The 144,179-nt window shown below is 48.0% G+C and overlaps 1 protein-coding gene and 1 pseudogene across 1 annotated transcript; one reads left to right on the forward strand and one right to left on the reverse strand.

The window, feature by feature from the left end:
* The first annotated feature begins 45,173 nt into the window (after positions 1-45,173).
* On the forward strand, positions 45,174-52,428 carry LOC123184311 (uncharacterized). Its single transcript, XM_044596458.1, has 2 exons — positions 45,174-45,828; positions 51,257-52,428. Exons 1-2 carry the CDS (start codon positions 45,422-45,424, stop codon positions 52,089-52,091), a joined length of 1,242 nt encoding a protein of 413 aa, XP_044452393.1. The 5' UTR covers positions 45,174-45,421; the 3' UTR covers positions 52,092-52,428.
* Positions 52,429-57,737: 5,309 nt separating this feature from the next.
* On the reverse strand, positions 57,738-101,857 carry LOC123191345 (uncharacterized; annotated as a pseudogene).
* Positions 101,858-144,179: the final 42,322 nt, after the last annotated feature.

Raw genomic sequence — 144,179 nt, forward strand, 5'->3', positions numbered from 1 at the left:
GTATGGTGGACTCATATGGCATAACTGGTTTAAAGGAATTTGATGCACAAGTAGTCAGTCCGCTTAGTACAGGCGAAGGCTAGCAAAAGACTGGGGGCGACCAACTTAGAGAGCAATGACGGCCATAATCATGCAGAGCGACAAAGCAACATTGAATCAGGCATGGAAGTTATATCGCTACTCAGAAATAAAAGATCATCAAGGCTTGACAGACTTTCATTACAGTCTTGAATATGCCACATCATATTCAAACAAATCATGTTGGTACTCCAATATCACATTGGAAACCCTCCAGCTATTTGAAACTAACCATAAGCAACCTGAATTACCAAGCAACATCATGCACGTAGCATCTTTATCATAGACATATCAATCATTGCAATAGAAGCAAACTCTCTTAATAAGGTAAACATGACAATAGAGAGATTTCAAGCAACCAACTAAACAAAAAGCTCTTTGAAAAGATAAGCATGAAAACTAAGAGCTGAGCAAGGTAGTAGCTATTGAAAGACAAAGAACACACACAACAAAGATAGACATGAAAACTCCATGTTATGTTCTAAGTAGAAGTGGAGCGTGTTTCTCTCCCACATAAAAAGAAAGCTGAGTTCCAACTCGTTATTAAAAGCTAAAGAAAACTAAAATGAAAACTAAAAGCAAGACGCTCCAAGCATAGCACATAACACATGAAGTGATAAAAATATAGTGGAACGAGAGACGAACTGATAATGTTGATGGAGAAGGGGATGCACGGGGGGCATCCCCAAGCTTAGACGCTTGAGTCTTCTTGAATATTTCTTGGGGGTGCACGGGGGCATCCCCAAGCTTGAGCGCTTGACACTCCTGAATCTTTTCATCATCTCCCCTCGCACACTTGAAAACTCCCTTCATACAAAACTCATCATAATCTGATTAGCGAGGTTAGTACCCACAATATTATAATTGTTCCTTGCTGGAAATAAATATAAACTTGAAAGTATACTGTTTCTCTGGATTTCCATAAAGTTTTTGCAAAAAATAAACAAGCTTAAGGCTCGCAAAACGAAGGAAAGGCAAAACAGTACAGAATCTGTGAAAAACAGACCAGCAGGCAGTAAATGATTTTTTCGGGGCACTTCTGCAACTCCAATCAAAAAACTCAGAACAGATGCCTGAAAGACAATTATATAGATCACGCTGTGGAAAAAATTCAGACCAAAAATATGATCCGGTGATTTTATGCGAATTTTTCTGTACGAGGACAGAATCTGTTTCCTGGACAGCACGTCACAACTCTTGATCTTTCCTGCAATCAGAGGCTATACTTGGCACAAAGCTGAAAAGTAAAGATACAATGATGATGCTACTGTAGTAACAACATCAAGACACTAAAAACTGAAAGAACAAACTGAAAGCAAAGATAACAAGGGTTGTTGTTGGGGAACGTAGTAATTTCAAAAAATTTCCTACGCGCACGCAAGATCATGGTGATGCATAGCAACGAGGGGGAGAGTGTTGTCTACATACCCTTGTAGACTTGAAGCGGAAGCGATCACAACGTAGAGGAAGTAGTCGTACGTTCTCCTCGCGATCCGACCGATCCCGGCGCCGTTACTCCGGCGCCCCCGAGTTCTTGGCACACGTACAGCTCGATGACGCTCCTCGGGCTCCGATCCAGCAAAGCTCCGGAGAGAGAGTTCCGTCAGCACGACGGCGTGGTGACGATCTTGATGTTCTACCGACGCAGGGCTTCGCCTAAGCACTGCAACGATATATTCGAGGTGTAATATGGTGGAGGGGGGCACCGCACACGGCTAAGGAATGATCACGAAGATCAACTTATGTGTCTATGGGGTGCCCCCTGCCCCCGTATATAAAGGAGCAAGGGAGGGAGGAGGCCGGCCATAGGTTTGGCGCGCCAAGTGTGGAGTCCTACTAGGACTCCAAGTCCTAGTAGGAGTCCACCAAGAGGGGAGGAAGGGAGAAGGAAGTGGAGGAGTAGGAAAGGTGGCCGGCCCCCTTTTCCCTAGTCCAATTCGGACTAGAGGGAAGGGGGGGCGCAGCAGCCTTTTCTACTTCCCACTAAAGCCCATCAAGGCCCAATACTCTTCCCCGTATTCCCGTAACTCCCCGGTACCTCCGAAAATACCCGAATCACTCGGAACCTTTCCGATGTCCGAATATAGTCGTCCAATATATCGATCTTTACGTCTCGACCATTTCGAGACTCCTCGTCATGTCCCCGATCTCATCCGGGACTCCGAACTCCTTCGGTACATCAAAACTCATAAACTCATAATATAACTGTCATCGAAACCTTAAGCGTGCGGACCCTACGGTTCGAGAACAATGTAGACATGACCGAGACACGTCTCCAGTCAATAACCAATAGCGGGACCTGGATGCCCATATTGGCTCCTACATATTCTACGAAGATCTTTATCGGTCAGACCGCATAACAACATACGTTGTTCCCTTTGTCATCGGTATGTTACTTACCCGAGATTCGATCGTCGGTATCCAATACCTAGTTCAATCTCGTTACCGGCAAGTCTCTTTACTCGTTCCGTAATACATCATCTCACAACTAACACATTAGTTGCAATGCTTGCAAGGCTTATGTGATGTGCATTACCGAGAGGGCCCAGAGATACCTCTCCGACAATCGGAGTGACAAATCCTAATCTCGAAATACGCCAACCCAACATCTACCTTTGGAGACACCTGTAGTACTCCTTTATAATCACCCAGTTACGTTGTGACGTTTGGTAGTACCCAAAGTGTTCCTCCGGTAAACGGGAGTTGCATAATCTCATAGTCATAGGAACATGTATAAGTCATGGATGAAAGCAATAGCAACACACTAAACGATCAGGTGCTAAGCTAATGGAAATGGGTCATGTCAATCAGATCATTCAACCAATGATGTGACCTCGTTAATCAAATAACAACTCTTTGTCCATGGTTAGGAAACATAACCATCTTTGATTAACGAGCTAGTCAAGTAGAGGCATACTAGTGACACTCTGTTTGTCTATGTATTCACACATGTATTATGTTTCCGGTTAATACAATTCTAGCATGAATAATAAACATTTATCATGAAATAAGGAAATAAATAATAACTTTATTATTGCCTCTAGGGCATATTTCCTTCAGTCTCCCACTTGCACTAGAGTCAATAATCTAGATCACATCACCATGTGATTAACATCGATAGTTCACATCATCATGTGATTAACACCCATAGTTCACATCGACATGTGACCAACACCCAAAGGGTTAACTAGATTCAGTAATCTAGTTCACATCGCTATGTGATTAACACCCAAAGAGTACTAAGGTGTGATCATGTTTTGCTTCTGAGAGAATCTTAGTCAACGGGTCTGTCACATACAGATCCGTAAGTATTTTGCGAATTCTATGTCTACAATGCTCCGCACAGAGCTACTCTAGCTAATTGCTCCCACTTTCAATATGTATCTAGATCGAGACTTAGAGTCATCCAGATCAGTGTCAAAACTTGCATCGACGTAACCCTTTACGGCGAACCTTTCTGTCACGTCCATAATCGAGAAACATATCCTTATTCCACTAAGGATAATTTTTGACCGCTGTCCAGTGATCTACTCCTAGATCACCATTGTACTCCCTTGCTTAACTCAGTGTAGGGTATACAATAGATCTGGTACACAGCATGGCATACTTTATAGAACCTATGGCCAAGGCATAGGGAATGACTTTCATTCTCTTTCTATCTTATGTCGTGGTCGGGTTTTGAGTCTTACTCAACTTCACACCTTGTAACACAGGCAAGAACTCTTTCTTTGACTGTTCCATTTTGAACTACTTCAAAATCTTGTCAAGGTATGTACTCATTGAAAAAACTTATCAAGCGTCTTGATCTATCTCTATAGATCTTGATGCTCAATTTGTAAGCAGCTTCACCGAGGTCTTCCTTTGAAAAACTCCTTTCAAACACTCCTTTATGCTTTGCAGAATAATTCTACATTATTTCCGATCAACAATATGTCATTCACATATACTTATCAGAAATGTTGTAGTGCTCCCACTCACTTTCTTGTAAATACAGGCTTCACCGCAAGTCTGTATAAAACTATATGCTTTGATCAACTTATCAAAGCGTGTATTCCAACTCCGAGATGCTTGCACCAGTCCATAGATGGATCGCTGGAGCTTGCATATTTTGTTAGCACCTTTAGGATTGACAAAACTTTCTGGTTGCATCATATACAACTCTTCTTTAAAAAATCCATTAAGGAATGCAGTTTTGTTATCCATTTGCCAGATTTCATAAAATGCGGCAATTGCTAACATGATTCGGACAGACTTAAGCATAGATACGAGTGAGAAACTCTCATCGTAGTCAACACTTTGAACTTGTCGAAAACCTTTTGCGACAATTCCAGCTTTGTAGATAGTAACACTACTATCAGCGTCCGTCTTCCTCTTGAAGATCCATTTAATCTCAATGGCTTGCCGATCATCGGGCAAGTCAATCAAAGTCCACACTTTGTTCTCATACATGGATCCCATCTCAGATTTCATGGCTTCCAAGCCATTTTGCGGAATCTGGGCTCACCATCGCTTCCTCATAGTTCGCAAGTTCGTCATGGTCTAGTAACATGACTTCCAGAACAGGATTACCGTACCACTCTGGTGCGGATCTTACTCTGGTTTACCTACGAGATTCAGTAGTAACTTGATCTGAAGTTACATGATCATCATCATTAGCTTCCTCACTAATTGGTGTAGTAGTCACAAGAACAGATTTCTGTGATGAACTACTTTCCAATAAGGGAGATGGTACAATTACCTTATCAAGTTTTCTACTTTCCTCCCACTCACTTCTTTCGAGAGAAACTCCTTCTCTAGAAAGGATCCATCTTTAGCAACGATTTTGCCTTCGGATCTGTGATAGAAGGTGTACCCAACAATCTCCTTTGGGTGTCCTATGAAGACGCATTTCTCCGATTTGGTTCGAGCTTATCATGATGAAACCTTTTCACATAAGCATCGCAACTCCAAATTTTAAGAAACGACAACTTTGGTTTCTTGCCAAACCATAGTTCATATTGTGTCGTCTCAACGGACTTAGATGGTGCCCCTTTTAACGTGAATGCAGTTGTCTCTAATACATGATCCCAAAACGATTGTAATCGGTAAGAAACATCATAGATTGTACTATATCCAATAAAGTACGGTTATGACGTTCGGACACACCATTATGCTGTGGTGTTCCAGGTGGCATGAGTTTGTGAAACTATTCCACATTGTTTTAATTGAAGACCAAACTCGTAACTCAAATATTTGTCTCCGCGATCAGATCGTAGAAACCTTATCTTCTTGTCACGATGATTTTCCACTTCACTCTGAAATTCTTTGAACTTTTCAAATGTTTCAGACTTATGTTTCATCAAGCAGATATACCCATATCTGCTCAAATCATCTGTGAAGGTCAGAAAATAATGATACTTGTCGCGAGCCTTAATATTCATCGGACCACATACATCAGTATGTATGATTTCCACAAATCTGTTGCTCGCTCCATTGTTCCGGAGAACGACGTTTTAGTCATCTTGCCCATGAGGCATGGTTCGCAAGCATCAAGTGATTCATAATCAAGTGATTCCAAAATTCCATCTGCATGGAGTTTCTTCATGCGCTTTACACCAATATGACTTAAACAGTAGTGCCACAAACAAGTTGCACTATCATTATTAACTTTGCATCCTTTTGGCTTCAATATTATGAATATGTGTATCACTACGATCGAGATTCAACGAACCATTTCGTTGGTGTGTATAACCATAGAAGGTTTTATTCATGTAAACAGAACAACAATTGTTCTCTAACTTAAATGAATAACTGTATTGCAATAAACATGATCAAATCATATTCATGCTCAACGCAAACACCAAATAACACTTATTTAGTTTTAACACTAATCCCGAAAGTATAGGGAGAGTGTGATGATGATCATATCAATCTTGGAACCACTTCCAACACACATCGTCACTTCACCCTTAACTAGTCTCTGTTTATTCTGCAACTCCCGTTTCGAGTTACTACTCTTAGCAACTGAACCAGTATCAAATACTGAGGGGTTGCTATAAACACTAGTAAAGTACACATCAATAATCATGTATATCAAATATACTTATGTTCACTTTGCCATCCTTCTTATCCGCCAATCACTTGGGGTAGTTCCGCTTCCAGTGACCAGTCCCTTTGCAGTAGAAGCACTTAGTCTCAGGCTTAGGACCAGACTTGAGCTTCTTCACTTGAGCAGCAACTCGCTTGCCGTTCTTCTTGAAGTTCCTCTTCTTCCCTTTGCCCTTTTCTTGAAACTAGTGGTCTCGTTAACCATCAACACTTGATGTTTTTCTTGATTTCTACCTTCGTCGATTTCAGCATCACGAAGTGCTTGGGAATTGTTTTCGTCATCCCTTGCATACTATAGTTCATCACGAAGTTCTACTAACTTGGTGATGGTGACTAGAGAATTCTGTCAATCACTATCTTATCTGGAAGATTAACTCCCACTTGATTCAAGCGATTGTAGTACCCAGACAATCTGAGCACATGCTCACTAGTTGAGCGATTCTCCTCCATCTTTTAGCTATAGAACTTGTTGGAGACTTCATATCTCTCAACTCGGGTATTTGCTTGAAATATTAACTTCAACTCCTGGAACATCTCATATGGTCCATGACGTTCAAAACGTCTTTGAAGTCCCGATTCTAAGCCGTTAAGCATGGTGCACTAAACTATCAAGTAGTCATCATATTGAGCTAGCCAAACGTTCATAACGTCTGCATCTGCTCCTGCAATAGGTCTTTCACCTAGCGGTGCATCAAGGACATAATTATTCTGTGCAGCAATGAGGATAAACCTCAGATCACGGATCCAATCCGCATCATTGCTACTAACATCTTTCAACACAATTTTCTCTAGGAACATATCAAAATAAACAGGGAGCAACAACGCGAGCTATTGATCTACAACATAGATATGCTAATACTACCAGGACTAAGTTCATGATAAATTAAAGTTCAATTAATCATATTACTTAAGAACTCCCACTTAGATAGACATCCCTCTAATCTTCTAAGTGATCACGTGATCCAAATCAAACTAAACCATAACCGATCATCACGTGAAATGGATTAGTTCTCAATGGTGAACATCATCATGTTGATCATATCTACTATATGATTCACGCTCGACCTTTCGGTCTCCGTGTTCCGAGGCCATATCTGCATATGCTAGGCTCGTCAAGTATAACCCGAGTATTCTGCGTGTGCAAAACTGGCTTGCACCCGTTGTAGATGGACGTAGAGCTTATCACACCCGATCATCACGTGGTGTCTGGGCACGACGAACTTTGGCAACGGTGCATACTCGGGGAGAACACTTCTTGATAATTTAGTGAGAGATCATCTTATAATGCTACCGTCAATCAAAGCAAGATAAGATGCATAAAAGATAAACATCACATGCAAATCAATATAAGTGATATGATATGGTCATCATCATCTTGTGCTTCATGATCTCCATCTCTGCAGCACCATCATGATCACCATCGTCACCGGCGCGACACCTTGATCTCCATCGTAGCATCGTTGTCGTCTCGCCAATCTTATGCTTCTACGACTATCGCTACCGCTTAGTGATAAAGTAAAGCATTACAGGGCGATTGCATTGCATACAATAAAGCGACAACCATATGGCTCCTGCCAGTTGCCGATAACTCGGTTACAAAACATGATCATCTCATACAATAAAATTTAGCATCATGTCTTGACCATATCACATCACAACATGCCCTGCAAAAACAAGTTAGACGTCCTCTACTTTGTTTGTTGCAAGTTTTACGTGGCTGCTACGGGCTTAAGCAAGAACTCATCTTACCTACGCATCAAAACCACAACGATAGTTCGTCAAATAGACTCCGTTTTAACCTTCTCAAGGACCGGGCGTAGCCACACTTGGTTCAACTAAAGTTGGTGAGATGTCTCCCGCAAGCCATCTGTGTGCAAAGCACGTCGAGGGAACCGGTCTCGCGTAAGCGTACGCGTAAGGTTGGTCCGGGTGATCTCATCCAACAATACCGCTGAACCAAAGTATGACATGCTGGTAGGCAGTATGACTTGTATCGTCCACAACTCACTTGTGTTCTACTCGTGCATATATAACATCAAACCATAAAAACCTAGGCTCGGATGCCACTGTTGGGGAACGTAGTAATTTCAAAAAATTTCCTACGCGCACGCAAGATCATGGTGATGCATAGCAACGAGGGGGAGAGTGTTGTCTACATACCCTTGTAGACTTGAAGCGGAAGCGATCACAACGTAGAGGAAGTAGTCGTACGTTCTCCTCGCGATCCGACCGATCCCGGCGCCGTTACTCCGGCGCCCCCGAGTTGTTGGCACACGTACAGCTCGATGACGCTCCTCGGGCTCCGATCCAGCAAAGCTCCGGAGAGAGAGTTCCGTCAGCACGACGGCGTGGTGACGATCTTGATGTTCTACCGACGCAGGGCTTCGCCTAAGCACTGCAACGATATATTCGAGGTGTAATATGGTGGAGGGGGGCACCGCACACGGCTAAGGAACGATCACGAAGATCAACTTGTGTGTCTATGGGGTGCCCCCTGCACCCGTATATAAAGGAGCAAGGGAGGGAGGAGGCCGGCCATAGGTTTGGCGCGCCAAGTGTGGAGTCCTACTAGGACTCCAAGTCCTAGTAGGAGTCCACCAAGAGGGGAGGAAGGGAGAAGGAAGTGGAGGAGTAGGAAAGGTGGCCGGCCCCCTTTTCCCTAGTCCAATTCGGACTAGAGGGAAGGGGGGGCGCAGCAGCCTTTTCTACTTCCCACTAAAGCCCATCAAGGCCCAATACTCTTCCACGTATTCCCGTAACTCCCCGGTACCTCCGAAAATACCCGAATCACTCGGAACCTTTCCGATGTCCGAATATAGTCGTCCAATATATCGATCTTTACGTCTCGACCATTTCGAGACTCCTCGTCATGTCCCCGATCTCATCCGGGACTCCGAACTCCTTCGGTACATCAAAACTCATAAACTCATAATATAACTGTCATCGAAACCTTAAGCGTGCGGACCCTACGGTTCGAGAACAATGTAGACATGACCGAGACACGTCTCCAGTCAATAACCAATAGCGGGACCTGGATGCCCATATTGGCTCCTACATATTCTACGAAGATCTTTATCGGTCAGACCGCATAACAACATACGTTGTTCCCTTTGTCATCGGTATGTTACTTACCCGAGATTCGATCGTCGGTATCCAATACCTAGTTCAATCTCGTTACCGGCAAGTCTCTTTACTCGTTCCGTAATACATCATCTCACAACTAACACATTAGTTGCAATGCTTGCAAGGCTTATGTGATGTGCATTACCGAGAGGGCCCAGAGATACCTCTCCGACAATCGGAGTGACAAATCCTAATCTTGAAATACGCCAACCCAACATCTACCTTTGGAGACACCTGTAGTACTCCTTTATAATCACCCAGTTACGTTGTGACGTTTGGTAGTACCCAAAGTGTTCCTCCGGTAAACGGGAGTTGCATAATCTCATAGTCATAGGAACATGTATAAGTCATGGATGAAAGCAATAGCAACACACTAAACGATCAGGTGCTAAGCTAATGGAAATGGGTCATGTCAATCAGATCATTCAACCAATGATGTGACCTCGTTAATCAAATAACAACTCTTTGTCCATGGTTAGGAAACGTAACCATCTTTGATTAACGAGCTAGTCAAGTAGAGGCATACTAGTGACACTCTGTTTGTCTATGTATTCACACATGTATTATGTTTCCGGTTAATACAATTCTAGCATGAATAATAAACATTTATCATGAAATAAGGAAATAAATAATAACTTTATTATTGCCTCTAGGGCATATTTCCTTCAGTTGTCTCCCTAGAGCTCTTTCTTTATAGCCATAAAGATAGGCTTAAGACTTTAATGATGCTCTCGTAGGAATAAGAGTTGAAGAACAATAGAGAGCATCAAGAAGCATATATAAAACATATTTAAGTCTAACATACTTCCTATGCATGGAAGTCTCGTAAGAAAATAAATTATTAAAGCATAAAGCAACTAGCATAGTAAGGCAGAACAAGCATAACTTCAAAATATTCACCATAAAGAGAGGGAACTTGATATTATTGAAATATCTATAAGCATATGTTCCCTTCTCATAATAATTTTCAGTGGGATCACGAATAAACTCAACAATATAAGCATCACATAAAGCATTGATACCATGATCCACATGCAAAAAGGTACTCTTACTCTCCACATGAAGAGGATGAAACTTAGTATAAAAGAGAGAGATAAGCTCTTGCCAATCAAGCAAGTGCGAGTTATCGAGAAGCTTATACCAATCTGAAGCTTTGTCTATAAGTGATACGGCAAACAATTTCCTCATGACAAATTCCCTCGATACACCTGCAAGCTTAAATAATGAACATAGTTGTGACAGATATAGCAAGTGTTCACCGGGATGTCTGTCTCCTGCATAGCGATTTGTCAGAACATAATCGATAATACTAGCTGGTATTTTATAAAGCACAATTTTAGTAGGGGGAGGAGCAACCACCACAGGTGTGGGGCGTCTCCCCGCAAGCAACGATCCAATAGCACGGTTTTCCATAAGCTTAACTAGTGAAGTCACACAACTTGGTGTTCTCGGTGGAACCCATAGCAGCAGGCAAGCAAGACACTATTTTTGTGATTTTCGGTAAAGCACACTAAAGCAAAAACTGAAAAGTAAACTAACAAGACTAAAAAAACAAAGGTAAAAGAAAGCGTGCAACTCCCCTATCTCGAAGAGCGGAGTCCCCGGCAACGGCGCCAGAAAACACCCTTGATGGCTTCTCGCCCCTCGTTGGTTACCCCAAGTGTAAGGTTTGAGATGCAGTGTAGCGGTAGTTTTCCCTTGGCAAAGATACCAAGGACCGAATCCCCAGAGACTCCAAGTTTCAACGAGAAGGTGTCAATCGCTAACGGCACCGTGTATTAGCAATCAACGTGGACCTGCACACAAATACAAATAACTTTGTCCCCAACGAGTACAGAGAGGTTGTCAATCCTTCGGCCTTGTAGTTTACAAAGGGTCAAAACGCAAGTGGTAATAGTGATGGATATTGCTGCGGAAAGTGAAAGCGGAAAGTAAATAGCGATGTGATCAATGATAGGAATATGGACCGGGGCGCCATGACGTTCACTAGTGATGTCTCTCCCAAAAGACGATAAAACAGCTATGCGAGGTAAACAAATTACAGCTGGGCAATTGACAGGATTATGTGCGCAAACCAATGCTAACTATATTGCAAGATAGGTTGAGGTTCGAAGCATGGGCAGTACGCCAAGGTAAGTAGACCGAAATCCATCTGCATCTACTACTAATCATCCACCTTGAGATATCTATCCAGAACATCTCGCTGGTATTAAGTTGCGAGCCCCACCCAAAGTGTAAACTCAAAGCAACAGACAACTGCATTAAAATACTTTGCGTAAAGTAAACAGACCTTGCACCCGCGGGCACAAGCACCATTGTTTTCCCCCTTGTGGCAACAGCACATCCCCTAGACTCATGCTTCTGTCACTCAAGCTAGTCATCGAGGGGCGTGAACCCACAATCGAGCATAACGTTCCCTCTTGGAGTTACTATCTACTACTCGGCCAAAGCAATAAACAGCAACGGAGAACATGCAAGAATTACTTACGAACATAAATATAAAAGAGGTAAATCAAATATATTACTCAAACACAATCTGAACATAATCTCAGAATCCATCGGATCCCAGCAAACTCATCATAGTAACAGCATAAGAATTACATATGTGCCTCGATCATGTAGGACAGCTCACGAGGTCTAATTAGTGAAGCACAAGAACGGGAGGAGAACATCACATAGCTACTGGTCATGGACCCATGGTCCAAGGGAGACTACTCACGCATCGTCCGGGAGGCGTCCATGGTGGTGGAGAAGGTCCCGGTGGTGATCCTCCCCTCCGGCAGGGTGCCAGGAAGAGTTCTCCTGGCGCTCCCGATCTTGGAAGCGCGACGGCGACGGAACAGAGATGAGATCGCGAAAAAGGGTTCCCGTCCCGAGGGTTTCGAGACGTGCTTTAAATATATGCCAAAGGGTGACGTCAGAGGGCTCCTGGGGGGCCCAGGCGCCCCCCCGGCGCGTCCAGGGGGGGCCGCGCCACCAGGGCGCCTCGGGCCCTGGTGGCCCCCCTCCGGCTCTCCTTTGGGGTCCTGGAAGGTTCCGGAACGCTGATATTTTATATATTTTTTCCGGAATTTTTCTGGCAGTTTTCGTAATGGAAAAACCTGAAATACAAAAACAGCAGAAAACAGAAACTGGCACTGGGGTGCACTGAGTTAATAGGTCAGTCCAAATATGATCAAAATTGTATGGAAGTGTATAAATATCATAACAATATCACCCAAAAGAGGCATGGAGCAAGCAGAAATTATAGATACGTTTTGGACGTATCAGACGTCACCTCGGGGGCTGCGATCTTGAAGGCGATCGAGCCGAACGCCAGCCCCGTACTCCGCACGACCCATGACTCCAAGGAGCGGGATTCTTCTCCGAACTCCGGGCCTCCCGTGCCCCTGCCGATCGAATCCGATTGGGCGCCTATAATCGAGTTCATCACCGCGGACATATTTCAGCACTCACCTTTCGGTGATATGCTGAATTCTCTCAAGTCTCTCTCTCTCAGGAGAGCCCAGGCCGGACTATGGCCCGCGAGGTTGTGATTCGGACGACGAAGAAATTCAAAGCCCACCCACCACCCACTTAATAGCCACTGTCGATGATTTAACCGACATACTTGACTTCGGCTCCGAAGACTTCGACGGTATGGACGACAAAGGAGGAGACGAACAAGAAGCAGCACCTGTAGGGCGCTAGACCGCCACCTCGTCATACGACATATATATGGTGGACGCTCCAAAGGATGGAGATGGCGATGGAACAGCGGAGGGCAACAACTCAAAAAAACCGCCAAAACGCCGGCGTCAACGGCGCCGCTCTAAATCCCGCCACAGCAGAAACAGTGATTCCGGCACGGGAGATAATACTACCCCGGACAGCGCCGAAGAACACCAAAACCAGCAAGATTCGGCGCAGGAAGATGGAAAAGCCAGCCCTCACGAGAGAGCGGCAGAGCAAGAGGTTGAGGATGATAACTACATGCCTCCCTCCGAAGACGAGGCAAGCCTCGGCGACGATGAATTCGTCGTACCATCAGACCCCGCCAAATAAGAGCGCTTTCAACGCAGGCTTCTAGCCACGGCGAACAGCCTAAAGAAAAAGCAGCAACAACTTAGAGCTGACCAAGATTTGCTAGCTGACAGATGGACTGAAGTCCTTGCGGCCGAAGAGTATGAACTCGGGCGCCCCTCCAAAAAATATCCTAAGCGCAGGCCGCTACCCCAATCAGAGGAGGAAGCACATGACATGGCAGACCGGCCACCTCGCGACCGCGACAGAGAGGCCTGTCGAACCTTTAAACAAACCATGCCCCAGGGCCACTCAACTAAGGCACGGGAAAACGAGCCAGACCTGCAAGACGTCCTGGAGGATAAAGCAAGGCAAACAAGATCGATCTATGGATCGCGCGGACGCCCGACGACACGTGATGATTTTCACTCCGGACACAATAAATCCGGCTGGGCCGAACACAACAGGCACAGCTCTTCCGAACTGCGTCGTGACATAGCCCAGTACAGGGGCGCTGCACACCCACTATGATTCACACACGAAGTAATGGATCATAAAATCCCAGAAGGTTTCAAACCCGTCAATATCGAGTCATACGATGGTACGACAGATCCGGCAGTACGGATTGAGGATTATCTCCTTCACATCCACATGGCACGTGGCGATGATCTACACACCATCAAATACCTCCCGCTCAAACTCAAAGGACCGGCCCAGCACTGGCTTAACAGCCTGCCAGCGGACTTAATCGGTTCTTGGGAGGACCTGGAAGCCGCATTCCTCGACAACTTCTAGGGCACATACGTGCGGCCACCGGACGCCGACGACCTAAGCCACATAATTCAGCAGCCAGAAGAATCGACCAGGCAATTCTAGACACGGTTCCTAACAAAGAAAAATCAGATAGTCGATTGTCCGGACGCAGAGGCCCTAGCAGCCTTCAAACATAACATCCGCGACGAGTGGCTTGCCCGGCACCTGGAACAGGAAAAGCCGAAATCAGTGGCAGCCCTCACGACGCTCATGACCCGCTTTTGCGCGGGCGAAGACAGCTGGCTAGCTCGCAGCAACAACTTATCGAAGAACCCTGGTAATTCGTATACCGAGGACAAAAATGGCAGGACACGTCGAAATAAGCAAAAGCGCTGCGTTAGCAGCGACAGCAATGAGGATACGGCAGTAAATGTCGGATTCAGAGGCTATAAATCCGGTCAGCGGAAAAAGCCATTTAAAAAGAATACCCAGGGCCCGTCCAATTTGGACCGGATACTCGACCGCTCGTGCCAGATTCATGGCACCCCCGAAAGGCCAGCCAATCACACCAACAGGGATTGTTGGGTGTTCAAGCAGGCAGGCAAGTTAAGAGCCGAACACAAAGACAAGGGGCTGCATAGCGACGAGGAGGAGGAGCCCAGGCCGCCGAACAACAATGGACAAAAGGGGTTTCCCCCACAAGTGCGGATGGTGAACATGATATACGCGACCCACATTCCCAAGAGGGAGCGGAAGCGTGCGCTACGGGACGTATATGCGATGGAGCCAGTCGCCCCAAAGTTCAACCCATGGTCCTCCTGCCCGATCACTTTTGATCGAAGGGACCACCCCACTAGCATCCGTCACGGCGGTTTTGCCGCATTGGTTCTTGACCCAATCATTGACGGATTTCATCTCACAAGAGTCCTCATGGACGGCGGCAGTAGCCTGAACCTGCTTTATCAGGATACAGTGCGGAAAATGGGCATAGATCCATCAAGGATCAAGCCCACAAGGACGACCTTTAAAGGCGTCATACCAGGTGTAGAGGCCAGTTGCACAGGCTCGGTAACACTTGATGTGGTCTTCGGATCTACGGATAACTTCCGAAGCAAAGAGTTAATCTTCGATATAGTCCCGTTCCGCTGTGGCTATCACGCCCTGCTCGGACGAACCGCATTCGCTAAATTCAATGCGGTGCCGCACTACGCATATCTCAAGCTCAAGATGCTAGGCCCTCGAGGCGTAATCATGGTTAACGGAAACACAGAACACTCCATCCGTACGGAGGAGCACACGGCGGCCCTCGCAGCGGAAGTACAAAGCAGCCTTTCAAGGCAACTCTCCGGTCCAGCCGTTAAAAAGCCGGACAATGCAAAGCGCGCCCGGATTAACCTACAACAAGACCGCCTGGCATGTTCGGAGCAAGCGTAGCAATACGGCCCCAACCCCAGCCATCGCAACATAGCGGAGCTAGTACCTCGAGTACACAATTACGCCCTCAAAATTCCATGGGCACAGGGCGAGGGGCACATTAACGGCATGCTTACAATACGGCGTCAAACGTACTAGGGGCTGCCGGATTCTTTTTTTACTTTCAGGACTCCACACTCTGGATAACCTGTTCGGCTTTGCTGCCACACAGACGATACAAGACCCAGGAAAGCAGACAAAGCTACGCCGCATTACGGTCTCAGGTGGTCTCTATTTCGACCGATATATCTGTTTCTAAATTTCGCGGCCTCCGCCTGGTCAGGACATGTTAAATAGTCTAATATCCTTTTTGCTTATCGCACTACTTGTATCGTTTGGCTTTGATAAATAGCCTCTCTATAAACAGTGCATAGCTTTTTGTCTATTTTTTGCATTACCTTCTTTTAATATATATGTTTATTAAATAACATGATTGCAACCGTACACCATGGTACGGCAAAACACGCCAGGGGCTTCCTTACCCTTCTATCTGGTGTGAGAAATCCGTACACTTTCACAAGTGCGGCACCCCGAACTTATAGCACTATATGCATCGGCTCCGAGTCATGATTTTGGTCACATGTTGGGTTTGCCCGGCTCCTATGTTTTGGTGCCTTACGTTCCGCTATATCGGCTAAGGTAGCACTAGGAGAACCACTGCGATTGTGCCCCAATTCAGGTGGGTTAAGCACCTTAGTGGAGAAAGCTAAAACAGACTGTCATGATAAGGCGTGAGACCGGTCGCTGTTCGAGAGGTTTTTTGAGTCCTTAAAGACTTATGCCGCTTCGAGTGAGGAGCTGGCTATGCCCGGCCAAAGGCGTGTATAGCGCCCTGAATTCGGCCTTCCGAACTAGGGGCTTCGCCGAAATTTAAAATTATAACGTTCTATGGCTAAGTGAGAGTGTTCAAGCATTATAGTCCGATTGTCTGGTTCGTTGTGCTGGGCGCCTCCCTCGAAGGACCCAACTATGGGAAAAAGAGCCCTCAGGTTTATCACAAACACCCCAGCACTAGTGGCATGGGGGCAGAAGCCGACGACTGGCCATCTCTCAATTTTTGATAAACGACCGCACAGAAAATAATATTTTAAATTCAATAAGCATTGCTTAGCGCATATGAACAAGTTTTCAGCGCACAGGATACAAATGAGCGAGTTCATTCAAATACAACATCTTTAGTACATTCATCCGCGACAAGGCGGGCTCCGGCAAGAACTTCCTTGTAGTAGTTCTCGGGCTTGCGATGCTCCTTCCCCTGCGGCGGCCCATCCTTCACCAGCTTCTCTCCGTCCAGCTTACCCCAGTATACCCTTACACGGGCAAGGGTCCTCCGGGCACCTTCAATGCAGACGGAGCTTGATGACCTCAAGCCGTGGACAGGTCTCCACCAGCCGCCGCACTAGCCCGAAATAGCTCCCAGGCAGGGCCTCTCCAGGCCACAGCCGAACTAGTAAGCCCTTCATGGCCTGTTCGGCCGCCTTGTGGAGCTCGACCAGCTGTTTCAGCTGATCGCTCAAAGGCACAGGGTGTCCGGCCTCAGATTACCGAGACCAGAACACACTCTCCGTCGAGCTGCCCTCTTCAGCTCGGTAGAACGCGGCGCCGTCGGACACGCTGTGGGGAAGATCGGCGAACGCCCCTGGAGAACTCCGGATTCGGGTAAGTAACAGGTAGTTTACTTTTATATTTCTACTTTGCATTGAGAAGGCCTTACCCGCTGCTATCTTTTTCACCTACTCCAACTCTTGGAGGGCCTTTTGGGCTTCGGCCTTGGCACTCTTGGCGGTCTCAAGGGCCGACGCGAGCTCGGATGCTTGCGCTCTTGACTCAAGATCCAAACTCTCATGTTTTTTCACGAGAGCTTGCAGCTCTTGCTGCACCTCGCCGACCTGAACCCCAAGCCTTTCTCGCTCGGCGCGCTCCTCAGCCGTTTTCTTTTCGGCCTCAGCCAACGCCTGCTTCAGGGTTGCCACCTCGGTTGTGGCCCCTACAATAAGCAGTACAATCCTGTTATTTCGTTCTGCAATCAAGCCTCTCTATAGGCACCTTTTTTTCTTTTTTTTAGGGTATTTCTTACCTTCTTTCTCCTCGAGCTGCCATTTGGCAAGACCGAGCTCTTACTCGGCCCGCCCGAGGTCCTTTTTAAGGACATCCACCTGCGCAGTCAGTGCGGCAGTGGACAGCAGCGAAGCCTGCATACGCATATTTGACTTTTTGTTGTTAGACTCCTGCGAAAATTAATAGATCCTCTAGTCGGCTTTTCTTTCCGAACACTGAACAGAGCATCAGGGGCTACTGTCTATGCGGTAATATTTTGATATATTTTTACTTACCTCGAAGCCTGTTAGAAGGCTAGCGCAAGCTTCAGTCAGTTCGCTCTTGGCGGCCTGAACCCTTTGGATCACCGTACTCATCACAGTACGGTGCTCCTCGTCGATGGAGGCGCCCTTAAGAACCTCCAGCAGATTGTCCGGCGCCTCTGGTTGGATAGAGGCCGCCGGCTCAGACGGTTTACTCCTCTGGGAAGGAGTTTGCCCACGGCGGACCAGGACTATCGAGTCCGGCGCGGTGTCCGGCGCAAAGCCGGACTTGGAGCCCTGGGGGGTTTCATCCCCTTTACTCCTGGGGTCCGGAGGATTGCCTTGCGGCTCCTCCAGGACTATCTCCTCCTGCCCTGCTTGGCGGGACGCCACTTCAGCGTCGTCCGCCCTGCGGGGGGAGACAGCAGGCGGAACAGAGTTCACGTCCGACGAATCCAGGGAGCCGCTCGACGAATCGTCGAGTTCGGCCCGGGGCGGGCTGCATAAATTACGAGCGATATTAGGGAAAGCCGCGCATTAAAGGAACATCATGAGTTACTCTGATATCTGAACTTATGATTTCGCCGGACGCTTGGTTCTGTCCAGCCACTCCTCTCCGCCCTCTTCGGCGTCGTGGGAGTAGTCCGGCGGAGGGGTCTTCCTTTTCCTCGACCCCTCGGCCTCCCCCGTTGGGGTGGCCTTCTTCTCCTTTTCTCCCCTCACTGGGGGGGAGAGCTTCCTTGTTCCTCCTCCTCGTTTTCACGAGAGGAGAGCGTCGCGGACTCGTCAGTTGACGAGTCCGACACTACCATGTTGCGGGAACTTTTTCGAGTCCCGGTGGTTTTCTTCTTCTTGGCCTTCTTCTCCGGCACCACATAAGGTGCCGGGGCCATCAGCTTCACCAAGAGAGCTGGGGCCGGGTCTTCGGGCAAGGGAGCTGGACAGTTAATTGGTCCGGATATCTTCTGCCAAGCCTGTCAAAGGCAAAGGGAGTTTAGATCCCGCATAGAGTTAATCTATGAATAAGAGCTTAACAAACCTGTCGAAGGTATAGATAGCTCACCTCGCGGGCATGACGCTGCGAGCTGTATCCGCGATCCTCGGAAGTGGATGCGGGGGACTCGGTGCCTTTGGTCAGCACCTTCCAGACGTCTTCATACGTCGTGTCGAAGAGCCTCCTAAGGGTTCGGTGCCGCGCGGGTCGAATTCCCACAAAGTAAAATCCCGTTGTTGGCAAGGGAGGATCCAGCGAACGAGCATGACCTGGATCACGTTGATCAGCCGGATTGGCTTGTTCACCAGGGACTGGATGCACGTTTGCAACCCAGTCACTTCTTCCTCGTTGCCCCACGACAGGCCTGTCTCTTTCCAGGACATGAGCCACGTGGGGGGTCCGGATCTGAACTCGGGGGCTGCGACCCATTCTGGATCGCGTGGCTCGGTGATGTAAAACCACCCGGCCTGCCACCCCTTTAGGGACTCCACGCAGGAGCCATTGAACCAGAGGACGTTGGCCATCTTGCCGACCATAGCGCCTCCGCATTCCGCCTGGGTGCCGGACACCACCTTGGGCTTGACGTTGAAGGTCTGGAGCCAGAGGCCTAAGTGGGGGCGGATGCGGAGAAAGGCCTCACACACGACGATAAACACCGAGATATTGAGGACGAAGTTCGGGGCCAGATCGTGGAAGTCCAGGCCGTAGTAGAACATGAGCCCCCGGACAAAAGGGTGAAGTGGAAAGCCCAGTCCGCGGAGGAAGTGGGGAAGAAAAACTACCCTCTCATGGGGCCTTGGGTTAGGAAGAAGCTGCCCTCCTCAGGAAGCCGATGCGGAATGTCCTTGGACAAGTATCCAGCTTTCCGTAACTTTTTTACTTGAGCCTCCATGACGGAGGAGACCATCCACTTGCCTCCCGCTCCGGACATTGCTGGAGAAGGTTGAGGAAGGAAGAGCGGACTTGGGCGCTGGAGCTTGAGTGCGCGAGAGATGGATTGGCAAAGGAGGAAGAAGGTGTAGGTTAAAAAGGTGAATCCTTATCCCTTTATATAAGCGGGTGCGGTTATGCGTCCCCACCTACCTAATAAAACTCACTTGCCTCCCAAGCGCCGTGGTAAATGGCGCGGTTGGGTTACCCACGTCTGTATTGATGAGAATCCCGTTAAAGGGGGCACACCATCTCTGCTTTGACAAGACGTGCCAAGGAAACAGCCTTGCTAAACACGCTGAGGTGGAACAATGAAAACAATTTATATAAAGAGCTTGGCCGCAGTGTTATGACGCACTGCAGAATACGTCAGCAGATTTGATTTGTGTTAATATTATTCTCTATATGGCAATATGTGGAAACTTATTTTGCAGAGCCGGACACTATTTTTGGTGTTTGTAATGTTCTTGAAGAACTTGGAGGAGGAACCCGCCTTGCAATGCCGAAGACAATTTGCGCGCCGGACTCGTCGTCATTGAAGCCTGGTTCAGGGGCTACTGAGGGAGTCCTGGATTAGGGGGTGTTCGGATAGCCGGACTATACCTTCAGCCGGACTCCAGGACTATGAAGATACAAGATTGAAGACTTCGTCCCGTGTCCGGAAGGATCTTTTCTTAGCGTGGAAGGCAAGCTAGGCGTGCGGATATTCAAGATCTCCTACCAATGTAACCGACTCTATGTAACCCTAACCCTATCCGGTGTCTATATAAACCGGAGGGTTGTAGTCCGTAGGACAAATCATCATCATACACAATCATACCATAGGCTAGCTTCTAGGGCTTAGCCTCCTTGATCTCGTGGTAGATCTACTCTTGTACTACCCATATCATCAATATTAATCTAGCAAGAGTAGGGTTTTACCTCCATCGAGAGGGCCCAAACCTGGGTAAAATAAAGTGTCCCTTGTCTCCTGTTACCATCCGACCTTGACGCACAGTTCGGACCCCCTACCCGAGATCCGCCGGTTTTGACACCGACAATCTTCGTAGAATATGTAGGAGCCAATATGAGCATCCAGGCTCCGCTATTGGTTATTGACCAGAGACGTGTCTCGGTCATGTCTACATTGTTCTCGAACCCGTAGGGTCTGCACGCTTAACGTTACGATGATAGTTTCATTATGAGTTTATATATTTTGATGTACTGAAGTTTGCTCGGAGTCCCGGATGTGATCACGGACATGACGAGGAGTCTCGAAATGGTCGAGACATAAAGATCGATATATTGGACGGCTATATTCGGACATCGCAAGTGTTTCGGGTGATTTCGGAGAAAACAAGAGTGCGGGAGGGTTATCGGAACCAACCCGGGAGAAGTAATGGGCCTTATGGGCCCTAGTGAAGAGAGAGAGGGGCGGCCAGGGTGGGCCGTGCGCCCGCTCCCCCTCTGGTCCGAAACGAACTAGGAGAGGGGGGGCGGCGCCCCCCTTTCCTTCTCCCTCTCCCCCTTCCTTTCCCCCTCCTAGTAGGAGTAGGAAAGAGGGGAGTCCTACTCCTACTAGGAGGAGGACTCCTCCTCCTTGGCGCTGAAGGAAATATGCCCTAGAGGCAATAATAAAGTTATTATTTATTTCCTTATATCATGACAAATGTTTATTATTCATGCTAGAATTGTATTAACCGGAAACATAATACTTGTGTGAATACATAGACAAACTAAACGTCACTAGTATGCCTCTACTTGATTAACTCGTTAATCGAAGATGGTTATGTTTCCTAACCATATACATGTGTTGTCATTTGATTAACGGGGTCACTTCATTAGGAGAATGATGTGATTGACATGACCCATTTCATTAGCTTAGCACCCGATCGTTTAGTATGTTGCTATTGGTTTCTTCATGACTTATACATGTTCCTATGACTATGAGATTATGCAACTCCCGTTTACGGGAGGAACACTTTGTGTGCTACCAAACATCACAACGTAACTTGGTGGTTATAAAGGAGCTCTACAGGTGTCTCCGAAGGTACATGTTGGGTTGGCGTATGATGGCTTCTCGCCCCTCATTGGTTACCCCAAGTGTAAGGTTTGAGATGCAGCGTAGCAGTAGTTTTCCCTTGGCAAAGATACCAAGGATCGAATCCCTAGAGACTCCAAGTTTCAACGAGAAGGTGTCAATCGCTAACGACACCGTGGATTAGCTATCAACTTGGACCTGCACACAAAACAAATAACTTTGTCCCCAACGAGTACAGAGAGGTTGTCAATCCCTCCGGCCTTGTAGTTTACAAAGGGTTAAAACGCAAGTGGTAATGGTGATGGATAGTGCTGCGGAAAGTAAAAGCGGAAAGTAAAAGCAACGGAAAGTAAATAGCAAAGTGACCAATGATGTGAACATGGACCGGGGCGCCATGACGTTCACTAGTGATGTCTCTCCCAAAAGACGATAAAACAGCTATGCGAGGTAAACAAATTACAGCTGGGCAATTGACAGGATTATGGCAACCTGCTAACCATATTGCAAGATTGGTTGAGGTTCAGAGCATGGGCAGTACGCCAAGGTAAGTAGACCGAAATCCATCTGCATCTACTACTAATCATCCACCTTGAGATATCTATCCAGAACATCTCGCTGGTATTAAGTTGCGAGCCCCACCCAAAGTGTAAACTCAAAGCAACAGACAACTGCATTAAAATAACTTTGCGTAAAGTAAACAATCCTTGCGCCCGCGGGCACAAGCACCGTTGTTTTCCCCCTTGTGGCAACAGCACATCCCCTAGACTCATGTTTCTGTCACTCAAGCTAGTCATCGAGGGGCATGAACCCACAATCGAGCATAACGTTCCCTCTTGGAGTTACAATCTACTACTCGGCCAAAGCAATAAACGGTAACGGAGAACATGCAAGAATTACTCACGAACTAAAATATAAAAGGGATTAATCAAATATATTACTCAAACACAATCTGAACATAATCTCACAATCCATCGGATCCCAGCAAACTCATCATAGCAACAGCATAAGGATTACATATGTGCCTCGATCATGTAGGGCAGCTCACGAGGACTAATTAGTGAAGCACAAGAACGGGAGGAGAACATCACATAGCTACTGGTCATGGACCCATGGTCCAAGGGAGACTACTCACGCATCATCCGGGAGGCGTCCATGGTGGTGGAGAAGGTCCCGGTGGTGATCCTCCCCTCCGGCAGGGTGCCGGGAAGAGTTCTCCTGGCGCTCCCGATCTTGGAAGCGCGGCGGCGGCGAAACAGAGATGCGATCGTGGAAAAGGGCTCCCGTCCCGAGGGTTTCGAGACGTGCTTTAAATATACGCCAAAGGGTGGCGTCGGAAGGCCTCAGGGGGCCCAGGCGCCCCCCCGGCGCGGCCTAGGGGGGGGCGCGCCACCAGGGCGCCTCGGCCCCTGGTGGCCCCCCTCCGGCTGAGCTTCGGGGTTCCGGAAGGTTCCGGAACGCTGATTTTTTATATATTTTTTCCGGAATTTTTCTGACAGTTTTCGTAATGGAAAAACCTGAAATACAAAAACAGCAGAAAACAGAAACTGGCACTGGGGTGCACTGAGTTAATAGGTTAGTCCAAATATGATCAAAATTGTATGGAAGTGTATAAATAACATAGCAATATCACCCAAAAGGGGCATGGAGCAAGCAGAAATTATGGATACGTTTTGGACGTATCAACATCCCCAAGCTTAACGCCTGCTCGTCCTCGAGTAGGTAAGTGACAACAAGAATAATTTCTGTGGTGACATGCTATCAACCATATAGGACTTTCATAGTCACATGATAAAAGCTTTCACAGACAATGCTTCTATAGTAACTTAGTTGCCTCAAGAAAATCTCAAAGAACTAAAAGTTTTTCAACATGAAACTGAAGCATCAAACAGATTTGCAATGAACATGGTAAGTAAATATGACAAGTGATATCTCGCTTGCCCCCTTTAGTGAAGCAAAACATAAATGCAGGGGCACCTCCAAGGTTTATAGTGACGACTAGATACAATCACTTCAGAATAAACGATATCACAACCATGCAAAAGACAATGCTACTTTGGGACAATGCACATTACACTCAGAATGACAACCATGCTCTCAGTAGTTGGTGCTTTTAGAAGAAGGTGGAGACTCTCGAACCGTGGCTTTTGTTGGCAAGTTGAAAATCCGTAGTCGGAAACAAAGACAAAGCATGTACCAGAGCTCTTGGTTTTAAAAACAGGGATAATAATTTTTTTGGTGTGCATGTTTCGTCAATGAATGCTAGCAGCTAACCCAATTACTTCTTGAACTGGACAAGTTCGAGGAATGGCTCCCGAGTGAGGATCATAACACCCTCTTAATCTCCTTGGTTTATCACTGCCAAAGTTTTCTGATTTCTCATGAACAAAGCGTGAAGGAAGATTCGTTGGTTATATTAATTTTTAGTGAGCCGGGCGCACTCAATGCCAATTCCTTCTCATATTATAGGTTGCACATTATACATGCAATCCCAGGGGTGAAGCTTGTCCAACTCAAAAAGATCATGAATCAACCACTACTTCCTCATGAACTTACAACAGAGGCACAAAATAGGAACTTTATTTGAATATTTCGAGATGGTACACGAAAGTCTTTGTTAGGAATGGCGGGTAAATACCATGTATAGGAAGGTATGGTGGACTCATATGGCAAAACTGGTTTAAAGGATTTGGATGCACAAGCAGTCAGTCCGCTTAGTACAGGCGAAGGCTAGCAAAAGACTGGGAGCGACCAACTTAGAGAGCAATGACGGCCATAATCATGCAGAGCGACAAAGCAACATTGAATCAGGCATGGTAGTTCTATCGCTACTCAGAAATAAAAGATCATCAAGGCTTGACAGACTTTCTTTACAGTCTTGAATATGCGTGAGCATACGCCAAGTCAATCAAAATAAATTCTCAGAGGAAGATATCACTAACCATACCACATCATACTCAAAACAAATCACGTTGGTACTCCAATATCACATTGGAAACCTTCCAGCTATTTGCAACTAACCATAAGCAACCAGAATTACCAAGCAACATCATGCATGTAGCATCTTCATCATAGACATATCAATCAATCCAACAGAAGCAAACTCTCCTAAAAGATAATCACGACAATATAGAGAGTTCAAGCAACCAACTAAGCAAAAGCTCTTTAAAAAGATAAGCATGGCAACTAAGAGCTGAGCAAGGTAGTAGCTATTGAAAGACAAAGAACACACACGGCAAAGATAGACATGAAAACTCCATGTTATGTTCTAAGTAGAAGTGGAGCGTGTTTCTCTCCCACATAAAGCTAGCTGAGTTCCGACTCGTTATTAAAGCTAAAGAAAACTAAAAAGGAAAACTAAAAGCAAGACGCTCCAAGCATAGCACATAGCACATGAAGTGATAAAAATATAGTGGAACGGGAGACGAACTGATAATGTCGATGGAGAAGGGGATGCACGGGGGGCATCCCCAAGCTTAGACGCTTGAGTCTTCTTGAATATTTCTTGGGGGTGCACGGGGGCATCCCCAAGCTTGAGCGCTTGACACTCCTGAATCTTTTCATCATCTTCCCTCGCACACTTGAAAACTCCCTTCATACAAACTCATCATAATCTGATTAGCGAGGTTAGTACCCACAATATTATAATTGTTCCTTGCTGGAAATAAAGATATTCTTGCAAGCATACTGTTTCTCTGGACTCCCATAAAGTTTTTGCAAGAAAACAGCAAGCTAAAGGCTCGCAAAACGAAGAAAAGGCAAAACAGTACAGAATCTGTGAAAAACAGACCAGTAGGCAGTAAATGATTTTTTCGGGGCACTTCTGCAACTCCAATCAAAAAACCCAGAACAGACGCCTGAAAGACAATTATATAGAGCACGCTGTGGAAAAAATTCAGACCAAAAAGATTATCTGGTGATTTTATGCGAATTTTTCTGTACGAGGACAGAATCTGTTTCCTGGACAGCACATCACAACTCTTCATCTTTCCTGCAATCAGAGGCTATACTTGGCACAAAACTGAAAAGAAAAGATACAATGATGATGCTACTGTAGTAACAACATCAAGACACAACAAAAACAGAAGAAAAATAAAATTTTATTCATTTGGGTTGCCTCCCAAAAGCGCTTTCTTTTATGCCTTTAAGCTAGGCATAATGCAAAGAGGAATCAATAGTCATCATAATGATCGGAGTTATAAATTGCTTCAAATGGTTCCTCAACAAGTTCACTTTTGTTCTTTCTAGGAAAGGGGTACACACCTTTTGCCTTCCCGCGTAAGCGGATTTGTCCCTTACCTATATCGATGAAGCCTTTAACTGCTCGGAGGAAGTCCCTTCCAAGCACTATATTTCCTTGGTTTGGCTCCATGATGAAGAAATCAATCATTGCAATCCCTTTAAGGAATTTAACTAGCACGTCCTTGATTCTTCCTTGAATTTCAGAAATATCTCCATTAGTGTGTTCATGATAAGACGATAATCTATCCATATTAAACTTTAAAGAATCATGAACAATTCTCGGCATAGTAGAAACCATAGACCCAATATCACAATAAGCAAGGAAGTCTTGATTAGCAATGCTAATCCTAGCAAAAGGCTCCCAATCATTGTCTGTTTCCAAAATATCTCTCCTACTTGGTTTGGGTTTCTCTGCCTTCATTAGGTCTAAAGCATCCATTCTCTTCTCAATAGTAGCAAGTCTATCTATGACAGTATCAAAACTATGATCATAAACAAAGTAACTAGATAGACCATGTATAATTTCAAGAGCTCTAGCTTCATCACACTCTAGGAAATCTCCCTCAGCTATAATGTCAAGAGAGTGCTTGCACCATTTAAAAAGACCATGGTAAAAATTTCTAAGCACAATTTTTATAGGTATCCAAGGCATAATTCTTCTATGTGCATCAGAAATTCTATCCCATGCCTTCTTCATATTTTCTCCATCCCTTTGATGGAAATCGAGAACTTCCGATTCCCTCAAAGCACCAAATCCTAACATACTTGGCTAAGCAGAAAGGACTACTAAAGCAAAAACTGAAAAGTAAACTAACAAGACTAAAAAACAAAGGTAAAAGAAAGCGTGCAACTCCCCTATCTCGAAGAGCGGAGTCCCCGGCAACGGCGCCAGAAAACACCCTTGATGGCTTCTCGCCCCTCGTTGGTTACCCCAAGTGTAAGGTTTGAGATGCAGCGTAGCAGTAGTTTTCCCTTGGCAAAGATACCAAGGATCGAATCCCCAGAGACTCCAAGTTTCAACGAGAAGGTGTCAATCGCTAACGGCACCGTGGATTAGCAATCGACGTGGACCTGCACACAAAACAAATACCTTTGTCCCCAACGAGTACAGAGAGGTTGTCAATCCCTCCGGCCTTGTAGTTTACAAAGGGTTAAAACGCAAGTGGTAATGGTGATGGATAGTGCTGCGGAAAGTAAAAGCGGAAAGTAAAAGCAACGGAAAGTAAATAGCAAAGTGACCAATGATGTGAACATGGACCGGGGCGCCATGACGTTCACTAGTGATGTCTCTCCCAAAAGACGATAAAACAGCTATGCGAGGTAAACAAATTACAGCTGGGCAATTGACAGGATTATGTGCGCAAACCACTGCTAACTATATCGCAAGATTGGTTGAGGTTCAGAGCATGGGCAGTACGCCAAGGTAAGTAGACCGAAATCCATCTGCATCTACTACTAATCATCCACCTTGAGATATCTATCCAGAACATCTCGCTGGTATTAAGTTGCGAGCCCCACCCAAAGTGTAAACTCAAAGCAACAGACAACTGCATTAAAATAACTTTGCGTAAAGTAAACAATCCTTGCGCCCGCGGGCACAAGCACCGTTGTTTTCCCCCTTGTGGCAACAGCACATCCCCTAGACTCATGTTTCTGTCACTCAAGCTAGTCATCGAGGGGCATGAACCCACAATCGAGCATGACGTTCCCTCTTGGAGTTACAATCTACTACTCGGCCAAAGCAATAAACGGTAACGGAGAACATGCAAGAATTACTCACGAACTAAAATATAAAAGGGATTAATCAAATATATTACTCAAACACAATCTGAACATAATCTCACAATCCATCGGATCCCAGCAAACTCATCATAGCAACAGCATAAGAATTACATATGTGCCTCGATCATGTAGGGCAGCTCACGAGGACTAATTAGTGAAGCACAAGAACGGGAGGAGAACATCACATAGCTACTGGTCATGGACCCATGGTCCAAGGGAGACTACTCACGCATCATCCGGGAGGCGTCCATGGTGGTGGAGAAGGTCTCGGTGGTGATCCTCCCCTCCGGCAGGGTGTCGGGAAGAGTTCTCCTGGCGCTCCCGATCTTGGAAGCGCGGCGGCGGCGAACAGAGATGCGATCGTGGAAAAGGGCTCTCGTCCCAAGGGTTTCGAGACGTGCTTTAAATATACGCCAAAGGGTGGCGTCGGAAGGACCTCAGGGGGGCCCAGGCGCCCCCCCCCCCGGCGCGGCCTAGGGGGGGGCCGCGCCACCAGGGCGCCTCGGCCCCTGGTGGCCCCCCTCCGGCTGAGCTTCGGGGTTCCGGAAGGTTCCGGAACGCTGATTTTTTATATATTTTTTCCGGAATTTTTCTGACAGTTTTTGTAATGGAAAAACCTGAAATACAAAAACAGCAGAAAACAGAAACTGGCACTGGGGTGCACTGAGTTAATAGGTTAGTCCAAATATGATCAAAATTGAATGGAAGTGTATAAATATCATAGCAATATCACCCAAAAGAGGCATGGAGCAAGCAGAAATTATAGATACGTTCTGGACGTATCAGCGTATTTCGAGATTAGGATTTGTCACTCCGATTGTCGGAGAGGCCGTATCTCTGGGCCCTCTCGGTAATGCACATCACATAAGCCTTGCAAGCATTGCAACTAATGAGTTTGTTGCGAGATGATGTATTACGAAACGAGTAAAGAGACTTGCCGGTAACGAGATTGAACTAGGTATTAAGATACTGACGATCGAATCTCGGGCAAGTAACATACCGATGACAAAGGGAACAACATATGTTGTTATGCGGTCTGACCGATAAAGATCTTCGTAGAATATGTAGGAGCCAATATGAGCATCCAGGTTCCGCTGTTGGTTATTGACCGGAGACGTGTCTCGGTCATGTCTATATTGTTCTCGAACCTGTAGGGTCCGCACGCTTAACGTTACGATCACTGTTTCATTATGAGTTTATATATTTTGATGTACCGAAGGTTGTTCGGAGTCCCAAATGTGATCACGGACATGACGAGGAGTCTCGAAATGGTCGAGACATAAAGATTGATATATTGGAAGCCTATGTTTGGACATCAGAAGTGTTCAGGGTGAAATCGGCATTTTACCAAAGTACCGAGAGGTTATCGGAACCCCCCGCTAACCTATGGGCCTTAATGGGCCTAGTGGAGGGAGAGGAGAGGAGGCCTAGGGGCTGCCGTGCGCCCCTCCCCCCAAGTCCGAATTGGACAAGGAGGGGGTGCGGCGCCCCCCCCCCCTTTCCTTTCCCCCCTCTCTTCCTTCCCCCCCAAGTTCTAATCCAACTAGGGAAAGGGGGGGAATCCTACTCCCGGTAGGAGTAGGACTCCTCCGGCGCGCCTCCTCCTAGGGCCGGCCGCACCCCCCCTTGCTCCTTTATATACGGGGGCAGGGGGGAATCTCTAGACACACAAGTTGACCTTCATGATCGTTCTCTTAGCCGTGTGCGGTGCCCCCCTCCACCATAATCCTCGATAATATTGTAGCGGTGCTTAGTTAAATCCCTGCTACGGTAGAACATCAAGATCGTCACCACGCCGTCGTGCTAACGGAACTCATCCCCGACACTTTGCTGGATCGGAGTCCGGGGATCGTCATCGAGCTGAACGTGTGCTAGAACTCGGAGGTGCCGTAGTTTCGGTGCTTGATCGGTCGGGCCGTGAAGACGTACGACTACATCAACCGTGTTGTCATAACACTTCCGCTTTCAGTCCACGAGGGTACGTGGACAACACTCTCCCCTCTCGTTGCTATGCATCACCATGATCTTGTGTGTGCGTAGGATTTTTTTTGAAATTACTACGTTCCCCAACAGTGGCATCAGAGCCTAGGTTTTATGTGTTGATGTTATATGCACGAGTAGAACACAAGTGAGTTGTGGGCGATATAAGTCATACTGCTTACCAGCATGTCATACTTTGGTTCGGCGGTATTGTTGGATGAAGCGGCCCGGACCGACATTACGCGTACGCTTACACGAGACTGGTTCTACCGACGTGCTTTGCACATAGGTGGCTGGCGGGTGTCAGTTTCTCCAACTTTAGTTGAACCGAGTGTGGCTACGCCCGGTCCTTGCGAAGGTTAAAACAGCACCAACTTGACAAACTATCGTTGTGGTTTTGATGCGTAGGTAAGATGGTTCTTGCTAAGCCCGTAGCAGCCACGTAAAACTTGCAACAACAAAGTAGAGGACGTCTAACTTGTTTTTGCAGGGCATGTTGTGATGTGATATGGTCAAGACATGATGCTATATTTTATTGTATGAGATGATCATGTTTTGTAACCGAGTTATCAGCAACTGGCAGGAGCCATATGGTTGTCGCTTTATTGTATGCAATGCAATCGCCCTGTAATGCTTTACTTTATCACTAAGCGGTAGCGATAGTCGTAGAAGCATAAGATTGGCGAGACGACAACGATGCTACGACGGAGATCAAGGTGTCGCGCCGGTGACGATGGTGATCATGACGGTGCTTCGGAGATGGAGATCACAAGCACAAGATGATGATGGCCATATCATATCACTTATATTGATTGCATGTGATGTTTATCTTTTATGCATCTTATCTTGCTTTGATTGACGGTAGCATTATAAGATGATCCCTCACTAAATTATCATAGTAAAAGTGTTCTCCCTGAGTATGCACCGTTGCGAAAGTTCTTCGTGCTGAGACACCATGTGATGATCGGGTGTGATAGGCTCTACGTTCAAATACAACGGGTGCAAAACAGTTGCACACGCGGAATACTCAGGTTAAACTTGACGAGCCTAGCATATAACAGATATGGCCTCGGAACACGGAGACCGAAAGGTCGAGCGTGAATCATATAGTAGATATGATCAACATATGATGTTCACCATTGAAACTACTCCATCTCACGTGATGATCGGACATGGTTTAGTTGATTTGGATCACGTGATCACTTAGAGGATTAGAGGGATGTCTATCTAAGTGGGAGTTCTTTAGTAATATGATTAATTGAACTTAAATTTATCATGAACTTAGTACCTGATAGTATCTTGCTTGTTTATGTTTGATTGTAGATAGATGGCCCGTGTTGTTGTTCCGTTGAATTTTAATGCGTTCCTTGAGAAAGCAAAGTTGAAAGATGATGGTAGCAATTACACGGACTGGGTCCGTAACTTGAGGATTATCCTCATTGCTGCACAGAAAAGTTACGTCCTGGAAGCACCGCTGGGTGCCAGGCCTGCTGCTGATGCAACTGACGATGTTAAGAACGTCTGGCAGAGCAAAGCTAATGACTACTCGATAGTTCAGTGTGCCATGCTTTACGGCTTAGAATCGGTCTTCAACGACGTTTTGAACGTCATGGAGCATATGAGATGTTCCAGGAGTTGAAGTTAATATTTCAAGCAAATGCCCAGATTGAGAGATATGAAGTCTCCAATAAGTTCTATAGCTGCAAGATGGAGGAGAACAGTTCTGTCAGTGAGCATATACTCAAAATGTCTGGGTATAATAATCACTTGATTCAACTGGGAGTTAATCTTCCGGATGATTGCGTCATTGACAGAATTCTCCAATCACTGCCACCAAGCTACAAGAGCTTCGTGATGAACTATAATATGCAAGGGATGGATAAGACAATTCCCGAGCTCTTCGCAATGCTAAAAGCTGCGGAGGTAGAAATCAAGAAGGAGCATCAAGTGTTGATGGTCAACAAGACCACTAGTTTCAAGAAAAAGGGCAAAGGGAAGAAGAAGGGGAACTTCAAGAAGAACAGCAAGCAAGTTGCTGCTCAGGAGAAGAAACCCAAGTCTGGACCTAAGCCTGAAACTGAGTGCTTCTACTGCAAGCAGACTGGTCACTGGAAGCGGAACTGCCCCAAGTATTTGGCGGATAAGAAGGATGGCAAGGTGAACAAAGGTATATGTGATATACATGTTATTGATGTGTACCTTACTAATGCTCGCAGTAGCACCTGGGTATTTGATACTGGTTCTGTTGCTAATATTTGCAACTCGAAACAGGGACTACGGATTAAGCGAAGATTGGCTAAGGACGAGGTGACGATGCGCGTGGGAAATGGTTCCAAAGTCGATGTGATCGCGGTCGGCACGCTACCTCTACATCTACCTTCGGGATTAGTTTTAGACCTAAATAATTGTTATTTGGTGCCAGCGTTGAGCATGAACATTATATCTGGATCTTGTTTGATGCGAGACGGTTATTCATTTAAATCAGAGAATAATGGTTGTTCTATTTATATGGGTAATATCTTTTATGGTCATGCACCCTTGAAGAGTGGTGTATTCTTATTGAATCTCGATAGTAGTGACACACATATTCATAATGTTGAAGCCAAAAGATGCAGAGTTGATAATGATAGTGCAACTTATTTGTGGCACTGCCGTTTAGGTCATATCGGTGTAAAATGCATGAAGAAACTCCATACTGATGGACTTTTGGAACCACTTGATTATGAATCACTTGGTACTTGCGAACCGTGCCTTATGGGCAAGATGACCAAAACACCGTTCTCCGGTACTATGGAGAGAGCAACAGATTTGTTGGAAATCATACATACAGATGTATGTGGTCCGATGAATGTTGAGGCTCGTGGCGGATATCGTTATTTTCTCACCTTCACAGATGACTTAAGCAGATATGGGTATATCTACTTAATGAAACATAAGTCTGAAACATTGGAAAAGTTCAAAGAATTTTAGAGTGAAGTTGAAAATCATCGTAACAAGAAAATAAAGTTTCTACGATCTGATCGTGGAGGAGAATATTTGAGTTACGAGTTTGGTGTACATTTGAAACAATGCGGAATAGTTTCGCAACTCACGCCACCCGGAACACCACAGCGTAATGGTGTGTCCGAACGTCGTAATCGTACTTTACTAGATATGGTGCGATCTATGATGTCTCTTACTGATTTACCACAATCGTTTTGGGGTTATGCTTTAGAGACGGCCGCATTCACGTTAAATAGGGCACCATCAAAATCCGTTTTGAGGACGCCATATGAACTATGGTTTGGCAAGAAACCAAAGTTATCGTTGGGGCTGCGATGCTTATGTGAAAAAGCTTCAACCTGATAAGCTCGAACCCAAATCGGAGAAATGTGTCTTCATAGGATATCCAAAGGAAACTATTGGATACACCTTCTATCACAGATCCGAAGGCAAGACTTTTGTTGCTAAATTCGAAACTTTCTAGAGGAGTTTCTCTCGAAAGAAGTGAGTGGGAGGAAAGTAGAACTTGATGAGGTAACTGTACCTGCTCCCTTATTGGAAAGTAGTACATCACAGAAACCGGTTTCTGTGACACCTACACCAATTAGTGAGGAGGCTAATGACGATGATCATGAAACTTCAGAACAAGTTACAACTGAACCTCGTAGATCAACCAGAGTAAGATCCACACCAGAGTGGTACGGTAATCCTGTTCTAGAAGTCATGCTACTAGATCATGATGAACCTACGAACTATGAAGAAGCGATGGTGAGCCCAGATTCCGCAAAATGGCTTGAAGCCATGAAATCTGAGATGGGATCCATGTATGAGAACAAAGTGTGGACTTTGGTTGACTTGCCCGATGATCGGCAAGCAATTGAGAATAAATGGATCTTCAAGAAGAAGACTGACGCTGACGGTAATGTTACTGTCTACAAAGCTCGACTTGTCGCAAAAGGTTTTCGACAAGTTCAAGGGATTGACTACGATGAGACCTTCTCACCGTAGCGATGCTTAAGTCTGTCCGAATCATGTTAGCAATTGCCGCATTTTATGATTATGAAATTTGGCAGATGGATGTCAAAACTGCATTCCTGAATGGATTTCTGGAAGAAGAGTTGTATATGATGCAACCGGAAGGTTTTGTCGATCCAAAGGAGCTAACAAAGTGTGCAAGCTCCAGCGATCCATTTATGGACTGGTGCAAGCCTCTCGGAGTTGGAATAAACGCTTTGATAGTGTGATCAAAGCATTTGGTTTTGTACAGACTTTTGGAGAAGCCTGTATTTACAAGAAAGTGAGTGGGAGCTCTGTAGCATTTCTGATATTATATGTGGATGACATATTACTGATCGGAAATGATATAGAATTTCTGGATAGCATAAAGGGATACTTGAATAAGAGTTTTTCAATGAAAGACCTCGGTGAAGCTGCTTACATATTGGGCATTAAGATCTATAGAGATAGATCAAGACGCTTAATTGGACTTTCACAAAGCACATACCTTGACAAAGTTTTGAAGAAGTTCAAAATGGATCAGGCAAAGAAAGGGTTCTTGCCTGTGTTACAAGGTGTGAAGTTGAGTAAGACTCAATGCCCGACCACTCCAGAAGATAGAGAGAAAATGAAAGATGTTCCCTATGCTTCAGCCATAGGCTCTATCATGTATGCAATGCTGTGTACCAGACCTGATGTGTGCCTTGCTATAAGTCTAGCAGGGAGGTACCAAAGTAATCCAGGAGTGGATCACTGGACAGCGGTCAAGAACATCCTGAAGTACCTGAAAAGGACTAAGGATATGTTTCTCGTATATGGAGGTGACAAAGAGCTCATCGTAAATGGTTACGTTGATGCAAGCTTTGACACTGATCCGGACGATTCTAAATCGCAAACCGGATACGTGTTTACATTAAACGGTGGAGCTGTCAGTTGGTGCAGTTCTAAACAAAGCGTCGTGGCGGGATCTACGTGTGAAGCGGAGTACATAGCTGCTTCGGAAGCAGCAAATGAAGGAGTCTGGATGAAGGAGTTCATATCCGATCTAGGTGTCATACCTAGTGCATCGGGTCCAATGAAAATCTTTTGTGACAATACTGGTGCAATTGCCTTGGCAAAGGAATCCACATTTCACAAGAGAACCAAGCACATCAAGAGACGCTTCAATTCCATCCGGGATCTAGTCCAGGTGGGAGACATAGAGATTTGCAAGATACATATGGATCTGAATGTAGCAGACCCGTTGACTAAGCCTCTTCCACGAGCAAAACATGATCAGCACCAAAGCTCCATGGGTGTTAGAATCATTACTGTGTAATCTAGATTATTGACTCTAGTGCAAGTGGGAGACTGAAGGAAATATGCCCTAGAGGCAATAATAAAGTTATTATTTATTTCCTTATATCATGATAAATGTTTATTATTCATGCTAGAATTGTATTAACCGGAAACATAATACTTGTGTGAATACATAGACAAACAGAGTGTCACTAGTATGCCTCTACTTGACTAGCTCGTTAATCAAAGATGGTTATGTTTCCTAACCATAGACATGAGTTGTCATTTGATTAACGGGATCACATCATTAGGAGAATGATGTGATTGACATGACCCATTCCATTAGCTTAGCACCTGATCGTTTAGTATGTTGCTATTGCTTTCTTCATGACTTATACATGTTCCTATGACTATGAGATTATGCAACTCCCGTTTACCGGAGGAACACTTTGTGTGCTACCAAACGTCACAACGTAACTGGGTGATTATAAAGGAGCTCTACAGGTGTCTCCGAAGGTACATGTTGGGTTGGCGTATTTCGAGATTAGGATTTGTCACTCCGATTGTCGGAGAGGTATCTCTGGGCCCTCTCGGTAATGCACATCACATAAGCCTTGCAAGCATTGCAACTAATGAGTTAGTTGCGAGATGATGTATTACGGAACGAGTAAAGAGACTTGCCGGTAACGAGATTGAACTAGGTATTAAGATACTGACGATCGAATCTCGGGCAAGTAACATACTGATGACAAAGGGAACAACGTATGTTGTTATGCGGTCTGACCGATAAAGATCTTCGTAGAATATGTAGGAGCAAATATGAGCATCCAGGTTCCGCTATTGGTTATTGACCGGAGACGGTGTCTCGGTCATGTCTACATTGTACTCGAACCCGTAGGGTCCGCACGCTTAACGTTACGATAAAAGTTTCATTATGAGTTTATATATTTTGATGTACCGAAGGTTGTTCAGATTCCCAGATGTGATCACAGACATGAAGAGGAGTCTCGAAATGGCCGAGACATAAAGATTGATATATTGGAAGCCTATGTTTGGACATCGGAAGTGTTCCGGGTGAAATCGGCATTTTACCGAAGTACCGAGAGGTTATCGGAACCCCCCGGTAACCTAATGGGCCTTAATGGGCCTAGTGGAAGAACAGGAGAGGAGGCCTAGGGGCTGCCGTGCGCCCCTCCCCCCCCCCCAAGTCTGAATTGGACAAGGAGGGGGGGCGGCGCCCCCCCCCCCTCTCTTCCTTCCCCCTCAAGTCCTAGTCCAACTAGGGAATGCGGGGGAGTCCTACTCCCGGTAGGAGTAGGACTCCTCCGGCGCACCTCCTCCTAGGGTCGGCCGCACCCCCCTTGCTCCTTTTTATACGGGGGCAGGGGGCACCTCTAGACACACAAGTTGATCTTCGTGATCGTTCTCTTAGCCGTGTGCGGTGCCCCCCTCCACCATAATCCTCGATAATATTGTAACGGTGCTTAGGCGAAGCCCTGCGACGGTAGAACATCAAGATCGTCACCACGCCGTCGTGCTGACAGAACTCATCCCCGACACTTTGCTGGATCGGACTCCGGGGATCGTCATCGAGCTGAACGTGTGCTAGAACTCGGAGGTGCCGTAGTTTCGGTGCTTGATCGGTCGGGCCGTGAAGACGTACGACTACATCAACCGTGTTGTCATAACGCTTCCGCTTTCAGTCTACGAGGGTACGTGGACAACACTCTCCCCTCTCGTTGCTATGCATCACCATGATCTTGCGTGTGCGTAGGATTGTTTTTGAAATTACTACGTTCCCCAACAGGCGCGCCCACAAGGGCCGGCTGGCCTCCCCCCTTGCTCCTTTATATACGGGGGCAGGGGGCACCTCTAGACACACAAGTTGATCTTCGTGATCGTTCTCTTAGCCGTGTGCGGTGCCCCCCTCCACCATAATCCTCGATAATATTGTAGCGGTGCTTAGGCGAAGCCCTGCGACGGTAGAACATCAAGATCGTCACCACGCCGTCGTGCTAACGGAACTCTTCCCCGACACTTTGCTGGATCGGAGTCCGGGGATCGTCATCGAGCAGAACGTGTGGTAGAACTCGGAGGTGCCATAGTTTCGGTGCTTGATCGGTCGGGCCGTGAAGACGTACGACTACATCAACCGTGTTGTCATAACGCTTCTGCTATCGGTCTACGAGGGTACGTAGACAACAGTCTCCTCTCTCGTTGCTATGCATCACCATGATCTTCCGTGTGCGTAGGAAAATTTTGAAATTACTACGTTCCCTAACACTATACTCTGTACACAGGTACACATGTCCGCTGCTGAATCACTAGGTTCTCATCAACTTAACTCATTTGCAGCGTTCCTCGAAGAAAAGTTGCATACTTCTTCAGAGAATTCGATTGTTCAAATTCCTCAACTGAAGAAAATGGCTGACGGTAAAAGGCCACAGAAAGGAGGAAAGAAGCCTGAAGTCATGACTGCTTTTGAAATCCCTGAGGACATTTACAAAGATTACCGCACACCTGATGAGGCCAAGTTTGGCAAAGAAGATAAAAATCTGCGCAAGGTGCGCATAAAGAGGATTGAAAGGAGATGGGCACGAGAATGGAGGGAGTACATGTATGTAACTCCAAAGTATGTGAAGAAACTCGTGCTTAATTCTCCATGCCCAAGAGCCCCATTGGCACCTGGCCAAGTGGCAGATCCCACTAGCATCAAGCGTGGTGAGGACTTTCCTGAAGAATGGGCCAAGCGCCAAGCCAAGTTGGCCAAGCAAGCAAAAGACGCAGTGAGGAAATTCAACGAAGACTCTGCTGCTGCTGCTTCCACTGAGGCCTCTGTCAAGCCAAAGAGATCTATGGCAAAGAAGTCTGCGTGCAAGCCAAGTGCTTCACCAACAGTGCCCTCACGGCCGAGTTCCTCAGTTGTGCCCTCACGGCCAGAATCTTCGAAGTCCTCAAGACCAATTCCTCATGCTGCTGCTGCTCCTCCTATGTCCTCAGCTCCTCCAAAGTCCTCAGCTATTCCGACAAAGTCCTCAGCACCTGCGCATCTGGCCTCGTGCAAAGGACTACAGGCATCTCCATTGCCTCTGGTGTCTCTGCAAGTTCCTCAGCTGCACCAAGTTCCTCAGCTGGACCCTCTCTGCTGAAGAAAAAGGCTACTGCTGGAGGAGGTCCTCGCCCTAGTCCGAAGAAAAAGCAGGTGGCTTTCCAAGTGCCCTCTGACGATGATGAGGCTGATGAAGAAGAACTTGCCGAAATCATCAGAGATAGGCAAGCTAAGGCCGCTAGTGCCAAAGGAAGCAATGTGCAAATGCTTTTTGATCCAAGGCTGATCCTGGATTCATTGATCTATGGCACAAAGATCCAAATACGCCTGTGCCGGAGATGAACCTCACTCCTGGTCAAAGTCACGTCTTGACTGCTTTCATTCAAGAAGAAAAATGGAAGTATGATAGGGCCAGACAGATCAAGAAATCGCAGTACAGAAAAGAGAAACTGCTGAAGAAAAATGTTGTCAAGATGACACCTGAAGAACTCGTCAAGATGCAGGCTGACATCAAAACCCTCGGCGATGAATTTGATGCTTACTATGCTGATTGGAAAGGATCCAAAGTCAGGTTTGTGAAACTGACTGAGAAGTTCACCAAGGTTGCAGCTCCATCGCAACCAGAAGTTCCTCAAGCTGAAGCTTCTGCTCAGCCCACTGAAGAACATGCCAGCACCGCTGATGACTTTCAGGCTGCTGAAGAAAATGCTAGTTCCAGGGCTGATGACTCCATTCCAGCCGCTGAAGAAATTGCCAGGGCATCCACTAGTGGTGCACCTGAAGAAACTAAAGAAGTCAGGGCAACTGCATCAGTTGCGCCTGAAGAAACTCAAACAAATTCCTCAGCTCCTCCCGTGCCTACACCAACTCCTATCCTTCCATCTGCATCAGATGTGAAGAAGACCAAGGCTGCAGAGTGAGCTGCAGTGAAGAAACGGAAAGCATCAGGTGCTTCAAATTCTTCAGCTCCAAAGAAGATGAAGCCTATGACTAGCTTGTTTGACAATCTGATTGATGATGTTCCAATTACTACCATGCCATCAAAGGACCTTGTTCCTTTTGGTGAAGACTATGAGATCCCTAGTGGATCTGATAAAGAAACTCAATCTGCTGCTTCGTTAGAGCAGGTTGATGAAGAAACTGAAGTGGATGCGATCCCTTCAACACCTGTTGTATCCTCACCAATGCTTCAGCTCACTGCTGAAGAGGCTGGTGTTGAAGAATTAGAAGATGAAGACATGGATATTGGAAGTACAACGCCAGTAATGAATGATGACTTTTGGGAAAGTCGGCACCCCAATTCTCCTCTCTTCACCCCGCTACAACAAATTCCTCAGTCCCCTGCACCAACAGTTCAAATGGGCTCTGAAGAAACTCATCCAACTGCATCTGTGCATGAAGATATTCCAGCCACTAGTGCTGAAGAAACTGCTGCTGCTGATCATAAGACTGCAACTGAAGAGGAACCAGAAATTCCTCAGCCTGAAGAACCTGAGATTGCGATTCCTGAGGTCGTGATGCAACTCACTGACACTCCTCTGCCCAAACCAAAGGATCCCTTCTCACGCAAGCAAAAGTTCAAGGCTGAAGACTTCTTTGGCGAGCATGTATTCTTCACTGACTACAACCCTTATGACTCTGCTCGCATAAGGAAGACGCGTTTCTGGACTGCTAGTCAAGCCAACTTCTATTCCTCAGTGCTGTTCAACAAAGACAAAGTCTTCGATCATGCACATATTCCTCACGTGGATATGGAGTCACTGTCGTGCTTCGAGCCAGTCCTCAGTGTTCTTCACGACGTTGGGCTGCTCAACTTCTGTACTGACATCTGCGATTGGAATGAAGAACTCATTCTTCAGTTTTATGCAACGCTGCACATCACAGGAGATTCTAAAGATGTGAACTCTTGGGTGTTGGACTGGATGACGGAAAATACTCACTACAAGGCACCGGCAACTGAATTGCTTCGTGCCCTACCACTCAGTCCTCCCCTTGAAGGTGCACGTTGTGTCTACAGTGACCCTGAGCTTACTGATCACTACATGCAAGTGTTGATGAAGCCTTTGAAGCCGGGACAGGCCCCTCAAACAAAATTCCTCGTCAAGGAATTACTGTATGTGCCTCGGACTGTCTATTGCATTCTGTTGAAGACAATGAGTCCTATCAAAGGCCACGACTCAAATGATGAAGAAGTCGTTGGCATCATGAAGAATCTTCTTTTCAACATCATTCATTGCGTTCCCGTCAACTTTCATGATTTCTTCATGAGAACTCTGGCAAACATTGCCGTGTCACCATTTGAGCTGAAGCCTTATGCACCGTGGATTATGAGATTCATCAGGACAAGGTCTTCACTCAACTACAAAGCTGACACTCTGAACCACTGCAGCTACTTGCCTCCAATTGAAGTCCTCAAACGGACATTTTTCTCAGCTGATGACAAAGGCAAGGCAGCTGCTGTGATAGATGAAGGCATTCGTCCATTGGATGGTCAATTTTGCAAGGCTGCGTCCTATTCCACCAATGATGACTCTGCCACACATGACTCTGCCGCCCACAACTCTGCCAAGCAAAATCCTCAAGCCACAGCACCCAGGGTGATGACTGATCGTGAGTTACTCCTCAGTCTTCATCAGAAGGTTGATCGCAATCATAAATGGGTCAAGCGTCAGGTTGGTTCAATTCTTCACAACATGACCTCAACACACAATGCAGTGAAGAAAAAGCAATACTACCTCCATGAAACCTTCAACCGTACCTGGGCTGTTCTGTCTCATGTCTACAACGCTGAAGATCTGAAGAAAATGGGTCTCAAGGAAGAATTTGACTGGTCTGCACCTCCTTCAAAGAAATACAAGAAGGTCAAGGTTCCTTCCTTGGTGGCCAGCTCCTATTCTTCATCGCGTGACACTGATGAACATGAAGACTTGGACGACACAGCGGCCGGCCCTACTACAACAACCGACCCCGACAACGCTGGCGCTCCTTCATCAACTTGATTATCTTCAGGGGCGTTAGTCCTTAGTTTCGATCCTTTTGGTCATTCGATGACAAAGGGGGAGAAATTTGAGTTAGTCTTCAAGCGGGTCTATTATATGGGCGTTTTTTGCTAAGTTACAACTCTCGTTCTTCTGAAACTTTTATTGGATCGATTTGTAAACTTAAACCCGATGGTGGTCCGATACTTCTGCTACGTTATTCTGCATGCTTATACCTCTTTAATGTTATTGCACGCATGTTGAATTACACCGGTCACCATATTTCATCATGCATTTCAAATTCTTCATATTATATGTCAAATGCGTGTATGAATTACAAGATATAGGGGGAGATCTCCATGATTCTACTCTTCAAGTGTACATTGCTTCAAAAGCAAATTCCTCACTATGCACATCTTCAGGGGGAGTTCTTCTATATCTTGCAATCAAATTCCTCAATATCAGTATTTACACTTCATATGTTTATCCCCGTTGAAAACTTAACCTATATTGTCATCAATCACCAAAAAGGGGGAGATTGTAAGTGCATCTAGTGCCCCTTAGTGATTTTGGTGTATTGAAGACTTATAGGTCAAGGATCTAATGTGTTTATGAGTGTACACAGGTATATAAGTCTATGAGGAGTTTGATATTTACAGAGAAAGTCGACCCCTAAAAATGAAGTTCTTCGACTGAAGACTTTGACATTCTGAAGACTTCCTGAAGACTTTGAAAGTGAAGAAATTGGTGTGACCTTGAAGACTTGGTATTCATTCGAGGAACATGAAGCTTGAAGACTTTTGTTTTCGTAGTTTCATTTTCTCTTTCTTGAGTCATAGGAAACACCGTACTGTTAAAGGGGGTCGAGGAAATACTAAGGAAAATTTTCCATGTGATGCTCAACTCAAATTCTACACCTACCAATCCCTTCGAGTGAAGCCATTGGAAATCTCATACAGTTCAGTCAATTCCTTCAGTGACAGAGACGAAGTTCTTCTGGTCTTTAAGAAATTTGTTCTGACCGAGGAGCTAGGAATTCGCCAGTGCGGATTGCCTACATAGTGAGGAACATGATAGCCCTGAGGAATTTGTACCTCAAATTTCCGACCGTTGCTGTGCTGCACGCCAGCTGTCCCAAAATATCTTATCCACCTAACGGTCATATCATTGAAGGGCATTTATGTCTTATCATGTCGGGCTGCTCCCTAGGCTATAAATAGCCCCCCCTACAACCACTAGTTGGTTGGCTGTTCCGCGAGAAACTGACACTTGTCATTTGAGAGCATCCCATCCTTCGAGGACTTTGAGCGAATATCAGCAAGTGAGGAAAATCCAAAACCCAAACCCAAACACCTACAAACCCAAAGTGATTGAGCATCACTGAAGAGATTGATCCTGCGTGGATCCGACGCTTGTTACCTTTGAAGACTGTGCTTCTTCCAGACGGTTAGGTGTCACTGAAGAGGAATTGTGGATCGCTGAGTGACCGAGTTTGTCAAGGTTCGGAAGTCACCTGAAGACTTACCACGAGTGATTGAACGAGGTCTGTGTGACCTTAGTTTAAGGAGAATATAGTGAGGACTTGGTGTCCCGAGCTGCGTGCTCAGGACTGGGTGCTCGGGACTGTGTGTCCTCGAGTTTAAATACTCAGCCGCTCCAACCAGATGTACAACTGAGACAGCAGTTGGAACTGGTCTACCAAATCATTGTCTTCACCAAGCCAACTGGTTCCATTTCCTCAACTCTTTCATTTCCTCAGTATTGTGTTGTGTGCTTGTCATATCTGTGTTTGAAGACTTTGACTGAAGACTTTCTCAATTTCCTCAGTTCAATTTCTTCAGTCTGTTTGTCTTCATCTTGTGTTATCCTGTGACTACGCTTTCTGTACTCTGTGCTTGTTTTCATTCCATCATGATGACTATGCTTGTCTTCTGTTATGTTTACTTCTGAGTACTTATTCCGCTGCAAGTAGTTCTTCGCTAAGAAATTTCCTCACTAGCAAATTCCTCAGTGAAGAATTAATAAAAATCTCCTATTCACCCCCCCCCCCCGCCGCTAGTCGATATAACGCACTTTCAAAAACTCGTAATCTTAAATTAGAAAAAAATGAACACCTCCCTTCCCAAACGCGTCCAAAGAACTGATAAATGTATTTTTTCTTTGTGAAAAATGACAGCTAATGATTGGTGAACAATATATATACAAAAACAAAAGGATGATCCGACTGAAATCCAAAGATATCCAAATTGGTCTTGTTCGAATGTTTTCGTCGCCCCAAACACGAGATTCAAACGGATCACCATTCCAGAATTTGGTTCAGAAGATACATCTCACTCTCAATTCAGGTTTGACTGCTTTAAAAATTGCCAGTACGTAACTGCAAAAGACCATGGGGGTAGAACGTGAAGATATGTGTGCCCTTTCAGACTTGAGCGTCTCTTTTTTTAAAAGCCCTTCCCATATATTAATTAATTAATTAATTAAAAAGCATTCATTACAACATTTTCCACGCAGGACGAAACACTATTACACAAAACACCAACCGACCTATTATCAAACCTAAACTTAGCAATTTCGTGTACCATCACATTGGCCTACCAATTGATCTTAACCGTCTTGATCAACAAGAGGGGGCATGTCAAGGGTTTCGTTTGTAAGGAAAGACGCCACAAGAGAACATTGTGGCACATTTGAGAATTGTCTAATGAAGTACCCGGTTGTGGAAGCAAACATTTAAGGGGTGATTGGTCAATGTCTGCTGACACGTCCACGGATGTTTAGGGGACCAGATTAATTAGGTCTGGGTGTAGATGCTCTTAATGATTGGATCCTGTAGAAAGGGAAGTTTTGGCACGAATCATGTCAGTAAAATTTGCGCACCGGACCGGGAGGATTTCCAACAATTTTCCTCGCACCCCTAAAAGTGGCCGTTGGGTTTACATCTGCAGGTGGGCTGTTCCCCTACCGGGTCAGATTCCGATGATGTGGGCAACAATTATGATGAATATATTAGCACATTTTGATTAATTAATTCAGATGAAAGTATAGAGACTGCGTCAATTGATTCAGTTCGGAGCGAGTACATCAAGAACGAAACACACAGTTAAAAGTGTGAGACTAAAACAAGTAGCCAGCCCCAAGATAATAACAGATCGGCAAAGACAAACCACTGCAAGACAAAAAAAAAACCGAATGAGCATAGGGTAAGAGAGTCAAGTCGCCGGATATAGTAGACCTTAAACCCCTAACACTTAGCCCAAATGTTTGATGTAAATACATAAATCAGAAAAGGAGAAGGAAAGAAAAAAGACCAAAGAATTGGTGAAAGCTGAACTAGTGTGCAGCAATTGCCCAGACGGCAATGACCGTTGATGAACAGTAGAAGTAAAACCCAAAATCAAAACACACCCGATATTGGTCTCGTTTGAAAGGTATCGTCGTCGTCGCGCTGATAAGTGGCGGCATCGCGATTCCGTCATGTGTTTCAGAAGGTACATTACGCTTTTAGCTCCGGGTTTGGCTGTTTTACAAACTGGTACCAAGTCATGGGTTCAGAGGTGCATCCTAGTACATGTCAATTCCTTCTCTCTACATCCTGCCAAAAATGAAATTCCTTCTACCTACGTGGCCCTTTTCAGGTATCGTCACGGCCAAGGGGTCCACACGGCCCGAAACCCCTCTCGAAAAAGGAGCCCGTAAAGCCGCTCAAACTCTCGAGCCACTGACTCCTGGGCCCCAGGCGTGTCCTACTTGTCTTCCTGTGTCGTCCCTCCCTCCCTCCCTGTGCGCTCACACGCCTCGCTCCGTTCTCGCCGAGGGTGCTCCACCTCTCTCTCGGGGCGCCGTCGCGAGCGATTCCGTCCTGGAGGCGCAGCGCCGCAAATACGCGGGCCGGGAGGACCGATTTGGAGGTACCGATTCCCCCCTCACTCCCCGCTTCCCCCTTTTGTCGCTCCCATTTTGTGGGGATCTTTCCGTTTCGTTATGGGCTAGCTTTGGGGGTTCCAAGCTTGAAGCTCTCGCCCTCTCGGTCAGATCTTCCGTTCCTCGGCTAGTCGTTGTTGCTGGCTCAGTTGACCCATCTCGTCTTTTTAAGGAAGATTTTCTCTGAATTTTCTATCTCAGCGCTCGCTCGGCTGCGGGGAGGATCTATCGCTGGGGCGCATGTACGGCCGGCCGGCTGCCCATCGGCGACGGCGGAGCAGCATCCTGACACCCGCGCGTCGATTGCCCCTGCTGGCCACTAGCCCTTGTATTTGTATGGCCCTTCTTGCTGCTGCCCTGTCACCACGCTTCAAAGATTACAGTCTGCACCCGCTTCCTTCTCTTGCGGTGCTTGGTTATCGGGAAGCTCAGTGAACCAGGCTGGCTGTTGCAATGCAACGTCTTGCAGAGGAAATTTGCAGACTCAACCTATGGGACAAGGGTCAGGTGTTTGCTGCCACCGAAAACCTCCAAAGTTCCATCGAGCAGCCCCCCTACTCGATCCAGGCAGACACAGTCTGCTGTTACTCCCTCAGCAGGTGCCAGTCCGGAAGCAGCAGCCACGACGGCTATGCATCTTCTAGTGACGGCGGCGGCACTCCTACTCCAACCAGCAGCAACGGCCGGCAGCTTCACTATCCGTCACATGCCCACATGGACCCTGGCCGTGCCCGACTCATCTTGCCGGGCTCTTTGGACCAGCTAGAGGGCATCATCCGCAATTGTCAAGTGGCTTTTGGATCTGGTTACAAACAAGTGCTACTCCAAGCATTCTCGGCCAACTCACATGCATTGAGCAGGTAAATCCACAATTTTGTTTTATTACTTGGGTTAAAGATGATACTGGCAGCATGTATTCCGTTTTTCTTCCCCCAGGCCCTGCAAAAACACATATTCCTTTTTCTTCTTCTTCTTCTTCTTCTTCTTCTTCTTCTTCTTCTTCTTCTTACTGTTATGACATTGTGATGGAATAACATGGCGTTTTTTCATTATTTGTTTGCACATGACAACTAGTAAAAAGCTCAAGGAAGTTTGAGTACACACATATAATAGACTGGGATCGCATTCCGCATTGCATTGTACAACACAACTTAGAAGCAAAGAGTAACAGCCTGGCATAGGCTAGATTCAAAAGACACGTTTTCCTCTGTTCCTTCAGTAAGGCCATTTGTTTTGTTAAATTATTCCCTGTTTTGAATTTTGTTATGCACTGTTTTCCGCACGAATATATTGACGTTTTGTGCATTTTCCCCAATGCATAACTGATGGTATGATTTTTAGTATTTTCACAACTGTGCTTCTCTGGGGCCTAGTAGATCAATCAAATATCCCTAAGTCAGTTAAGTACTTACGTTTTTATCCCAAAATTAGAAACACCAAATCCTCCATTCTTGTTATGGCCACACATTACTGACCTTTTAGTGAGCACGTATGTCTTTTCCTACTTTGAAACTCCCAAATATATCATCTCAACTCGCGGGGAAGGTAATGACCAAACTAGAAGGATGGATATAGAGACTTGGATATAAGCTCTTCAAAGTTTAATTATTTCACAGTACAGTTTGTTGTGTGACCCGTGCATCAAAAGATGCATATATTTCACTGTACAAAAGATGCGACAACCAAACTGTTAAAATTGCTTAGGCATCCTGAAGATGAATCAAATATTCTATAACTTATACAGTCTGAAAGAAAAATATAACAAAAATGATTGTTTCTTCTGTAAATTAGTTTAGTTTTCCGCTATAACTTAATATTCTGATCTCATGTAAATTAGTTTAGTTTTCTTCTATAACGAAATATACTGAAGTGGCACTCAGCAGTTTAGTGCTTTGGCAATTAACCTTACTTTTTGGGCTACTGCATTCCAGCCCCCACTCACTGTGGCCAATATTTTTGCCTGGTCATGACATGTACTCGCAGAACATCCCATGTCTTTGCTCAAGACACCAGCCTCCATTAGTTGGCACCAATCTTAAATTCTACCCTATATGATCCTGCAGCAATTCATCATATAGTTTTTTTTTTTTTAGAAGGGGGGATTCCCCGGCCTCTACATCTGAAAGATGCATACGGCCATCTTATTAACCAAATAAATTAGTGCCAACATGGTTCCAAGGTCTCCAAAAGTAATAAAAAAGCAAAGAAAGCTCACACAGAGCCAATAAGGGCTAGAAACACCAACTAGCCATGAGAAAACGCCACAACCGGCTGGCTAAAACTAGATAGGTAAACTACATGCCTATCCTATTACATGACCGTCATCCAAACCGGTTGAAAATATCCCGAGCTACCATCTCCCAGCGGAAAGACCCAGTAACCAAATGCTCCATGGCCTCTGTCGGGGTGAGTAGCGACCACGAACGAATCAGTGCCGTAGTTCGGAATATAACCTGCAAAAAATGGATACATGATATTCTGTTAAAAACCAAATCATTTCTGCAAGTCCAGATAGTCCACAGCAAAGCACAAACTCCAACCCGAATGTGTCTCGCTAAGTCAGGCTCAATCCCATTAAGCCATGTCCCAAATAACGCGTTAACAGAATTCGGTGGATTGATATCAAAAGCAGTGCGGACCGTCTGCCAAAGTACTTTGGCCAACGGGCAATCAAAGAAGAGGTGTTTGATAGTCTCATCCCGATCACAGAAACTACACCTAGTAGGTCCTGTCCAATTACGCTTTATCAAGTTGTCCTTGGTTAAAATAACTTGTTTATGGACAAACCACATAAACACTTTTATTTTCAAAGGAACTTTGACATCCCAAACATGCTTGGAAGTAGGAATGGAGTTCGAATTAATAACATCAATATACATTGATTTAACAGTGAATAGTCCAGACTTAGTCAATTTTCAGCGTAATTCATCGGGTTGTTGTGAAAGCTGGACCTCCATCAGTCCCCTAACTAGACGGAGCGGTTCTTCCCAACGATTGCCCGCTAGCGTTCGTCGGAACTGAATATTAAGGGGGATAGATTGAAATACCGATGCGACGAACACCTCACGTCGTTGAACAATACGGTACAAAGACGGATATTGGATGGCCAAGGGTGTCTCGCCGAGACAAGTATCCTCCCAGAAACGTGTACTAGTGCCGTTTCCAATAACAAACTTCATCCTATTAAACAAGGTCGACTGTTTGACCATCATATAGTTTGGAAGAGTATGTCCACACATGAGCTACTAGATTGTCTTTCTCAGAAAAAAGCTACCAAAATTTCTGTTTCTTATTCCTCTCATCCAAGATGCATCTGGAAAGTGATCCAAGTTAGTAACTAAAAAGTGCATGACTGCATGTAGTGATTTAATAATGTACATAGACAGGCAATGTAAGATGAAATGTGACAACGTGTGATGCTATTGTGTTATTAATTAGAGATCACTTAATAGTCTACAATATAACAGGACAATAACCTTCTCAGGAGAACTGCCAGGTCATTTTACATACGGAAGGATAGTTCTTGCATTTGTTCACTTTCCCATTTAGTCAAAGTTCTGCAGAAAGCAGAAAGCGCATCGGTTAATGTATTTGACAGTATAACTATAACTGGGGGTACAAATAATATCCAGATGTTATGACAGTCAAACAAAACAATGCAGTATAGTTTTTTGAAATATAGCATTATTAGTGAACAACGGACATAGTAGGAATAGCCAATATCTACATAAACCATCTTATAAGTACTACCAAACTGAACAAACATGAGCCATGAGTTTTCTCCATGTTTGTATGTTGACTAAAAACATGGTTTCTTGGTACGTACTCATTCTATATTATCCTAGTGGAATGGAATTGATGAAAGATAATACACGGGTTATGATACCATCAGCTTGTTATTGATTTTAGGATTCATCCTCTTGCATGCCAGACCTACACATAAAAATCAGGGCAACATACACATCGGTTTTCTTTGAATTGGAAAGGCCCCGTTTCAAGTCATATCAGCTCTACGGAATAGTGTACATTAAACTTGTTTATAAGCAATGTTTCATTGTCACTGTGATTAGTTTGAAACTGTTCTGTCCAGAAACAATACTTGGTCGCCATGAGCTTCATATTTTCTCGATTCTCAACCTTATGAGATCAAAGTAACACATGGGGTGCTATACAAAATACTTCTAGTTTTGCATCTTCCGTCCACTGCAAGGAGCTCCAACAATAAATCCAGTGACAAATTCGGTAAATAACTTCACATGGCTTGATCGATCACAGATTTTGAAAACAAGCAAGATTATAGGTTTTCCAAAGAACCTAAAACACACCTGCAACACCCACAGCCATCAAACCTCTGTTAATTTCCCATACCCCCAGCCAGTTATTTTATTTATATACTGTCTGAAACACTGCTAAACTGAAAATTGATCCCAATGCACAACTAACAATGTTCCAGATATATCTGGCAATAGGACAGTAAAAAAAAAAGACGAGTAATTGTTTCCACTTCCCCACAAAAATAACAGTGAGGCTTGCATTTGCCCCCGCTCTTTAGGTACACATCTTTGGTAAGAATGCTCCCCCTCAGAGCTAGCCAAACAAAGGTTTTGACTCTCAGAGGGATTTTAATCTTCCAGAAGAATTTGTAAGGCGCCACCTCAAAATTTAGCATAACAGAGTAAAAAGATTTCACACAAAACTGTCCTGAAGCACAGAGGAGCCAAGCAAGCTTGTCATTTTTATCAGCAAGGGAAATATCAGCACAATATTTTTTAAGCCCAACCATCGTGTCATTTTCCCACCCACCAGATCCCTTCTAAATTTGAAGGATTGAAACCCTCTAGTAAACATTTTCCTCACAGTGATGCTGACGACTTGAGGTCCAGGGAAATGCTATACAGCCTAGGAAAGGAAGTGGCCAGACTGCAATCTCCTGCCCAATGGTATTCCCAAAATCTAGTTTTTTCCCCATTCCCCACATTAATCCCACAGCACCCCGGAAACAGTTTGTTTATCTCCAGCAGACCTGGCCAAAAATGGTAATCTCCAGGTGTTGAAGTCACTTGGCATAAGGTCTGGTGGGTAGGTACTTTTTGGTCAGAATGTATTGCCCAGGACCCTCATCATTAAACAATTTCCATAACCATTTGGATAACAGGGCAATGTTCATAACTTCCAAATTAAGAATCCCTAAACCACCTTGGTCTTTAGGCAAACAGACTTGTGGCCAGCCAACCAGGTGGTATTTCAAAGGCTCTTACCTTGTTTCAGTGTGACATATTGAGACATCACCTTATGACTATATGCTGCATCACATAAACCCATTACATTTATGTTCTTATTACTTTAAGAAAGTACCAGCAATAAGATGAAACTCATAATTTTCTGTTATTTGTTCTAGACTCACAATTTGGCAACTAAAGTCATAATGCCGATGTTTTTGTTATGTTACCTAAACCGCATTCGTTTTCTTCCGGATATGATCCCCGAAGAAGTGTTTTTTTTTTCTAAACCACATGCATGTTCTGCCATGTGTCCTCCTTACACATCAAAGCGGCCGTTGATTGTTTTATCTGCAGTTGCTGCTACCATCCCATCCTTGGTAATGCTCCTTTTCCTCGACTCCACCCTGATGTGTAGATGCTGGTGGATGCAGAGTTGCAGACCTCTCCGCATCTAAACTTTAGCACACCATGAAACTTTTCCGGAAATACTCTTCACCATGGACCTCGAATCCATAACCTGTGGCTGTGGGCACATGACCATCTCCATGTGATCCCTTCTCCTTAGTCTGGGAGCTTTCAGAAACAAAGAGTGAAGGCAAGGAGAACATGCTCATTCTTTAAACATTTTTTTCTGAAGCAAAGGAGAGCATGTTCATTGTCTTCACATCCTTCAAATGTGTCAACTTATATTACGCTGCCATCTGAGCATAACTAATTGCATAGAGTAGTAGTGGGACTGATAATGAAACTTTATTATCGTCTTCAAATTATAACGAATTGCACGGAGTAGCAGTCAGATATTTTTTTACAAACTTACAATTCCTTTGTCATGTAAACATAACGAACTACACAGTAGCTGTCGGATTGGTGAAAAACCAAGAGATGAGATGCTGGTTTGCAGCCAGTGTTCGCCAATTAATTAATAATAGAGCCAATTTATTCTGCCATTCAAAGTAAGAAACTCTAGTCGGATAGTTAAATATTTTTACTGTTTCCTCAAATGTTTCATAAATTGCTAAAATGTTTTTACTCACAGTTCCAAGGTCAACTTTTTTTTTTGTAACAGATTTTTCTATGAATCGGATGTCCTAGAGATTCTTCGTATAAGCACAAGGACCTTCAAGGATCCTTCTGAGTGCACAAAAGAATTGATCACCATGTTGAAAACCAACACGCAAGTCCTCTGTTTGATGCAACAGCGGTTATGTGAGCAGAGTCGGCCATTTGAGGAATTAAAATTAGGCTACTTCAACCAGTTTGCAAAGTGCCACATCAAGAAACTCTTGGACATTGCCGTTTGTCTTAGCAAGACAGTGTGGTCTGCCACTCATATTTCTCCCATGCTGCTTGCCTATGAGGCACTTTTGGATGTCCTTCCTCTTATTCAAAAGTTTGCTTCCAGTGAATCTGATGACTTCTTTCCCAATATTTTACGCAACATGAGGGAAGCTTTCAGGAGGTTAATTGACCATATCAAGCACCACATACAGTCCAATATGGAAAAGCATCAGGATAACGATGCCATTCATCCGATGACATGTTTCCTCATACGCTCAATGAAATCCTTTGGCAGTCACATAAATTTAGTGCAATCCACTCTTGCCCCAGGTGACAACTCCAGCTCATTTGGCCATCTTCTGTATGACGTCATTACTTGCTGGAAATCTGTGCTCACTGAACGTTCGAACATATACCGTGCGGATCTGCAGCGGCAATGCATTTTCTTATTGAACAACACAGGGCATTTCAAATTTTCAATACAAAGACAGATGGTCTGTTGGATGAGCTGCTATCTGATAGGCAGATTATTAAGCAGCATGATGACGAATTCAAGTTACTCTTCAAGAAGTGGATTCAGAGTTACACAGAAGAGGCTTGCACTCCAGCCAAGTCTTGCTTGAATCGCAACTGTCGGAGGGGCAGTCAACGCCGATCCTTGGTTGCATTTGCTTCAAAGTTCAACAAGACTTTTGATCGTCAGAAAACTTGGAAGGTTCCTGATGTCGTGCTACGGCAGGTACTGAGAGATCGTATACAGGATTGCATTCTGGCAGACTACACGACGTGTTTCGAGAACTATTCGAGTTCAGGACTGTTTTCTTCATGTCTGCAGATAGCTTCAGCGGGAGACATATATACCACTGAGAGTTTAGCAAAGACGGTGCAGAGCTTCTTTGAAGGATAAGAAACAATGATGGAGCTCCCTTTCTCTCTGTCGTTGTAGCAACTTTGAAAAATTGTAATTATATAGCTAAGAATACCAGAAGAACGGTACATAATTTTTTTTTTAGAGGGAAAGGGCACACTCCCCAGCTCCATTGCATCGAACAACGAAGAGTAAATTGCTGAAAACCACCACATTTGTGGCAAGTATACTGCAAAACCACCACTTTTGTCAAAAATTTCAAAAAACCACCACTTCCTCGGCAAGTGAGTAACAAAAACCACTAAACGGGCTGTGAGCCGCGACTAACAGAGAATCTGACATATCGGGCCCACCTGTCGGAGCCACGTGGCAAAGGGCAAACGGCAAAGCGGAAACGGCCGTTAGGACCCCGCTAGTTAAGCCCAGCGCGCCGGCCCTGGTGCTCCCATTCCCCTCCCTCTCTTCTCTGTTGCGCGCGCAACCATGGCTCCCTCCGGCGATGTCGAGGGTGGAGACGACGGCGGCTCCAGATCCGGACGGAGTCGCGGGCGGGACCTGCTTGGGGTCGACTATGACTCCTCCTCCTCAGAGGACAGCCCATTATCTCCGTGGCGCGGGCAGAGGGCGGGTGCGGCGGCTGTGGGGGCGGCGGTGGCGCCGCCGCCTGCTGCTCCATTTGGATCCAGATCCATTCAAGATGAAGGCGCGGGAGACCAACCCGATGAGGAAGAGCCGCCATCTTCTGGGCGTGCAGGCAAGGCTTCCGCTGCGGCGCGGTCGCCGTCTGATGCAGCAGTCGTCCCTACTAACACCGGCGACGACACGTACGTCCTCTATCTGAAGCTCCTTCTGCCTCTGAATTTTCGTTTTTGAGGTTTAGGTCGATCTATGGTTCTGTATTGCCTCTGAATTTAGTCCTGACTAGGGTTTGAGTACAGATTAGAAGCTACAACTATCTTGCTTGTTAGGATTGCAGTGTACTTGTGTTGTACAAATTTAGGTAATTACACTATTAGGATTACATTCCAGTTGTACTGTGTGTTGTTCAAATTTATGTTATAGTAACTTGTACATTTTAATTGGTATTGTAGGTCGAGCTATGAGCAGTGGGACGTGCATATTGATTTTGAAGGGATTAAATACATCAGGACAAAGTTCTTTAAGAAAGACATAAGATATTACAATCTTATGTATGTGCTGCTTGACAATGGGTATAGTTTTTCAGACTGCCTATATTACATGAGATGTGGTGGAATAGGATTGGATGGTTTTAAACTGCTTGACAGCCAGATTAAGGTGGATGAAATGCTTAGGCAATACCAGGACATCAGGAGGATAACATTGTCAGTTACTAAGGGCAAGAGGGAGTAGGCAATTGTTTTGTCTCCAGCAAAGAAGGGAAAGAGAAAGGCAGCAGAACCAATTCAAATATCTGATGAAGAATATAGCAGTGATCCTGATATAGTGTTTGCAGTCAGTGAAAATGGTGTGGCCCATAAGGAATTTGGTGATTATGTTGGTTCAAGTTCAGGCAGAGGCACAGATGAAAATTTGTTCCTGGCCACACAACAGAGTGTAAATTTCCAGCCCATCCAAACTATGCCACCTCCTGACATGGCCAATTATGCAGACATGGATGACATGGATTTGGATTCAGAAACTGAGGAGGAAAATAGCTCAAATGAAGATAGTGCAGACCTGCAGACAACTGTAGCAGATATGAAGAAGGCAGCACTGCACTTTGAGGTGACACAGAACCAGAGGACATCTATGATGTTCCTGAGGATCAGGAAGAGGAAGAGCACAGTGAACAAGCTCCAAATGTAGCTGAAGAAGAACATTTCAATGAAGATGGAGTATTGCAGCAGCCTGTGCTTAAGATTGGAAAGAGAGTAGGCCCAACAACAAGAACACACTCTTCAGCCAATGATCCAATTGAGCCTGACTGGTTTCCCTCAGGTGATGAGGATGATAATCTTGGTTTTTTGGACTCAGAAGATGATGATGGAATTGAGCCTATGTCTTTTATTATTCCCTCAGGAAGGAAAACAAGAGCAGAGAAGGCAAAGCCAAGAAAATGGTATGATGAAAGCAGACTCAATCCAGAACAGCAATTTTGTTTGAAGCTATGTTTCAAAGATGTGTACCAATTTAGGAGTGCTCTACTTAACTTTCACATCAAGCAGCTGAGGTCTTTCAGATATCACAGGAACTGCAAAGACAGGGTCATTGCTTGGTGTGACCACAAGGACAAAGGATGTCCTTTTTATATTGTTGCTTCTCAGATCAAGAATGAGCAAACATTTTGTGTAAAGAAGTTCAGAGCAGAACATACTTGCCCAACTAGTGACAAACATAGTAAAGTGAGCTCAAAGTGGCTAGGAAGCAGTATCTTAGAGACAATCAGATCAGACCCAAACACAACTGTGCCAGCATTGGTGGACAAGGCAAAGAGGAAATTTGGAATTGAAGTTCCAAAGATGATGGCATGGAGAGCTAAGAAGGTAGCAAAGGAAATTGTACTAGGGGATCATAAGAAGCAGTACCATAGGTTGTCTGATTACATTGAAACAGTTAAATTATGCAATCCAGGATCTAGATGCATTGTCACAACTGTCACTCCTAAAAGCACAAATGAAAACCCACATCCAGGTCCTAGATTCCATGGTCTTTTCTTTTGTCTCAATGCACCTAGGGAGGGTTTTCTAAATGGATGTAGGCCTTTCATTGGTTTGGATGGATGCTTCATAAAGCTTACAACTGGAGCACAAATCCTAGCAGCTACTGGCAGGGATGCCAACAACAACATGTATCCCGTTGCTTTTGGAATTGTAGGAGTGGAGGACACACCCAGTTGGAGCTGGTTTCTCACCCAACTTAAGTATGCTCTGGGAGGCACAGAAGAGGGGAAGTTTGGCAAATACACCATCATGTCAGATAGGCAGAAGGTCAGTGATCTATGTTCTCTTTGAAACCTACATATTATCTTTTGTGCCTTAAGTATGCTCTAATTGTTTACTAGTTAGTGGAACTTAGTTACTCTCTTTTCTGCCTTAAGATTGAACCTAGTTACTTTACTTTTTGTTGAAATCAGGGCCTGCTTAATGCTGTCAATGCTGTATTTCCAAACTGCCCACACAGATTTTGTTTAAGGCACATTTATGCAAATTTTCAAAGAGCTGGATTTAGAGGTGAAGATCTGAAAAAATGCATGGACAGTGCTAGCTATTCCTACACAAAGCATGCTTTTGATGTAGCCATGGCCAATTTGAAGAATGAGTGTGAGGATGCATGGAGGTGGTTATCTGGTATTCCAGTACACACATGGGCTAGGCATGAAATGGACACAAATTGCAAAACAGACCTGGTGGTTAATAACATAAGTGAGGTCTTCAATAAATATATCTTGGATGTTAGAAACAAACCAATAGTGACAATGATTAATGGAATCAAAGACAAGTTGCTAGTCAGGTTTGATGGAAAAAGAGAAAATGCAGCAGCTTCTAGATGGGAAATAGCTCCAACATATGCAGAGCAGCTGGAGGTGAGCAAGAAGTTTCAAAGAGATTGCAAAGCAATTAGGGCAGGGCCTAACCTGTGGCAAGTGAGCAGTGGGCCAAAGACCTATGCTGTGAACCTTGAGGAGCACACTTGTGGATGCAGGAAGTGGGACATGTCAGGTTTGCCATGCAACCATGCTTGTAGTGCAATTTACAAGGCCAAGATGCAACCTGAGGATTTTGTAAGTCCTTTCTTGAGGAAAGAAATGTATTTGGAGGCATACAAACCAATAGTGTATCCAGTTCCTGGAGAAGATGCTTGGGTCAAGTCAGGAAAACCAGATATTGAGCCTCCTGTATTCCACAAAGAGGACCAGAGTGGAAGAAAAGAAGAAAAGAGGAAGAAGGGAAGGTTTGAAGTGCCTAAACCAAAAGATACCTCTAGGATGGCTACAATCAGATGTGGCAACTGTAGGTTAATGGGCCACAGGTTTACTAATTGTGGACAACCTTTGAGGCCTGATCTGCAGCTGAGGAAAAATAGAAGCATGGTACATATTTTTTCATCATTGTATCTGATTTTGCTTATGTGGATTTTAATTTCTGTTTGTTTTATAAAACTACAGGAAAAGAGGAGGCAAAAGGCAGAATCCTACACTCCACCTGATGCTACTGCTGCTCCTATGGCACCAAGAGCTGCTCCTAGGGCACCAAGAGCTGCTCCTAGGGCACCAAGGGCTGCTTTCTCAGCACCAAGGCCAGCAGCTAGGCCTCCATGTGGAGAAGGGACTTCTTCTGCTGCTGGTACTTCTACATCTACATCAACTATTGGTGCTACTGCTGCTAAAAAACAGAGGTCAGTGAGAGGTGGAAGAGTTGGTGGAGCATCAAATGCTGCAACAGGTTCAAGGAAGAAACCTCAGAAATATGCAAGACTCAAGAGCTACTTCACAGCAAGTGGAAATGTGTGAACTTTGATATCTGCCAGTGCTTGAATGTGTGATGATTTGAGTCCTTTGAACATGTGTTTCAATTTGAGTCATGTGAACCTGTGTAATTTGAGTCATCTGAACCTATGTGGTATTTATGTCATGTGAACCTCTGTTATGTGTGATCAAGCCTTCATGCTGTTGTGGAGTTATGTTGATCTAGCAGAATTATTGTGGGCTTTTGGTGAAGCCTAAATGCTGTTATTGTACTAGAAATATTGTTGGTTTTGAGTGCAGCCTAAATGTTGTAATTGTAGCAAGATTATCGTTGGTTTTGAGTGCATAAATGTTGTTAGTGTAGCAGGATTACTGTGGGTTTTGGTCAAGCCTAAATGTTGTTAGTGCACTAGAATAGGGGTCATCGAACCCTCGACAACAACCTAAACTACCCTACCCTAAATTTGGGGTCATCGAACCCTCGACGACAACCAAAACTACCTTACCCAACAATAGGGGTCATCGAACCCTCGACGACAACCTAAACTACCCTACCCTAAATTTGGGGTCATCGAACCCTCGACGACAACCAAAACTACCTTACCCTAGATTAGGGGTCATCGAACCCTCGATGACAACCTAAACTACCTTACCCAACAATAGGGGTCATCGAACCCTCGACGACAACCTAAACTACCTACTCCCTAAACAAAAACAACCCAAACCACCTACTACCTAAACAAAAAACAAGCAAAACCACCTACTCCCTAAACAATAACTGGTACTTCTAATTAATCCAGCAACACAAATTTATAGCATTATCCAGCAACACAAATTAATCCAGCAACACAAAATAATAGCATTATCCAGCAACACAAATTAATCCAGCTTAAATTCAGTACAAATGTCTTGCACTTTTAGTGCCACAAATAGCAGATATAGTACTCTAGCAGATACAACTACAATAACATTGAATCATTCATCAACTATCTCTTTGATCTTCCTGATCTTCCCCTTGGTGGCCTCCTTCTCTTTGAACAGATCACCTATAGTGTACTCCAGGTGCCTTTTCTCTTGCTTCCACTTCTCCTTCTCCTCCAACAGCATGGCCCTCTCCTGCTTGATCTTGTCCATCTCCTGCACAAGCTTCACCTTCTCTTCCTTCTCTTGGTCTCTCTCTTTCTCTGCTTTGGCCCTCAGCACTTGATGAATGTTAGTGTCTGATTTGTCAGCCAAGTTCTTTCTCTCGATCTGTTCCTTCAGGTCACTAATAACCAACCTTGCATTGCCTAACTGGGTAATTGCATCCTCCTTGTCAGCCACCATTTTGGCAAAGTCAACTTTAAAAAACCTCAGGTCATTTTCCATCTTCCTCTTCTCTTCCATTATCTTCACTACTTCTTCAGCATTAAGAATATTCTGCCTCAACCTATTGGTCAACTCCTCCTCATGCATAGTCCAGATGGTATTTAAAACTTGCTTCAATTGGACTGGCCACTCTGGGTCAATCCAGTCCACAAAGTTGCACTTGGGTACATCCTATAAATGTATGAACAAAGGAAATATAATTAAACCAATTTCTAAAAACATTAGTGATAAAAATAAAAAACAACAATCCATTCATTATCCATGTTTCTAGTACTGCATTGCCTACTCCTGGATAGCAAATATAGAGCTAAAATGATTTACAAACATAATGGCCATTGGAAACTGCCTAATCTCAGACTTAATGTACAAAAGTACTCCAATGCCTACTGCTATTGTATCAAGATTTATGGCCAGAGATATATACTTTAAGAACTAATTGAACTGGTCAGAAAATCACCTTTTTTCCACACCCCAGGAACCTCCTGCCACTGTCAGTCCATTCAAAGGCAACAAACTTCTCACAGGGCGCACGATGCTCACAACGTGCAGGATGATTCAAAGCAATGCCGCTCCATTCCGTGCACTCCATTTTTGCAGGTACCTAGGCAGAGGGAAATGGAAGTCAATTGCTATCGGGAATAAATTCCCCTTTCTCCCTAACCCTAACCCTAGATGCACATGAGTAGAATCTTACCCGGCTCACATCGTCAGAGGAAGAGTCGGAACAGTCGGAAGGCTCAGACCAAGAAACCATGTCTCCCCTCCCGTCAGCGGTGCGAAGCTGCTCGCGACGGCGGCAGCGGCGGCGGCGGGAGGTGCGACGCGAGAAAGGAAGAAGCAGAGCAGAGAAGAGAGCGGTTGGGGAAGAATGCCCTAACGTGCGCGCGCTGGGCTTAACTAGCGGGGTCCTAACGGCCGTTTCCGCTTTGCCGTTTGCCCTTTGCCACGTGGCTCCGACAGGTGGGCCCGATATGTCAGATTCTCGGTTAGTCGCGGCTCACAGCCCGTTTAGTGGTTTTTGTTACTCACTTGCCGAGGAAGTGGTGGTTTTTTGAAATTTTTGACAAAAGTGGTGGTTTTGCAGTATACTTGCCACAAATGTGGTGGTTTTCAGCAATTTACTCAACAACGAAGCCCAGTACATCTCAGTCAAAAGATAGCGCGCGGAGGGCCAGCACACACGCTGCCTCAGCAACAAAACACGTGCGCGCGCACACACACACCCAAACTGCTGAAAATATAAAGAAGTCACGGAGCTCAAGCTAGTTTAACTAGTAGAACATTTCATATATATCAGGATTTTCTCTGCACACAACCCATTGTTAGTTGTGCCTTTTTTGTTTGAGAAAAGTATACTTTTCGTCTCTCAACTCTTCCGGAAGTATAAAAATGGTCCCTCAACTGTAAAACCAGCAAAACTTAGTCCCTCAACTTTTAAAACCGGATAATTTTAGTCCCTCATACCACTTTGACGGTGATTTTGTGTGGGACCCTCCTGTCAGTTTGTGAAGAAAAACATTAGAGCGATACACCACCTGTCAGTCCTATTAGTGGTTGGAAGAAAAAAAAATAAGCTAAACGCTAAAATAAGCAGCAGTGGGATTTTTCGAATGATCTACGTCACGCTGGGAGCTCCCGTCCACAAGCCAGCTAAGCCCAGAGCGATTTGTGTTCAGCAGATAAACTGAAGTTTTTTATACGTACTAGCATGTATCACATATTCACGTTACCTGATGGGCTTGCAATATGCGTGCGCCGTCCGCGTGCCGCGATCTGCCGTCAACTACAGCGTCTCGAACTCGTCGTGGACGAGCACCGCGACCTGGACGTTGTGCGCGACTAGGCCCGCATGTCAGCGTTGCTCTTCTACTGGATGCTGCACAAGGGCAACTACATGACAGATGGCGCAAGGAACAAATTCAATAATGCTAAACATACAAAGAGTTACACGTAATTACACACTGACTAGGATTATTTCTTTCTAACTAACCACTCCCACCTCACCTGATTTTCATGGGGGTGGGCCTCTTCTCCTCTTAACCTCCAATCACAACCCACCTGTTTGTAAAATCCATGTAAACTTATATATGTGTAGCATTACTCGAATAAATCCTATAGGTATCCATGTCAACGCAGTACCTCAGTGTTTGAGATTTGTTGGTTAGCTTGAGTGTGCAACTGACGCGACGTCTGGAGTTCGAACCGCCTCTGTTCTTTTTATATCGCAGGTTCTTATTTATTTCCCGTGCCTCAACTCTTTAAATATTTGGTCAAAATCTTGGGCGATGGGTCAAGTTTTGGACAAAACCCATGTTCACGTCAGACAAAACCGTATGAAGCAGTATGAGGGACTAAAGTTATCCGGTTTTAAAAGTTGAGGGACTAAGTTTTACTGGTTTACAGTTGAGGGACCATTTCAATACTTACGAAAGAGTTTAGGGATGAAAAATATACTTTTCCCTTTTTTTTGCTTCTTTCTCTTTTTGCCAAGTAGGGAATATAGCTCCTCTTTCAAAAAGAAAAGTAGGAACAGGGCTCCTCCTCTGTACTTGTCGCCGCGATCAAGGAAGAAACTTAACATGGAGTAACGTATAACACAATTATCACAAAGGAGCGAGCGAGAGTCCCGTGCCGCTCCCGCAAGCGGTCCGGGTGCAACCTAGCTCTTCGCCACCGGCACCCCACACCTCGCCTTTCCCCTCACTCGCCGCCGTCAGGCAAAGACCGTGCGCGCGTTGGCAGTGGCGGGGCCCTTCCCTCCCCACGAGGTGTCTGGGCGGCGCTGGATGGCCGGTCCTGTGGTGGCGTGTGGCTCGGCGGGGCAAGTCGGGCCGACGGCGGCTGGGGGTGGCTGCTAGGGGTGGCGCCGGGGCTCTCTTGCATCGGGCGATGCAGGACAGGCATGGTGCACGGCGCGGCCATGTGCGGGGCGGCGCGCGGATCTAGCGCAGCGCGGGGACGCAGCGAGCTGGCTGTCACGCTCCATCTGTAGATCAAGATTGGATTTGAGGAAAATCGAAACTAGGGTTTGGGGAACGCGAGAGTATTAGCTGTAAAGTATCATAGAGTTCTTCATAGGAATCAAATGCTAGCTATTACAGAGAGGGAGCTGGCTTATATAGCTCAGCTGACAACAGAAGGAATGCGCTACAGTCTGGTAAAGTAATGGTACAGGCGAGCGAAGCGAGCCGTCGGATCTTATCGCTATCTCTCATCATGGCCGTTTGTTAACTGAATCGTGAAGCAGGCCTGACAATACTCCCTCCTGAAAGCGAACTTGTCCCCAAGGAGCTTCAACGATTGAACCAACCGTTCACTGTTTTATTGAAGAAGGCTAGAAATGTTCTCTTGATGAAGTTGGCGTCCTCCCACGAGGCGTCATCAGGAGGTAGATTTTTCCATTGAATGAGCCACTAGACCACTGGTAGATTGTTACGAGGAATCTGCCGCGTTTCAAGCACCAAGCTGGGTTCAGTCTTAATACAGCCATCAGGACTGACCCAAGGAAGATTGGATGGATGCTCGCATTGTTAGGGAGTAAGAGCTTGTAAGCTATGTTTCCCACACGAGCTATCACACGGAAAGGTCCATAGAACTTGCTTTGGAGCTTGATATGAGGGCGGATGTCGAAGGCGTTCAGCCTATAAGGCTACGTTTTGAGATAGACCATATCCCCTTCAGATAGTGTATGCTCCACTCGTTTTTTATCAGCATATTTCTGACTTCTAGATACCGGAGGAATACCTTGTGTGCTATCAAATATCACAACGTAACTGGGTGATTACAAATATGCTCTACAGGTATCTCTGAAGGTGTTTGTTGGGTTCGCATAGATCGAGATTAGGATTTGTCACTCCGAGTATCAGAGAGGTATCTCTGGGCCCTCTCGGTAATACACATCATAAGAAGCCTTGCGAGCAATGTAACTAATGAGTTAGTTGTGGGTTGATGTATTACGGAACGAGTAAAGAGACTTTTCGGTAACGAGATTGAACTAGGTATGAAGATACCTGCGATTGAACCTCGGGCAAGTAACATACCGATGACAAAGGGAATAACGTATGTTGTCATTACGGTACGACCGATAAAGATCTTCGTAGAATATGTGGGAACCAATATGAGCATCTAGGTTCCGCTGTTGGTTATTGACCGCAGAGGTGTCTCGGTCATGTCTATATAGTTCTCGAACCCGTAGGGTCCGCACGGTTAACGTTCGATGACGATTTTGTATTATATGAGTTATGTGATTTGGTGACCGAAAGTTGTTCGGAGTCCTGGATGAGATCACAGACATGACGAGGAGTCTCGAAATGGTCGAGAGGTAAAGAATCATATATAGGACGATGATATTCAGACACCGGAAGTGTTCTGGGGGTACCGGGTACATATCGGGTCACCGGAAGGGGTTCCGGGCACCCCCCGGCAACTATATGGGCCTCATGGGTCAAGAGGTGAAACGCAGCAGCCAGCAGGGGCTGCCGCACCCCCCATATGGGCCACACCTTAGGAGGAAGGAAAGGGGGAAGAGAGAAGGAAGGGGAGGGATTCGGCCTCCCCCATCCTTCCCTCCTCCCTCCTCTTTCCTTCCCCATCCGGTGGATATGGTGTTGGGGAACTTAGTAATTCAAAAAATTCCTACGATGATGCAAGATCTATCTAGGAGAAGCATAGCAACGAGACGGGAGAGTGTGTCCACGTACCCATGTAGACCTAAAGCGGAAGCGTTTAGTAACGCGGTTGATGTAGTCAAACGTCTTCACGATCCAACCGATCCAAGTACCGAACGTACGGCACCTCCGTGTTCAGCACACGTTCAGCACGATGACGTCCCTCGAGCTCTTGATCCAGTAGAGGGTCGAGGGAGAGTTCCGTTAGTATGACGGCGTGGCGACGGTGATGATGAAGTTACCGGCGCAGGGCTTCGCCTAAGCACTACGACGATATGACCGAGGTGTTATACTATGGAGGGGGGAACCGTACATGGCTAAGAGATTATCTGTTGTCCTTTGGGGTGCCCCTTGGCCACGTACATAAAGAAGGAGAGGGAGGAGGCCGGCGGCCATGAGGGGGCGCGCCAAGGGAGAGTTCAACTAGGATTCCCAATCCTAGTTGGACTCCCTTTCCTATTCCAAGAGGGGGAAGGAGGGAAGGAAAGGGAGAGGAAGAGGAAAGAGGGGGCCGCGCCCCCTCCCTCTACTCCAACTCAGGCTGCTCTTGGGGGGGGGGGGCACGCTGAGGGAGTCCTGGACTATGGGTTCCTCGGGCGTCCGGCCTGTTATCTACTGGGTCGGACTGATGGGCTATGAAGACATAAAGACCGAAGATTGTACCCTTGTCCGGATTGGAGTCTACTTGGCGTGGAAGGCAAGCTAGGCGATCGATTATGAAGATTTCCTCCTATGTAACCGACCCCATGTAACCCTAGATCTCTCCGGTGCCTATATAAACCGGAGAGCATAGTCCGGATAGGAGATACTCATTACCATATTCATAGGCTAGGCTTTTAGGGTTTAGCTATTACGATCTCGTGGTAGATCAACTCTTGTAATACTCATATTCATCAAGATCAATCAAGCAGGAAGTAGGGTATTACCTCCATAGAGAGGGCCCGAACCTGGGTAAACATTGTGTCCCCCGTCTCCTGTTACCATGAGTCCTAGGAGCACAGTTCGGGCCCCCTACCCGAGATCCGCCGGTTTTGACACCGACATTGGTGCTTTCATTGAGAGTTCCACTGTGCCATCGACGAAAGGTTTGATGGCCCCTTCAATCGTCAGTAATGATGTGGTCCAGGGAGAAACCTTCCTCCCCGGACATATCTTCGTATTCAGCGGCTTCGTACTGCGGGCCAACTCGCTCGGCCATCTGGAGCAGGTCGATAGCTACGCCCCTGGCCATCAGGTCAGATTTGGAAGCTTGAACTATGTCGCGGATATCCGTGGAGACTTGATCTTCGATGGATTTGAGACCGCGGCGATCGCTCCCCTTCTCTCCGATGAACATGACTTAAATCTGTCATCGGAGCACACCCAGGAGATGGATCCTGTTGCTGCAAGGACCTCAGTACCGAAGTAGATCATCCCCTCCAAGGCCATAAAGTCCGTGGCGTTGGAGCCGCACACGGACTCGACATCCTGCAATGCTTGCGTCAATGGAACTCCGGACTCGTCTCCGGCTACACGTTCCGGATCAAGTGCACATGAGGACACCGAGCTGGATCGGTTATCGATTTTCGAATTTAGCACCGCAGACATCTTCCAGCATTCGCCTTTGGGTGACGTACTAAATTCTTTGAAGAACTTGTCGTTGGAGGATGACTCATAGCCGAACTATGTTCGATTCGAGCTAGAGGCGGACGACGAGGAATTTTGCTTCCCACCCGCCACCCACTTCATAGCCACCGTTGACGACTTAACCGACGTGCTTGACTATGGCTCCGAAGACATCAACGACATGGATGGCGATGCCAACAAGGAGCAAGGCCAAGACCCGCCATTTACTGGATGTTGGACGGCCACCTCTTCGTACGACGTGTACATGGTTGATACACCCAAAGGATCTGGCGACGACAAAGAAGAGCCAGATAAGAACAAACCCTCCGAGATGCAGTCCAAGCGCCGACGCGCCAAACGCCGTTCCAAGCCTCGTCGCTCAAAGGATGGCAACACTAGCACTGGAGAAAATAGTACTCTGGGCGACGCCGAAAACAATGAAGACCCTGTCGGAGCTGCATCCGAACAGGAGGAACATGACAACACGCAAGACAACCCTGATGAACAGGCCATAGAAGATAACTCGGAGGACAATAGTTATCATCCGCCCTCCAAAGAGGAGACAAGCCTCGGCAACGAAGACTTCATCGTGCCGGAGGACCCTTTGGAGAAGGAGCGCTTCAAGCTTCAGCTCATAGCCACTGCAAGGAGCCTGAAAAAGAAACAGCAACAGCTTCAAGCTGAACAAGACCTGCTTGTCGACAGATGGACCGACATCCTGACAACCGAAGAATACGGGCTCAAGCGCCTAGCCAAGAGCTACCCGAAACGCAGACTGCTACCTCAATTCGATGAGGAGGCACCGGAACACATATCTCCCTCGCGTGGTCGAGACAGGGCGGCCGACCGGCCACCCCGCGGTCGGGATAAAGCCGCAACTCAGGCCGAACAGCATCCTGCCCCACCCCCCGCCCCCCCCCCCCCCGCAAAAATAAAGACGAAAGAGTTCGGGGTCACACGTACGACCTTCGGCAGACCCTGGACAGTAGAGCAGGACGCACAAGATCGATCTACGGACCGCGAGGACGTGCCTCGAGGCACGAAGACGGCTACCTATTCGGACGTGACAAATCAAACCACGCCCGGGCCGAATGCCGCAGACGGACTCCATCAGAGCTGCGCCGCAATGCGGCCCGGTATAAAGGCGCCACACACCCTCTCTGCTTCACAGATGAGGTACTGGATCACGAATTCACCGAGGGATTCAAGCCCGTCAATATCGAATCATACGACGGCACAACCGATCCCGCAGTATGGATCAAGGATTTCATTCTCCATATCCACATGGCTCGAGGAGACGACCTCCACGCGATTAAATACCTCCCACTAAAACTCAAAGGGCCAGCTCGCCAGTGGCTTAATAGCCTGCGTGAATATTCTATCAGCAGCTGGGAGGACTTGGAGGAAGCTTTCCTGGACAATTTCCAAGGAACTTATGTCTGGCCACCAGATGCCGATGACTTAAGCCACATAATTCAACAACCTGGAGAATCAGCCAGAAAATTCTGGACTAGGTTCCTAACCAAAAAGAACCAGATCGTTGACTGTCCGGATGCGGAGGCCTTAGCAGCCTTCAAATACAGCATCCGTGACGAATGGCTAGCACGCTACCTCGGCCAAGAAAAGCCGAAGTCCATGGCAGCCCTCACGGCACTCATGACCCACTTTTGCATGGGAGAGGACAGTTGGCTGGCCCGTAGTAACAACATAGCCAGCGAGACAGGCCCCTCTGAGGCCAAGAATAGCACTGGCAAGCTCCGGCGCAATAGGCACAAACACCAAAGCTATGACAACAACACCGATGACACAACAGTCAACGCCGGATTCAGTGGCTCCAAGTCCAGCCAACGGAAGAAGCCCTACAAAAGAAACAATGAAGGACCTTCCAGCCTGGACCGCATACTCGACCGTCCATGCCAAATAGACGGCACCCCAGATAAGCAAGCTAATCATACCAACAGGGATTGTTGGGTTTTTAAGCAGGCTGGCAAGTTAAACTCCGAAAACAAAGAAAAGGGATCACAAAGTGAGGACAAGGACGAAGAGCCCCGGCAGCCGAACACTGGGGGGTAGAAAAAATTTCCCCATCAAGTCAAAAGGGTGAATGAGGGAGTCCTGGATTAGGGGGTGTCCGGATAGCCAGACTATACCTTCAGCCGGACTCTTGGACTATGAAGATACAAGATTGAAGACTTCGTCCCGTGTCCGGATGGGACTTTCCTTGGCGTGGAAGGCAAGCTTGGCGATGCGGATATTCAGATCTCCTACCATTGTAACCGACTTTGTGTAACCCTAACCCTCTCCGGTGTCTATATAAACCGGAGGGTTTTAGTCCATAGGACAACGCAATATACAACAATCATACCATAGGCTAGCTTCTAGGGTTTAGCCTCTTTGATCTCGTGGTAGATCTACTCTTCTACTACCCATATCATCAATATTAATCAAGCTGGACATAGGGTTTTACCTCCATCAAGAGGGCCCGAACCTGGGTAAAACTTCGTGTCCCTTGTCTCCTGTTACCATCCGCCTAGACGCACAGTTCGGGACCCCCTACCCGAGATCTGCCGCTTTTGACACCGACATTGGTGCTTTCATTAAGAGTTCCTCTGTGTTGTCGCTTTTAGGCCCGATGGCTCCTTCGATCATAAACAACGATGCAGTCTAGGGTGAGACTTTTCCCCCCGGACAGATCTTCGTCTTCGGCAGCTTCGCACTGCGGGCCGATTCGCTTGGCCACCTGGAGCAGATTGAAAGCTACGCTCCTGGCCATCAGGTCAGATTTGGAAGTTTAAACTACACGGCTGACATCCGCGGGGACTTGATCTTCGACAGATTCGAGCCACAGCCGAGCGCGCCGCACTGTCTCGATGGGCATGATCTAGCTCTGCTGCCGAACAGTGTCCCGGAGGCCGCACACGCATCGGTTCCGACCCTTAATTTGGAGCCTACTACACCGATCGAGGATGAGTGGTTGAACGCCGCCTCGGGGGCTGCGATCTCAAAGGCGATTGAGCCGAACACCAGCCCTGCACTCCGCAAGACCCGTGACTCCGAGGGGCCGGATTCCTCTCTGGACTCCGAGCCCTCCGCGCCTGCCGATCGAATCTGATTGGGCGCCGATCATGGAGTTCACCGCCGCGGACATCTTTCAGCACTCGCCCTTTGGTCATATTCTGAAGTCACTAAAGTCTCTCTCTTTATCAGTAGAGCCCTGGCCGGACTACGGTCAGCAAGGTTGGGATACGGACAATGAAGAAATTCAAAACCCACCCACCACCCATTTGGTAGCCACCGTCGATAATTTAAACGACGTGCTCAATTTCGACTCCGAAGACATCGACGGAGTGGACGACGATGCAGGAGACGCATATGAACCAACACCTATAGGGCATTGGACAGCCACCTCATCTCATGATGTGTGCATGGTGGATACACCTAAAGGAAGTGACAACGAGGAACTCGGGGAGGCAACGAGGGATCGATGTGTCGAAAGACAATCAAAGCGGCGGCGTAAACACCGCTCTAAGCCCCGCCTTGATACAAACCCAGCCATAGAGCAGGATGAGCCGGCAGACGACGAGCATGCCTTAGAGCAACCGTCAGAATAGGGCAACTTGGATAAACAAACCGAACAACCCGCCCCCGGCGAAAACGGCATTCCGGACGACCTTACTCTGGATAAGCCTACGGAGCAGAAGAACCTCCAAAAAAGGCTCGTTGCAACCGCACGCAGCCTGAAAAAGCAGAAGCGAAAGCTAAAAACTCCGGAAGATGCACTCAGAATCAGATGGAGTAAAGTAATCAATACCGCAGACAAATACGGCGGCAGTCGCCACACTAAAAGCTATCCGAAGCGAAAGCTACTGCCCGAATTCGACGAAGAGGCCTTAGAGCCCTCGCATTCAAAAAGTAAGAAAGCCACCCGGTCGGATAGACAACCCCATGGCCAGCATAAAGCGGCAAGCGGCGCCGCACTTAAGCCGGCATGCGACCCACTCAAGGATTCGCATCAAAAAGATGGCCCAGCCAGGTCCATTTATGGGCCAAGAAAGCAAGCTCTAGTAAGCAATGCAACAAAGCCAGTATCCGAACATCACGACACACCCAAATACAGGGGCGCCGCACACCCCCTATGTTTCACCGATGAGGTCCTGGATTATGAATTTCCAGCGGGATTCAAACCCGTAAACATAGAGGCATACGACCGAATAACAGACCCTGGAGTCTGGATCGAGGATTATATCCTCCACATACATATGGCCAGGAGATGACCTCCACGCCATCAAATACTTACCCCTCAAGCTTAAAGGGCCAGCCCGGCATTGGCTTAAAAGCCTTCCTGAAAACACAATTGGAAGTTGGGAAGAGCTCGAGGACGCTTTCCGAGCAAATTTTCTGGGGACATATGTCCGCCCTCCGGATGCAGACGATCTCAGTCACATAACTCAACAGCCCGGAGAGTCAGCTCGGCAATTCTGGAACAGATTCCTTACTAAAAAGAACTAGATAGTCGACTGTCCGGACGCCGAAGCCCTAGCAGCTTTTAGGCATAACGTTCGAGACGAATGGCTCGCCAGACACCTCGGCCAAGCAAAGCCAAGAACAATGGCCGCATTAACAAGCCTCATGACCCGCTTTTGCGCAGGAGAGGACAGCTGGTTGGCAAGATGTAGCTCCAGCGACCCAAGTACATCCGAAACTAGGGATGGAAACGGAAAACCGCGAAGCAACAAGGATCGTCGCTGGACTAAGGAAAATAGTCCGAACAGCACGGTAGTCAACGCCAGATTCAAAAGCTCACGACAGAATTAGAAAAAGCCGCCCCTCCAGGATAACAGAGATGAGCTATCCAACTAAACAAAATCTTGGACAGGATATGTCAAATACACAGTACTCCCGGGAATCCTGCTAACCACACCCATAGAGATTGTTGGGTCTTCAAACAATCCGGCAGACTCAACGCCGAACACAAGGGGCTCGACACACCAAGCGAAGACGATGACGAACCCCAAAAGCAGAGCACCAGGAAACAAAAGAATTTTCCACAAGAAGTAAAAACAGTAAACTTACTTCACATAACAAAACGTGCGACACCCATAAAGGTACGCGCCATACGGCCTATCCCAAAGGAGTCTCGCCACTCGTTGTCAAAACCAATCATCTTCGATCATCTGGATTATTCTAGAAGTATCAGGAACGCAGGCTGGACTGCCTTGGTACTCGATCCAATAATTGACAGACTCCAGTTTACAAATGCCTTGATGGACGGCGACAGTGGTCTAAACCTGATATATCAGGACACAATCCGCCACACGGGGATAGACCCAACAAGAATTCGCCACAGCAAAACCTCCTTTCAAGGGGTAACGCTAGGTCCGGACACCCATTGCATGGGTTTTCTCCGGCTCGAAGTTATATTCGGCTCCACCGATAACTTCCACCGCGAAAAGCTAACTTTCCACATTGTCCCATTCTCAAGTCGCTATCAAGCACTGCTGGGACGCGAAGCTTTCGCCCTGTTTAACGCAATACTGCATTATGCATCTCTTACGCTTAAGATGCCCGGTCCACGAGGCATCATCTCTTTGAAGGGGAAGCATTGAGTGTGCCTCCCCCGAGCGGATTATTGTGCGGCCGCCTTAACAGCCCCACAATAAAATGGCTTCACCAGCCAAAACATCTAAACATGTCATTAAGACCACGGACACGGCTAGACGAGTCCGACACAAAAATATCATTGATAAAGGCTTATTGGTCGTATACCCCTGCTCTAGGGGCTCCGCACATATAAAATAAGAGACAATAAAGCTCAATTTTACCTATTTCAATTTATACTTTGTTTATTTAATATAACTTCTGTTCGGCACGACCTTTTTTCAACTTAGTTCCTCTCTTTTACAGATGAATATCGTGCTGCGCCCGTCCAGGATACGGCACAACGGAGACACAGGCGCAGACGTGCAGCAGGGACCCGTTCCAAGGATTCTTTTCAGATTAAGACCCTGCGTAAACCTTTTTACTGTCTCTTGTTGATACACATCCCCTGGTTCTCTCTAGTATAACCAAGGAGGAGGCTGGCATCTTGGCATGTGGCCACGTCAGAATTTTTGCGCGTACCTGGACACTAGGGGCTTATATCTAAGGGCGTTGTCTCGCCCGCCCTCATAAAGACCGAATACCTTAGGGAGTGTTCGGTGTCGCGAGTTTGGCCTTATATGCATCAGCTCTGAATCATGTCTTTGGTCAAATGTTGGGTTGCCTGGCTCCTGTGTTCGACTGCCTTACGTTCCGCTCTATCGGCTAAGGCGGCACCAGGAGAACTACTGTGATTGTGCCCCGGTTCGGCCAGGCGAGCACCTCAGTAGAGAAAGCTGAAAACTGACTGTAATGATATAGCGTGAGACCGGTCAACCACTCGATGACTCTCCGAAATCTATAGGATTCCTCCGCATTAACGAAGGGCAGTTTCCCGGCCAGGCACATACGCGCCCCGAATTCGGGCGAGCGCAGTCGCCACCAGGGGCTATCTAAGTAGTACTACTGTCAAGCTCCTATGGCTAAGTGAAAGTGATAAAGCATTATAGTCCGATTGCCTAGTTCGCTGCGCTATCACCTCCTTTGTAGGACCAAGACGTTGGATCAAGTGTGAAAATGTGCCTTTTGCGAACACCCCCGCATTATCTGCGTGGGGGCTGAAGCCGACGACTGCCATCTTTCAGATTTTATATATTTTAAACGTCCGCACAAGAGGTGTTACAATACTTGCAGGCACAAGTATAAAAAGTTCCTAAAATTTATCAAAATACCGTTTTACAATCGCATATGCTCTTCGAACATAGCATCCTTCGAGCACTACGTCTCTATTACATGAGCGCCTTGCAGAACTTCCTGAAAATAGTGCTCGGTAGGTACTCGGCTTCTGTCTGAATCTCGGGATGCAATAGCGGTGGTCTCCATTTCCACCCAGTGTGTCTTGACACGGGCAAGAGCCATACGCGCACCCTCTATGCATGCTGACCTCTTAATTGCATTAATACGCGACACCGCACCAAGGAACTGCTGCACCAAGCTGAAATAACTCTTCGGCTCCGATCTCCCCGACCACAGGTGACTCATGACGCACTTCATGGCAAGTCCGGACAACCTATTCAGTCCGGCCCATTCGGCCAGACGATCGGACACTGACAGTGGACGCTCTGGATTGTGGAACTGCGACCAGAAAAGCTTTTCCACTTCGCGATCTTCTTGATCTTGAAAGTGCTCGGTCGCATCAGCAGCGCTCGCTGCCAAATCCAGATAGGTGTCCGTCGTACTCCACAACCGGTCCAACGGAGCATGCTCAGGATCACAAAACTTCCTCCGCAGTATAAAGGGCTTTCCAGCTACGATCTCTCCAGCCTGACGCAGCTCCTCCTTCGCAGCTCTCATCACAGAGCGAGCATCCTTGGCATCGGCAATGGCCTTCTCTAAGTCCGTCTGTCCCGCCCGGTCTTCTTTTTCAAGAAGCTTGCAACGATCAGCTACACTCTTTAGCTTCACGGCCATCTCGTCCATCTCTTTCTTGCTTCGGCAGTGAGCAGCCTGTTCGGCTCTCAGCTCTTCAAGGGCCTTCTCGGCAGCCACATCACTTTTCCTGGCTTGTTCCTTGGGTCGGGCAAGTTCCGCCCGTAGACTCTCCACGGCGGCCGCACCATCTGCGTCAAGCACACATGTTGTAAGATACTGGCATAAAGCTCCTCTTACCAGGTGCTGCCTGAGGAATTACATACCTTGTGCCTCATCAAGCCGCTCGTTAACAAGCGCGATGTCGGCATCTGCCACGTCAAGTTGCCGCTTTAGCTTGGCAAATTCATCAGTCCGGCTGGATTCCGGAAACTAAGCCACCTACATACAAAGGCGACATTTTAGACCTGGGATTATGATCCTCTGCGCGCCATCACTTTCAACAACGCACAGAGTCTCAGGGGATACTATCTACATAGGGCGCATCTTATTTATGCGCAACTGTCAAAAAGTGTACATTATCTAACGTACCTCAAAACCCGTCAGTAAACTTCTGACGGCCTCGTGCAATCCGCTTTCTGCGGACGAAATCCTTTCAATCACCGTACCCATCAATGCACGGTGCTCCTCTGAGATAGAAGCTCGCCCTAGCAGATTCTTCAGCTCCTCCGGCCGAGCACCAGACGGTGCCGGACTTGTCCTATGGCCTCTTTCGAAGGCCGGGCGCGGAGAACCTTGGGGGGACATATAGCTACCTTCCGCTCGTGCCGGATTCGGAGAAACCCTCCGCGACGACACCTCAGGGTCGCCCGCCTTGCTAGGTGGTACGGCAGGGGGAGGCGCTCCGCTCTCCATCATCTCCGGAAGAAGGTCCCCCGAAGACGAGCTCTGCTGAGAAGGGTCGAGGTCCGAGCTACAAGGTAAAATTTCGGTTAATCTTCTCAGACATATAGCAAGGATTTCTCTCATCTCTCAAAAAGAAAATCTTTCTCTACTAACGGCTCGCTGGAGGGCTGATCCCCTTGAGGGCATAATTCGGTCGAGGTACCCCCGGCGTAGGGCCCTCTGACGAGGATTCCCCCCCTCCGCTTTGAGGCCATGGTCTCCGGGTCTTCAGAGACGGTCCTTTTCTTCCCCTGAGGAGAGGAATTTTCGGTTCCTTCCTTCCGAACAGCCTCCTTCGAGGAGGTCATAGTTTCCTTGTCCCCTCCCTCACTTTCCTCCAAAGGCACAATCTTCAACATCCTGACTAGGACGGGATCCGACCTGGTCTTGGGGAGGGGAGCCGGACACCTGGTCAGCTTTTCTTTCGCTATCCACTCCTGTTTAAAAGGACAGCTCTTTTAGGGGCAAGTTTATGACAAATATACGGATAACGAGTCCGGGCACAAGGCTACTTACTTGAGTATCCGGGTGATTGCAGCTTAGACCTGCGTCCTCGGTCAAATCCGGACACATTGCTTGTGTTCCGAAGAACAGTTTATACATCTCCGCGGGCGTTGCGCCCATAAAATGCTGGAGAGCTCGTTGTCCCTCCGGATTAAACTCCCATAGACGAAGGGAGCGACGTTTGCGTGCAGTGTTCGGCGGATCAGCATGACTTGCGTCACTTTGACCAGGCTGAGACCTCTTTCTAAGAGATCCCTGATGCGGCCCTGCAACAAAGGCACATCCTGGGATGGTCCCCAATCTAGGCCTTTATTGACCCACGACCCTAGCTGCTCTGGGGGACCCGAGCGAAAGGCAGGCGGCGCCACCCACTTGGTGCCCCTGGGGGCGGTGATATAGAACCACTCTCATTGCCATAAGCCGAGCTCCTCTTGAAAAGGGCCCTCGGGCCATGGAGCATCAGCATTCTTGCTTACAACGGCGCCTCCGCACTCTGCGTGCCGTCCCTCAATCATCTTCGGCTCTACCTTAAAGGTCTTGAGCCATAATCTGAAGTGAGGAGTAACACGGAGGAATGCTTCACACACGACGATGAATGAGGAAACATGGAGGATGGATTGCGGAGCTAAGTCGTGGAATTCCAGCCCATAATAGAACATCAGCCCCCTCACAAAGGCATCCATTGGGAAGCCTAACCCCCGAAGGAAGTGAGACACGAACACCACGCTCTCACCAGGCTGGGGACTGGGAATAGCCTGCCCCTAAGCAGGTAGCCTATGCGAAATTTCGCCGGTCAAGAACTTGGCCTCTCTCAACTTTAGCACATCCTCCTCCGTGACGGAGGAGGGCATCCGTCGGCCTTGAAGGTCGGAACCGAACATTGTCGAACGTTCGAAGCGATTGAAATCTAGAGCCTAGGGTGTTGGAACTCGAGTCGACGGGCGAACTCGTTTGAGATTGAAAAGGAGTAAGGCCTTGCTCTCTTTATAAGAGGTTGAATACCAAGGGCCCTCCCCGTAACCGTTTGGGAGTCGCCTTTAAGCGAGAAAACATGCTAACGGGCACGATTGGGTTACCCACGTCCGTATTGATGAGAATCCCATAAATAAAGGGGTCACGATCTCTGCTTTGACAAGACGTGCCAAGGACACCGCCTCGCAAAATGCGCTGAGGTGGGAAGTAAAAACGATTCGAATAAAGTTATCCGGTTTCAAAAGTTGAGGGACTAAGTTTTACTAGTTTACAGTTGAGGGACCATTTCAATACTTAAGAAAGAGTTTAGGGATGAAAAATATACTTTTCCCTTTTTTTTGCTTCTTTCTCGTTTTGCCAAGTAGGGAATATAGCTCCTCTTTAAAAAAGAAAAGTAGGAACTGGGCAAAAGTAGGAACAGGGCTCCTCCTCTGTACTTGTCGCCGCGATCAAGGAAGAAACTTAACATGGAGTAACGTATAACACAATTATCACAAAGGAGCGAGGGAGAGTCCCGTGCCGCTCCCGCAAGCGGTCCGGGTGCAACCTAGCTGTTCGCCGCCGACACCCCACACCTCGCCTTTCCCCTCACTCGCTGCCGTCAGGCAAAGACCGTGCACGCGTTGGCAGTGGCGGGGCCCTTTGATACGTCCAAAACGTATCCATAATTTCTGCTTGCTCCATGCCACTTTCGGGTGATATTGCTATGATATTTATACACTTCCATACAATTTTGATCATATTTGTACTAACCTACTAACTCAGTGCACCCCAGTGCCAGTTTCTGTTTTCTGCTGTTTTTGTATTTCAGGTTTTTCCATTACGAAAACTATCAGAAAAATTCCAGAAAAAATATATAAAAAATCAGCGTTTCGGAACCTTCCGGAACCCCGAAGCTCAGCCGGAGGGGGGCCACCAGGCGCCGAGGCGACCTGGTGGCGCGCCCCCCCCCCTAGGCCGCGCCGTGGGGCCGCCTGGGCACCCCTGATGCCCTCCGACGCCACCCTTTGGCGTATATTTAAAGCACGTCTCGAAACCCTCGGGACGGGAGCCCTTTTCCACGATCGCATCTCTGTTCCGCCGCCGCCGCGCTTCCAAGATCGGGAGCGCCAGGAGAACTCTTCCCGGCACCTTGCCGGAGGGGAGGATCGCCACCGGGACCTTCTCCACCACCATGATCGCCTCCCGGATGATGCGTGAGTAGTCTCCCTTGGACCATGGGTCCATGACCAGTAGCTATGTGATGTTCTCCTCCCGTTCTTGTGCTTCACTAATTAGTCCTCGTGAGCTGCCCTACATGATCGAGGCACATATGTAGTCCTTATGCTGTTGGTATGATGAGTTTGCTGGGATCCGATGGATTATGAGATTATGTTCAGATTGTGTTTGAGTAATATATTTGATTTACCTCCTTTATATTTTAGTTCGTGAGTAATTCTTGCATGTTCTCCGTTACCGTTTATTGCTTTGGCCGAGTAGTAGATCGTAACTCCAAGAGGGAACGTCATGCTCGATTGTGGGTTCATGCCCCTCGATGACTAGCTTGAGTGACAGAAACATGAGTCTAGGGGATGTGATGTTGCCACAAGGGGGAAAACAACAGTGCTTGTGCCCGCGGGCGCAAGGATTGTTTACTTTACGCAAAGTATTTTAATGCAGTTGTCTGTTGCTTTGAGTTTACACTTTGGGTGGGGATCGCAACTTAATACCAGCGAGATGTTCTGGATAGATATCTCAAGGTGGATGATTAGTAGTAGATGCAGATGGATTTCGGTCTACTTACCTTGGCGTACTGCCCATGCTCTGAACCTCGACCAATCTTGCAATATGGTTAGCAGTCATAATCCTGTCAATTGCCCAGCTGTAATTTGTTTACCTCGCATAGCTGTTTTATCGTCTTTTGGGACAGACATCACTAGTGAACGTCATGGCGCCCCGGTCCATGTTCACATCATTGGTCACTTTGCTATTTACTTTCCGTTGCTTTTACTTTCCGCTTTTACTTTCCGCAGCACTATCCATCACCATTACCACTTGCGTTTTGACCCCTTTGTAAACTACAAGGCCGGAGGGATTGACAACCTCTCTGTACTCGTTGGGGACGAAGGTATTTGTTTTGTGTGCAGGTCCACGTCGATTGCTAATCCACGGTGCCGTTAGCGATTGATACCTTCTCGTTGAAACTTGGAGTCTCTGGGGATTCGATCCTTGGTATCTTTGCCAAGGGAAAACTTCCGCTACGCTGCATCTCAAACCTTACACTTGGGGTAATCAACGAGGGGCGAGAAGCCATCAAGGGTGTTTTCTGGCGCAGTTGCCGGGGACTCCGCTCTTCGAGATAGGGGAGTTGCACGTTTTCCTTTACCTTTGTTTTTTTAGTCTTGTCAGTTTACTTTTCAGTTTTTGCTTTAGTGTCTTGCTTGCTTGCTGCTATGGGTTCCACCGAGAACACCAAGTTGTGTGACTTCACTAGTTAAGCTTATGGAAAACCGTGCTATTGGATCGTTGCTTGCGGGAAGACGCCCCACACCTGTAGTGGTTGCTCCTCCCCCTACTGAAATTGTGCCCTATAAAATACCAGCTGGTATTATCAATTATGTTTTGGCTAATCGTTATGCAGGAGACAGACATCCCGGTGAACACTTGCTATATCTGTCACAATTATGTTCATTATTTAAGCTTGCAGGTGTATCAAGAGAGTTTGTCATGAGGAAATTGTTTGCCGTATCACTTATAGACAAAGCTTCAGATTGGTATAAGCTTCTCGATAACTCACACTTGCTTGATTGGCAAGAGCTTATCTCTCTCTTTTATACTAAGTTTCATCCTCCTCATGTGGAGAGTAAGAGTACCGTTTTGCATGTGGATCATGGTAACAATGCTTTATGTGATGCTTATATTGTTGATTTTATTCGTGATCCCACTGAAAATTATTATGAGAAGGGAACATATGCTTATAGATATTTCAATAATATCAAGTTCCCTCTCTTTATGGTGAATATTTTGAAGTTATGCTTTTTTTGCCTTCCTATGCTAGTTGCTTTGTGCTTCAATGAATTATTCTATTGCAATATTCCTATGCATAGGAAGCATGTTAGGCTTAAATGTGTTTGGTATTTGCTTCTTGGTGCTCTCTTTTGTTCTTCAACTCTTATTCCTACGAGAGCATCATTAAAGTCTTAAGCCTATCTTTATGGCTATAAAGAAAGAGCTCTAGGGAGACAACCCTTGTTATCTTTGCTTTCAGTTTGTTCTTTCAGTTTTAGTGGTCTTGATGTTTGTTACTACTGTAGCATCATCATTGTATCTTTACTTTTCAGTTTTGTGCCAAGTATAGCCTCTGATTGCAGGAAAGATCAAGAGTTGTGACATGCTGTCCAGGAAACAGATTCTGTCCTCGTACAGAAAAATTCGCATAAAATCACCAGATCATCTTTTTGGTCTGAATTTTTCCACAACGTGCTCTATATAATTGTCTTTCAGGCGTCTGTTCTGAGTTTTTTGATTGGAGTTGCAGAAGTGCCCCGAAAGAATCATTTACTGCCTGCTGGTCTGTTTTTCACAGATTCTGTACTGTTTTGCCTTTTCTTCGTTTTGCGAGAACAACAACTCATACGCCAGTTAAAGGCTGGCGAGAGTATATTGACAAGGGTGAGGCAAGAGAAGAATGATCTTCAAGATGCCAACACCAAATTGGATGTCGAACTAAAAGATGTTCGTGCCCAATTGTCAGACTCCACAAAGGATAATCGGCGACTTCGACGCGGCATCTTTAGTAAGTCCTTGAACGAACTCTCGAAAAAAAGTTTGGCGAGGAAGTCGAATAACAGCTTTATGTCTGCAGGTATGCTTACAGGTCGTCCTGCAGAGGAGATGCCCGGTTCTACGGGCGACCTTCTTCCCGAGCTCTTGCAGCTGCATAATAGAGTCCGGCAGGCGATGCAAGGCGTCGTTCGGGCATTATGGCCTTCCTACTCCGTGCCCGAAGGTCTTGGAGATCTTGCAGAGAAGCTGAACGGAGCTCGGCAGCGCTTCCAGTTGTGGAAGAAATCGGCCTGCCGGCAAGGCGCTAGGGAGGCCTGGGCCATGGTGAAGACGCGTTATACCAAGTCTGACCCGAACCATATGGCCGAGGTCGGACCTGTAGGGCCTAATGGGAAGGAGATCCCTGTAAGCTTAGTATACGGCCAAGTAGAGTTGGCCGCAAAGTATTCCCAGTAGGACTGTAAATTAGACAGCCTGTTAGATGGTATAGAAGAGGAATACAATCAGTCACAGTGACTGTGTGATTAAAATTGACATATGTAATGCCTTCTAGCTGGATTGTAGATCGTTTGTCGTTGCCGACCTTTTCGCTTCGACCTCGGGACCTGACGGTCCGGAGTGTGTCCGAATACCATAATGGTTAAAGAAGAACCACGGTATCCATGGAGACCAGGCGTAGGGGTCATTAGTGCTTTATCAGACAAGTGCCTAACTAGTTATGTTATATTACATGGTTAGTAAGAAACATCTTCCAAAGAGAATAGTTCCGTTAAGGGTTCCTTTCGCTGGGGTGGCGTGCCCTAAGGTGCACGTCCGGACTGCAAGTGCAAAAATCATCTGGGGGCATGTAGAAAATAAAAAAGGTTCATCTTTAGTTCACCGACCGAATATTCCCTTAAGAACGCTAGCTTTTGGCTTCACCCAGTCTGAGGTACACATCCGGCTTATCCGGCAGTAACAATCGCAGAGGTGCTCCCTTTACCACCTAGCCGAACAATCGGGAACGTAGGGGTAAGCACAGGAGCCAGGCAACCCAGCTTGGCAAAAACTTAAGTCATATCGATGCATATAATGGTGAAGAAAAGGTGCATGCGGAAGTCTGACGCATGCGTTGGGTGTGAAACCCATATAAACAAGCTTCTGTTAAAGAAGCCCCCAGGTTTAAGGAGCGCGGGTAGCGCATCACTTAATGAGCCCTTAAGGGCTAAAAAAGAAAAGAGTAGGAGACAAAGTAAAGAAAAATGTATGAATGTAAAAATGGACAAAGGAAGGAGACAAACACGGAGTCCGGCGCTAGGCGTAGAATCTTCGGAGACGTGTTGCGTTCCATGGGTTCGGCTCGAGTCGGTTGTCCGACGCGTCTCGCAGGCGGTACGCTCCACCGGTTAGGACTTGATCAATGATGAACGGACCTTCCCATTTGGGCTTGAGTTTGTTCTTTTGCTTATCCGGCAGACGTAGAACTAGTTCACCAACATTATAATTTTTGGCTCGTACTTCCCTGCTTTGATATCTTCGAGCTTGCTGTTGATAAAATGCGGAACGGGCTTTAGCCACATCTCGCTCCTCTTCTAGAGCGTCCAGGTTGTCCTGCCGATCAAGCTCGGCTTCTCTTTCTTCATACATGCGCACTTGGGGTGAGTCATGAATTATGTCGCAGGGCAGAACTGCCTCAGTGCCGTACACCATAAAAAATGGTGTGAATCCGGTGGTATGATTTGGCGTGGTTCGGAGCCCCCAGAGTACGGAGTCGAGCTCCACTACCCAGTGCATATTGGATTCCTGAAGGGACCGCACTAATCTGGGTTTGATGCCGCTCATGATGAGACCATTTGCGCGTTCGACCTGAACGTTAGTTTGTGGGTGATAGACAGAAGCATAGTCGAGCTTAATGCCCATGTTTTTGCACCACAGCTTTACTTCATCAGAGGTGAAGTTTGAGCCATTGTCGGTGATAATACTGTGGGGGACACCATAACGGTGTACGCCCCCGGATATAAAGTCTATCACAGGTCCGGATTCGGCCGTCTTGACAGGCTTGGCTTCTATCCATTTGGTGAATTTATCCACCATGACCAATAGGTATTTTTTCTTGTGGGTTCCACCTTTAAGGGGTCCCACCATGTCAAGCCCCCAGACCGCAAAAGGCCAAGTGATGGGGATAGTTCGGATGGCATTAGGTGGCATATAGCTTTGGTTGGCAAAGAGCTGACAACCGACGCATCGTTTGACTAAGTCCTGAGCGTCTGCTCGGGCCGTCGGCCAATAGAAGCCTGTACAGAAAGCCTTGCTTACAAGGGACCGAGCTGCAGCGTGGTGGCCACCGAGTCCGGCGTGAATTTCGGCCAATAGACTCCGCCCTTCCTCTTCGGAGATACACCTTTGAAGGACTCCTGTGGCGCTTTTCTTATATAGCTCTCCCTCGTGGACTCTATAGGCTTTAGACCGCCGTACTATACAGCGCGCCTCATTTTGGTCCTCAGGGAGTTCCTGCCTAGTAAGGTAGGCTAGGAATGGTTCTGTCCACGGGGCGATGACCGCCATTATGACGTGGGCTGATGGTGTGATTTCGGTGGAAGGGCCACCGATTATATCTGATTGTTCGGCGTGGTTATGTCCGGGCTGTTGTCCGAAGGTTCCCCCTCCCATGTCACGGATGGTTTGAATAATCTTTCGAGGAAGATGTTGGGGGGGACCGCATCTCGTTTTGCTCTGATGTGTGCCAGGACATCCGCTGCCTGATTATTTTCTCGGGCGATGTGATGGAACTCCAGGCCCTCGAACCGAGCCGATATTTTGAGCACAGCATTGCGATAAGCTGCCATCTTTGGGTCTTTGGCGTCGAAGTCGCCGTTTATTTGTGATATTGCGAGGTTTGAGTCCCCTCGTACTTCTAGGCGTTGAATGCCCATGGATACTGCCATCCGGAGACCATGTAAGAGGGCCTCGTATTCGGCTGCATTATTGGAGTCCGTGCATATAATTTGGAGTACGTATTGGACTGTATCTCCCATAGGGGACGTTAGAACAACGCCAGCCCCCAGTCCGGCCAACATTTTGGAGCTGTCGAAATGCATGATCCAGTTTGAGTACGTGCCGTACTCTTTAGGGAGTTCGGCCTCTGTCCATTCGGCGACGAAGTCGGCTAGGTCTTGTGATTTAATGGCACGCCGTGGCTTGTAGGTTATATCAAATGGGAGGAGCTCTATGGCCCACTTCGCTATCTGGCCCGTTGCATCGCGGTTGTTAAGAATATCGTTGAGTGGTACTTCTGAGGCTACTGTTATAGAACACTCTTGAAAGTAGTGTCGTAGCTTTCGGGACGCCATAAACACCGCGTATGCGATCTTTTGGTAATGCGGGTACCATGATATGCATGGTGTGAGGACAGTGGACACGTAGTAGACTGGCCTTTGAAGGGGTAGTTTGTGTCCGTCCGCTACCCGTTCGACGATGAGTACTGCGCTGACAACTTGATGAGTTGCGGCGATGTATAACAACATGGGTTTGCTGGTATTTGGCGCGGCCAGGATGGGATTTGTTGCCAAGATGGCCTTTATTTCCTTGAGTCCGACCGTGGCTGCGTCCGTCCACTTGAAGTGTTCGGTGCGCCTTAAAAGGCGGTAAAGGGGTAGTGCCTTTTCTCCCAAGCGGGAGATGAAGCGGCTTAAAGCCGCCACGCATCCGGTAAGTTTCTGAATTTGTTTGAGATCTTTTGGGACATCCAATTGTGACAGAGCCCGGATTTTGGCTGGATTAGCTTCAATTCCTCTACCGGATACAATGAAGCCCAGGAGCTTTCCGGCTGGAACGCCGAAAACACATTTTTCCGGATTGAGCTTGATGTCATATTTTCGTAGGTTGTCGAATGTAAGTCTCAAGTCGTCCACTAGAGATTCGACGTGTCTTGATTTAACGACCACATCATCTACATACGCCTCCACTGTTTTGCCGATCTGATTTGCCGGACATGTTTGAATCATGCGCTGATATGTTGCGCCGGCGTTTTTGAGCCCGAAGGGCATTGTGTTGAAGCAGAATGGTCCGTACGGCGTGATAAATGCTGTTGCAGCTTGGTCTGATTCGGCCATCTTTATTTGATGGTAGCCGGAGTATGCATCGAGGAAACACAGGGAATCGTGTCCTGCAGTGGCATCGATGATTTGATCGATTCGGGGCAGGGGAAAGGGATCCTTTGGGCAGGCCTTATTAAGGTCTTTGAAGTCGACACACAGGCGCCAGGATTTGTCCTTCTTTGGTACCATTACCAGGTTTGCTAGCCAATCCGGGTGTTTTATATCTCTAATGAATCCGGCTTCCAATAGTTTGGCTAGCTCCTCTCCCATGGCCTGTCTCTTTGGCTCGGAAAAACGCCGAAGGTCTTGTTTGACAGGTTTGAATCCTTTCTGGATATTTAAGCTGTGCTCGGCCAGCCTGCGTGGGATACCTGGCATGTCTGAAGGGTGCCAAGCGAAAATGTCCCAGTTCTCTCGTAGGAACTCGCGCAGTGCGGCGTCTACATCAGGGTTTAGTTGTGCCCCGATGGAAGCTGTTTTATTAGGGTCCGTTGGGTGGACATGGAATTTGGCTATTTCGTCCGCTGGTTTGAAGGATGTGGATTTGGATCTCTTATCGAGTATCACATCATCCCTATTAACCGTGGATCGCAGCGCCGTCAGTTCTTTGGCCGCTAAGGCTTCAGATAGTGCCTCGAAGGCCAATGCGGCTGTCTTGTTTTCGGCGCGGAGTGCTATGTCTGGATCACTAGCGAGAGTGATGATTCCGTTCGGCCCGGGCATCTTAAGCTTCATGTACCCGTAATGGGGTATAGCTTGGAAGACTGTGAATGCTTCTCGTCCTAATATAGCGTGATATTCGCTTTTGAACGGGGCCACTTGGAACGTGATTTGTTCGGACCTGTAATTATCCAGAGTGCCGAATACCACATCCAGTGTGATCTTTCCGGTGCAGCGCGCTTCCTGACTAGGGATTATACCTCTAAAGGTTGTGCTGCTTCGCTCAATGCGGTTCCAGTCTATTTCCATCTTTTGAAGGGTTTCCTCGTATATGAGGTTCAATCCGCTGCCTCCGTCCATGAGTACCTTTGCGAGTCGACAGCCGTCCACTATGGGACTGAGTACCAATGCGGCTGGTTCTCTAGCTGTTCGGAATTTAGGTTCGTCACTCGTGTTGAAGGTGATGGCCGTATTGCTCCATGGATTTATTGTCGCTACTTGTTGGACTTCGGTGAGGCTGCGAAGTGCTCTTTTTCGCATATTATTTGATGCGAAAGTCTCCGAGATTGTAAGAACGGTACTGGAATTCTCGGGCTGGTTATCTTCGACCTCTGGAATTAGGAGATCATCGCCAATTTTGGCCACCTGCCGGAGTATCCAACATGCCCTGAGGCTGTGTGTTGGTGCGGAGTCCACTGCACTATGAATTTTGCAGGGTCCATCTAGCCACCTTTCTAGTACGGTTCCATGTTCCCTAGAGGGTTTTGATTTTTTGTTTAATCCGGACGTCTTACTGTAGTGCGCCCCTTTGATTCGGACGGGATTGCTATTCAGGGCCGGATCATCCCAAAATTTAATTTCGGTTTTCCAAGCACTTTCCATTGCGCAGTATTTCTGCAGTATGGACGCCAAGTCAGCAAAACGCGTGATATTACGGCGACTTACGGCGTTGAGTATCCCCTTGTCCATGCAGTTATTGCAGAAAATTGAAATCGTGTCTCCCTCGTGGCAGTCCTTTATCCTGTGCCTAAGCAGGAGGAATCTGGCCCAGTAATGATGTACTGTTTCTTCAGGCCTCTGCTTAACTTGGGTGAGATCGCTTGGGATTGGGCGAGCGGATCTTGTTAAATTTGATACCTCGCCCGGTTTGCTGTTCGGAAGTCGAACAACCTCCGGATTCGAAGATCCGGAGCCTCGGATGTTACCCGGTTTGCCTGATTTTAAGTTCAGGTCTTGAACTACGTCCTCCCCTCCGTGGATATCCAGCGTGGAGGGTTCCGGGATTCGGACGTACCTAGTCCTTAAGATTGATGAGGGGTCGCCGCATTGTGTCTCCACCACGGCAACGTAGTGGGTAGCTCGGGGGGAATTGATTTCCCTCTGATCGGGTTTAAGCCCAACCTGGTCGTAATTTGTGGCGACCCCCAAGGCAGCAATACGATCCAGGAGCTCGTTTACGGAGGAGAGCTCCACCGGATCCAACTGTTCGGCTGATGCCGGACTCATGTGGAGATTGTTTTCGATGACCCGAGAGGTCACCGTCGGCGCAACGGCCGACGGGGCGGTCATGAGGAAACCACCCAGCCGGAGGGTCTGACCGGTGGCCAAAGCTCCCCCTGCGACGGCGCCGTCTTTAAAGACGGGAAAAGGCATCCTTCCTGATCGCGACGGCACAGAGGAATTCTCAATGAAAGCACCAATGTCGGTGTCAAAACCGGCGGATCTCGGGTAGGGGGTCCCGAACTGTGCGTCAAGATCGGATGGTAACAGGAGACAAGGGACACTTTATTTTACCCAGGTTCGGGCCCTCTCGATGGAGGTAAAACCCTACTCCTGCTAGATTAATATTGATGATATGGTTAGTACAAGAGTAGATCTACCACGAGATCAAGGAGGCTAAACCCTAGAAGCTAGCCTATGGTTATGATGATGAATAATGATCGAGATCCTACGGACTACAACCCTCCGGTTTATATAGACACCGGATAGGGTTAGGGTTACACAGGGTTGGTTACATTGGTAGGAGATCTTGAATATCCGCACGCCTAGCTTGGCTTCCACGCCAAGGAAAGAACCTTCCGGACATGGGACGAAGTCTTCAATCTTGTATCTTCATAGTCCTGGAGTTCGGCTGAAGGTATAGTCCGGCTAACCGAACACCCCCTAATCCAGGACTCCCTCACCCGCGCTGAGCTTTTTCTCCGGCTATCCCCACGCCACCGCCCCACCAACGCCCCGCCACTGCCGGTGACCACCGCCCCCATCCTGAACCCTAAGATAGTTAGTGGGGTACCTCTCCGGCGAGCCCCCCTCCCCGCTGCGGCTGGTTCTTCCTTCACCCCGGCGAGCGCCCCCCCCCCCATCCCCTGAAAATCGACTGACCCAAAAGTCGATTCAGTCGACTGAAGTGTAGCTAAATCGAAGCAGCATCGCAAGCAAGAGCAAGAGCGAGAGCAGCAGCGCGAGCAAGAGCAAACCAGGCAGGGGACCGAGAGCAAGAGCAAAGCAGCAGCGCGAGCGAGAGCTAAAGCAGCAACAGCTCCTACTGATGTGGACGTCACCGTCGAGGGAGCGACACCGTGGAGGAAGTGGCCGGTGACGCCGCCGTGGATGGAGTCGCGCCGTGTCAGCTCGGGACCGAGCGCCGGCAGCACCGTGAGATCGAATCAAGAAGAAAATGCGGCGATTAGTGTACAACCTCTTTGGTGGCGCCGATTAGGCCGCAGCTTCATCCGAGGAAATGGTGATGATGATGCTCTTCCGGTGGTGCAGGTGAAGACGGCGGTGTGGGAATGGAGGTGGCGCGAAAGACGAGGGGAACGTCGGGGAAGCTCCTTGGAGGTGGAGGACGGGGTGTCTGAACCGGCGGGACGATGAGATCGATGATGGATCCTCATCCGGTACGGTGGATGAGGGACGTCGAGGTGTTGTTGTAGACGACGTCGTCGGGGAAGAGGTTCTGGCTGGGTGGCCAACGGAGCAGGGTGTGGGGTTTCGTCGGGAGTTTTCGTGGCCTCAGTGTACGAATGGGTGGGCGGATGGGATGGCAGTGGGGAACCATGGCTTAGAGACGCGCTTGTCCGATTAGACGCGCGTTTTGGGATTTCACAGGAGGTGGAAGTTTCCGGGTGCGTTGTAATTTCGGAATAGCAAGGCGTGGGTTTAGATGGAGGGAGTTGTCGGAGCACAACGAGACAAAGATATATCTTAAATATTTCGGGCTAACAAGGCGCGGGTTGAAATTTCCGGACAAGCCTAACATGTACTGTACCAAATCAATGCGCACTACGAATGTCATTCAAAACTTTGAATTCATGTTATGTTCAATTAAAATATTTCGCTACGTGTATAATGCATGCAATCTACTACTCAAATGAACGTTTTAGTGCATTCCAAACGTATATACTACCGCTTCAATATGAACTAAATTTGAATTCGTTTCTCTATTTGAATAAGATCTACAGTAATGATTGTTGTGAAGTCAAAGCATTTGAATTCATTTCTCTGTTTTAATAAGATCTACAATCATCATTATTGTCAAGTTAAACCATCATTTGTGTATTATCTTCACAGCACACCACATGATTAGGCTCGAGTTACATATGAACTATGTGTACTATATGAACTCGAACTAGATTTTTTAAATCTAATTTATTTTTATTTCAAATCACATTACATTTCTAGCTCTAGCTAGATCTTCATAATCTAAACCATGTCTCATATGTATAATGTGTTTATCACATTATGTATGGTGCCCCGCCCCCTACGCCTACAAGTATTTAGATGTGAGTTGCAAACACCACACATTACCACAAATTCAAATAAAATGTGAGAATGTTCGATATATAGTATTGTTTAGATTGTTCGATATTTAGTTGTAAGCTGCAAACGCCACACATTATCACAAATTCAAATAAAATGTGAGATTGTTTGATGTATAGTATGGTTTAGATTGTTCGGCATTTAGCTGTGAGTTGCAAATGCCATGCATTATCACATTATGGTATAACATGTGCACAGCACGTGTATCACCGCTATATTCATGCATGCAATGTTTAAAACACTATGATCTCCTATTCAAATATATGAATCCGCTTTCATATCAAATTATGATCTATGTTAGTCTCTTACACCCACACCATCCTCTAACCTTCGTAGCTACCACTAACTTTCTCTCGTGTATGCACACGCCCTCCTCGCCCTCCCCCTCCCTCGGAATTCTATCCACCGGGCACATTCATTTTTTTCTTTACGTCGTTCTCCCAGAGTCTCCACAACTCCTTTCCGACACACACTGATCGATAAACCTCTCCAGCGATGCCTACCTACAACATACACACACACACACACACACCTTCAATCTCCTCCTTTATGTGTCCTTGCCTCGTGTCTCTCATACAGTCAGACACACGTGTAAACTCTCGCCCCTCTTTTCATCGATCTCACAACCGCACACTCCTCCCCATATCTAGCTAGTAGTTGGGCCTCTCGCACCACCTCCTAGCTCCATTATCTATGTCTATCCGTCTCGCTGGGCCTTATTTGCCTCTAACAAATGGACGTACACCGACTGATCTCTCGCTATACATATAGCTAGCTAGGTCCTCATAACTCGTTTTTACCCACACATCAATCGATCTACCTCATTAGTTGTGTCTCTCCCTTCCTCCGACAAACAACAATTGATCTACCGATCTAGTTAGGTTTTCTTACCAAACACATGGTTCTCCTTCATCATCCATGGATGCGTCCCGACAGATCTATCACGCACAGGAACCCCACTCTTATTGATAACATTGCAGTTCCACCCTTAGTTTGTCTAGTAGGCCTCTCCCACCATCTTCGAGAAGCAACTCCATCACCCATCCAACACTCTACCCATCTCCCTCCCTCTCCCTCCTTCTCTCTCTCCTCTCTCTCTCTCTCTGTCCCATCATATTTCCCGTCCTTCAGTTATGTATGGATGTCGACCGATCTCCCTCAAGACATAGCTGGGTCTCTCCTTCTCAACACATATACGAGTCATTCTACCTCTATAGTTAGGCCTCTGCCTACCCCTCCCCCCCCCCACACACACACCGATACATCGAGCGCTCTAGTCATGTCTCCCTGCCACACACAAACTTGACATGTGCCCTCTAACGTTACGGTAGGCCAGTCGCCCTATATCTTTGACTTGCACACACACACAATTTCGATGGCTCTCTTCATCGATCTCGCACCTACCCACTTGATCCTCTCTTCGACTCTATCGATAGCTATGACCCCTCCCTCTCTTCTCGTGGATTGCCCAACCCTCTATGTATGATATGGATAGGCCTCCATTTCACACACATTGCATGCAAAACTTTGTTTGAGATGTCATCGACACATATTCCCACAAATAATTCATGAAATCAACCACCCACCTCAAAACAAAAAAACACTCACGAACGCGGTTTGTATCTCTCTCACACACACACGTAGGTGGGGGACGTGCACGAAGAGAAGAGGTTCGTGCACGGCGCACGTACTCCCATCTCTTTCCCAACAACACCCGCGCGGGTACACGGTGGAGCTTATTTCTGTACGAAAAAGGCAGCCCACGTGGTAATTTGGCACGTGTACTAGTTATCCACTTGGTGGAGGGAGGATCGTCTACCACGGGTGAACAAACAAATTGCGACTTGACGTGTTATGTTAAAAAAAGAGGCAAACCATGTGGGGTCTACCTTAGAGGCAAGGCTCTATACACTAGAGTACTTTTGATGTGTCTCGTCAACTCGCAAAACGAGGAGAAGCTTGCTTAGTACGCCGTCTCCCCCGCCCACGGGCGCGGTGGCTCGCAGGATGAGGTGAAGCTTGCTCCGCCTTACGCCCGCTCCCTCGCCCATGCGCGCGGTGGCTCGCATGACGAGTAGAAAAATTTACTACTCCCTCCGTTTACTCCTCGTCCCTACTACCTTGGTTATAGAGATTATATCATATTGTTTGGAATATATATGTCCTTTAGTAGATTTCAATACGAACTCCTAGTACATACTCCAAACACTCATGTATACAGACGTATTTTAGAGTGTAGATTCACTCATTTTGCTCCATATGTAGCACTCTCCCTCGCCCCTCGACCCTCGCCCACGTGGTGGACGTGCAGCAATTCATTCGGTCTCATATAGCCAGAACGATATATACTGCAGTACCATTATTGCTCGACTTCCCGAAGAGGCAAAGAGCCAATCACAAGGTTAATATTTTGGAGATGCCAAGCGCAAGGTTATTGGAGAACGAGTAGTAGGTGCCGCGTCAATTATAAATAAAGTTTTTTTTTCTTTAGTGGCACGTACGCAATATGATAGGTTCATATGGAGAGAAAAGGAAACCGCTCCACTATATACATAGTCAGGACGGGCCAGCCTACACGGTAACTTGCTGAGGTTGCTCTCTTCACACTCTCTCGCACAAAACGACTGTGGCCACATCTCTAACATCCCGGCGGATCACGTCCGCTTGGGGAAGGGGTGGATGCTTAGTGTAGATGTGGTGGTCGTCGCCGACGGCGAAAACCCACTATCGGCACATCCCGATCAGGGGTCCCCGCCGTTCTCTCTTACAAAGACGATGAGGTTGCCTTTGTCCCTTGCTCACTGCAGCGACGTGGGCAGCTGCCGCCTCCCTCCTCAAGGTTGAGCTACGTCCCTCAGTACAACTCCCTTTACAGCCGGCTTGCACCACTGCTCCAGCTTCCCACATCACTCCCTGTGGATTTCTCTACTTCTTTGCCCTGCACATACCTCTACTGGCTTCTACGTACTGTATTTGTGATGAGTTTATGTCTCATCAACTAGTCCCAGTAATCTTATTCTAATCACGCTTCTTCAATTTCTTTGCCACAGGGATGCTCATCTCGATTTTGGTGAAACTGCACAAAATGATCCGATGGTCAAAAGGTTGCAAACTTCATTTATTAGGAAGCTCGAACATTGCCAGCAAATTGAAGCCTGGTCAGGGTTCACGGTTCAAGGGCTAGGGACTGCATGGATCGTTTTTTTCTTTAGCTGCCTCTATTCCAAAATAAGTGTCAACTTTAGTAGTAGTACAACTTTGTACTAAAGTTTGCACAAAGTTGAGACACTTATTTTGGAACGGAGGGAGTACATATTTGCTATGATCTGTCAATCATTGAGATGCAATAGCATGCATGTTAGTCTCCTTTGTATTTGATGAAATGTTGCAACGGGCAACCTTGGACGCAAGATACATGTAACAGAAGCTAGAAGCTTCATAGCATTGTACAAATTTATCTCGCTGATAAATTACAGTACGTACTATACTAGTACTTCTTCCGTTCCTAAATATAAGTCTTTGTAGAGATTTCACCATGAACCACATGCGGATGTATATAGATGCATTTTAAGTGTAGATTCATTCATTTTGTTCCGTATGTAGTGGAATCTCTACAAAGACTTATCTACTAGTAATAGGTAGCCCCCACTAGTAGGAATTCTCTATCCTCTCCTTGAGCCACATCATCAAAATTGATGTAGCCGTTAGATGAAGTAAATCAGTCCATAATAGCCGTCTGATCTAGACGTTGAGAGGCTCCGCACTAAGCCACATGCAAGCATGCAAAAATACCGTGGCACATGCATGTGAGTGGGTTTTAAATCACATCAACATGTCTGCATGCAAGCATGCACCGGTAGCATGCATGTAAGTGAGCTTTTAAGTCCCATTAACATGTCAAAAAGAAAAATATAATCCCATTATGCAGTAGGAGTTGGCTGATCTTTTTTCCTTACGTGGGATGATCTAAATGATGATGGGAGTTTATTTAGTTTTGCTACCACATTTGTCATGCGGTTATAGAGTTTTTTTTAGTTCCATGAAATCGATAATTTTGCGCAGAGAGATATACCGCTGTTCTGCGGCAACGCGCGGGGACTCATCTAGTAATATTTAGGAATGGAGGGAGTAGTACTATGTAAAGAGTTAGGTGTCGCACGGTGATACTGTGAGGTGGGTCATGTAATCACTGAGTCTGCGTGTTTTCACTGCTCTTGCACGCCTCCGCTGTAAGAATGGAGAAAATTGTAATCTAGTAGTAGTACCTCCTTTCGCCAAAAGCGTGGGACATCCAGCAGTCCTACCACCTCAGTAATAAGGACCAATGAGCCGTCAAATCACATAGACCAAGCAGTAAGTTGGACGGACGAAGCAACCATCATTGTTGCGCCAGTGAGAGGTCGCGTCCACTCTGCCTGGGCATGAATGCAGCACCGATTCTTTGGAGCAGCGCTGACCGTTTCGGGCGGGAAGCGCGCGCGGGCGATGGAGGGGCTTTGGGTGGGCCAGGCTGGTCAGGAGCGGGCGTGGCAGCTGTTCGCATGTCCCTACTGGACACGCCTAGAAACGAGAGGATGCACCGACTCCCGCGGCTAAAATCGTACACTACACAACATCTCTCTGTAGGAGTAGGTCGATCTGTCGCTCTCTCTAACACACACATGCTGTTAAACACACACACACGCACACACACGCGCGCGCACGCGCGCACCTTGGTACCGATGCACCTTCTAACGTGACTTATTACACCTAGACGGAGGGAGTAGTAAGTATACGAGATACGGTGGCACACTGAATTAAGCCGAATACCAGTGCCCAAAATTTGTGTGCATGTTATAATAAGGATTCACTTAAAATAGTACGTGAGCGAACAAAGGGATCAATTGGACAGTGTTCCTGAGCAATAGCGAGATGTGTGAGGTAAGATACACCGCTAGCGCTTTTAATTTTTCTTATTAATTTGTTTGTTTCACCCTCTGACTGGTGGGACCCAACGTACTACGTGGAGAGAGGTAAGGTGACTAAGGCTGCATTATTTCTGCACCACTGTGGATAGTCTTACCACCAAAGCCACATGACACGATTATGATTGAAATCCCAATGACTCCCACACACACAAAAAAACACGGCATGCTTGTCACACGAATGCAGGAATGTATAAAAGGTTATTTCCCTCTTGTTGAACATAACGGGAGGGTTGTGTAGCTGGTTAGCCTGTTCGCTCATCAAACTTGAGGTCTCGGGTTCGATAACTACACTTGAGCATAATTTGTGCCAGGAGGATTCTTTGACTGGTCAAAATGTTTTCTAGGGTTTGCACGCTTCACACTCTCTCTCCAGAATATATATACACGTTGGAGCCTCAGCGCTTGTAGTTGCTCTCTTCACACTCTCTCGCACTCTCCCGTTGGAGCCTCAGCGCTTGTAGTTGCTCTCTTCACACTCTCTCGCCCTCTCCAGATCTAAAAAAGACTTCGTTGGCCTCTCTCTCCCCTCACTGCTGCTCAAAGAGCCGGCAGGATCCGTCCGCCAGGAAGGGAAGGAAGCTTAACGCTGTCGCCGTCGGCGAGGGACTACCGACGCAGCTGTTCACTTTCCACCCAGTGGCGGCGCGGGAGGGCCTCCGACCCCTTCTTCTTCCCCGCCGTCCCATCGCCCACCAAACCACGCCCAAGAACCTTAAGGTATAATTTACTTACTTCACATGCATTGCGCTAGCTACATGTATACTGAGGGAGTCCTGGATTAGGGGGTGTTCGGCTAGCCGGACTATACTCTAAGCCGGACTCCAGGACTATGAAGATACAAGATAGAAGACTCTGTCCCGTGTCCGGAAGGTTCTTTCATTGGCGTAGAAGGCAAGCTAGGCGTGCGGATATTCAAGATCTCCTACCAAGGCAACCGACTCTGTGTAACCCTAACCCTATCCGGTGTCTATATAAACCGGAGTGTTTTAGTCCGTAGGACGGAATCATTCATTATTCATCATAACCATAGGCTAGCTTCTAGGGTTTAGCCTCCCTGATCTCGTGGTAGATCTACTCTTGTACTACCCATATCATCAATATTAATCAAGCAGGAGTAGGGTTTTACCTCCATCGAGAGGGCCCGAACCTGGGTAAAACAAAGTGTCCCCTGTCTCCTGTTACCATCCGACCTTGACGCACAGTTCGGGACCCCCTACCCGAGATCCGCCGGTTTTGACACCGACATTGGTGCTTTCATTGAGAGTTCCTCTGTGTCGTCGCCTTCGGGTCCGATGGCTCCTTTGATCATCAGCAACGATGAGGTCCAGGGTGAGACTTTTCTCCCCGAACAGATCTTCGTCTTCGGTGGCTTCGCTCTGCGGGCCAACTCCCTTGGCCATCTGGAGCAGATCGAAAGCTACGCCCCTGGCCGTCAGGTCAGGTTTGGAAGCTTAAACTATACGGCAGACATCCGAGGAGACTTGATCTTCGATGGATTCGAGCCACAGCCAAGCGTGCCGCACCATCTCGAGGGACATGATATAGCTCTGCCCCCGAATAGTGCCCTGGAGGCCGCACACGCTCCGGCCCCGACCCTCGATTCGGAGCTCGTTGCGTTCGTTGAGGATGAACGGTTGGACATCACCTCAGGGGCTGCGATCTCAAAGGCGATCGAGCCGAACGACAGCCCCGCGCTCCGCATGGCCCATGACTCCGAGGAGCCGGACTCTTCCCCGAGTCCCGAAACTCCCTTGCCCCTGCCGATCGAATCGGATTGGGCGCCTATAATGGAGTTCTCCGCCTCGGATATCTTTCAGCATTCACCCTTTGGTGATATACTGAACTCTCTCAAGTCTCTCTCTTTGACAGGAGAGCCCAGGCCGAACTATGGCCTGCGAGGTTGGGATTCGGACGACGAAGAAATTCAAAGCCCGCCCACCACCCACTTAATAGCCACTGTCGACGACTTAACCGACATGCTTGACTTCGGCTCCGAAGACTTCGACGGTATGGATGACGAAGGAGGAGACGAAGAAGAGCCAGCACCTGTAGGGCGCTGGACTGCCACCTCGTCATACGACATATACATGGTGGACGCTCCGAAAGACGGAGATGGCGATGGAACAGCGGAGGATGGTACCTCTAAAAAGCCTCCCAAACGCCGGCGTCAGCGGCGCCGCTCTAAATCCCGCCAAAGCAAGAATGGTGATTCCGGCACAGGGGATAACACTACCCCAAATAGCGCCGAAGAGCACCAACCCCAGCAAGATTCGGCACAGGAAGATGGAGAAGCCAGTCCCCATGAGAGGGCGGCAGAACAAGAGGTTGAGGATGATAACTATATGCCTCCCTCCAAAGACGAGGCAAGCCTCGGCGACGATGAATTCGTCGTACCATCAGACCCAGCCGAACAAGAGCGTTTTCAACGCAGGCTCATAGCCACGGCAAATAGCCTAAAGAAAAAGCAGCAACAACTTTGAGCTGATCAAGACTTGCTAGCTGATAGATGGACATAAGTCCTTGCGGCCGAAGAGTATGAACTCGGACGCCCCACCGAAAATTATCCAAAGCACCGGCCGCTCCCCCTGTCAGAGGAGGAAGCACAAGACATGGCAGATCGGCCACCTCGTGGCCGCGACAGGGAAACCTGCCGAACAACCAAGCAAGCCATGCCCCGCCGCCGCTTTACCAAGGCACGGGAAAACGAGCCAGACCTGCGAAGCGTACTGGAGGATAAGGCAAGGAAAACAAGATCGACCTATGGATCGCGCGGACGCCCAAACCTTCAGTCCGGACAACATAAATCCGGCCGGGCCGAAAACAACAAGCACGGCTCTGCCGAGCTGCGTAATGACATAGCCTAGTACAGGGGCGCCGCACACCCACTATGCTTCACAGACGAAGTAATGGATCATAAAATCCCAGAGGGTTTCAAACCCATCAATATAGAATCGTACGATGGTACGACAGATCCGGCAGTCTGGATCGAGGATTATCTCCTCCATATCCATATGGCACGAGGCGACGAACTACACGCCATTAAATACCTCCCACTTAAGCTTAAGGGACCAGCCAGGCATTGGCTTAACAGCTTGCCTGCAGATTCGATCGGTTCTTGGGGAGACCTGGAAGCCGCATTCCTTGAAAACTTCCAGGGCACTTATGTGCGACCGCCGGACGCCGATGACCTAAGCCACATAATTCAGCAGCCAGACGAATCGGCCAGGCAGTTCTGGACACGGTTCCTAACAAAGAAAAATCAGATAGTCGATTGTCCGGACACGGAGGCCCTAGCGGCCTTCAAGCATAATATCCGTGACGAATGGTTGGCCCGGCACCTAGGACAGGAAAAGCCGAAATCCATGGCCGCCCTCACGACACTCATGACCCGCTTTTGTGCGGGCGAAGACAGCTGGCTAGCTCGTAGCAACAACCTATCAAAGAAAACCGGTAATCTGGATAAAAAGGACCAAAGTGGCAGGTCACGCCGGAGTAATCAAAAGCACCGCGTTAGCAGCGACAGCAATGAGGATACGGCAGTAAATGCCGGATTCAGAGGCCATAAATCCGGTCAGCGGAAGAAGCCATTCAAAAAGAATAACCAGGGCCCGTCCAGTCTGGACCGAATACTCGACCGCTCGTGCCAGATTCATGGCACCCCCGAAAGGCCAGCCAATCACACCAACAGAGATTGTTGGGTGTTCAAGCAGGCAGGCAAGATAAATGCCGAACATAAAGACAAGGGGCTGGACAGCGATGACGAGCAGGAGCCCAGGCCGCCGAACAGCAAAGGACAGAAGGGGTTTCCCCCGCAAGTGCGGACGGTGAACATGATATACGCAACCCACATCCCCAAAAGGGAGAGGAAGCGCGCACCACGGGACGTGTACGCGATGGAGCCAGTCGCCCCAAAGTTCAACCCATGGTCCTCCTGCCCGATCACTTTCGATCGAAGGGACCACCCCACTAGCACCCGTCACAGCGGTTTCCCCGCATTGGTTCTCGACCCAATAATTGACGGATTTCATCTCACAAGAGTCCTCATGGACGGCGGCAGCAGCCTGAACCTGCTTTATCAGGACACAGTGCGTAAAATGGGCATAGATCCATCAAGGATCACTGGTAGAAAAAGAGGCTTCCATACGCCGCCATTAGTCCCCAAAAGAACCGAACCGCGACCAAAGGGGTCTTTAGTCGCGGTTCGGGAGAAGACCCGCGACCAACTACCTGGGCCCAGCGCGCTCGGTCGACAGCTGGCCGACGGGAGGGGCTTTAGTCCCGGTTGGCCAGGCCAACCAGGACTAAAGGTCCTCAGGCTGGCCCGAAGGCCTTTAGTCGCGGTTGGCCAGGCCAACCGGGATTAAAGGTTAGACCTTTAGTCCCGGTTGGTCTGGCCAACCGCGACTAAAGGGATTTGAGGCCTCATTTTCAAACTCTACCCCCCCCCCCCCGGGATCGCCTTTTTCAGTCTTAGAAAAAACAAAAGAAAATTATGGAAATGTCAAAAAAAATAAAATAAAATAAGTTTTCCATGTGATATGTGGTCTAGTTGTTGGGAAAATTTGCAAATTTGAATTTCGACTTTATTTGCAAAATCTCTCGAGAATTTGTAAAAATGGGCATAACTTTTGCATACTAACTCGGATGAAAAAGTTTTTTATATGAAAAATCATCTACTCGAAAAGTTACATCCGAAAACCTAACAGAAACCTAACAGAATCCCCAAAAACCTAACAGAAAAAAAGATACGGGGCTTTTAAGTTCTGGAGAGGCAAAAAAATTCAAAAAATTTCAAATTGTGGTCAAACTGTGGTCAAACAATGGTCAAACTAATTATTCTAGAATATTAGTGTTACTAAATAATTATTTCAGTTTTTTAAACTTTGGTCAAATCTGGTCAAACTGTGGTAAAAAAATGGTCAAACTAATTATTCCAGAAATATTAGTGTTACTAAATAATTACTATTTTTTAAAATAATAGTTTCAAACTCAAACAGTGAAATGTGTCACTTCATGCTCAAGCTAAATACCTGAGGGTTAATAGAATTGACATCCTACTATTGTCAGGAAAACAACAAGTGCAGACTTGGAAACGAGGGAGAATAGAACCCGGAAGTTAAGCGTGCTCAGGCTGGGGGAGTGGGAGGATGGGTGACCGTCGGGAAGTTAGATGATTTGGAATGATGAGGGGTGATTAGAGATTAGAGGATAAATTGAGCAGTGATGAGGGGTGGTGATTAGAGATTAGAGGTTAAAATAATTCAGAAATTTGAAAATAAAAAAAATTGTAAAAATTCGCAAAAAATTTCGCAAAAATATTTAAACCTGCGGAGGAGGCCTTTAGTCCCGGTTAGCCACGAGAACCGGGACTAAAGGTCCTCGGCCCCGACGGACCACGGGCGCCCACGTGGCGGGCCTTTAGTCCCGGTCAGCCACAAGAACCGGGACTAAAGACTTTTGTCGCGGTCCGGAAGAGCCGAGGCTAAAGGGGGGGGGGTCTTTAGTCGCGACCATTTAGTCCCGGTTGCACAGCCGGGGCTAAAGGCTGTTGCGAACCGGGACTAAAGGGCTTTTTTCTACCAGTGGATCAAGCCAACAAGGACGACCTTTAAAGGCGTCATCCCAGGTGTAGAAGCCAACTGTACAGGCTCTATAACACTTGACGTGGTCTTCGGATCTCCGGATAACTTTCGAAGCGAAGAGTTAATCTTCGACATAGTCCCGTTCCGCAGTGGCTATCACGCCCGGCTCGGACGAACCGCATTCGCTAAATTCAATGCGGTGCCGCACTACGCATATCTCAAGCTCAAGATGCCAGGCCCTCGAGGCGTAATCACGGTCAGCGGAAACACCAAACGCTCCATCCGGACGGAGGAGCACACGGCGGCACTCGCAGCGGAGGTCCAAAGCAGCCTTTTAAGGCAACTCTCCAGTCCAGCCGCTAAAAAGCCGGACAATGCAAAGCGCGCCCGGGGCAACCTGCAGCAAGACCAACTGGCACGTTCGGACCAAGCGTAGCAGTGCAGCCCCAACCCTGGCTATAACTGCATAGCAGAGCTAGTACCTAGAGTACATAACTACGCCCTTAAAATTCCATGGGCACAGGGGAAGGGGCATATTCACGGCATGCCTACAGTACGACGTCAAACACACTAGGGGCTGCCGGATTCTTTTTCTTACTTTCAGGATTCCACATTCTGGACAACCTGTTCGGCGAGGACGCCGCATAGACGATACAAGACCCAGGACAGCAGACAAAGTAACGTCGTATTATGGAACTCTCAGGTGGTCTCTATTTTGAGCATTATAACTGTATTTAAATTCCGCGGCCTGCGCCTGGTTAGGACATGTCACATGAATCAACATCCTTTTTTTTCGCTTATTGCACTAATTGTATCGTTCGGCTTGAGTAAACAGCCTCCTTATAAACAATGCATAGCTTTAGTCTATTTTTTGCATTACGATCTTTTTATATATGTACGTTTATTTCATAACGTGATGACGCCCGTACACTATGGTACGGCAAAACCACGCCAGGGGCTTCATCACCCGTCTTATCTGGTCGTGAGAAGTCCGCACACTTCCCTTAGTGCGGCACCCCGAACTTATAGCACTATATGCATCGGCTCCGAGTCATGATTTTGGTCATATGTTGGGTTTGCCCGGCTCCTATGTTTTGGTCCCTTACATTCCGCTCTATCGGCTAAGGTAGCACTAGGAGAACCGCTGCGATTTGCGCCCCAGATCAGGTGGGTGAGCGCCTCAGTGGAGAAAGCTAAAACAGACTGTCATGATAGGGCGTGAGACCGGTCGCTGTTCGAGAGGTTTTTTCGAGTCCTTAAAGGCTTATGCCGTTTTCGAACGCAGAGCTTGTTAAATCCGGCTAAAAGGCGTGGATAGTGCCCCGAACTCGGCCTTCCGAACTAGGGGCTTCGCCGAAATTTAAAATTATAACGTTCTATGGCTAAGTTAGAGTGTTCAAGCATTATAGTCCGATTGCCTGGTTCGTTGTGCTGCGGGCCTCCCTCGAAGGACCCAACTATGGGAACAAGAGCCCGCAGGTTTATCCCGAACACCTCAGCACTAGTTGCATGAGGGCAGAAGCCGACGACTCGCCATCTCTCAGTTATTGATAAACGGCCGCACAGAAAACAATATTTTAAATTCAAAGCATTGCTTAAAGCGCATACGAACAAGTTTTCGGCGTACAGGATAAAAGCGAACGAGTTCATTGATAGATTACATCATGGGTACATTCATCCGCAATAAGGCGGGATCCGGCAAGAACTTCCTTATAATACATCTCGGGCTTGCGATGTTCCCTCCCCTGCGGCGGACCATCCGTCACCAGCTTCTCACCGTCCAGCTTGCCCCAGTGTACCCTTACACGGGCAAGGGCCCTCCGGGCACCTTCGATGCAGGACGAGCGCTTGATGACTTCAAGCCGCGGACAGGCCTCCACCAGCCGCCGCACTAGCCCAAAGTATCTCCCTGGCAGGGCCTCTCCAGGCCATAGCCGAACTAATAAGTCCTTCATGGCCTGTTCAGCCGCCTTGTGGAGCTCGGCCAGCTGCTTCAGCTGGTCGCTCAAGGGCACAGGGTGTACGGCCTCAGAATACTGAGACCAGAATACACTCTCCGTTGAGCTGTTCCCTTCGCTCCGGAAGAATGCGGCGGCATCGGATGCACTGCGGGGTAGATCGAAGAACGCCCCTGGAGAACTCCGGATCCGGGTAAGTAACAGGTATTTTACTTTTATGTTCCTACTTTGCATCAAGAATGTCTTACCCGTTGCTATCTTTCTCATCTCCTCCAACTCTTGGAGGGCCCTTTGGGCTTCGGCCTTGGCACTCTTGGTGGCCTCAACGGCGGAGGCGAGTTCGGTAGCTTGCACTTTCACGTCAAGCTCCAAGCCCTCATGTTTTTCCATGAGAGCTTGCAGCTTCTGCTGCACCTCTCCGTATTGGTCGCCGAGCCTCTCTCGTTCAGTGCGCTCCTCGGCCGCCTTCTTCTCGGCCTCGGCGAGCGCCTGCTTTAGGGTCTCCACCTCTGTGGTGACCCCTACAATAGGCAGTTTAATCCTGTTATTTTTTGCAATCAAGCCTCTCTATAGGCATATTTTATTATTGAAGGGGTCATCTTACCTTCCTTCTCCTCGAGCTGCCTCTTGGCAAGACCGAGCTCCTGCTCGGACCGCTCGAAGTCCTTCTTCAGGACCTCCACCTGCGCATTCAATGCGGCGGTGGATAGTAGGGAAGCCTGCATACGCATATTTGACTTTTCATAGTTAGACTCCTGCGGAATTATTAGATCCTCTATTCGGCTTTTCTTTCCGAACACCGAACAAAGCATCAGGGGCTACTGTCTATGCGGTAATTAACTCAGAATCTTTTTTGTTTACCTGGAAGCCTGTTAGAAGGCTGGTGCAAGCTTCATTCAGCCCGCTCTTGGCGGACTGAACCTTCTGGACCACCGTACTCATAATAGTATGGTGCTCCTCGTCAGTGGGGGCGCCTTCAAGCGCCTCCAGCAGATTGTCCGGTGCCTCTGGTTGGACAGAGGTCGCCGGCTCGGATGGCTCACTCCTTTTAAGAGGATTTTGCCCACCGTGAATCCGGACTGGCGAGTCCGGCACGGTGTCCGGCCTAAAGCCGGACTGGGAGCCCTGGGGGGTTTTATCCCCTGTACTCCTGGGGTCCTGAGGATTGCCTTGCGGTCCTCCAGGACCACCTCCTCCTGCTCCATTTGGCGGGACGCCACTTCGGCATCATCCGCCTTGCGGGGGGATACCGCGGGAGGAACGGAGTCCACCTCCGACGGATCCAGGGAACCGCCCGATGAAATGTCGACTGCGTCCCGGGGCGGCCTGCACAATTATACTTAAAATAAGGGAAAGCTATGGAAAATGTCATGAGTTACTCTGATATCCGAATACTTACGATCGCGCCGGACGCTTAGTCCTTTTCGGCCACTCCTCCTCTTCCGCTTGAGCAGCTGGAGAGTAGTTCGGCGGAGGGGTCTTCCTCTTCTTGGACCCCTTAGCCGCCCCCGCCGGGGCAGCTTTCCTCTTCTTACCCTCCCCCGTTGGAGAGGGAGGGATTTCTTCTTCCTCCTCCTCGTTTTCACGAGCGGAGGGCGTTGCAGACTCGTCCGATGACGAGTCCGACATCACCACATTACGGGCACTCTTTCGAGTCCCGGTGGTCTTGACCTTCTTGACCTTCTTTTCCGGCACCACGTACGGCACCGGAGCCAACAGCTTCTCTAGAAGAGCTGGGGCTTGGTCTTCTGGCAGAGGAGCCGGATAGTTGATTTGTCCGGCTATCTTCAGCCACTTCTGTTAAAGACAAAAGGGAGTTCTTAGAAAATCCCTCGTAGAGTTAATCTACAATGAGGAGCCTAATGAACCTGTGAAAGGGACGAATGGCTTACCTCCTTAGCATCGCGTTGCGAGCTATATCCGCGATCTTCAGAGGCGTATGTGGGGCATTCGGCGCTTTTGGTCAGCACCTTCCAGACGTCTTCATACGTCGTGTCGAAGAGCCTGTTGAGGGTTCGGTGCTGCGCCGGATCGTATTCCCACAAAGTGAAATCCCGTCGTTGGCACGGGAGGACCAGACGAATGAGCATAACCTGGATTATGTCAACATGCCGGGTCGGCCTGTTCACCAGGGACTGGATGCGAGTTTGCAATCCGGTCACTTCGCTCTCATTGCCCCACAACAAGCCCGTCTCTTGCCAGGACTTGAGACGCGTGGGGGGTCCGGATCTGAATTCGGGGGGCGCGACCCATGTTGCGTCGCGTGGCTCGGTGATGTAAAACCACCCAGCCTGCCACCCCTTCAAGGATTCCACAAAGGAACCCTCGAACCAGACGGTGTTGGCCATTCGGCCAGCCATCGCACCTCCGCACTCCGCCTGGGTGCCGGACACCACCTTGGGCTTGACGTTGAAGGTCTTGAGCCAGAGGCCGAAGTGGGGGCGGATGCGAAGGAATGCCTCGCACACGACGATAAACGCCGAGATGTTGAGGACGAAGTTCGGGGCCAGATCGTGGAAATCTAGGCCATAGTAGAACATAAGCCCCCGGACAAAAGGATGGAGCGGAAAGCCCAGTCCGCGGAGGAAGTGAGGGAGGAAGACCACCCTCTCCTTAGGCCCAGGGGTGGGAAGAAGTTGCCCCGCCTCAGGGAGCCGGTGCGCGATGTCGTCTGACAGATATCCGGCCTTCTCCTAAGCTTTGTGATTTTCCCCTCCGTGACGGAGGAAGCCATCCACTTGCCCCCTGCTCCGGACATCGCTGGAGTGGATTGAGGGCTAGAGGGCGAACTCGGGCGTTGGAGCTTGAGTGCGCAAGAGATGGATAGGCAGAGGAGGAAGAAGGCGTAGGTGAGAAAGGAGGATCTTTATCCCCTTATATAGGCTGATGCCGTTATGCGTCCCCACCTGCCTCATAAAACTCGCCTGCCGCTCAAGCGCCGTGGTAAATGACACGGTTGGGTTACTCACGTCCGTATTAATGAGAATCCCGTTAAAGGGGGCACACGATCTCTGCTTCGACAAGACGTGCCAAGGAAACTGCCTCGTTGAACGTGCTGCGGTGGAACAGTGAAAATAACCCATACAGAAGGCTTGGACGCAGTGTTATGACGCACTGCGGAATACGTCAGCAGATTTGATTTGTGCTTAGATTATTCTCTATATGGCAATACGTGGAAATTTGTTTTGCAGAGCCGGACACTATTTCTTAGTGTTCATTATCTTCTTGAAGAAACTTGGAGGAGGAACCTGCCTTGCAATGCCGAAGACAATTTGCGCGCCGGACTCGTCGTCATTGAAGCCTGGTTCCGGGACTACTGAGGGAGTCCTGGATTAGGGGGTGTTCGGCTAGCCGGACTATACTCTCAGCCAGACTCCAGGACTATGAAGATACAAGATAGAAGACTCCGTCCCGTGTCCGGAAGGTTCTTTCCTTGGCGTAGAAGGCAAGCTAGGCGTGCGGATATTCAAGATCTCCTACCAAGGCAACCGACTCTGTGTAACCCTAACCCTATCCGGTGTCTATATAAACCGGAGGGTTTTAGTCCGTAGGACAGAATCATTCATTATTCATCACAACCATAGGCTAGCTTCTAGGGTTTAGCCTCCCTGATCTCGTGGTAGATCTACTCTTGTACTACCCATATCATGAATATTAATCAAGCAGGAGTAGGGTTTTACCTCCATCGAGAGGGCCCGAACCTGGGTAAAACAAAGTGTCCCCTGTTTCCTGTTACCATCCGACCTTGACGCACAGTTCGGGACCCCCTACCCGAGATCCGCCGGTTTTGACACCGACATATACCATGAATCTAGGACGTGGTTCAAAGAGGAAAGGAGTGGGGGAAAGTAGTGGGAAAATTTGTATATAGCATGAATCTAGAACGTGGTTCAAAGAGGAAATGAAGGTGGAAAGTTGTATAGCATGAATCTAGGACGTGGTTCAAAGACGAAAGGAATGGGGCAAAGTAGTGGGGAAAGTTGTATCGCATAAATCTACGACGTGGTTCAAAGAGGAAAGGAAGGGGCGAAAGTACTAGTTCAAAAAGGAAAGGAAGGGACAAGGCTGTAGAGTTTGAGCAAAACTAGATTTGCTGCGCTCATATAGGGAAGTGCCTAAAGATAACAAAACTGGGACCAACACAAATATGCACCTTGTTTGTTTGTTCTTTGTTGCAACAGACTGTGCATGACCATAGTACATCGGTAGATGCACATGGTGCTGGTGCGTCCATTGTCCCGTGCAACTCATTAGTTGTTGTTAATCTAAGGCCCTGTTTGGTTAAAAACTCCCTAGTCCCTACCTGCTTGATTCCAGGGACTAAACATGGACTAGAGGTTATTAAATGAAATGCTAAAAGACCATGTTACCCCTAGTAAAAAACTAATAGAGACAAGGTGCGATGCGTGGCAGGGGCAACTATTGGAAAAAGTCCCAAAAAGACTCCCTCAGGGTCTTCTTTCTTTATTCCCAAATGCCGACTTTTAGTCCCTAAAAGTCCCTCCTGTTTGGTTTAGATGGGACTGACACGCAGTTTTTTTAGTCCCTACACCAAAATGTCCCTGTAAACGAACACCCTCTAATAATGCCTCTGGAAAATTGATGCAATGCCACAGTTAAAAGCAAATTACATGTTTAACAAATTTTATTGTTAATATAATATCTATGTTAATATTAATCAATGCCACTGAGGGAGTCCTGGATTAGGGGGTATCCGGACAGGCGGACTATAACCTTTGGCCGGACTGTTGGACTATGAAGATACAAGATTGAAGACTTCGTCCCGTGTTCGGATGGGACTCTCCTTGGTGTGGAAGGCAAGCTTGGCAATACGGATATGTTGATCTCCTTCCTTGTAACCGACTCTATGTAACCCTAGACCCCTCTGGTGTCTATATAAACTGGAGGGTTTAGTCCGTAGGACACAACAATAACAATCATACCATAGGATAGCTTCTAGGGTTTAGCCTCTCTGATCTCGTGGTAGATCTACTCTTGTACTACCCATATCATCAATATTAATCAAGCAGGAGTAGGGTTTCACCTCCATCGAGAGGGCCCGGACCTGGGTAAAAACATCGTGTCCCTTGTCTCTTATTACCATCCGCCTAGACGCACAGTTCGGGACCCCCTACCCTAGATCCACCGGTTTTGACATCGACATTGGTGCTTTCATTGAGAGTTCCTCTGTGTCATCATCTTTAGGCTTGATGGCTCCTCCGATCATCAGCAGCAATGCAGTCCAGGGTGAGACTTTTCTCCCCGGACAGATCTTCGTGTTCGGTGGCTTTGCACTATGGGCCAATTCGTTTGGCCATCTGGAGAAGATTGAAAGCTACGCCCCTGGCCATCAGGTCAGGTTTGGAGGTTTGAACTACACGGCCGACATCCACGGAGACTTAATCTTCAACGGATTTGAGCCCCGGCCAAGTGCGTCGCACTGTCACGATGGGCATGATCTCGCTCTGCAGCTGAACAGTGTCCTGGAGACCGCACCTGCATCCGCTCCAACCTTCAATTCGGAGCCAACTGAGTCGTCCGAGGGCGGGTGGTTAGCCCCCGCCGCGGAGGTTGCAGCCTCAACGGCGATTGAGCCGAACACCAGCCTTACCCTTCGCGAGGTCCGTGACTCCACATTGCTGGACTTTTTTCCGGACTCTGAACCCTCCGTGCCCCTGCCAATCGAATCCGATTGGGCGCCGATCATGGAGTTCACCGCCGCGGATGTCTTTCAGCACTCGCCCTTCAGTGACATACTGAATTTGCTAAGCTCTCTCTCTTTGTCAGGAGAGTCCTGGCTGGATTATGACCGGCAGGATTGGGATGCGGACGACGAAGAAATTCGACGCCCACCCACCACCCACTTCATAGCCATTGTCGATGATTTGACCGACATGCTCGATTTTGACTCCGAACACATCGACGGTATGAACGACGATGCAGGAGACGAACAAGAACCAGCGCCTACAGGGCACGGGACAGCCACCTCATCCCACGATGTATACATGGTGGACACGCCCAAAGGAAACGATGACGAGGAATGGGAGGACACAGAGACGGATCGTTCCCTCGAAAAATAGTCAAAGCGGCGGCGTAAGCGCTGCTCCAAACCCCACCCCGACAGAAGCAGCGGTCATTCAGACCCAGCCACAGAACAGGGTGAGCCAGCGGACGACGAACATGGCATCGAGCAACCGTCCGAATAAGGCAACCTGGATAATCAAACCAAACAACCCGTCCCCGGCGAAGATAACAGTCCGGATGACCTCATGCCGGACAAATTCCTAGAGCAGAAGAACCTCCATAATAGGCTCGTCGCCACTGCGCGTAGCCTGAAAAAGCAGAAGCGGAAGCTCAAGACCGCGGAAGATGCACTCAGAATTAGATGGAGCAAAGTACTCAACACCGCAGACAAATATGGCGGCAATCGCCACACAAAGAGCTACCCGAAGCGAAAGCTACTGCCCGAATTCGATGAGGAGGCCTTAGAGCCCACGCAATCAAAAAACAAAGCAGCCATCCGGTGGGATAGACGACCTCATGGCCAACATAGAGCGGCAAACGACGCCGCACACAAGCCAACACGCGATCCACACAAGGACTCGCATCAAAAAGATGGCCCAGCCAGATCTATCTACGAGCCAAGAAAGCACGCTCTAGCAAGCAATGCAACACAACAAATATCCGAACACTACGGCACACCCAAATATAGGGGTGCTGCACACCCCCTATGTTTCACCGATGAGGTGTTGGAACATGAATTTCCAGCGGGATTCAAACTCGTAAACATAGAGGCATATGACGGAACGACAGACCCGGGGGTCTGGATTGAGGATTATATCCTCCACATCCACATGGCTAGAGGACATGACCTCCACGCCATCAAATACTTACCCCTCAAGCTCAAAGGGCCAGCCCGGCATTGGCTTAAAGGCTTTCCCGAAAATACCATTGGAAGTTGGGAAGAGCTCGAGGATGCTTTTCGGGCAAATTTTCAAGGGACCTACATACGACCACCGGATGCAGACGATTTAAGTCATATAACTCAACAACCCGGAGAGTCAGCCCGAAAGCTCTGGAACATGTTTCTTACTAAAAGGAACCAAATAGTCGACTGTCCGGACGCCAAAGCCTTAGCAGCTTTCAAACATAGTGTTCGAGACGAATGGCTTGCCAGACACCTCGGTCAGAAAAGCCAAGAACAATGGCTGCATTAACAAGCCTCAAGACCCGCTTTTGCGAAGGCGGGGACAGTTGGTTGGCAAGACGCAGCACCAGCGACCCAAGTACATCCGAAGTCAGGGACGGGAACGGAAAACCTCGACGCAGCAAAAATCAGCGCCGGAATAAGGAAAACAGCCCGAAGGGCACGGCGGTAAACGCCGGATTCAAAAGCTCTCGGCAGGGTCAGCAAAAGCTGCCTCTCAAAGATAACAACGACGAACTGTCCAGCCTAAACAAAATGCTGGACATGATATGTCAAATCCACAGCACCCCTGGTAAGCCTGCAAATCATACCCACAGAGCATGTTGGGTCTTCAAGCAATCCGGCAAACTCAACGCCGAACACAAGGTGCTGGATACACCAAGTGAAGACGATGATGAACCCCACAAACAAAGCACTGGGGAACAGAAAAAATTCCCATAAGAAGTCAAAACAGTAAACGTATTACACGTGACAAAGGGGAGAAACGAAGTGGCGCCCACTGAGATACGTGCCCTGCGGCCTATCACAACGGAGTTTCACCACTGGTTGTCCAAACCAATCACCTGCGACCATTGGGATTACTCCGCAAGTATCCGACACGCATGATGGGCTGCCTTGGTATTAGACCCGATAATTGATGGATACCACTTTACGCGAGTGCTGATGGACGGCGACAGCGGTCAAGACACAGTCCGCAAAATGGGGATGGACCCAACAAAAATTAGCCATAGCAATACTTCCTTTAAAGGAGGAACGCCAGGCCCAGAGGCCCATTGCACGGGCTCCCTCCTACTAGAAGTTATGTTCGGCTCCCCCAATAACTTTCGTAGCGAAAAGCTAACCTTCCACATCACTCCGTTTAAAAGCGGTTATCAAGCACTACTGGGATGCGAAGCTTTCTCTCGCTTTCACGCAATACCGCATTATGCGTCTCTTACGCTGAAGATGCCCGGTCCGCGAGGCATCATTTCATTAAAAGGAAAAATCGAGAGCTCCTCGCGCGCGGAAGACTGTGCAGCTGCCTTGGCAGCCACACACTAAAACAGCCTCACCAACCAGAACATCTACAAGGTCGTTAAGACCACAGACACGACTAGACGAGTCCGGCATAACCATATAATTGATAAAGGTTTTGATGGCTATACACCCCTATACAAGGGGCTCCGCGCACACAAACAAGAAGCTTATTGCTCAATTTTACCCATCTTGAATTATACTTTGTTTATTTAGTATAACACACACTTTGCACGATTACTCTTTCAACTAAGTACCTCTTTTTTACAGATAACCATCATGCTACACCCATCCAGGATACGGCACAACAGAGACACAAGCGCAGACGTGCAGCAGGGACCCGTTCCAAGGATTCTTTTCAGATTAAGACCCTGCGTAAACCTTTTTTACTGTCTCTTGTTGACACATATCCCCTGGATTCTCGGTATAACCGAGAAGGGGGCTGACGTCTTGGCATGTGGCCACGTCAGAATATTGCACGTACCTGGACACTAGGGTTTATTACAAAGGGCACTGTTCAGCCCGTTTAAAATCATAAAGACCGAATACCTTAGGGAGTGTTTGGCGTCGCGAGTTTGTCCTTCTATGCATCAGCTCCGAATCATGTCTTTGGTCAAATGTTGGGTTTGCCCGGCTCCTGTGTTTTGCTGCCTTACGTTCCGCCCTATCGGCTAAGGCGGCACCAGGAGAACTACTGCGATTGTGCCCCGGTTTAGCCAGGCGAGCACCTCAGTTGAGAAATCCGAAAACTGACTGTCATGATATAGCATGAGACTAGTCAACCACCCGATGACCTATCGGAATCTTTGGGATTCCTTCGCATTGACGAAGGGCCGTTTCCCGCACGCGCCCCAGATTCGGGCGAGCGCGGCGCCACCAGGGGCTATATAGTAGCCCCACTGTCAAACTCCTATGGCTAAGTGAAAGTGATAAAGCATTATAGTCCGATTGCCTCGTTCGCTGCACTATCACCTCCTTAATGGACCAAGACGTTGGATCAAGTGTGAAAATGCGTCTCCTGCGAACACCCCCGCATTATGTGCGTGGGGGCTGAAGCCGATGACTGCCATCTTTTAGGTTATATACATATATACATTAACGGCCGCACAGGAGGTATTATAATTCTTGCAGGCACAAGTATAAAAAGCTTCTAGATTTCAGCAAAATATTGTTTTCAATAAAAATATAAGTTATTCAAACATAATATCCTTCGAGCACTTCGTCTCTATTGAACGAGCGCCCTCCAGAACTTCTTGAAAGTAGTGCTCGGCAGGTACTCGGCTTTTGTTCGAATCCTCGGTTGCAACAGCGGTGGCCTCCATCTCCGCCCAGTATGTCTTGACACGGGCAAGGGCCATCCACGCACCCTCCACGCATGATGACCTCTTCATCGGATTGATATACGACACTGCACCAAGGAACTGCTGCACCAAGCTAAAATAACTGTTCGGCTTTGGTCTTTCCAGCCACAGACGATCCACGACATATCTCATGGCAAGTCCGGACAATCTGTTCAGCTCGGCCCATTTGGTCAGCCGATCAGTCAATGGAAGTGGATGCTCCTAATTGTTGAATTGTGACCAGAACAGCTTTTCAACTTCGCGATCCTTTTGATCGCGGAAGTGTTCGGCCGCATCGGCAGCACTCGCCGCTAAATCTAGATATGCGTCCGCAGAACTCCACATCCGGTCCAAAGGAGGATATTTAGGATCTCCGAACTTCATCAGCAGCATAAAAGGCTTCCCAGCCGCAATGTATCCAGCTTGACACAACTCCTCCTTCATCGCTCTCATTGCAGAACAAGTATCCTTGGACGCCGTTGTGGCCTTCTCCAGGTCTGTCCGCATCGCCTGGTCTTCCTTTTCAAGAAGCTTGCAACGGTCAGCAGCGTTCTTCAACTTTACAACCATCTTGGCCATCTCCTTGCTTTGGCAGTGTGCAGCCTGTTCGACTTTTAGCTCCTCACCTGCCTTTCTGGCAGCCGCATCGCTTTTCCTAACTTGTTCTTTGGCTCGGGCAAGCTCTGCCCGAAGGTTCTTGAGGGAGTCCTGGATTAGGGGGTGTTCGGCTAGCCGGACTATACCTTCAGTCGGACTCCAGGACTATGAAGATACAAGATGGAAGACTTTGTCCCGTGTCCGTAAGGTTCTTTCCTTGGCGTGGAAGGCAAGCTAGGCGTGCAGATATTCGAGATCTCCTACCAATGTAACCGACTTTGTGTAACCCTAACCCTATCCGGTGTCTATATAAACCGGAGGGTTGTAGTCCATAGGACGAACGATCATTATTCATCATCATAACCATAGGCTAGCTTCTAGGGTTTAGCCTCCTTGATCTCGTGGTAGATCTACTCTTGTACTACCCATATCATCAATATTAATCTAGCAGGAGTAGGGTTTTACCTCCATCGAGAGGGCCCGAACCTAGGTAAAATAAAATGTCCCCTGTCTCCTGTTACCATCCGACCTTGACGCACAGTTCGGGACCCCCTACCCGAGATCCGCCGGTTTTGACACCGACAATGGTGCTTTCATTGAGAGTTCCTCTGTGTCATTGCCTTCGGGTCCGATGGCTCCTTTGATCATCAGCAACGACGAAGTCCAGGGTGAGACTTTTCTCCCCGGACAGATCTTCGTCTTCGGCGGCTTCGCTCTGCGGGCCAACTCCCTTGGCCATCTGGAGCAGATCAAAAGCTACGCCCCTGGCCATCAAGTCAGGTTTGGAAGTTTAAACTATACGGCAAATATCCGCGGAGACTTGACCTTCGACGGATTCGAGCCACAGCCAGGCGCGCCGCGCTATCTCGAGGGACATGATATAGCTCTGCCCCCGAATAGTGTCCTGGAGGCCGCATACGCTCCGGCCCCGATCCTCGATCCGGAGTCCGTTGCGTTCGTTGAGGATGAATGGTTGGACGTCACCTCAGGGGCTGCGATCTTAAAGGCGATCGAGCCGAACGACAGCCCCGCACTCCGCATGGCCCTTGACTCCGAGGAGCCGGACTCTTCCCCGAGCTCAGAAACTCCCTCGCCCTTGATCGAGTCAGATTGGGCGCCGGTAATGGAGTTCACCGCCGCAGATATCTTTCGGCATTCGCCTTTTGGCGATATACTGAATTCTCTCAAGTCTCTCTCTTTGTCAGGAGAGCCCAGGCCGAACTATGGCCTGCGAAGTTGGGATTCGGGCGACGAAGAAATTCAAAGCCCACCCACCACCCACTTGATAGCCACTGTCGAAGATTTGACCGACATGCTTGATTTCGGCTCCGAGGAATTCGACGGTATGGACGACGAATATGGAAACGAACCGGAACCAGCACCTGTAGGGCGCTGGACATCCACCATACCTAATGACGTATTCATGGTGGATACACCGGAGAATATTAACAATGAGGAAAAAGGGGGCGAAAAGAAGGGTAAACCCTCCGAGAAGCACTCGAAACGGCGACGTAAACGCCGAGCTAAGCCCCACCTCGATCAGGACCCAGCCATAGAGCAGGACGACCCGGTAGACGGCGAGCAGCCGTCCGAATAGGGTAACACGGGAAGAGATGACGAACAGTCCTCCCCCGGTCATAATAGAACTCCGGACGATACCACGCCGGACAAAATTATGGAGCAGAAAAATCTCCAAGAAAGGCTCGTGGCTACAGCACGCAGCCTGAAAGAGCAGAAGCGAAAGCTAAAGACGGCGGAAAATGCACTCAAGACAAGATGGAGCAAAGTAATCAAGACCGCAGATAAATACAGCGGTAGCCGCCGCACCAAAATCTTTCCAAAGAGAAAGCTACTGCCCGAATTCGACCAGGAGGCCATAGAACCCCCAAACTCGAAAAACAAAAAGGCTACGCGGTCGGATAGACGACCTCCCGGCCACTACAAAACGGCAAACGGCGCCGCACTAGATTCGACATGCGACCCAGTCAAAGACTCGCATCTTGGCCCAGCCAGGTCCATTTACGGGCCAAGAAAGCAAGCTCTTACAAGCAACGCAAAAAATCCACCTTCAGAATCCGGCACACCCAGATATAGGGGTGCCGCACACCCTCTATGCTTCACAGATGAGGTCCTGGAATGTGAATTCCTGGAGGGGTTTAAACCCATTAACATAGAAGCATACGATGGAACAACAGACCCTGGAGGGGTTTAAACCCATTAACATAGAAGCATACATATGGCTAGAGGAGATGATCTCCACGCCATTAAATATTTACCTCTTAAGCTTAAAGGCCAGCCCTGCACTGGCTTAAAAGCCTTCCCGAAAACACAATTGGAAGTTGGGAAGAGCTCGAGGATGCTTTCCGAGCAAATTTTCAAGGGACCTACGTCCGTCCCCCGAATGCAGACGATCTCAGTCACATAACTCAGCAGCCAGGAGAATCAGCTCGGCAGTTCTGGAACAGATTCCTCACTAAAAAGAATCAAATAGTCGATTGTCCGGACGCCGAAGCCCTAGCGGCTTTCAGGCAGAATGTCCGAGACGAATGGCTCGCCAGACACCTCGGCCAGGAAAAGCCTAGAACAATGGCCGCACTCACAAGCCTCATGACCCGCTTTTGCGCTGGAGAGGACAGCTGGTTGGCACGATGCAACCCCAGCGACCCAAGTACATCTGAAATCAGGGGTGGAAACGGGAAACCACGGCGGAATAAGGATCATCGCCGAGTCAAAAGAAAAAGCCCGAAGAGCACGGCAGTCAATGCCGGATTCAAAGGCTCACGACAAAATCAGACAAAGACACCCCCTGAGGATAGTAGGGAGGATCCATCCAGCCTAAAGAGAATCATGGACAGGATATGTCAGATACACAGTACTCCTGGGAAGCCTGCTAATCATACCCACAGAGACTGTTGGGTTTTCAAACAATCCGGACGGCTTAACGCCGAACACAAAGGGCTCGACGCACCAAGTGAGGAAGAGGATGAACCCCAAAAGCAGAACACCAGGAGGCAAAAGAACTTCCCACAAGAAGTCAAAACAGTGAACTCACTTCACATAACAAGGCATGCGGCACCCATAAAGGTCCGCACATTCAAGCCTATCCCTAGGGAGTCCCGCCACTGGTCTCTAAAACCAATCACTTTTGATCGGTTTGATTATTCTCACAATATCAAACATGCAGGCCGGACTGCCCTGGTACTTAAACCAATAATAGACGGATTCCAGTTTACCAATGTCCTTATGGACGGGGGAAGTGAACTAAACCTGATATATCAGGATACAATTCGCAGCATGGACATAAACCCAGCAAGAATTCGTCACAGTAAAACCTCCTTTCAAGGGGTAGCACCCGGCCCGGACACCCACTGTATGGGTTTTATTCGGCTTGTGGTAATATTCAGCTCGGCCAATAACTTTCGTCGCGAAAGGCTCATCTTCCACATAGCACTAATGGGGCGCGGAGCTTTCGCTCGCTTTAACGCAATACCGCATTATGCATCCCTCACGCTAAAGATGCCCGGTCCTCGAGGCATCATCTCTTTAAAGGGAGCACGCTAAAACACGTCTCCTCCTAAAGGAGGACTTTGCGGCCGCTTAAACAGCCACACAATACAACGGCCTCGCCAGCCAAAAAAAAGACTTTTTCGATGTAAGTCATAAATGGCCACGTACCCGGACTCAATGAGTTCGGCGCAAGCCCATCATCACTATAGGCTAAATACGCCATACCAGGGGCTGCACGCAGAGACAATAAAGCTAGACCTCATTTATTCTTCACTTTATATCTTGTTTTTTATTTCTTATTTGTCCCGCACGACCCATTTTCAAATTAGTTCCTACAGATGAACGTCGTACGACGCCCGTCCAGGACACGGCACAGCGGAGACACAGGCGCAGACGTGCAGTAGGGACCCGCTCAAAAGGATTCTTTTTAGATTAAGACCCTGCGTAAACCTTTTTTACTGTCTCTTGCTGCTCTACATCCCTTGGTTTATTTTACTATAACCAAGGAGGAGACTGGCGTCTTGGCATGTGGCCACGCCAGGATTATTGCTCGTACCTGGACACGAGGGGCTTTTTTCTTTTCTTTTTTATAAAAAAGGAGGGGCGTTCTTCCGCACACGCCCACAAAAGACCGAACACCTTAGGGTGTGTTCGGCGTCGCGAGTTTTGGCACTATATGCATCAGCTCCGAGTCATTATGTTGGTCATATGTTGGGTTGCCCGGCTCCTGAGTTCGGCCACCTTACGTTCCGTTCTGTCGGCTAAGCTAGCACCAGGAGAACTACTGCGATTGCGCCCCGGTTCGGCCGGGCGAGCGCCTCAGTAGAGAAAGCCGAAAACCGAATGTCATGATATAGCGAGAGACTGGTCGCCACTCGATGACTCATAGGGGTTTATCGAACTCCTCCGTTTTGACGAAGGGCCGCTTCCCGGTCAGGCAAACATGCGTCCCGAATTCAGATAAACGCAGTCGCCACTTCAGGGCTACCTAAAGAGTCCCACTGTCAAGCTCCTATGGCTAAGTGAAAGTGTTAAAGCATTATAGTCCGATTGCCTGGCCCGCGGCGCAATCACCTCCTTTGTAGGACCAAGACGTTGGATTAAGTGTGAATGTGTTTTCCGCGCGCACCCCCGCATCATGTGCGTGGGGGCTGAAGCCAACGACTGCAATCTTTCAGAATTTAAATTAAAACGGCCGCACAGGAGGTGTTATTCATACTTGAAGGAACAAGTCTAAAAATACGCCATTCAATTCATATAACTACTAGTCTATGATTACATATGCTATCATAAAACAGCATCCTTCGAACACTGCGTCTCTATTATACGAGCGCCTGCGAGGACTTCCTCAAAATAGTGTTCGGCAGGCATTCGGCTTTTATCCGAATCACGGGACGCAACAACGGTGGGCTCCATACCCGCCCAGTATGTCTTGACACGGGCAAGAGCCAGCCGAGCGCCCTCTGTGCAAGCTGACCTCTTCAGAGCTTCAATCCGAGGCATCACGTCAAGGAACTGCTGCACCAAGCTAAAATAGCTTTTTGGTTTCGATTTCCCCGGACATAAGCGATCCATGGCATAGCTCATGGCGAGTCCGGACAACCTATTCAGCTCGGCCCATTGGGCCAGGCGATCGTCCACTGCTAGTGGACGCTCTGGATTGGTGAACTGCGACCAGAAGAGTTTTTCCACTTCATGATCTTCCTTATCTTGAAAGTACCTGGTCGCATCAGCGGCACTAGCCGCCAAATCCAGATAGGTTCCTCCACGCTCCACGCTCGGTCCAACGGGGCGAACTTCGGATCACAAAATTTTCTTCGCAGTGGGAAGGGCTTTCCATCCGCAATTAGTCCGGCCTGACGTAGCTCTTCCTTTGCCGCTCTCATACCAGAGCGGGCATCCTTGACGTCGGCAACGGCCTTCTCTAAGTCCGTCTGCCTGGCTCGACCTTCCTCTTCCAGAAGTTTGCAACGGTCAGTAGCACTTTTTAATTTTACGGTAAGATCAGCCATCTCATCTTTGCTTCGGCAATGGGAAGCCTGTTCGGCTTCCAGCTCTTCGCGGGCTCTTCTGGCAGCCGCATCACTTTTTCTGGCTTGCTCCTTTGCTTTGGCGAGTTCGGCTCTAAGCCCTTCTACGGCCGCCGCACCATCTGCATCAAGCATACACAAGGTAAGATCTTGACATAAAGCTACTCTTACTAACAATCGCCGAATAATTTCACATACCTTGAGCATTATCAAGCCGCTTGTTAACAAGCACGATGTCGGCTTTTGCCACTTCAAGTTGCCGTTTCATTTCGGCAAAATCTCGAGTCCGGCTTGATTCCGGACAATTTGCCACCTGCATAAAAAGGTGCCATTTAAAGGACCTGGGATTAAGATACTCTGTGCGCCGCACATCTTTGCGCCACACAGAGTCTCAGGGGATACTATCTACACAGGACGCATGTTATTATGCGCACTTAACACTAATATTCGTTATTTAAAAACGTACCTCTAGGCCCGCCAATAAACTCTTGACGGCCTCGTTCAGCCCGCTTTCCGCGGCTGAAATCTTCTCAATCACCGTGTGCATCAACACACGATGTTCCTCTGAAACAGAGACTCGGCCCAGCAGAACCTTCAGCTGCTCCGACCGAACACCAGATGGTGCCGGACTCGTCCCATGGCCTTCTTCGGAGGCCGGACGCGGAGAACCTCGGGGGGCCGCATGATCACCTTCTGCCTCTGGCAGATCCGGACCAACCCTCTGTGACGATACTTTGGCGTCGCCCGCCTTGCTAGGCGGTGTAGAAGGGGGAGGCGTGCCGCTCTCCATCATCTCCGGAAGAAGGTCCCCCGATGACGAGTTCTGCTGAGAAGGGTCGGGGGCCGAACTACAAGGTAAGGTTTCTGTTAAAACTTCTCAGGGTATGAAAACTTCTCTTAAAAGAACGATTCTCTTTCTACTTACGGCTCGTTGGAGGGCTGCTCCTTTTGAAGATTTGATTCGGCCGAGGGGCTTCGCGGCTCCGGGTCCTCTGATGTGGATGTTTTTCCCCGCTTAGGAGCTACGGCTCCCGGGTCGTCAGAGGTGGCCCTTTTCTTCCCCCGAGGAGAGGAACTATCGATTCCCTCCTTAGGAATGGCCTCTTTCAAAGAGACCATGGTTCCCTTGTCTGCCCCTTCGCTTCCTTTCAGAGGCGCTACCTCCAACATCCGGACTAGCACGGGATCTAGTCTGGTCTCGGGGAGGGGAGCCGGACACCGGATCAGCTTCGCTTTCGCTATCCATTCCTGCATGATAGGAATAATGTGGTTAACAAAACAAATTAATTGTGAGGGTGAAAGATCCGAACACAGGGTCACCTACTTTGGTATCCGGGCGATTGCGGCTTTAACCGGCATCCTCGGTCACATCCGGACTCGCTTCTTGTGGTCCGAAGAACTGTTTATGCATCTCCATTGGCGTCATGCCCATGAAATTTCGGAGAAATCGCGGCCCCTCTGGGTTGAACTCCCACAAGCGGAGAGGGCGGCGTTGGCCGGGCAGTGTCCGACGAATCAGCATAACTTGAGTCACCTTGACCAGGTTGAGATCTCCTTTCAAGAGATCCTTTATGCGGCCCTACAGGAGAGGAACGTCTTCGGGCAGGCCCTGATCTAACCCTGTGTTAATCCACGATGTTAAACCTGGTGGGGGGCCCGAGCGAAAGGCTGGAGGCGCCACCCAGGTGGTGCCCCGAGGAGAGGTGATATAGAACCACTCCTGTTGCCATGAACCGAGCTCCTCTTGAAAAGTGCCCTCAGGCCACGAAGCATTGGTAATTCTTTTTATAACGACACCTCCGCACTCTGTGTGACGCCCCTCGATTATCTTCGGTTCTACCTTGAAGGTCTTGAGCCATAATCCGAAGCGAGGGGTGACGTGGAGAAACGCTTCACACACAACTATGAAAGAGGAGATATGGAGGATGGACTCCGGAGCTAGGTCGTGGAACTCCAGCCCATAGTAAAACATCAGCCCCCTTACGAAAGGATCCGTCGGGAAGCCTAAACCCCGAAGGAAGTGGGAGACGAATACTACACTCTCACCAGGCTGAGGGCTCGGGATTGCCTGTCCTTGAACAGGCAGCCTGTGCGAAATCTCGCTGGTTATGAATCAAGCTTCCCTCAACTTTGATATGTCCTCCTCCGTAACAGAGGAGGGCATCCATCGACCCCGATGGCCTGAGCCGGACATTGTTGAAGGTTCGGCGCGCCTAGAACCAAAGAAGCCTGGGGTGTTGGAACTCGAGGCGATGGGCGAGCTTGTTTTGAGAATACAAGGGGGAAGTAGGGTCTTGGTCTCTTTATAAAGAGGTAGAATACCAAGAGCCCTCCCCATAGCCGTCTCGGACTGGCCTGTAATTAAGGCTGGACGTGCCAAACAGGCACGGTTGGGTTACCTACGTCCGTTTTAATGAGAATCCCGTTAAAAGGGGCACACGATCTCTGCTTCGACAAGACGTTCCAAGGAAACCGCCTCGTTGAACGTGCTGCGGTGGAACAGTAAAAATATTCTATACAGGAAGCTTGGTTGTGGTGTTATTACGCACTGCAGAATACGTCGGCAGATTTGATTTGTGTTTGCATTATTCTCTATATGGCAATACGTGGAAATTTGTTTTGCAGAGCCGGACACTATTTTCTGGTGTTCATTATCTTCTTGAAGAACTTGGAGGAGGAACCCGCCTTGCAATGCCGAAGACAATTTGCGCGCCGGACTCGTCGTCATTGAAGCCTGGTTCAGGGGCTACTGAGGGAGTCCTGGATTAGGGGGTGTTCGGCTAGCCGGACTATACCTTCAGCCGGACTCCAGGACTATGAAGATACAAGATGAAAGACTTCGTCCCATGTCCGGAAGGTTCTTTCCTTGGCGTGGAAGGCAAGCTAGGTGTGCGGATATTCGAGATCTCCTACCAATGTAACCGACTCTGTGTAACCCTAACCCTATCCGGTGTCTATATAAACCGGAGGGTTGTAGTCCGTAGGACGAACGATCATTATTCATCATCATAACCATAGGCTAGCTTCTAGGGTTTAGCCTCCTTGATCTCCTAGTAGATCTACTCTTGTACTACCCATATCATCAATATTAATCTAGCAGGAGTAGGGTTTTACCTCCATCGAGAGGGCCCGAACCTAGGTAAAATAAAGTGTGCCTTGTCTCCTGTTACCATCCGACCTTGACGCACAGTTCGGGACCCCCTACCCGAGATCCGCCGGTTTTGACACCGACAGTTCTCCATGGCGGCAGCCCCATCTGCATTAAGCACACACGTTATAAGATACTGGCATCAGGCTCCTCTTACCATGTGTCTCCGGCGAGATTGCACACCTTGTGCCTCGTCAAGCCGCTTGTTGACAAGCGCGATGTCGGCGTCGACCACGTCAAGTTGCCGCTTTAGCTCGACAAATTCATCAGTCCGGCTGGTCGCCGGACACTTCGCCACCTACATATGAAGGCGGCAAAATTATACCTGGGACTACGATCCTCTGTGTGCCGTCGTCTTCGACAACACCCAGAGTCTCAGGGGCTACTGTCCACACAGGGCGCATCTTAAAGTATACGGTACTATCATAGGCTACATTATTTCACGTACCTCAAAACCTATCACTAAACTCATGACAGCCTCATGCAACCCGCTCTCCGTGGACGAAATCCTTTCAATTACCGTACCCATCAACGCACGGTGCTCTTCTGAGATAAACGCCCGCCCTAGCAGTCCCTTCAGTACCTCCAACCGTGCACGAGGTGGCGCCGGACTCGTTCGGTTGCTTTTCTCCAAAGCCGGACACAGAGGGCTTCGGGTGGCCATATGACTACCTTCCGGCCCTGCCGGATCCGAGAAACCATCCGCGACGACACCTCGGGGTCGCCCGCCTCGTAAGGCGGTACGGCAGGGGGGGGGGCATTCTGCTCTCCATCATCTCTGGAAGAAGATCCCCCGAAGACGAGCTCTGCTGAGAGGGGCTAAGATCCGAACTACGAGGTAAAATTTCGGTTATTTTCCTCAGACATAAGGAAAGGATTTCTCTCATTATCAAACCCCCTTTTACTTACGGCTCGCTTGAGGGCTAATCCCCTTGAGGGCATAGTACGACCGAGGCATCCCCCGGCACAGGACCCTCTGACAAAGACTTCTTCCCCCGCTCTGAGATCATTGTCTCCGGGTCTTCAGAGGCGGTCCTCTTCATCCCCTGAGGAGAGGAATTCTCGATTCCTCCCTTCCGGACCACCTCCTCTGCGGAGGCAGTAGCTTCCTTGTTCCCCCCTTTGTTTCCTTCTAACATCGCGATCTCCAGCATCCTAGTTAACACGGGATCTGGTGAGGTCTCGGGAAGGGGGACCGGACATCTTATTAACTTCGCCTTCGCTATCCACTCTTGTTTCAAGAACAGCTCTTTTAAGGCCGATGTTGCGATAAATGAACAGATGGCGTGACCGGGCACAGGGCTACTTACTTAGGTATCCGGGTGATTGCAGCTCACACCTGCGTCCTCAGTAGAATCCGGACACATCACTTGTGGTCCGAAGAACAATTTGTACATCTCCACAGGCGTCAGGCAAAGAAAATGTTGGAGAGCTCGCGGTCCCTCCGGATTGAACTCCCACAGGCGGAGAGGGCGACGTTTGCAGGGCAGGACTCGGCGGATTAACATGAACTGCGTCACCACGACCAGACTGACATCTCTCTCCAGGAGGTCTCGGATGCAGCTCTGTAATATGGTCACATCCTTTGCTGGCCCCCAATCTAGCCCCTTGCTGACCCATGATGTTAGTCGTGGCGGGGAACCCGAGCGAAAAGCAGGTGGAGCCACCCACTTCATACCCCTAGGAGCCGTGATATAAAACCACTCTTGTTGCCATAAGCTGGACTCCTCTTGGAAAGAGCCCTCAGGCCATGGGGCATTAACATTTTTGCTTATTATAGCGCCTTCGCACTCTACGTGTTGTCCCTCGACCATCTTCGGCTCCACCTTGAAGGTCTTGAGCCACAGTCCGAAGTGAGGGGTAATACGGAGGAAGGCTTCGCACACGACGATAAACGATGAGATGTGGAGGATAGACTCCGGAGCTAGGTCGTGGAAGTCCAGCCCATAATAGAACATGAGCCCCCTCACAAAGGGGTCCGGCGTAAATCCCAGCCCTCGGAGGAAGTGAGATACGAACACGACGCTCTCACCAAGCTTAGGAGTGGGAATGACCTGCCCTTGAGCAGGCAGCCTATGCGGGATTTCGCCGGTCAAGTACCTGGCCTCCCTTAACTTTAATACGTCTTCCTCCGTGACGGAGGAAGGCACCCATCAGCCTTGACGGTTGCATCCAGACATAATCGAAGGTCCGAAGCGCCTGGATCTGAAGCTTCGGGTGTTGGAACTCGAGGCGAGAGGCAGATTCGATTGAGGTCGAAAGAAAGAAGTAAGGCCTTGATCTCTTTATAAGAGGTTGAATACCAAGAGCCCTCCTTATGACCATTTGGGACTTACCTTTGATCGAGGGGATATAGCAACGGGCACGACTGGGTTAGCCACGTCCGTGTTAATGAGAATCCCGTAAATAAAGGGGACATGATCTCTGCTTCAACAAGACGTGCCAAGGAAACCGCCTCGCAAAACGCGCTGAGGTGGGGAATAAAGGCTTGGCTGCGGTGTGACGTCACCTTACGGGATACGTTAGCACATAAGATTTGTGGAAATGTTATTCTCTCTACGGTGGTATGTGGAACTTGTTTGGCAGAGCCGGACACGATCCTCGTGTTCAAAATCTTCTATGAAGTATTCGGAGGAGGAACCCGCCATGCAATGCCAAAGACAATCTGCGCGCCGGACTCATTGTCATTGAAGCCTGGTCCAGGGGCTACTGAGGGAGTCCTGGATTAGGGGGTATCCGGACAGCCGGACTATAACCTTTGGCCGGACTGTTGGACTATGAAGATACAAGATTGAAGACTTTGTTTTTTTTTGATAGAAAGACTGTAAGGGAACCCCCTACAGTATAATTGGTGCAACAAACCTAAATTGCAAGTACCGTGCCTTGAACCTGGGTGGGTGGGAAGGCATCAGCCCCTTCCCACCACTAGGCTATGCCTTAGTCTGCTTTGAAGACTTTGTCCCGTGTCCGGATTGGACTCTCCTTGGCATGGAAGGCAAGCTTGGCAATATGGATATGTAGATCTCCTTCCTTGTAACCGACTCTTTGTAACCCTAGCCCCCTCCGGTGTCTATATAAACCGGAGGGTTTAGTCTGTAGGACACAACAATAGCAATCATACCATAGGCTAGCTTCTAGGGTTTAGCCTCTCTAATCTCGTGGTAGATCTACTCTTGTACTACCCATATCATCAATATTAATCAAGCAGGAGTAGGGTTTTACCTCCATCGAGAGGGCCCGAACCTGGGTAAAAACATCGTGTCCCTTGTTTCCTGTTACCATCCGCCTAGACGCACAGTTCGGGACCCCCTACCCGAGATCCGCCGGTTTTGACACCGACAGCCACCGTTTGAGAAATGCTACTGTCTTGCTTTCTTTCCCATTTAGATAAGGTAGATGCTTCTTTTTTTTGGCTTCTGTGTCATCCACCGTTATTGACCACTAATTGTTTCCCTTGCACCTCTGTGTAAACAGGGTTATCTACTTCACCTCGTTGCCATTCTTACCTTTTGTTGCACTGCACAAAGCACTTTTGTTTTAAGAGTGTTTTGTGCAGTTCAACCAAAATGTCACACCAATAACGTTGATTGATTGCTTGATCTTACTGGAACTGCACAAGAGGAGATCTTACTTCCTATCCGTGAAGGCCAATTTGGTTCAAATCTTCTTCTTGTGAGTTGTTTGAATTCCGCATCATGAGAGGTCAGTACTAGCCTTCTTTCATATGATTCTGCGGTGTGCTTTCATATGTTGTGCTATTTATACGATAATGTTGCTTGATTTTAGTGAACTGCACAAATGGAGACAAGACTTCCAATCTGTATGTGCACCGTAATATCCCATTGAGGTAAGATAAGGATATTTCACAACTGCTAGCCTGTATTTTGCCACTTTCATCAGAAAATTAAGTTTAGTACTATACTTGTGCTCCCTGATTAACATGCCAAATCTTACAGTGAAGGCGAAGCTTGTCCGTTATTGAACCAAGTGATGAAGGGGAAGAACAAGCCGAAGAAAAACAAAAATCAACTCCCGGTGCTGTAATGAAGCACTGGAACTGTGATGACACAAGTAATGATATAGTTTTCCATCTTAATTTATTGCTATGGCTGGAACGAGCAATTGTTTTGCCACTGATTTGATGCCACTCTTAATGTAATATGTAATTATCTCTACTTGTGCAAACAGGGATCTTCTTTGAAGATACCATATATTTTAGTGGAACTGCACAAGAAGATGTTGGAAACATTAAACTAATCGAGGAGTATATAGTAAGCATGGTCACCACCGTAGATAGCAACAGATGGTTCCGGAGAAGTGCTTCATCTGTATGCTCTACACAATAAGCCTCCTAACAAAGGTTAGTACCCGCCCACTGATTTCATCCATATGATTGAGCTTTGTCATCTCTATTGGTGTTGTGCTACTGTTTAGATACTATCATGAAAAAGTGGTATTGTCCTTGAGAAGTGCTTCATTTGTGCTGTTTTAAATATTTCCTTTCCTTTTTTTGAGCAAACAGGGATTCTAGAGTTTAGTAGTCCTCTTGTCTTTGCACAACAGGATCATCTTCCTCTGAAGAAGAATATGGAGTACGTGAAGTCAATAGTTCCGATTATGCCAGGATGAAGAAGCCCTGTCTATCTTCTCATTAGAAGGAGCAGTTGAAGGATGGTTACATTACTCCCCACAAGACCAAACTAATTTCAGCTCAGAAGGACTGACAAATCTCCATTTTTTTGCTGTGATGCACGAGTACAATGTTGTTCTAGGATTCTTTCTGGTGACTTCCATTTTTCTAAAAGTGTGCTCTACATGGACCATGTATGTGCCTGTTGAAACTGTCAATTCATAGTATAGTTTGCTTTATACTAATCACTATTTTGTATTTGTGCAAACAGGGGTGCTCAGCTTGATTTCAATGGGAACTGCACAAAATGTTCATGAATACATTGAATCGTTCATTTCCACCACAAGAAAGGAGGTGCCGATAAGTTCAAGGCGTTACAACATATAAGGGCGAAATCATACAAGCTACGAGTGAATTTGGTTGATTTTGGTGGAACTGCACAAAAAGAACAGCTGGTTTATTTAGCACGAGGTGCCATGTCAATGTCCGAACTGATGGAAAACCCTGCCCATTCCACAATCGTAGGCATTTGATATTTTGGAATGGGACAACCTTGTCAACTTTTGCTCATTGATTTTAGCAAGACATGCGTTTGATATTTTTGAATGGGACGCCCTTTGTTGTCAGCAGCGTCGATCAATTTTTTGTTTATTCTTTAGTTGTGAAGTAAATATTGCCTCTGACATGTGAGTCGCTGAGATGCATAATCATTGATTGTTTTGAATGTTGTCTATGAATTGCCAGGCCTGTGTGTTTGATTGCAATGTATAGAAACGCTACAAAGCTGCTCAAACTCTTTGTACTCCTTCTATTCCTTTTTACTTTGCACATTGTGAAAGTGCATACTTTTTTATATAAGATTGGTCAAAGTAGAGATACTTTGACTGCAGACAAAACTTGTATGCAGACTAAAAAGGAGCGGAGGGAGTACATGTGAAACTGCTGCAAACGAGGTGATCACCCTCGGAATAATGCTAGTAAGTATTGTTTTGCATGTTCATCCAATGCCAGTGATACAGGAATTCGAACTAATCGAAATAAATCCATTCATACACGGTCGGATTTCATATAAACATGTCGGATTTCATTACATTTCATACATTCTTCAACTAAAAAGGGGTGCGTTGGAGGTATAATTAATTAACCGAAGCTACCCACCTGTGTCCCGCTGAGCCGAACAGAAGCTTCAGTGACGTAACTGCAAGTGCAGTTGCGTAACTAAAATGTGGCCTGTTGGGCCCATGTGTCAGTTAGCCAACTGCACCAGCAGTTAAGTAGAAGCAGCGTTCTTCTCCAGCGCAGCTCTCCGACTCCACGTCGCCGCCAAGAAGCTAACCGACCGTCAATGGTCAACCCGCCTAGCTTGGCTTCAACCGGAGGGTAGCAGCAGTGGCCTTACTTGGACCCGAGCGGCGGCGACCTGTGTTCTACTCTTCCTCGTTTTCTGTGTGGCGCGGCCTCGTCGGAAGTGGGGTGGGGCCTCGGTGGAGCCGGCGATGTCCTCTGTCTCGTTGCCGGCGGGCGGCGCCTCAGCGGAGCGGTGGAAATCCTCCCCCAAGTTGCCGGCAGGGGGGCCTCGGCTGAGCCGGCGATGCCCTCTGCCTCGTTGGTGGTGGGGCGGGGCCTCGGCGGAGCCGGCGGTGTCCTTTGCCTCGTTGTTGGCGCCGCGAGGCCTCGGCGGAGCAGGGCATCGTCGACGCCAGTGGAGCGGGGACTCGTAGGAGTCGGCATTGTCCTCTGCCTCGTCCTCGGCTCTCCAAACAGTGCCTCGCCCGCAGCCGCAGCCTCTTTGTAGGCGGCCGCAGCCTCCGCCACCCGCATGATGTACCGCCAGCGCTCGAGGCGGCCCTTGCGGGTGGAGCGGTACGAGTCGAGCAGCGCCTCCTGCTCCGCGGAGATCTGCTCCTCCGCCTGCAGGTGCTCCTGGAGGAGATGGTGGTTGTAGGCGGCGTCGGCCTGCGCCTCCCGGAACTGCTCCTCATGCATCTGCCTCACCCTGTCCATATATTGGGCATGGGCCTCGCCGATGGTCATGGTGCAATGCACCGGTGAGGATGGCGTGGAGGAGGGGGTTGGCGCCGGATCATCGACTACCATGTTCTCCATTGGGACGTCATCGTCCTCCGGCTGCCTGCCGGCCAGCCGGTCGGCAGCAATGGCTGCCATCTCCTTGTGGTCCGTCGTCCGCCTGTCCTGAAGAGCGCTGGAGTGCGAGGAAGCCATGGTGGGCAGTAGTGGTGTGGACAGGAGAAAGGGAACGGGTGCGGATGACTGCGGCTATGGCCGGCTCAGCAGTTTATATAGCAATGGTGGGCGGGCGGAGGGACGGACGTGTTGCACCGGAGTTGCCGCCTCGGCAACCGTGTATCATTAATGTGGGCGGCAGATGGACGGACGGACGACACTTGTGTCGTTTGAAGGCGGAGCAACCGCCTGCACCGGGAAGCGGAGCAGGCAGCGCTGACTGTTTCGGGTGGAAAGCGCGCGCGGGCGAGGAGATGACTTTACTTGGAGAGGATGACAATGGGGACCCACCAGGTCCATAGCCTCACGTACGCAAGTGCCTCCTTATTATATATATATATATATAAACTATAATTTATTTTGCTTCCTCCTGGTTTCCTAACATCACGGTCCCACACCATTGTCAACCTATGTAGTAATAAATAAATGAGAGAATTGCACAAGAAGCGGCCGACAGCTGGGACCAAGCAGCTCGAGCAGTATTTGTGTTTCTGAGGTGTGAGCACTACAGAGTTTTTTTATGTTTAGCCCAGATATTAATTTTTCTCCTCTGAACAACAAGAAAAATATTGATGCAGGTATTAACTGGGTGGGCTGTGGCCCGTCTAGCCCAAGCCAGATATCCAGCCCAGATATTAATTTATTCAAGGTGAAAATGGCTAGCCCAGCTATACTTTTTTTAGGAATACCCAGGCAGGGTCAAGTTGTTATTCTCCGCCCCGCTGGGCTGCAAATCTTTCCTAGGAGGGATGCATTAGGCTTAACAAGAAAATGGGCTTTAAGAAGTTATAAATGGGATGTAATTAAAAAAACTGCGCAGTAACTATAAAAAATGCACCAAACACTTGATTACTTTATAAAATATTATTTTTGGATATTGAAAAATTTAATTTCGTTAATTGTTGCGAGCGCAATGTTTCGTTGGATTTTTACGTAATATAAATTTGTATTGAAAATGTATTTAATCTGACTAGAAATTTCGGGATAAAAATATTTTGGATCCCATCAAAATGTGGGAAATTTTATTGAATTCTGTTTTGAACGGTTGGTTGAAATGGGCTGTAGTTTTAACAAACTGTAAATGGGTTGTAGTAAATTCCATTAGAATTCAAAAATGGGCTACACATTCTTACAAATCTCAAATGGGCTATAAGTTCTCTGCCACACACTTCTGGCCTTACTAAGTTGACGCGTCCCCTAAAAAAACAGAGTTGACGCGTATTCAAGGCTTTGTCAACTTATAGTCAACACACGGTTCTAGCAGAAGTGGCCGTTGGATGTCCATCCAACGGATGTCGTGCTTCTTCTTCAATCTCGGATATTCTAGCTTCACCCGCCCAAAAAATGATTCCTCCCCCTGACATCTAGGGCTCATCGTTTCGGAAGCTGACCTGTGGGCCTACTAAGTTGACGTACCAAGAGCTTTGTCAACTTAGTCAATATAAACGATTCTAGCTGCAGTGACCGTACGATGTCCATCCAACGGCCGTCGTGCTTCTTCAACCTCTGGTCTTCTTGCTCCATCCGCCCAAAGCAGCGCCGGTCGTGCCGCCTGCTCCTGCCTCCCGTGGCCGACTATGCTGCCGCGCAGGCCTCACAGCCCCCTACTACTCCCACCGCTAGCCAGGCCATCCCTCCACTCACCCACACCCCCTGTTATTCTGCGGCGACGGCAGCGCAGCCGAACCAGTGAACCCTCGTACTCCTCTCCACGTGTGCATCCACTGCCGCGTCTTCCCCTGCTCCGCGTCATCCCCTTCCTAGGCCTCGCCGTCGTCCACCGCCCTGCTGCTCTCGGCGCGGCATGGTCAACGTGGTCAAGGAACGACTTCCATCGGACGTGGACTGTACGTGGAGAGGCTGACAGCTGGGTCCACGGCAGCCGCAAGGAAGTGCCTCCTTATTACGCACAAAATAATTATTCCTCCACCTGACAGCGGGGACCCACCGGACGGGCCACCGTATTCCGCGAAAAAAATGATTCGCCCCCTGACTACTAGGACCCACGAGCTACATCTTTGCACGCAAGGAAGTGCGCCCGAGAAAAAAACTATTCGCCCCCTGACTGCTGGGACCCACCAGCTACATCTTCGCACGCAAGGAAGTGCGTCCGAAAAAAAGATTCGCCCTCGACTGCTGGGACCCACCAGCTACACCTTCGCAGGCAAGGAAGTGCGTGCGGGCAAAAAAACGACTCTCCCCCCTGACTGCTGGGACCCAGCAGCTACACCTTCACGCAAGGAAGTGCGTCCGGGCAAAAAAACAAAATGATTCGCCCCCCAAGACTGCTGGGACCCACCAGCTGCATCTTCGCAGGCAAGGAAGTGCCTGACAGTCGGGACCCACCTGGTCGAAGTGTACGTAGCGTTGTCATTCCGGTCGCGGACGTGTACGTACATACTGGTCGATGTAGAGGCGCGCACGTGTCGTAGTAGAGGCGTGCATGTGTCGTAGTAGAGCCGCGCATGTAGCATGTACACATACGTACAACGGCCAGGGTGCAAGAAAGAAAATACGGCCACGTATGTGTACATACGGGCGGGGTCTCGAACGCCTACTCGCGCATACGTACGGCGAGGGCTCATTGACATGGCTGGGCCAGAACGGAGAAACAGCGTTGTCGTCGTGTTCATGGGGAGGCAACGGAATGCATCGTGTTCATGCGGAGGCAACGGAATGCGTCATGTTCATGGGGAGGCAATGGAATGCGTCGTGTTCATCAGGAGGCAAAGGAACGCGTGGGAGCCAACCGGCTGGGTCAGAACGGAATGCGTGGTCGTGTTCATCGGGAGGGTTCGGACGGAACAGGCGATGGAAACGAGGTCTGGCATACCGCAGAACGGAGGAAACGGCCTTGTGTTCGGCCAGCCACGTTCGAAACGGGATCCTGTTCATTGGGAGGGGTCTGGCGTACCGCAAAACGGAGGAAACGGACCTCCTAAGGGCGAAACGGGGGTCCTCTTGATCGGGAGGGGTGTGGCGTCCCGCAAAACGGACAAAACGGACCTCCTACGGTCGAAACGGGGGTCCTGTTGATCGGGAGGGGTGTGGCGTACCGCAAAACGGACGAAACGGACCTCCTACGGTCGAAACGGGGGTCCTATTCATCAGGAGGGGTGTGGCGTACCGCAAAACGGTTCTCCACGGGATACTGTTCATCTCCACCGTCGACCTCCTCCAGCCCCATGGGCTCCTGTTCATCCAGCCTCCACCGCGCGCTACTCCACCGGCTACTGTTCAACCACCCCTCAGTCGTCTACTGTTCATCCAGCCCTCCACACCACGGGGTCCTGTTCAACCACCCCTCCACCGTCTACTGTTCATCCAGCCCTCCACACCACGGGGTCCCGTTCATCCAGAGGCAACGCCACCACTCACTATTCATCCAACCCCCCCCCCCCCCGCAACGCTCACTATTCATCCCAGAGGCAGCATCGATCGGCTTCAATTAGCAGCAGTAGCGAAGAAATCGCTCGATCGGGTTCAGTTAGCAGCCATTGATCGATCGCTCGGGTTCAGTAACGCATAGTCTGCAGTGCAATCGCTCAGGTTCAGTTAGAGTCCAACGCCTCGCTCGGGTTCAGTTAGAGCCAACGCCTCGCACACACGCGCGTACATGTACGAGAGAAACGTGCATCGCACGGCCCCCGACCTCCCACCGTAACCGGGAACTCCCCGAAAATTTCCTCCCCCTCGCTTCTACCACGGTTTTTCCGTCATGGACTGCCCAAAGAATGTCATGCAGCTGCGTCTCCGGCCCGCCCAGGACGAAAAGCCCATTTTCTGTCATGATTTTTTGTCATGGAAGTAGGAGCCCACCACATCTATGATGATACCGGGTTTTGTCACAATTATCGTCATAGAAGTGTCATATGTATGACAGAAAAAAATTTCGTTCGGCCCAAAATGCCATGGATGTGTCTTTTTTTTGTAGTGTTACCATGCTCTAAACACGCGTCTGTAGCGCTATCAGCTCATTAGGAGAACACTAGTCCGGACTCTTCTCGACCCAGGAGGTGAGTCCGATAGGAGCGCCGGAGCGGAATCCGGCAGCTGCGGCCCAGGTGGTGCCGCGTGGTTCTGTGACGTAGAACCACTGCCTCTTCCACTCCTTTACCATATCCACAAAGGTGCCTTTGGGCCAAGAGACGTTGGACAATTTACTCACCACTGCCCCTCCGCACTCCGCGTGCTGGCTATCTACCACCTTCGGCTTCACGCTGAAGACTTTGAGCCACAGTCCGAAGTAGGGGTGGATGCGGAGGAAGGCCTCGCATACGACGATAAACACCAAGATGTTGAGGAACGAATTCGGGGACAGATCATGGAAATCTACCGCGTAATAATACATTAGCCCGAGGACGAAGGGGTGAAGTGGAAACCCTAGCCCGTGGAAGAAATGGGGGATGAATACCACCCTCTCTGTGGGCTCCGGCGTGGGGACAATCTGTCCCTTGGCCGGCAGACGGTGGGCGAACTCTTCGCCAAATATCCGGCCGCCCGGAGCTCAGTAATGTCCTCCTCCGTGATGGAGGAGACCATCCACTTGCCCTGACCACCAGATCCGGACATGGTTGCTGGGGTGGAAAAGAGATTGGAACTTGGGCGCTGGAGCTCGAGTTTGGGAAGGCAGAGACAGAGAGAAAGCGTGAGAAGAGGAAGGGGCGGTCGTTATCTCCTTAAAAAGGCAGCAAATATTAAACGCCTCCTCACTCGCCTTGAGATCCGCCTATTCCCAAGGGTTGTGTAAACGACACGGTTAGTTTACCCATGCCCGCATTGATGAGAATCCCGCGATAAGGGGACACGATCTCTGCTTCGACAAGACGTGCCAATAGCAACCGCGTCTTGAAATGTGGGACAAACGGTTCGAAATTATGACCGAACGGACGTAATGTCACATTGCAGAAAGCTGTCAGCGGATGGAACTCGTGTAAAAAAATATATATTCTCTCGGCGGTTGTGCATGGTGTGTAACAGGTCCGGATACAATCATCGCGTCCGAAGACTATCTTGGAGTTCGGAAGAAGGGGAACCCGCCTTGCAATGCCGAAGACAATCTGCGCGCCGGACTCCTCGTGATTGAAGCCAGGTTCGGGGGCTACTGAGGGAGTCCTGGACTAAGGGGTCCTCGGGCGTCCGGCCTATTACCTACTGGGCCGGACTGATGGGCTATGAAGACATAAAGACCGAAGACTATACCCGTGTCCGGATTGGACACTACTTGGCGTGGAAGGCAAGCTAGGCGACCGATTATGAAGATTTCCTCCTATGTAACCGACCCCATGTAACCCTAGATTTCTCCGGTGCCAATATAAACCGGAGAGCATAGTCCGGATAGGAGATACTCATTACCATATTCATAGGCTAGGCTTTTAGGGTTTAGTGATACGTCCAAAATGCATCACTATTTTGTATCATAATTTATCCTTATTCATTGATATATTTCACCTTACGATGATCTTCTTATGTTGTCTTGGCCTATTTTACACAGTTTGCAACTTTCCGGTGCCGAAGCAGCAGACGCAGGATTCAGCGGTAAAAAGTGGACGCTGAGTTGCTGAAGAAGAATACCTCCAAATTACCTGAAAATCGACGGACAGTATTTTTCAGACGAATCACGCAGACAAGCGAAAGGGCAACCAGTGGGGGGCCACAGGGCGTCCAGGCGCCCTGGGGGCGCGCCCCTCCCCCTAGCCGCGCCGGGGGGGGTCGCCTGGAGACCCTGGCCCACCTTAGGCCGCCCCCTTTTACCTATATACTCTCCATTATCCAAAAAACCCTAGAGGGGGAGTTTTTACGGAGTTCCGCCGCCGCCCCGTGGCGGAAACCTACAGAGAAGAAAAAGCCATCTCCGGCGGGCAGATTCCGCCGGGGAGATCACCTCCCGGAAGGGGAGATCTTCGCCATCGTCATCATCATCGTCACGGGCATCATCGAGATCATCATCAACATCATCCCCAGCATCAGCACCATCTCATCTTCATCCAAATCTCATCTCACAAATTGCAACTTGAGTTGTAACTCGTACTATCTATCCTCTCTACTCCATCGGTGTTGATTACTACTTTGTGGTGAATGCTATTGAGTTTTGTTGGAGAAATATTATTATGTCCAGATTGTTTATTACCCATTTATCCCCACTGATCATGATCTCTTTTATGTGTTTTGAGTAGTTACTTTAGTTCTTGAGGACATGGGGAAAGTCTTGTTGTTAGTAGTCATATGCTATTGAAGTAATATGTGATGTTTGATATTTAAGTTGTGTTGTCATTCCACTAGTGGTGTTGTGTGAGTCGAACACTCAATACTTCGCCTTATTAAGGACCTAGGGGAATACATTGTGTATAAAGAATGCTTACGGTGGGTTGCCGGAGTGACAGAAACCTGAACCCCAGTTCGCACGCTTTTGCATAAGGGAACAATGGATCATCGGTCGTACTGCTATGGTTAGGATTTTGCCTTAAATTATATCTTGTATTTGCGGATGCTTGCAAGGTGTTTAATCATAAGAGTGCACTCATCTTAGTCTAGAGGGTGTACTAGCATAGATCCACCCACTCAACACTTATCAACACATAACATAGTATCGATACGGAATATGGCGAAAGCACATGACTATCTCTCCCATGTGTCCTCAGGAACGCTTTAGCCTTTATAAGTTCAGTTGCTAGGCCTCTCCTTTGCTAAGAAAGGATTGGGCCACTTGTTACTCTCAGTGCCTTTTACATTGCTTGCTTTTACTTTCCTGTTGCTATTATCAAGAAAACCCCTAAAAAGTTATCTTTCAGTGCTTGGAGTAATTTCTTGCTCAGAATCGCTTATCAATACCTTCTGCTCCTCGTTGGGTTCGACACTCTTACTTATCGAAAACGTTGCAATAGATCCCTTACGGTTGTGGGTCATCAAGTACCGTTTTCTGGCGCCCTTGCCGGGGAGCGTAGCGCTATTGGTAAAGTGAAACTGGTAAGGAAGTTTCTATAATTCTTCTTTTATTTTATTTTTGCTATTGCTGCTTTTTGCCCTTATGGACAACCCTGTTATTTGATCGTTGCTTGCGGGAAGACGCCCCACACCTGTAGTGGTTGCTCCTCCCCCTACTGAGATTGTGCCCTATAAAATACCAGCTGGTATTATCGATTATGTTTTGGCTAATCGTTATGCAGGAGACAGACATCCCGGTGAACACTTGCTATATTTGTCACAACTATGTTCATTATTTAAGCTTGCAGGTGTATCGAGGGAATTTGTCATGAGGAAATTGTTTGCCGTATCACTTATAGATAAAGCTTCAGATTGGTATAGGCTTCTCGATAACTCACACTTGCTTGACTGGCAGGAGCTTATGTCTCTCTTTTATACTAAGTTTTATCCTCTTCATGAAATTCATTAAGACAGGAATTATATCTATAACTTTAGGTCTCGTGACGGAGAAAGCATTGCTCAAGCTTGGGGGAGATTGAAGTCCCTAATGCTCAAATGTCCTATTCATGAGCTCCCCAAGGAAATTATACTTACAAATTTTTATGCCAGGCTTTCTCGTCAGGATAAGGAGATGTTGGATGCCTCCTCTAGTGGGGTATTTCAGAAGAAGAGTGTTGAAGAAAGGTGGGATCTCATTGAAAGGATCCAGAGGAATAGCGAAGATTGGGAAATTGATAAAGGTATTGAACCCACTATAAATTATGAACATGATTATATTGAGAGCTATTTGAAAACTGACTACTTCAATACCTTTTGCTCTAAGATTGGTCTTGATTCCCATCTAATGATTGATTTCTGTAAGAATTTTGCCTCTCACGTTGATTCTTTTAAAAAGAAGAGAGACCAGCATCATGAACCTTTTAAAGAGCTGCTTGTTGATATTCATGTTGCTGACCCTATTTTGCCTGCAGTTATATATGAACAGCCTCCTTTTCCCGCAAGGATAAGGGAGCACTCTTTTGTGACAGGTATAATAAATAAAAGTGAGAGAAGAGTTGATGAGCCTGAGGACCAAATCAGGGTCGACCCTCAAGTTGCATTGATTAAAGACCTTGTTACTAATGATGTTTTGGATTCCAATATAAATTTTTGTGCTGTTTCCACTAACCTTGTCACAGCCAAGAATAAAGGCCCAATTTCAGGTACACCAGTGGTATCTGTTAAAATAGGAGATCACAACTATTATGGGCTATGCGATTTGGGATCGAGTGCAAGTGCTATCCCCTATTCACTTTATGAAGAGATCATCGGTGAGATTTCCCCTTGTGAACTTGAAGAAGTTGATGTTACAATTCATCTTGCAGACAGAACAACTATCTCTCCTATCGGAATTGTGAGGGACGTTGAAGTCCTATGTGGAAAGGTAAAATACCCTACCGACTTTCTAGTACTTGGTTCAGAGAGGGACAATTTTTGTCCTATTATTTTTGGTAGACCTTTTCTTAGGACTTGTGGAGCTATAATAGATTGCAAGAAAGGTAAAGTTTCTATTGAATTCAATGGTGAGCCATATGAATTTAATTTTTCTAAGTTCTCTAAGCAGCCTCGTGGTACCGATTTATCTAGTGATGATAAACTTGTTGAAAGTATTGCTTCTATTGCTATTCCCCCTAATGATCCTTTGCAGCAATATATGGAGGACCACGAGAATGATTTGCATATACAGGAAAGAAATGAACTGGATGAAATATTTTTGAGGCAACCTGCTATCCTGAAGCACAACCTCCCGGTTGAACCTTTTGGAATTTTATCAAAACCGAAAGAAGACCCGGTGTTCGATCTTAAACCTCTTCCCGATACGCTCAAGTATGCTTATTTAGATGAAAAGAAAGTATACCCTGTTATTATCAATTCTAACCTTTCAGGATATGAAGAAGAGCGACTATTGGAAGTGCTTCGTAAACACTGAGGCGCAATTGGCTATACCCTTGATGACCTTAAAGGGATTAGTCCATCTATCTGTCAACATACTATCAACCTTGAGTCTGATGCTAAACCAGTTGTTGATCATCAACGACGGTTGAACCCGAAGATGATGGATGTTGTGAGAACTGAGATTCTCAAGCTTCTAGCCGCAGGTATTATCTACCCTATAGCTGATAGTAAGTGGGTAAGCCCGGTACATTGTGTTCCTAAGAAAGGAGGTACGACTGTGGTTCCTAATGACAAAAATGAACTAATACCTCAGAGAATTATTATTGGATATAGAATGTGTATTGATTACAGGAAGTTGAACAAGGCAACCAGGAAGGATCACTACCCGTTGCCGTTTATCGACCAAATGCTTGAAAGTTATCCAAAAATACCCATTTTGTTATCTCGATGGTTATTCTGGCTTCTCTCAAATTCATGTTAACACTGCTGATCAAGAGAAGACCACTTTTACTTGTCCCTTTGGTACTTATGCTTACAGGCGTATGCCTTTTGGTTTATGTAATGCCCCTGCTACTTTTCAAAGGTGTATGTCTGCTATCTTTCACGGCTTCTGTGGGGAGATTATGGAAGTCTTCATGGATGATTTCTCTGTCTATGGAACCTCCTTTGACCATTGTCTTCACAATCTTAATAAAGTTTTGCAGAGATGCGAGGAGACAAATTTGGTACTCAACTGGGAGAAGTGCCACTTCATGGTTAACGAAGGGATTGTTCTTGGTCACAAGATTTCCGAAAGGGGAATTGAGGTGGACAAGGCCAAGATTGAAGCTATTGAGAGGATGCCCTATCCAAGGGACATCAAAGGTATTCGCAGTTTTCTTGGTCATGCTGGTTTCTATAGAAGATTTATTAAAGACTTTTCTAAGACTTCGAGGCCCCTCACTAATCTTCTCCAGAAGGACGTTCCTTTTGTATTTAATGAGGATTGTAAAGAAGCTTTTGAAGTTCTTAAGAAAGCTTTAATAACCGCTCCTATAGTACAACCACCTGACTGGAATTTACCCTTTGAGATTATGTGTGATGCAAGTGATTTTGCTGTTGGAGCTGTTTTAGGACAGAGAATTGATAAGAAATTGAATGTTATACATTATGCTAATAAAACCCTTGATAGTGCTCAAAGGAATTATGCTACTACTGAGAAGGAATTCTTAGCTGTAGTATTTGCTTGTGATAAGTTTAGGCAGTATATTGTTGATTCCAAAGTTATTATTCATACTGATCATGCTGCCATTAAGTACCTTACGACAAAGAAGGACGCCAAGCCAAGGCTTATCAGATGGGTACTCCTTCTTCAAGAATTTGATTTGCAGATTGTTGATAGGAAAGGAGAAGACAATCCGGTGGCGGACAATCTTTCAAGGATGGAAGATATACCGCACGACCCTATCCCAGTCAACGATAGTTTTCCGAACGAGCAACTTGCCGTTGTAAAAGTACAATCTCTTTCCGATCCTTGGTATGCAGATTATGCTAATTTTATTGTTGCAAAGTATTTGCCTCCAGGTTTAACATTTCAGCAAAGGAAGAAGTTCTTTCATGATTTGAGGCACTACTTTTGGGATGACCCGCATCTTTTCAAAGAAGGTCCCGACGGGATCGTGAGAAGGTGCATACTGGAACATGAGCAGAAGGACATTCTCAGACGGTGTCATGATAGTCCCTATGGAGGACATCACGCTGGAACGAGCAATTGTTTTGCCACTGATTTGATGCCACTCTTAATGTAATATGTAATTATCTCTACTTGTGCAAACAGGGATCTTCTTTGAAGATACCATATATTTTAGTGGAACTGCACAAGAAGATGTTGGAAACATTAAACTAATCGAGGAGTATATAGTAAGCATGGCCACCACCGTAGATAGCAACAGATGGTTCCGGAGAAGTGCTTCATCTGTATGCTCTACACAATAAGCCTCCTAACAAAGGTTAGTACCCGCCCACTGATTTCATCCATATGATTGAGCTTTGTCATCTCTATTGGTGTTGTGCTACTGTTTAGATACTATCATGAAAAAGTGGTATTGTCCTTGAGAAGTGCTTCATTTGTGCTGTTTTAAATATTTCCTTTCCTTTTTTTGAGCAAACAGGGATTCTAGAGTTTAGTAGTCCTCTTGTCTTTGCACAACAGGATCATCTTCCTCTGAAGAAGAATATGGAGTACGTGAAGTCAATAGTTCCGATTATGCCAGGATGAAGAAGCCCTGTCTATCTTCTCATTAGAAGGAGCAGTTGAAGGATGGTTACATTACTCCCCACAAGACCAAACTAATTTCAGCTCAGAAGGACTGACAAATCTCCATTTTTTTGCTGTGATGCGCGAGTACAATGTTGTTCTAGGATTCTTTCTGGTGACTTCCATTTTTCTAAAAGTGTGCTCTACATGGACCATGTATGTGCCTGTTGAAACTGTCAATTCATAGTATAGTTTGCTTTATACTAATCACTATTTTGTATTTGTGCAAACAGGGGTGCTCAGCTTGATTTCAATGGGAACTGCACAAAATGTTCATGAATACATTGAATCGTTCATTTCCACCACAAGAAAGGAGGTGCCGATAAGTTCAAGGCGTTACAACATATAAGGGCGAAATCATACAAGCTACAAGTGAATTTGGTTGATTTTGGTGGAACTGCACAAAAAGAACAGCTGGTTTATTTAGCACGAGGTGCCATGTCAATGTCCGAACTGATGGAAAAACCCTGCCCATTCCACAATCATAGGCATTTGATATTTTGGAATGGGACAACCTTGTCAACTTTTGCTCATTGATTTTAGCAAGACATGCGTTTGATATTTTTGAATGGGACGCCCTTTGTTGTCAGCAGCGTCGATCAATTTTTTGTTTATTCTTTAGTTGTGAAGTAAATATTGCCTCTGACATGTGAGTCGCTGAGATGCATAATCATTGATTGTTTTGAATGTTGTCTATGAATTGCCAGGCCTGTGTGTTTGATTGCAATGTATAGAAACGCTACAAAGCTGCTCAAACTCTTTGTACTCCTTCTATTCCTTTTTACTTCGCACATTGTGAAAGTGCATACTTTTTTATATAAGATTGGTCAAAGTAGAGATACTTTGACTGCAGACAAAAGTTGTATGCAGACTAAAAAGGAGCGGAGGAAGTACATGTGAAACTGCTGCAAACGAGGTGATCACCCTTGGAATAATGCTAGTAAGTATTGTTTTGCATGTTCATCCAATGCCAGTGATACAGGAATTCGAACTAATCGAAATAAATCCATTCATACACGGTCGGATTTCATATAAACATGTCGGATTTCATTACATTTCATACATTCTTCAACTAAAAAGGGGTGCGTTGGAGGTATAATTAATTAACCGAAGCTACCCACCTGTGTCCCGCTGAGCCGAACAGAAGCTTCAGTGACGTAACTGCAAGTGCAGTTGCGTAACTGAAATGTGGCCTGTTGGGCCCATGTGTCAGTTAGCCAACTGCACCAGCAGTTAAGTAGAAGCAGCGTTCTTCTCCAGCGCAGCTCTCCGACTCCACGTCGCCGCCAAGAAGCTAACCGACCGTCAATGGTCAACCCGCCTAGCTTGGCTTCAACCGGAGGGTAGCAGCAGTGGCCTTACTTGGACCCGAGCGGCGGCGACCTGTGTTCTACTCTTCCTCGTTTTCCGTGTGGCGCGGCCTCGTCGGAAGTGGGGCGGGGCCTCGGTGGAGCCGGCGATGTCCTCTGTCTCGTTGCCGGCGGGCGGCGCCTCAGCGGAGCGGTGGAAATCCTCCCCCACGTTGCCGGCAGGGGGGCCTCGGGTGAGCCGGCGATGCCCTCTGCCTCGTTGGTGGTGGGGCGGGGCCTCGGCGGGGCCGGCGGTGTCCTTTGCCTCGTTGTTGGCGCCGCGAGGCCTCGGCGGAGCAGGGCATCGTTGACGCCAGTGGAGCGGGGACTCGTCGGAGTCGGCATTGTCCTCTGCCTCGTCCTCGGCTCTCCAAACAGTGCCTCGCCCGCAGCCGCAGCCTCTTTGTAGGCGGCCGCAGCCTCCGCCACCCGCATGATGTACCGCCAGCGCTCGAGGCGGCCCTTGCGGGTGGAGCGGTACGAGCCGAGCAGCGCCTCCTGCTCCGCGGAGATCTGCTCCTTCGCCTGCAGGTGCTCCTGGAGGAGATGGTGGTTGTAGGCGGCGTCGGCCTGCGCCTCCCGGAACTGCTCCTCACGCATCTGCCTCACCCTGTCCATATATTGGGCATGGGCCTCGCCGATGGTCATGGTGCAATGCACCAGCGAGGATGGCGTGGAGGAGGGGGTTGGCGCCGGATCATCGACTACCATGTTCTCCATTGGGACGTCGTCGTCCTCCGGCTGCCTGCCGGCCAGCCGGTCGGCAGCAATGGCTGCCATCTCCTTGTGGTCCGTCGTCCGCCTGTCCTGAAGAGCGCTGGAGTGCGCGGAAGCCATGGTGGGCAGTAGTGGTGTGGACAGGAGAAAGGGAACGGGTGCGGATGACTGCGGCTATGGCCGGCTCAGCAGTTTATATAGCAATGGTGGGCGGGAGGAGGGACGGACGTGTTGCACCGGAGTTGCCGCCTCGGCAACCGTGTATCATTAATGTGGGCGGCAGATGGACGGACGGACGACACTTGTGTCGTTTGAAGGCGGAGCAACCGCCTGCACCGGGAAGCGGAGCAGGCGGCGCTGACTGTTTCGGGCGGAAAGCGCGCGCGGGCGAGGAGATGACTTTACTTGGAGAGGATGACAATGGGGACCCACCAGGTCCATAGCCTCACGTACGCAAGTGCCTCCTTATTATATATATATATATATATATATATATATATATATATATATATATATATATACTATAATTTATTTTGCTTCCTCCTGGTTTCCTAACATCACGGTCCCACACCATTGTCAACCTATGTAGTAATAAATAAATGAGAGAATTGCACAAGAAGCGGCCGACAGCTGGGACCAAGCAGCTCGAGCAGTATTTGTGTTTCTGAGGTGTGAGCACTACAGAGTTTTTTGATGTTTAGCCCAGATATTAATTTTTCTCCTCTGAACAACAAGAAAAACATTGATGCAGGTATTAACTGGGTGGGCTGTGGCCCGTCTAGCCCAAGCCAGATATCCAGCCCAGATATTAATTTTTTCAAGGTAAAAATGGCTAGCCCAGCTATACTTTTTTTAGGAATACCCAGGCAAGGTCAAGTTGTTATTCTCCGCCCCGCTGGGCTGCAAATCTTTCCTAGGAGGGATGCATTAGGCTTAACAAGAAAATGGGCTTTAAGAAGTTATAAATGGGATGTAATTAAAAAAACTGGGCAGTAACTATAAAAAATGCACCAAACACTTGATTACTTTATAAAATATTATTTTTGGATATTGAAAAATTTAATTTCGTTAATTGTTGCGAGCGCAATGTTTCGTTGGATTTTTACGTAATATAAATTTGTATTGAAATTGTATTTAATCTGACTAGAAATTTCGGGATAAAAATATTTCGGATCCCATCAAAATGTGGGAAATTTTATTGAATTCTGTTTTGAACGGTTGGTTGAAATGGGCTGTAGTTTTAACAAACTGTAAATGGGTTGTAGTAAATTCCATTAGAATTCAAAAATGGGCTACACATTCTTACAAATCTCAAATGGGCTATACGTTCTCTGCCACACACTTCTGGCCTTACTAAGTTGACGCGTCCCCTAAAAAAACAGAGTTGACGCGTATTCAAGGCTTTGTCAACTTATAGTCAACACACGGTTCTAGCAGAAGTGGCCGTTGGATGTCCATCCAACGGATGTCGTGCTTCTTCTTCAATCTCGGATATTCTAGCTTCACCCGCCCAAAAAATGATTCCTCCCCCTGACATCTAGGGCTCACCGTTTCGGAAGCTGACCTGTGGGCCTACTAAGTTGACGTACCAAGAGCTTTGTCAACTTAGTCAATATAAACGATTCTAGCTGCAGTGACCGCATGATGTCCATCCAACGGCCGTCGTGCTTCTTCAACCTCTGGTCTTCTTGCTCCAGCCGCCCAAAGCAGCGCCGGTCGTGCCGCCTGCTCCTGCCTCCCGTGGCCGACTATGCTGCCGCGCAGGCCTCACAGCCCCCTACTACTCCCACCGCTAGCCAGGCCATCCCTCCACTCACCCACACCCCCTGTTATTCTGCGGCGACGGCAGCCCAGCCGAACCAGTGAACCCTCGTACTCCTCTCCACGTGTGCATCCACTGCCGCGTCTTCCCCGGCTCCGCGTCATCCCCTTCCTAGGCCTCGCCGTCGTCCACCGCCCTGCTGCTCTCGGCGCGGCATGGTCAACGTGGTCAAGGAACGACTTCAATCGGACGTGGACTGTACGTGGAGAGGCTGACAGCTGGGTCCACGGCAGCCGCAAGGAAGTGCCTCCTTATTACGCGCAAAATAATTGTTCCTCCACCTGACAGCGGGGACCCACCGGACGGGCCATCGTATTCCGCGAAAAAATGATTCGCCCCTGACTACTAGGACCCACGAGCTACATCTTCGCACGCAAGGAAGTGCGCCCGAGAAAAAAACTATTCGCCCCCTGACTGCTGGGACCCACCAGCTACATCTTCGCACGCAAGGAAGTGCGTCCGAAAAAAAACGATTCGCCCTCGACTGCTGGGACCCACCAGCTACACCTTCGCAGGCAAGGAAGTGCGTGCGGGCAAAAAAACGACTCTCCCCCCTGACTGCTGGGACCCAGCAGCTACACCTTCACGCAAGGAAGTGCGTCCGGGCAAAAAAACAAAATGATTCGCCCCCCAAGACTGCTGGGACCCACCAGCTACATCTTCGCAGGCAAGGAAGTGCCTCACAGTCGGGACCCACCTGGTCGAAGTGTAAGTAGCGTTGTCATTCCGGTCGCGGACGTGTACGTACATACTAGTCGATGTAGAGGCGCGCACGTGTCGTAGTAGAGGCGTGCACGTGTCGTAGTAGAGGCGCGCATGTAGCATGTACACATACGTACAGCGGCCAGGGTGCAAGAAAGAAAATACGGCCACGTATGTGTACATACGGGCGGGGTCTCGAACGCCTACTCGCGCATACGTACGGCGAGGGCTCATTGACATGGCTGGGCCAGAACGGAGAAACAGCGTTGTCGTCGTGTTCATGGGGAGGCAACGGAATGCATCGTGTTCATGGGGAGGCAACGGGATGCGTCATGTTCATGGGGAGGCAATGGAATGCGTCGTGTTCATCAGGAGGCAAAGGAACGCGTGGGAGCCAACCGGCTGGGTCAGAACGGAATGCGTGGTCGTGTTCATCGGGAGGGTTCGGACGGAACAGGCGATGGAAACGAGGTCTGGCATACCGCAGAACGGAGGAAACGGCCTTGTGTTCGGCTAGCCACGTTCGAAACGGGATCCTGTTCATTGGGAGGGGTCTGGCGTACCGCAAAACAGAGGAAACGGACCTCCTAAGGTCGAAACGGGGGTCCTCTTGATCGGGAGGGGTGTGGCGTCCCGCAAAACGGACGAAACGGACCTCCTACGGTCGAAACGGGGGTCCTGTTGATCGGGAGGGGTGTGGCGTACCGCAAAACGGACGAAACGGACCTCCTACGGTCGAAACGGGGGTCCTATTCATCAGGAGGGGTGTGGCGTACCGCAAAACGGTTCTCCACGGGATACTGTTCATCTCCACCGTCGACCTCCTCCAGCCCCATGGGCTCCTGTTCATCCAGCCTCCACCGCGCGCTACTCCACCGGCTACTGTTCAACCACCCCTCAGTCGTCTACTGTTCATCCAGCCCTCCACACCACGGGGTCCTGTTCAACCACCCCTCCACCGTCTACTGTTCATCCAGCCCTCCACACCACGGGGTCCCGTTCATCCAGAGGCAACGCCACCACTCACTATTCATCCAACCCCCCCCCCCCCCCCCCCGTGCAACGCTCACTATTCATCCCAGAGGCAGCATCGATCGGCTTCAATTAGCAGCAGTAGCGAAGAAATCGCTCGATCGGGTTCAGTTAGCAGCCATTGATCGATCGCTCGGGTTCAGTAACGCATAGTCTGCAGTGCAATCGCTCAGGTTCAGTTAGAGTCCAACGCCTCGCTCGGGTTCAGTTAGAGCCAACGCCTCGCACACACGCGCGTACATGTACGAGAGAAATGTGCATCGCACGGCCCCCGACCTCCCACCGTAACCGGGAACTCCCCGAAAATTTCCTCCCCCTCGCTTCTACCATGGTTTTTCCGTCATGGACTGCCCAAAGAATGTCATGCAGCTGCGTCTCCGGCCCGCCCAGGACGAAAAGCCCATTTTCTGTCATGATTTTTTGTCATGGAAGTAGGAGCCCACCGCATCTATGATGATACCGGGTTTTGTCACAATTATCGTCATAGAAGTGTCATATGTATGACAGAAAAAAATTTCGTTCGGCCCAAAATGCCATGGATGTGTCTTTTTTTTGTAGTGTTACCATGCTCTAAACACGCGTCTGTAGCGCTATCAGCTCATCAGGAGAAAACCTGTCCGGACTCTTCTCGACCCAGGAGGTGAGTCGGATAGGAGCGCCGGAGCGGAATCCGGCAGCTGCGGCCCAAGTGGTGCCGCGTGGTTCTGTGACGTAGAACCACTGCCTCTTCCACTCCTTTACCATATCCACAAAGGTGCCTTTGGGCCAAGAGACGTTGGACAATTTACTCACCACTGCCCCTCCGCACTCCGCGTGCTGGCGATCTACCACCTTCGGCTTCACGCTGAAGACTTTGAGCCACAGTCCGAAGTAGGGGTGGATGCGGAGGAAGGCCTCGCATACGACGATAAACACCAAGATGTTGAGGAACGAATTCGGGGACAGATCATGGAAATCTACCGCGTAATAATACATTAGCCCGAGGACGAAGGGGTGAAGTGGAAACCCTAGCCCACGGAAGAAATGGGGGATGAATACCACCCTCTCTGTGGGCTCCGGCGTGGGGACAATCTGTCCCTTGGCCGGCAGACGGTGGGCGAACTCTTCGCCAAATATCCGGCCGCCCGGAGCTCAGTAATGTCCTCTTCCGTGATGGAGGAGACCATCCACTTGCCCTGACCAACAGATCCGGACATGGTTGCTTGGGTGGAAAAGAGATTGGAACTTGGCGCTGGAGCTCGAGTTTGGGAAGGCAGAGACAGAGAGAAAGCGTGAGAAGAGGAAGGGGCGGTCCTTATCTCCTTAAAAAGGCAGCAAATATTAAACGCCTCCTCACTCGCCTTGAGATCCGCCTATTCCCAAGGGTTGTGTAAACGACACGGTTAGTTTACCCATGCCCGCATTGATGAGAATCCCGCGATAAGGGGACACGATCTCTGCTTCGACAAGACGTGCCAATAGCAACCGCGTCTTGAAATGTGGGACAAACGGTTCGAAATTATGACCGAACGGACGTAATGTCACATTGCAGAAAGCTGTCAGCGGATGGAACTCGTGTAAAAAAATATATATTCTCTCGGCGGTTGTGCATTGTGTGTAACAGGTCCGGATACAATCATCGCGTCCAAAGACTATCTTGGAGTTCGGAAGAAGGGGAACCCGCCTTGCAATGCCGAAGACAATCTGCGCGCCGGACTCCTCGTGATTGAAGCCAGGTTCGGGGGCTACTGAGGGAGTCCTGGACTAAGGGGTCCTTGGGCATCTGGCCTATTACCTACTGGGCCGGACTGATGGGCTATGAAGACATAAAGACCGAAGACTATACCCGTGTCCGGATTGGACTCTACTTGGCGTGGAAGGCAAGCTAGGCGACCGATTATGAAGATTTCCTCCTATGTAACCGACCCCATGTAACCCTAGATTTCTCCGGTGCCTATATAAACCGGAGAGCATAGTCCGGATAGGAGATACTCATTACCATATTCATAGGCTAGGCTTTTAGGGTTTAGTGATACGTCCAAAATGCATCACTATTTTGTATCATAATTTATCCTTATTCATTGATATATTTCACCTTACGATGATGTTCTTATGTTGTCTTGGCCTATTTTACACAGTTTGCAACTTTCCGGTGCCGAAGGAGCAGACGCAGGATTCAGCGGTAAAAAGTGGACGCTGAGTTGCTGAAGAAGAATACCTCCAAATTACCTGAAAATCGACGGAGAGTATTTTTCAGACGAATCACGCAGACAAGCGAAAGGGCAACCAGAGGGGGGCCACAGGGCGTCCAGGCGCCCTGGGGGCGCGCCCCTCCCCCTGGCCGCGCCGGGGGGCGCCTGGAGACCCTGGCCCACCTTAGGCCACCCCCTTTTACCTATATACTCTCCGTTATCCAAAAAAACCTAGAGGGGGAGTTTTTACGGAGTTCCGCCGCCGCCCCGTGGCGGAATCCTACAGAGAAGAAAAAGCCATCTCCGGCGGGCAGATTCCGCCGGGGAGATCACCTCCCGGAAGGGGAGATCATCGCCATCGTCATCATCATCGTCACGGGCATCATCGAGATCATCATCAACATCATCCCCAACA

The sequence above is a fragment of the Triticum aestivum genome, chromosome 2A (assembly GCF_018294505.1).
Source record: "Triticum aestivum cultivar Chinese Spring chromosome 2A, IWGSC CS RefSeq v2.1, whole genome shotgun sequence".
Lineage (NCBI taxonomy): Eukaryota > Viridiplantae > Streptophyta > Magnoliopsida > Poales > Poaceae > Triticum > Triticum aestivum.

Excerpts from the sequence above, each read along its gene's own strand:
- LOC123184311 (XM_044596458.1), top strand. The coding sequence starts at position 45,422 with ATGCAACGTCTTGCAGAGGAAATTTGCAGACTCAACCTATGGGACAAG. Across the intron at positions 45,829-51,256 it reads AACTCACATGCATTGAGCAG|ATTTTTCTATGAATCGGATG; the intron begins GTAAATCCACAA and ends TTTTTGTAACAG.